Here is a 135,831-nt window from a genome sequence, read left to right as displayed (position 1 = left end):
ACGTACACAATGCACTGTCCAAAGTTCTTTCTTTTCTTTGTGCAATTAACCTTTTCTATATTCCCATGATATAAAATAGGGTAAAGTATAAAAAAAATTCCTGAATTATTAACTTTTGGTAACTAATCCCCCTGAACTAAAAGGTTGTTCCCCTAAAATATTGATTTGTTACAATTAAGGACAAGTCCATTATAAAAGACTATTTTACCCTTTGTTATTAAATTTATCATTTCTTATTAAATTATTTTTTATTATATTTTATCTTATTTAAATATTAATTATACCATTTACCGTAATTTTATAATTAGTATCAATTGATTATAAAAATGAAAAAAAAAAAATTGTAGCTATCATTTTCTAAAATGATTAACTTATTATAATAAAACTATTATAATCACTTTAAAAAAAAAATTAGTATAAAAAAATATCTTATTTTTCAAACAATATTCATGAAAAATTAATAAATATGTAAATAAAAAATATCTTATTTTTAATGCAATATATTCATTAAAATTAAGAAATTACTTAAATTGTTTTAAAATTTTCTATTTAAGATTTTTATTTAAATAATTAAAAGCAAACTTATGCAAATTTAATGGAGAATATTTCATCAAATTAGTATGAATTTTTTCATAATTTATTTTAAGAAGAAAAATATATCAAGTGTAATTCAATAAGAAATGGTATTATGGTCATTTAATGAAAAATAGATAATATAATGGGACATTTTGCAACTAAATGTGATAATTTAGGGGGTTTTATGCACAAAACATAATTTAGAAGATTATTTACAAATTTAAGCATAGTTAAGGGGCTTTTTTTTTTTTTTACACTTCACCCTATAAGATACTACTCCTCTTCACACAATCTAGGGCGATGGTACAAAAGCGACTGCAACTTAAGAACCTGAATATATTTTATCATCGGGCCTACGGAGTTGTGGTCCAAATTCGAGGCCCAAGCTGTTTTATAACCCAGATTCGGTCCAATGGACGTAGATTTTTCTTGGGCCTTGGTCGGGTTTTGACCCGTTTTATTTTTGTCAAGTTTTGGTCCTATTACTAGTCTACATTGTAACACGGTATATATAAGATATTAGAAAAAAAGATAAATAAAATAGTTAATTGAGATTAGAAATTGAAACACTTGTGTGTTTGGTGTGGTGTACAATTTTCCTTCTCTTTTTTTCCTTCCAAAAAGATGTAATTTTTGTTTTGTTTCCATTGAAGATGCTTGTGTAATTATGTGCTATAATATGTATGATTCATTTCAATAAAAGTAAAATGATCTGTTTTATATTTTTTATTTTTTTATTTTTTAAAAATTATTTTATGAGTGACAAATTAAATAGATAGGAATGACAATGGGCCGGTTTGGGACAAAGAACGCCATCCCAATATCCCCATTTCCAACCCAAAATCGTTTATTAAGTGGGGTGGGACGAAACAGGTTTTGTAGAGTATTTTCGTAATTATAATACGAATCTAATGATTAAATAATAAAACAAATTTTCAACTATGATAATAATTTTTTTTCTCTTATGCTAATAAAAATAAGATTCAACTTCTTAATTGAAACTTAAGAATAAAATTATTGTTAAAATATCAAAATAATAAATAGAAATTTTTAAATAAGAATAATACAAAAGAATATTTAGTGATTGTAATAGAATAAAGTAGAATTTGCTCAATATATATTTAATATTATTGCATATAAATTTAAGTATAAAGACAAAATTGTAATTTATCATTATAAACAGGCAGGTCATAGTGACCTTTTTCTCATTTCGTCCAATAATCATGCGAGTTTTTAATCTTAGTCCATCATTACCCAAAAATAATTTAACTATCTCATAACCATTTTAAACGAGTTAAAATATTTTGTCATTTTTTATAAACTGGCTCTAAGTAACGATCTAATAAAAATAAATGAAAAGAAATACATTACAAAAATGTTTTTGGTGATAAACAAACACTATGGGCGCCATATCCTCTTGTCTTCTAAACTGCTTACCAGTTTTTTTCGTTTCCCTGCCCAGAAGGGGGCCAAGCCATTAGCCGCCAAAGGGCCACATAATATGATGCTAATATCTATGTGCTCGAGAGCCTTGATTCAATGGTGTGTTTGTGTATTAAATGCGTTTGTTTTATATAAAAAAATTTAATTATGCCAAGGTGTCACTTTCCAAATAATTTTTCTGAAGTCAAAAGAATATGTGGTGCTACGGCATCGTTATCCTATTGCCACATGTGCATCGTTCTTTCCAGAGCATCTGGTACCTCCTGTATAATCATCGGAGAAATTTGTATACAAAGCACAAAAATTAGGAGACAAAAATAATAGAGCATAGAGTTCAAAATCTAAACGGAACGAGATAGAATGGGTACAAAATATTTTACTATCTCTTACAAAGAGACTTTAAGTAATAACCTGATAATAAAAATGAATGAAAAGAAATATATTACAAAAAAATGTTTTTCGTTATAAACAAACACTACCTGATAATGAACGAAACGAAATATATTACAAAAGTATTTTTTTGTGACAAACAAACACTATGGGCGCCAATATGACGTGTCCTCCTCTTGTTTTCTAAACTGCTTTATCAGTAATTTTTTTCCTCCAACAAAGGGCGCATAATATGATATATGATATAACAATTTATATAAAAATTTAATTACATTACTTCGATCTCAAATTAAAAGTTTTATTTAAAAAATCGTGACTTACAAGGGTTTTCTAAACAAGACACCTATTTTATTTTTATTTTTAGAGGGAATAATTTGAAATTGGACCAGACCCCGTGGGCACCACCACCTGTTCATCACGCCAAGCTGTCATTGGACACGACGCATGTAACACGACGTCGTGTGCTAATGCGGCATCGTTATCCTACTGAGTGCGCATCGTTCTTTCCAGAGTATAATTAAGTATTGGTTCCTCCTATATAATCGATCGCGTGATCAAATAACGAATAAAAAGAGTATTAAGAGTTCAAAATGGAGACTACAGTAGAGAAATCGGTGATGGTGGTCGGAATCGACGACAGTGAACACAGCTCCTACGCTCTGGAGTGGACTCTCAATCACTTCTTCATTCCTTTAGCTTCTAACTCTCTTTTCAAACTCGTAATCGTTCATGCTAAACCTTCCCCTGCTTCCGTTGTCGGACTTGCCGGACCCGGTATATATCTATATATATATATATATGTATCATTTATGTATATTGAATTCGAACTGTTTATTCTGATCTTAATTAATTGGTGAATTCTGATTTATTGCAGGGGCGGCCGACGTTTTGCCGTTCGTTGATGCGGACCTCAAGAAGATTGCTGCTAGGGTTATCGAAAAGGCTAAGGAGATCTGCATCGCTAACTCCGTAATAATCAACTACATATTTCTCATATCTGATTTCAATTTTTTATTTATCTTTCTAATTTAATCACTTTGTTGTTGTGCTTTAAGAAGTAAGTAATTAAGTGCTTTTTTTTTTTTTTTTGATTCTTTGATTCATGTTATACATATATGAATATAATTACAATGAAATTAAGTAAAACATTGTGAATAATTTGAAGTTAGTAGTATATTGTCAATTAAGTAAAAGGGAGTGCACTAGTTTTAGAATCAAGCAACCATTTGCCTGATAGAAGAGGGAATCATTTGCCTGATAGAAAAGTGAATAGTTTCATTTAAAAATATATATATATCCAATTTTTTTTAGAATAATTAAAAAGAAAAAGAAAAACATTCTTAAATAAAGGACAATACTTGGAGGCCAAGTACTAAATTAATGGTTTTAAAATCCTAAAGTAGTTTTATTTTTGCAAGTGTTGATAAGATGCAGGGTTCCAAGTCTCAATTAATAGAGATTGCAAGATGATTGTTAGATATATTAGGTACAAGTATTTATATTGAAGATTGATGATCGAGACAAAATTGAAATATCATTGGGATTTTTTTGGGGCAAGTCTAATTATTATGATGACCTATCAGCATTTATATCACATTTTTAAAAAGTAGGAAAGGTCTTAACACAAGCTCTGGTTGATAGTCTTTGAATCTTTGAACGGAATAATTAATCGATTATCTGTTCTATAAATGTTTGTATTTTGTAAGTTGTAACCTATACTAGTTTGGGGTTCATCTCTATAGACATTAAGTGACCCATAGCTTTATGTGTAGAAGATGTTAATAATATGAAAAATATATATATCGCTGCATGCGTTCCTAACAATTTACAGTTGGATAATTGGAAATTGAGATGTTTGAATGAGATCACTTGCGTACCGCATATTTTTTGTATGAATAGAATGTTTTTTCATCCCTCTCAGGTCTACTTATATGTTCTTTTAAGAGAATTTATATATATATATATATAAGACAGTAACGAGAGTTCAATATTTTAAAATTTGACATTTCTCTGTGGAGGACAGGTGTAATGGTAGTTAATTTTGGTAGTTTTTTGTGGAACTTTAATACTTGGATCCACAACATGAACTTTTGAGGTTGTGATGTATGTGTTCCAATAATTTGCATTGCCCAACATCCTTTCTGAGCATTCCAATTTTATGCAGGTGCATGATGTTATACTGGAAGCGTTGGAAGGCGACCCTAGGAATGTTCTCTGCGATGCTGTAGAAAAACACCACGCCAGTATGTTGGTTGTGGGAAATCATGGTTATGGAGCTATAAAACGGTATGTAGTCTCATATTATTCCATGTCACATTACTAGAGTTTAGATATGCAAAACTTTAGACAAATTATTGATTATGTGAATTATTGGTATGTTTTGTTTTACTAAAATTTTGTATTTTACCCGGGAAAAAAATAAAAAACATGTAAAAATATCATTACTTCTGATTTGAGTGAGGATTACATTTTCCCTTAATCTGGTTGAACACGTGAATTTCAAGATCTCTCATCCACTTGACCTTTTAAACGAAGAGTTCTTTTTGGTCAAGGAAAGAAGAATTCCAATTCATCTCCACCAATAAATGTTTTCATCATGATCAATAGGCATTGTTTTTTCTCTTTGTTACTTTATGTGGTAAATCTTATGTATACAAATATTAACTTGATATCAAATTTTTATGTTGATTATTATTCTTTTACACAAATATTAACTTGATATCAAATTGTGTGTCTTGCAGGGCTGTTTTGGGCAGTGTAAGTGACTATTGTGCTCATCATGCTCATTGCACTGTGATGATTGTGAAGAAGCCTAAGATCAAACACTGAGCTATGTCTAATTTGCTTCTGAATAAATGAACAAATATAGTAAATGAACATATCTTTGTGTCTAAACACTTTGAATTGTGGGGGTGCTATTTGTGTATCAATAGTCAGTAATGATTAAAAACTATTATTATTGGCCTCTTATTGAATTCAAGCATTGTATGTATATTCGTTTGTTGGTAAATGCATTTCTGTGTATCCAACAAACCTAAATCGATTTTAGTTAATCGCTCTTTTAGTTAATTTTATTGGGACTTTTTTTTTTTTTTTTTCCTTACTACACACGAATGAGGGAGAGACGAAGAACAAAAATGTTAAACTTAAAACCTTAATTGGATATAAAATTTATAGTTTCATGGAAACGATTTTTACTTGCATATGGTGGTTTGATATATTAAAGAAAAGAAAGCTATTAGTTGTTTTACTTTTCAAATTGATTTGTTTATATTTATTTTAAATGCTTTTGTTAATGAAATAAATGGATGTATTACAAATTTTTTTATGACAATTATTATGTTTTTATAGAATTAATTAAGTCATTGATTGAACTGGCTCCTTGCTCCGTTCAAAACCTTGACCAACTGAACCCCTGCCCGTCTATTGGATGGATCTTATTTTATTTCTAAGTTTGTAGCATGACCATTGCAAGTTTCTTTAAGGACCTTTTTTATTTTTTTATCCCATCAAAAAATTCACATGTCCCCGTTATCTAAACGAAGAATTCAATTTTTATGTTTTATTTTTTCTTGTATGAAGATGGAAAGTTAAGTCGATACACAAATGATTGGAATCTAGCACTACTTCTTTTAAAATGGATACAGTTCCCAATTTTACTTTTGAATAATGATAAGGCAAACGAATTTAGTCATCGAATAAGATCCGAAATTGCCACATTACTCACACATTCATTAAATGAAAAATTTTACTATTTTAAAAAGACTACTGTATCCTAAAAATATCATTCAAACTTTTTCACGTTTTCTCTCTCTCAAATAAATATCCAGTCTTTGTGTTCAAAATCTCTCTCTCTCTCTCTCTCTCTCTATATATATATATATATATATCAACCACAACTCCATCGTCTCATCAATAAGTATGCAATTCCCCTCCATGATCTACAATCTTTAGTTAATCCGATTGGGTCAAGCGATGAACAAGGAAGGTTGTATCATCATCACCAATCCAACATTCATTTTAACAATTCACTAGAAAAATTAATGGTAACCCATCAAACTAGCAAATAAATCATAATTTTTCTTCTTTCTCCAATTCTTACTATCTCTCTCTCTCTCTTCAATTTCGCATCTCTCACATATATGCCCTAATCTCTAACTTCATTACTCATCTATGTCATAGTATACTGTTGATTTGGGTCGTCTAAATAAAGAAGACAATAGAAATGAATAGATAATTTGATAAGTTTGATGGGTCATTGAGAATGAACAAATTTGAAAGTCTTTTAGGGAGAGATGTAAAGCTAAGGGATTGTGGCAATAGAGGGATGGGGGCAACACAGAGATGGTGGCGGTGGAGAGGTGGATAGGACAGTGAACAGAAAGATGGTGGCAGTGGAGAGGTGGATAGGACAGTGAACAGAAAAATGGTGGTAGTGGAGGTGGAGATGCGGGTCGGACAATGACAAAGATGGAGGAATTTTGAGAGAAAAATAAGGGTGGGTTTGAATGATTATTTGAGAGAGAAAACGTGGTGGGGTTTGAATGATATTTTGAGGATAAAATAATCTTTTTAAAATAATAGAATTTTCTATTTAATGAATGAATGGGTGATGTGACAATTTCAGGTCTTATTCGGTGATTAAATTCGATTGCCACATCATTACTCTTTACTTTTATGTGACTTAAATTTTTTGAGACCCAACTTTTGCTCTATAATGACTTTGGTGGAACACTTATGGTTATAAAATTACTCCATATATGTATGTATTTAAGAATTTTTTTTTAATGGATACCATTTCAAAAGGTAAATAAATAAACACTTAATAAGTTTAGGGACCATCATGGATGGTGATTCAACTGATGCACTTCCTCAGTAAATATCGGACTCTGTGACTGAGATTTGATGGTTAAACCATTTTCTTTTGGGAGAAAAATCGTCTTCATTCGCATCTCACTGGAATCGGTCCTGGCCTTTACTGATGTGACAAAGGAGGTAAATTGGATAGTCATTATAGTTTTGCTTATACCATTTCTGTACATACTGATATCCTTTCTGTACGCCCATTCTGTAGCCTTTCCCTTTTATTTCATTTTCAAGTTAAAATTCTCCCCAAAACTTTCAAGTTAAAATTTCCCCCCCACCCCCCAAAACCAAAATTAAGGTTGCCCCCAAAACTGATCTGATATATATATACAGATATATGCGGAGGCTCTATAAACCAAAAACTCTCTTCTCAAACTGGTCTGATATATATGTACAGATATATGCCTTTGGGTTTGGTTTCGGGTTTGGGTTTGGAGTGAAGCAATGTATTGATGTTGTTGTTGGAGTTGGAATTGAGCTTGGATTTGGAGGATCTGAGATGGGGTGAGTTGATTGAGTCCAATTGAGCCTGTTTGGTCCATACCCATTTGGTCAAAACTCGAGAAACCTAGAGAAAACATGTGGGTCGTCGATGGTGATTAGCCAAATTCAAGGTACATGACAGGTTTGTAAAAAGGAATAGAGAGAGAGAGTAGGTAGAGAAAGAAAGAGAAGGAGATGAAGGCGAAGAAGAATAAAAAGTTAGGGAAGAAGTAGTGGGTGATGATGAAGCACCTTTCATAAAAGGTTTCAGTGCCATCATCAGCTCTTGATCTGAGAAATCCGAGAAAATCTGACTGCTGCTGCTGTATAAATCTATAGTTGTTGCCATTTTCTTCTCAACCAAAGGTTAACAACAACAAAATTATATATATATATATATATATAAAGCAAAGAGATCTAAACAAGAAAACTCTTATAAACAAACCCGTTTCTTGTATCAAAACTAAAAGAAAACAGAATTTTTTTTCTACAAACAAGGATTAAAGAGGTGTTAAAATAAAGAACCCTTTAAAATCCTTAAAGATCTGAAACTAAAAATACCAAAATCAACCTGAGGAACAGAAAAACAAGCGCTCTTAGTTGTTTTGATCAAATTAAAACTAGTAGAGAACTATATACCAAAAAAAAAAAAAAAACGATCTCTATTCTGAACCAACTGACTTTCAAGAACATCCTTTTGGGATTAAAATGAGTTTGAAATCAAGAAAACAAACCCTGAAATTGAAATTTTGAAAGACAGATTAATTACAGAAAGGGATCAGACAAGCGGGGATGTTGAGAGAGGGGGGAGAGAGAAGATGATTAGTAGTCACTCCGTATTTTGGGCCTCACTTTGTGTTTTTCACTCTTGCATTTTTTCGATCACCCATTGGTGTGCTTAAATAATTTCTCACTATAGATTTTAGCCGAACCATTAAATCTTGAAATTTCGAACTTCAGAAGAAGACGAAGAGGAGACTATAAGAGTTGGAAGGAAGAAGTGTTGGGAAACGTGCAAGTTTTAAAAATTTTTCGAGGGATTTTGATTCATAAATCTTGATTCATCACATAGAGACAAGTTTTATGCAAAAATAAAAATATGATGTATTATTCAATTAACAGATTGAATACTTACATCAAAGGTCTGAGTAAACCTTTAAAACTTTTCTCTAAAGTGAATGTTCTCACTTATTGTAGATCCCTTAGCAAGATGCCTTCTTCTTGGATCTCCATCTTCTTGGTAATTGTTTTGCCTTTAGGAATCACTCATAAGCCTCCATGAATGACCTTGGAAAACTAGGCTTGTGGGAGCCTCCATTAGATGAGAACATAAATCCTAATTTTCTAGAGAGAGAAAATTTATTCCTTTTTCCTTCTCATAAAAATCACCCCCCAAAATATACATAGACCATGTATATTTATAGGCAACATAAAAATAAAGAAAAGGAAACAACAAATCATTCTCCATCTCTAATTCATATGTCTCAAATCTAATATGATTCCAATATCAAGTTGGGCTATGAGTGAGAATCCATTGGGCCTATTATTTTATTGGCTACAATGAATTAATAATTGGCCCGGTCCATGGACCCAATTCAATTAATTCATAAATTAATTTCTACTCCACTAAAAGAAATTAATTGAACTCCAATTAAATAATAAATAACCTCTAAGTCAATATTGCACTTTGACCCCTCTATGCATAATTAGTTATCGGATAAATATAGCCATCAATCCGACTACTTAATTAATATATTTATTTTGGTATCTTTGATTATTTCTGGCTCGATCACAATAAAACATTTGTTTGACAAAAAATAATAATTTAAATAAATAAATATATAATAAATCATTTTGTCTAAAAACACACGAAGGCCTTCGAATTTACTTTGTGATCAACCATAATCAATACAAAATAAATACAAGTAGCAATGATGCAAATATTGAAAATATAACCCTCTAACTATTAATTACATAACTACCCAAAGTGTCGGTCTAAGGATCCCGAAGAATCCGCCGAACAAATCAAAGTAATTATTAATTAATAAAAGAGTCTATACTTTTCTCATGCTTAAGAGTCAAATGCCATGACGGTGATAGGGAGCAATTGCATACGACGGCTCTCGCAATATATCTCAACCTAACGCGGATCCAGTTCAAGTCTTAATTAATTATGAATCCATCCATAATTACCGACTATGAACAATTTATAATTACTATTTATATATCATGCATTGATTGCCATCACATACATATATATAAATATTTCTTGTAATTACATGGACACTATCAATTTCATAGTGAATCGAAACATAATACATTGAATTCACCAATTATATAAATCATAAATATTTCAGATATGTCAGGAACATATGTCACTATAATCCAGATAGGAATTTGTTATGCCAGGGCATATAAATCCCAACAGCTCCCACTTGCCCTCATAGCCAATTCAAATTGCACCTAACTCCAATGTTATCCAGATGATGATCAAAATTATTGATCAATGACACCTTTGATAATGGATCAACAAAGTTGTGTTCCAATGCAATGTTCTAACTACAAGTACATTTTCTTGCCGGACAATATCATGTAGAACATGATACTTCCTATCAGTGTATTTTGTTCATCTATGGAACCTTGGGTAATTGGTTTGGACTACTTCTGCACTATTGTCGCAATATAGCTCGATAGGCAAGCTAGTATGCTCCACAACCTCTAAATCAGTGAGATCAAACCAATAGGCTTATATTGCCACTTTTAAGGCTGCAATATACACCACCTGCAGGTTTGAGTCAACAGTTGAAATCTGCTTGACAATCTACCAACTGATTTCCCTTCCATTAAGTGAACTTACACTGAGTCATGAACCTCATAGTATCTACTTCTGATTGAAAATCAGAACTAGCATACCTGACTAGGACCATATCATCACATCCATAAATGAATATGATATCATTGGTTCTCCTTAGGTACTTAATGATATTTTTCACAATAGACCAGTTGTCAAGTCCAGTATTGGACTGATCTCTACTGACTATCCCTACTATGTAGCGGATGTCCTGTTTGGTATAGACCATGGCATATATGAGACTCTCATATGCCGAATCATATTGTTCCAGTCTCATTTGCTCAATCTCCTCTGCTAGTCTTGAAAAACTAGTTACTAGAGAGAGCGATCCATATCAATAAAGCAAGAACTCATTCTTTGAGTTATGCATACCAAACCTGGTCAAAACTTTATCAATGTAGGATTATTAAGATAAGCCTATTTTCCTTTTAACCTGATCTTGCAAAAGCTTGATCCTAGGAATATAGCTTACATCTTGAAATTCCTTCATTTAAAAGTAATTGAACAACTACCTTTTAATTGATGACAAAACTTCCACGTCATTATAAATGAGTAGGATGTCATCAATATATAGAATTAAGAAAAATAATGACATTCCCTTGTACACTCATGATTTATTTACTAAGAAATCTTCTGGTATCTTTTTGTAGATTAACTTGCCTTCCATAGGAATCACCCTACTAGAAAGTTCTACAAGATCCCAGAATTTATTAGAATACATAGATTCCAACTCTGATTTCATAGTAACTCACCAAAACGATCTGTATCCACATCGGTTCACGCTTCCGTGTAGCTTACTGGGTCCAACTCATGTTTAACAGGGATGTCCATAATGGTCTCACCTAAAAACATGATTCTGTCGAATTGGATGATAATCCTCCCACTACATCAATGTACCGATGCAAGAATCTGTGTAGTAGATGATGCTAACGCATCAATAGGGAATTCATATATTATTCTCAATCTCTATAATAAGTGTGTTCACATGTGGTACATCTGGTACTCATACCAAATTCTCTAACAGTATGCTACTAGGTATGTGATTCATAATATGATTCTCCTATAGATAAACAGTGAGTGAAAACAATTAACTTTTATCTTTGAGATCATAAAATAATCTATCCTAGTGACATTTAGAGTAGCTATCAAATCTAGCATGCCTATGATCTGCTTCCAACTTACTTGTTCATATCAAGCGCACATGTGCAAGACTACCCCATATGTGCATATGATTCAAACTAATATTTAGTAAAAAAAACATAGCTCAACGGTACCCTTGAGACAGACTAAGATGGAATGCAGTTCATAATGTGCATCGATGTCATTAACGCTAAACTCTTAAATGAAAGAGATAATGTAGCATAGCTGATCATAGATCTACCCATGTTAAGTGAAATTCTGTTATTCCTATTTGACACCTAAATACATTTAGCGTCAATTGCGAAAAATTGGTACATAATACCCTCATTGACCATATAGTCTTTGCACTATCCCAAGAAATACTCATATCCTCGATCAGATCGAAGTGTCTTGACAAGTTTACCTAATTTGTGTTCCACATCAGTCTTAACCTTCTCAAAAAATACCAAGAGTTTAAGACTTGTGTTGCATCAGATAAACTTATCCAAAACGTGAGTAATCTTGCTTGGATGTTCATAAGAGCACACGTGTCAGTGTGTACCGACTCCAATTGTCCTTTATGTCTATTTCATCTGGCTGATTAAGCCCTAAGAGTTATCTATCCTTCAAAACAGGGTTCACAAGTTTGGTTTAGGCTCCCCTGCCTTACTAGGTAATAAACCTTCTTTGACCAATCTTTGAATCTTATTTTGATTGATAACAACCCAAAAATAGACATTAAAAATACAATGAGTCAGGAATAACAAATTTTCTCTTAACATTCAATCTAGAAGATGCAACATTAGTTTCTACATCCTGCAAATCTTAAGAGTTTGTGATTATAGTATATTAACCATCTTTCAATACACCAGAAGTAATCGCATATCTATTCAATTTTATAAAACCAGTTTTACAAAATAACAACACAGTTTTTATAAACCACAAGTGAAACAAGAATAAGATAGCGTCTAACTTCTGTGCATAAAAATAGTTCTCTAATACTAATATCCTCATACTCTCTATTTTCAGATGTAATACTCCCACTGACTTAGCTACAACCTTGACATCAGGTTAAGTACAAATATATTCCATATCATCGAGGCTTCTGGAATCCTGAAATCCTTACAATAAATTGCAAACATGTTTAGTGACTCCAGAATCTATCCATCAGGAATCAATAGATACAACCACATAACATGGCTCAATGATTAAATATATATTTTCCTATGCCACGTCATTGCTTAAACCGTTCGTCCTTTAGTGTTTTAGTTAGCGACAAAAGAAACAGTTTTCTTCGCCCTCAACATACACTGCCTTATTCCCTTTAACCTTTTTGAATACCCATGTTTTGTGCTAGTCTAGTCCTATTATCATCCTTCTTCTTTGCTTTGCCCGTCCACTTGGGCCTAGAAGAAGATGGTATAGACTAGGTTAGATTGATAGGAACGCCCATACTCTTGATTATCCCTTCATCTGTTACCAATTCTATAAGAATATCAGCGAGTGTGAACTCAAACTGATTCCTTATTTAGTTCACTCTAACAGAGTCGAATGAGTTTGGTAACAAGGCAATAATCATGTCAACTTGAAACTTACCACCCAAGTCAGCCTTATTGATCTCCAGCTAATTTTTAAATAACAAACAATCATTTTCCAAAATTTGATTTCAAACTGGAGTTCATGAGGCTATCTTGATGGTATTTAAATTTGACACAGTACTTAGGCATATGCTCTATCTAATCTCACCAAAATATCTCATTGACATTTAATATGATGCTTGAAGAAAATAAAATAATACAAATGTTAGCTTTGGAGTATATTCGAGCTAAACTCTAGAATATTGCACCAAGTCATATCATTTGCCTTATCTAATTTATTAAAAGCATTAATGTCAAATTTGGTATCTCAAAGTAAAAGAGATAGGTATAGGAGTAATAAACACATTTTGTACCCTTACGTTGTGAATAAAATATCTAAGTTCGTTTTCCAGTCATTATAAATAAGGTCCAATATCATAAAATATGTAAGCAAGCAGATAAACTGGAGTAGACATAATTAATCTGAATATAAATGCATTCATATAACATGCAAGGTGAATTATTAATTCTGTCATGCATATTTAAAATTAAAATGAGTTTGTTAACCACATAATATAATAAATCTCAATCGAACAAGAGATCATTATCATTATTGATGAACAATCCCTTTTAATTAATGCGGGTCCCTCAACTCTGTAGCATAATAAATCAACCAATCAATATGTCAATAACTTATCCCGTTGGAGGAGTTCATTATTACTATTGTTGAGATTCATTTACTATTAGGTGAGCACTTCCATTAAAATAATAATATGTGGGTCCCTTAACCACTGCATGAAAAATCGAATAACCAATACGCCAATAACTTATTCGGTTGGCGAAGTTCATTATTGCTATTGGCGGGCAAATCCCATCATTTCCATATCTCTTAAGACAATGCCTTGTCTATCATATGAAATGATTCCCGATTTAATTTAGCCTTTCTAAAATCACCTAGTATAGACCACTTCGTTGGGAAGCTAACACTATTGATTTTAGATTGAGTGTATAACGTTATTAAAACTCTAACGAAAAATTAAACATTAAATATGTTGTCATTATAATCTAGACTCTTTAAATCATGCGTGGGGCCTTATTTTTAAAGATCTAATTACAATGAACATTTAATATTTGTATTTTCATGAGACAACCATTCTTGTAATATTAAGACTCTTCAAATCATGCGTGGGGCCTTATTTTTGAAGATCTAATTACAATGGTGTTAATAACAAAGGCCATGGGACAATGTATAAAAATCCCCGCTCCCACTCAATTTTTAATCATTCATAATTAGGATTTTCATTTTATTCATTTACATGATATAATGCATGCAAAACGTCTTGATTTTAATCCAATTAAATTTAGAAAATATTTGGACTTTAAACGATTCACTAATATTTAATTTGAAGCACACTTTAAAAATAATTTACAAAAACAATTTTTCGTTTCCCAATAAGTGCCCTCAAATTAATTAATAGTCTAATCCAATTAATTTTCATAATTTAATTAATATAAATCAAGTCATTTAAATAAATATCATGGATCCAATGCATGAACAATAATAATTAGCAATTAATTATTTCATGCATCACATACAACAATAAATGACAGATAAAGCAATTTAAATGGCCAATGGAATCAGCTTTTAACATTTAAATACTATTCTTGCTGTGCAGGCGTCCATCAACAGCTTGTAACCACCCGTAGGGAGTCGTAGCACGACCCTATGTGCCATCGGATGGTCCTGGATACCCTTACGCACCATCAAACGCGCCAGAATGCGCCTGCGAAGGTTCCCAGCGCGTGCCACGCGCTCCCACGCGCTTGCACGCGCTGGAGGGAGTAGGTGGCTCGTGTCACGCGCCTCAACGCGCGTGTGGGAGTGAGCAGCGCGTTTCACGCGCTGTGACGCGCTTGCTGACGCAGCTTCCTCGGCGCGTGAAGCTCACTTGCTTCTGGATTGAGTGCACATGGGGCGCACCCTTGGCTGCGAAGTACTGGATCAATCAACCTCCTGAGATTTGATCCAACGGATGCTGGGGCGCGCGCATGCAGACCGCGCCACACCGGATCAACTGTCCACTTTCTGGCACCGCCCTTCCGCCGGCAACTCTCCGGTCGCCGGAAAAGCGCCGAAAATTACAGAAAATAATTTTAAAAATTCCAGAAAACTAAATTAAGTCCGAAAAATTCCAGAAAAATTCCGAAAAAATTCCAGAAAATCCCTGAAGCCTAATTTAACCCTTTTGGACCTTCTTGAAACTTCATAATATCATTTGATGAAGATTACATGGCTTTAAATAAATTTACAATTTGAAATACAATGGAAAAAATTAAATTACATCATTGAACTTTCAAACGGCTAATTCAAAACCTTAATTACATTCATCCAAAGATAAAATTACATTTAATAAACCTATAAGCTTCATCCATGGCCCAAACACATATCATCATCCATTAACAATTATACATACATCATCATGTATCAATATATATCAATATATTAATTCATACATCGACATACATTAATAAATAAATATATGCATATAATTTTGGATCCATGAATGATGATTTTCATAAAATCATGATCTCTAGTAATGAATCAAACCATGCTCTGATACCACTGTTGGGAAACGTGCAAGTTTTAAAAACTTTTCGAGGGATTTTGATTCATAAATCTTGATTCATCACATAGAGACAAGTTTTATGCAAAAATAAAAATATGATGTATCATTCAATTAACAGATTGAATACTTACATCAAAGGTCTGAGTAAACCTTTAAAACTTTCCTCTAAAGTGAATGTTCTCACTTATTGTAGATCCCTTAGCAAGATGCCTTCTTCTTGGATCTCCATCTTCTTGGTAATTGTTTTGCCTTTAGGAATCACTCATAAGCCTCCATGAATGACCTTGGAAAACTAGGCTTGTGGGAGCCTCCATTAGATGAGAACATAAACCCTAATTTTCTAGAGAGAGAAAATTTATTCCTTTTTCCTTCTCATAAAAATCACCCCCCAAAATATACATAGACCATGTATATTTATAGGCAACATAAAAATAAAGAAAAGGAAACAACAAATCCTTCTCCATCTCTAATTCATATGTCTCAAATCTAATATGATTCCAATATCAAGTTGGGCTATGAGTGAGAATCCATTGGGCCTATTATTTTATTGGCTACAATGAATTAATAATTGGCCCGGTCCATGGACCCAATTCAATTAATTCATAAATTAATTTCTACTCCACTAAAAGAAATTAATTGAACTCCAATTAAATAATAAATAACCTCTAAGTCAATATTGCACTTTGACCCCTCTATGCATAATTAGTTATCGGATAAATATAGCCATCAATCCGACTACTTAATTAATATATTTATTTTGGTAGCTTTGATTATTTCTGGCTCGATCACAATAAAACATTTGTTTGACAAAAAATAATAATTTAAATAAATAAATATATAATAAATCATTTTGTCTAAAAACACACGAAGGCCTTCGAATTTACTTTGTGATCAACCATAATCAATACAAAATAAATACAAGTAGCAATGATGCAAATATTGAAAATATAACCCTCTAACTATTAATTACATAACTACCCAAAGTGTCGGTCTAAGGATCCCGAAGAATCCGCCGAACAAATCAAAGTAATTATTAATTAATAAAAGAGTCTATACTTTTCTCATGCTTAAGAGTCAAATGCCATGACGGTGATAGGGAGCAATTGCATACGACGGCTCTCGCAATATATCTCAACCTAACGCGGATCTAGTTCAAGTCTTAATTAATTATGAGTCCATCCATAATTACCGACTATGAACAATTTATAATTACTATTTATATATCATGCATTGATTGCCATCACAAACATATATATAAATATTTCTTGTAATTACATGGACACTATCAATTTCATAGTGAATCGAAACATAATACATTGAATTCACCAATTATATAAATCATAAATATTTCAGATATGTCAGGAACATATGTCACTATAATCCAGATAGGAATTTGCTATGCCAGGGCATATAAATCCCAACAAGAAGAACAGTAGAAGAAGGTTCAGTGTCTGACACAATGAAGACGAAGAGCAAAGGAGAGAGATTAGGATTTTGTAATTTTACCCCAAAGGTAAAATTAAAGGTAAATTAAAAAAATATTAAATGTAATTATAAATCATGTATTCTGATTTCTTATAATATATATGTATGGCTTATTAGTATAAGTGCACCAAGTATTCGTACTAAATAAAAATAATATATCAGTAATTTTATTTATTTATTTATTATTTTTTTGTATAAATAGTGATTGGGTACTAATTGGACAATGATGTAACAAATGAACTGAGGTGGCTTCACCTCAGCCCTGGGATCTGCACTGATCTGCTCCGGTGAGAGGTGCACGAGCAGATTCTGATCCTTTCTTCTGTATATGCCATTTTTGGATTATTCAAACCGCTCTCTGTACCGCTAATACAAAAAAGAACTGACTTTACTGCCGAGTGCCTACGAAAGGATGGAGGGTGCTTTCTCCAAATGAAGCCACAAAAGCGACGTCGTGACTGCTTTTGTTTCTTCTTCTCGTTCCCATTCACGCTCTCTCTCTCTCTCTCTCTCTCTCTCTCTCTCTCTCTCTCTCTATCTGTTTGAAGTTAACATCTTCAGTTGGTTAGTATCAGCTTTATTGCAATTTATCTTCAATTTCTCGTCTCCCTTTTGTCTAAGTGCATGTTTACAATGGTCTCCACCTGTTTGCTGAATTGCCCCAGAGATATGTCTCTTGTGTAAAAATGCAAATAAAGTAGATACTTTTGACGCAGCGAAACGGTAGAGAGTCTGGTGTAAAGAAATTGAAGTATCATTTAATCAATCTCTTCCCAACCTGCAGGGTATAACGATCTATATTATACACACAGTCACACACACACATATAATTCCACCAGCGTGTCGCAGTTCTAACTGCCCAGTTGGGATCGAGAAACGTGTCAACTTTAGACTCAAAATATACATGCATATATTCATGCTCATCCTGTGACGTATAGGCATACCTTATAACCTCACCCAAAAATTCATTTTTGTGCCCGTCTTTCACTAGTTCACATCCGCTGAAGCAATCTCATCTTATGGAGAAACTCTCTCGGCTTCAAGTCAAATCCAAATTGTATTATACGTTACCTGTACTCTCATTTTTGGAATATACTTCTATCACTTATGAGTTGTTTGAACAATAATCTTCGGAATTAATTGCTCAATGTAGGATTTTTTTTTCTTCATGTAAATCACTTGAATTGACCCAAATTATGTCATTGTTGTATGATTGTCATTCAGTGAGCAACAAAGCTATTGGTAGCAGAAATGTTTTCCAGACGAGTAGGAAACGGCATACACAAATATGTTGCAAACTTAAACAGATTGAAGCATCCCTGTGCCTTGTTCTCATCTGGGTCGAGTTACACAGATTTGCCAAGGAAGCTCAAGTTGTCTGAGCGGAAGCCGTGGGTGACGAGTGTTAACGAACTCAAGCGTAAAGCCAGATTGGAAAATGAAGAGAGGCTGGTGGTGAGAGAGGTTACTCTAAGTCCTCCGGAAAATGGTTTGTTGGTCAAAGAATTAGTGCCAATTGCTCATGAGGTTTTTGCTGCCAGAGCCCAGTTATTGGCTTGCGTTTCGAGGGTTGCCATGAGCATTCCTGTTTATTCATGCAGGTAAAGACAATTGATTATGTTCTTAATAGGTTATGTCTTCTCTTAAACTGCTATTACTGTTGGTCGAATATTGTATCAAACACAAACAAAATAATAATAAAAATAAATGGTATGAGCAAATAAATAATCTAGCAATATATTTTTAGTGCATTCTCCCTCCTGCATTTTGTTTAGCAGGACAAGTAATGCTATCACTTTTTCATAGAAACATTAGGAAGTCATCTTTCTCTATTTACTAGCCTTAGGACCTCGGCTAAAGCCTGAGAGGTATCATATTATCGTTAAATGTAAAGTTTTTATCCTTCTCTTTAACTTTTTTCAAGAAATTGATACCCATCTTTGGTCTTGTCCTAAGTCACACAATCCTTCTCAATGGGTGTCACTCTCACGCATGCTCTGGCTCAAATTCTCACTATTTATGACTTAATTCTGCCGCTCTCACGCTCTCGCTCTCGAATTCGCTCTCGCTCCCGCTTTATGTGGCTTAGGTCTTGTCCACACATATATGCCACATACGGCAAATTTTTGCAAAATATGTTAAGAGAAAAAAAAGCAACCATTACAAGTGAAAGATAACCAGTACCAGAGCTAACACTATTTATACTGAAGCTACACTTTAGGAGTGGTGAATTGGAAAGTGAACAACTAAATTGAGTAATTCAGGAAAAAAGGTCCCGTTTATCGTCATTGATGGAGTAAATCTTTAAGTAATTTTACCTCTTATAATAGTGGATTCATTTTGCAGCTTGTGTGGAGAAGTTCACGTAGGTCATCCTCCACATAAGATCAGAACATGCAATGTCATAGGTAGCCAAGCAAGCAAAGAGCACATGTGGAGTAAAGGTGGAGCAGAACATGTCTTGCCTCGTGTGGAGTCTTTTCATCTGTATGATAGGTTGGGGAGAGCTGTTACACATAATGAGCGGCTCCTAGTCGATCGGATTCCAGCAATTGTGGAATTATGTGTTCAAGCAGGTGTGGACATCCTTGAGTACCCAACAAGAAGAAGGGAGTTCCCTGTTTACTTTGTTGCTGGGAGGATGATAGATTTTGAACGGAGGTTTCCTAAGGATGATTCATCAGTAAAAGAGATCAAAACAGATGGGTTTTGGGAGAATAGAAAGAAGTCAAGTCAAGATGAGGAATCTTTAAATTTGCCATATGATGATATACAAGGTTTGTTTTGTTGACATTTATAATTTCTGGAGGAAATATTCCGAACCACGATTTAATTTATTGATGTTTGATCCATATGGAATGGCTTACTTTGTCTTGTTATAAAGTATATGGTGGTGGCTCAAGTCTGTTATTATTCACTATTAGAAAGAAATATCTGTAGTAGAGAATATAAAAAACCAGTTTTCCCATAGACTATATAAAATTTAGGTTTGTTCTAGCACAGAGTTATCATTTAATTAAGTTTTTGTTGCATGCATCCTAATGCGCTAGTATATATTTGTGTAGGTTTTGCTGTGCGAGGCATGGTAGCATGGGAGAAAATGCGATCTGGGGCTACTAGACTCATGAAAAAATATGCTGTCCAAACATGTGGATATTGTTCTGAAGTCCAAGTGGGGCCTAAGGGTAATAGAGTGAGGCAGTGCCAAGCATACAAACACCAGATGAGGGATGGACAACATGCTTGGCAGGAGGCAACGATTGATGATCTGGTTCCTCCAGTGTATGTGTGGCATGTACGAGATCGCCAGGATGGTGGGCTGATGGTGGATAGTTTGAAGAGGTATTATGGAAAGTTGCCTGCAGTGGTGGAGTTGCTTGCACAAGCTGGAGCCCATGTGGGAGAAAATTACAGTAGTCTGATGAGGGAAGATGTTGCAGTGCCTGGATTGGATGAAGAAAAGTGGGTTGTATGAAACTTCAAATCGTTAAGTTTCATGCATTTGTCAAATTCTGGGATATGTTGAGCATTATGTAGCTTTGGTTTCTAAGTAAGGGCAATTGGAGTTGATATGTTGGAATGCCTTGGCATGTATTTGTGACGATGACTATGGCGAGTGAGTGCAGGCAACAACTAGGAGCATATGACCAAGTTCTTTTTGCATTGTGGAAAAGAGAAGTGGACCCCAACGTGTTTTGTACATAATAATAATTCCTTCAGTTGTATTTTTTTTTTTTTTTTTTTTTGAAATATTAAATTTTACCAAACATAAGTTTTGGTTTAAAAAGGGGTGCAACACCAGAACTTTTCAAGGGTCACCCATTCTAATACTATTCTCATTCAAACTCATTTAATTGCGGAGTTCTGATGAGATCCGGTGCGTTAGTGCTGGTATGATCGCACCCCAGTTGTATTTATTTATTGATTACTTCTGGATGGTGAAGTTTTTAGTGTATATTTGTTCTTCTAACAACAGAATACGGTAAGACTTAAATTCTAAAATGAGGTGGTAGTTGTTTGGAACTACAAAATTTAAAAGAAATTGGATTTAATGGAATTTCAAGATTGAAAATGTAATATTTTAAAATTTAAGAAAAATGGTTAGATTTCATGAATTTGATTTTTTTTTTTTCCTGATAACAAAGGGTGTTCCCACCCCACTCTGATGGCTGCACTAATTCCTTCCGAGACGATGCCACATAAATTGAATACATCACAAGAACAACTTTGTGTCATGACCGAAGTTTTCTCAATTCGGTTACGCTATATGGATTGAGTTTGAAATTTTACTAAAATAAAAATTGCAGTTTTCCCAATTTGCCTACTATCTTTAGTATCTTAAAACTTCAATTTATTCAATATAGAAAATAGGACATTTAGTTTATTTAATTGCTTTTATGCTCAGATTTTATGGAGATGGTTGGATGGCTTTCTGCATTGGAATAGGTTCCAAGTTGAGAGTTTTGAACAATTGCTATCATATTTTATAGCCCAATCTTGAAATAACACACTCAGCAGCACCAAAGAATATTACAAGGGTAGAAGCATTATCTGGGATATTTTTAGAAGCAATTTGCAAAGATATGAGGTGTTTGAACTTCTCTGGTAATTGGTGGTGCTGGTTAGCTGCTCACTTTGTTTGGTGGAGATATTTCATTTTGCTGCTTTGTTTGATTTGTTGTTCATTGCAGTTTGGTGGACATTATTTTCCCATTTTGTTCTTTGCAAATGTGGTTTTTGGTCTCCTAAAATGAGGCTTAGAAAAAAGAAAAAATAAATAAATAAATGTTTTGTTTCGTTTGTTAAAGGAACAAAGAATGTGTTATTAAAGGAATCATCCTTGGGAAATATGATAGCAATTGTTCAAAACAAGGAATCACATTCCCTCTCTCTAATATTATAAGAAAGCAAGTTGTCCATGATGAATATGTCACAAATTTATTTTACATTACAAATTGCTATATTCTCGATCCAAAGGAGAGAAATAGGTCTGGATATAAAGCTGATTCAAAAGAATTTAACTCTTACAGAATTGATGAAAAAAGGAATATTGATTATCGAACCCCTCAGTATTTCGTTGGTTCATAAGAGTAAGCACAAAACTAATCAAAGATACCAAGAAAAAGAATATCTAACATTCCTTTTGAAACCAACATGCAGCTGTGCACAGCAGAACCTACTGAGAAAAGTGAGACTCAGAAATAGCAGACATCTTTTCAACTTCAATAGTTCCATCCAGACTGATGCTCCTTCCCTTCAAAAAATTGGAGTACCAGTGTGCAGAAAGCTTAGGGTATCTTTTCAGATCCTCGTCTTCCAGATCTACGTAGTACAGGCCAAAGCTCGATTCATAGCCATCCAATAACTCAAATAAATCCAAGAAGGACCATGTGAAATACCCCCTTGTGTTTGATCCATTCCTACCAGCATTTCAAAATGAAAGAAGAAAATAAGATCAAAAAAAAAAAAAAGGAAGAAGAAGAATATAAGGAAACTTTCATAGTGATGAGTGTGATTTTATGGCAGCAGCCATCACTTGCATGAGATGCATTAAGAAAGGTGCAACAATCCAAATCAAAAACTCATTGTATCTCTCTCCAACCACTAGATACAAAAGTGCCATTGAGAACTCACTAATCTTCAATAGTATGTGAAGTTTTGTTTTATGAGCAGTACTTAATCACACAAATCATTGTCTTTCTCATGCTTCCACTGATAGTAAGTCGTATTGAAGAGCAAAGCTAAAGCAAATTTCAGCAAGGGTGCTTTCTGGGCCTTCCATAGAAAGTGGATAACTTGTCATTTGCATTTCAAATGACCGTGAACATATTAGTCCGTCATCAAGAATTTCATGACTAGTTAGATATGAAGCTTTACCACAAATGGTATAGTATCAACTCGATGATCTCACGAAATAATGCTGCTCCAATTTAACCACCGCTAGGCTGCCATGTGCTAAAATGACCCCAACCACAATAATAAAAAGTCATTACCGAGCATGGTCCCCATTAATCAAGGGTGTTGGAAGGGACAGACTGGCTACAGACCTAACCTTTGGCATTATAATGTGCATGATGTCCATGAAATGCTGATAGACCCCTATACATATTTGAACATAGCATATACTTGCTAGATTATTTCACTGAAAAAGTCGAGCTCTCAAAATCTCAAACCAAGAATTGTAGGATTTACCCTTGCATCGTTTGAAGAAAGACATTAAGTTGGATGTTGGCTTGAGTCTATGGAGAACCAACTTGGTATAAAACTATAAATAGACATACCTCAAAGCATCAAGCAAACTCCCAATGAAACCATGTAGATAATTCACCCTTGGTGTGTCATTCAGTGTTGTATTGCGTCGCGTCATTTGACCTGTCAAAACAAGTCATAAAAGTTTCAATAATAAGATGACTATGCACAATGAAAACAAGAAACAATTAGAAGGTGTTCAGCCTGATGCATCAGCTGACACAAGTGTTAAACACCAAAAAACGAATGCAAAATATATTGGTTAAGTGACTTAAGTCAATAATCTTAGCATCTTGGTTTGCTCTGAACCCTCACCATCATATTATCATAGTTAGGTGCAATGGAAGTAAGACCATGTCAGATAATAACACCGCGATAGTAGTCAGTCAGTTTATCTATTATGCGGCTGAATAAGTCTAACCATCCCATCCTTTGAGGCCAGAAATTCCTTTAGTTGAAATGTTAACATGGAGACGTACTTTCAGACACTTTCATGCACTACCACATGCTTTCTTACAAGATCAGGCCCACAATACGATGGGTCCCATTTTTTCAACAAATTGACTAAATGATCTAGTTCCTTTTTTTTTTTCTTCAATTTTTTTATAAGAAGCAAATGCACATAACAATGTAATGTAATTAACCAAAAAACTTAAGGTCAGATGGTTGCAAAAGAACCATATTGATCTTTTATAAGTCCTCAAATAAGCATGACACTAGAAAATCCATGCCTCTCTTTTGAAAACAATATAGCACTTACTGTGAATTAGACAACAACCCCAATACACACACACACATATATAAAGAGAGAGAGAAGAAGAACGGACCATTTTCATGGATGTATATTGGAGGGTTGCCATAAACTTGCTTGAAGTACTCCAGTATTCCTACCAAACCCCAGGGTCTAATAGGGAACTGGGGTCAAATAAATTGATCAGGAACACAATAAACAATCCGAGAAGCAAAAAGCAATTTCATAAATTGTGTTTTAGCCCTCACCACATCATGCAGTGTCTCGCTTTGGTCTGCAGCAGAAAAATCAGTGAGCTATATCAGTCCCATTAAATTTTGTTAGTTAGAAAATAGATTGATTTGACTCAGCAAAATGCCAGTTGAGGAAAAACATAAATTCTACTATCCAAGTTGTTTAACATAAACATTATTTTCAATGGACCTTTGAGATAAAACATTGGAGTGAAAGTAAACTATAAGATGGGGTGTCCAGAGTTCATTCAGCAAGCCTAACAAAGCTGAGTAAAAGCTGAAGCTAAGTTGAGATTCCAAGTGGTCTTATGTGTAGGCAGTATAATGAGTACATACACGTGATTTTTGCTGCCATGTCCGCGTTGAAATCCCTGTCATCCCTTTTCAGGCTGCTGGGGTTGTCCTTGATATATAGCGTGTTGTAATGGTTCAATCCTATAAAGTCAAATGAGCCCTTGACTTGTTTGGATTCAAGCTTGGTGAAGGCTGGTATTCTTCTTCCTGCATTCTTCTTCATTATGTAGGGATAGTCTCCAAATACCATAGGATTGACAATCCTGCAACAAAAATCAGACATAAACAATAACCAAAGGATGGTTTCACAAATAAACATATCCTCAAACAATCAGTTCTCCCGGTGCCATTATGCATTGATATATGATGACTCAACATCTAGAATAATTCTATCTACATTTAGGTTAAAGACTTACCAACCAACATAAAAGTCGTTGGCTCTTTGAGTTGCAATCACATCTTCTGTTGCATTTGTATAAGGAATAAACCAATATGCAAAGAGATTTATTCCTATGAATCCACGTTGCCTGGCCTGCATCGTGACATGAGCTCAAAATATCGTAGACATTTGCCAAAACTAAAAGAAATTCTGAATGTCAATATCAATGAATTCACGCACGCACGCACACACACATATATATATGATACCTGGTGATTTTTCTTGTACAATCTTGCAGCTGATGAGTGTGCCAGCAAGATATTATGAGCGGCAATGTATGGCTCAGATGAGGAGTTACCACTAGTACAGTTCATCCCAAATGGGGGAGAGCAATGCCCGGGGGGTGTTAGTCCCGCATCATACCCACCTAAGGCAAATATATTGGCCTCATTGAAAGTGGTCCAATACAAAACTCTATCACCGAATTCTCTAAAGCACACATCAGCATATGCTGTGAAGTCTTTCCTGCATTCGGCTTTGCATATATCACATATTTTGTGCTTCTTGCAAGGTATGTAGTACCATAAACATAAGCTTGATCTGAATGAAGTAAATTAACTAATGAAAGTTGAGAACCATACACAATTTTTCGACTAAGCAATCCTCCATATTCATCTTCAAGAGCCTGTGGCAGATCATTATGTAATAATGTAACGTGTGGCTGAATTCCTGCTTGATCAAAAAAAAAAAACACATTAGCTAGGGCCGTAATGCTATCCAAGCAGTGCAAGCAACATTTATGGTTGATGAAAATTTGGCTCTGACCGTAGAAGATAAGTTCATTGATGAGATTGTTGTAATATTCTAAACCCTTTGGGTTGACAGGACCTCTTCCATCTAGAAAAGAGAGAGAGAACACACAAGTATGAGAAAAAGAAAAGAAATTGCTTAGTTCTTATTCAGTTAACATGAAATGGTTACGCGATCATACTAGGGATGAGTCTTGGCCATGAGATGGAGAATCTATAGGCCTCCAAGCCTGTTTCCACCATGAGTTGGACGTCTTCCTGTAAGAGGCAAAAGCAGCAGTCACACACAGATCATATCTAGCAAGATGCAGTTGACGATAGTCCATAGTAACTCAGCACCACTACGTGAAGTACATCAACAAGACAAACTTATTATTGCCTTGTACAATGATAATACATAATAGGTTTAAGGGTATAAAGAACACAGAACATCGACTACCAGATGTATCATGTGCCAAATTTAATATTTGAATCAGACATTTAATCAGAACTTTCTCGTATGTTCTGTTTGGTTGGCAACAAGAAAAAGATATAAGTAGTGGATTCTACCGCCATTCCAACTCCATAGAATGTCGTAGGTACTAAAAACTCATTCAATTCTTCACATTCAAACAGCACATCTATTATGTCCATCTCAAACCACAAAAAGTATATGCTCCTCAGTGTACTATTATCAATTAAAGCGCATATGCTTCCATTCAAACAGCAATTCATTAGTAATACCCTGCTACACAAAATTTAAGGCCCATTTCATCAGAAGATCAAACCAAACAAATTGACATCTTGAGTAACAACACCTGACTCATATTGCCGTAGTTCAACGGTGCTCCAAAGAGGAAAGTATTAGCCATTCCATTTGATTAGCTATCCAACATTAACATAAACAAAAATGACTAATTGAATCACTTCATACACCTTGTATTTGTGGTACCCATCACATGCAATGTCTCCATTGGCTCCATGCACACGCCCTGAAATTTCAAGTTCCACCTCTTGATCAATCAGACTTCCAAACAAATAATAAAGAAATATAAATTTATCATAACAAATAGCGAATTTCACTCATTTGAATCAGTGGTTTCGATTTAAGGGATCCATGAAAGCAGCATTTTATGGATGCATATAAATACTGATTTTAAAGCCATGTACATGCATGCTTGTGGCAAAAATGTGCACATTAAATTATGTTCGGTAGCATGGAATTGCCTTAGAATTAGAATTCAAAAAAATATCAGTTCAAACTTCAAATTTCAAACTATTATTTTTTTTTTTTTTTCAGTTCCAATTCAAGGCACCAATCCATACTACCGAACAAAGCTGAACAATTAGGGTAAATAGTATTTTCTTGTCATCTCCAAATGAAAGATTAAGGAATCGAGTTCCCAACAAGACAAATGGGTGCAATTTATTTATCAGGAAAAGGAAAAAGATAATGGTGGAATAAATGTCATAGAAGACACTGACCAGCATGAGCAAAAGTATCCCAGATGCTAGGAGTTCTTCCATCTTCAAATGCTGCACCCTCATACTGGCATATATATAGTCGTATCAATTGATCAGAATCTGCTCTCTATATTATATATAGATATAGATATAGATATAGATATTATATTAATAAAATGAAAGTGAGGTGCTTGACCTGATAGGCAGATGAGCTTGCACCAAATACAAAGTGAGGTGGGAAGTCATTTCTGCTAAATTTGTCCTCCTCGGTGAAGATTAATGGAGGTGAATTTAGCAATAGAAGCAGCAAGAAAGAGAGAATCAACTTCTTGGTCATGGTGGCGTCTTCTTTCTCTCTTTCTTTCTTTATTTCTTTCTTATCCTTTGAATGTACATAACATGCGTCTCCAACTTTTTCGTTTATTTGTGTGAACCAAATTCAGTACTACTCGATCAGTCACTATTCTCGTGGACTTAAAATGTTGATTTGTATGATACGTACACTCTAAACTCATTCATAATTAAATTAATTAATGAGGATGGATCAAGTGCAAATGGAATAGATACCGCTCGATTCTCCATCATTGTCTTCAATTTCTTCTTGGATGAGCGGAGCCTATATACCATATAATAATGTTGAAAATTTTTCTAGTTTGCATTTATCTTTATTACATCAGTGGGGACCATATTTATTTATTTTTTGCATTGCATTGTTCCTACGTTGTTGAAACCGAACATTTGAGAGGGCCTCGTTGTCGAGTTTCTAAATTAGAATTCTCCGAGCAATAAATATGTGTAGGTTCTTATTAGTTTTGATGTTAGATCTTCATTCCAACTCAATCTCTTTGATATTAACTGCATTACTATTCATTTTAAATAAAGTTGGTTATGATTTGATTGAAATTTGGTTCAATAACTTTGAACATTTTTAAGTTGCATTATTCTTGCAAATCACACATATTTGTTTTTATGAAAATAGTGACCTTTCACGGGAGTCCTAAATAAGACATACAATTAAAGGTAAATACAAGATAAAGTATTTTTTATGGCGTAAATTATAACATAAATAAAAAATCTTTTTTTTTTTTATATTTATAAATTATTATTTGGAATACTTTGCAGAAAAAATTAGATAAACATATGATACCAAATGTGGTACCGTCACACGACTTAAATTAGCATGAACACATACTAATTATATCTGACAAGAATGCAAGCTCTCCTTGACTCGTTAAATAAAAAGATTTATTAACTTTTCAGAAATCTAATATACGACTCTAAGGTCTAAGCCATAAGTTTTGGAAATAAGAGATGATCATGGGGCATTGAATCCAGGGACGGACCTACGTTCATATTTTTTTTCTTTTTACAATATATACCCATAAAATATCCTACCTAAAGTAATATGTCCACCCCCTGATTGAATCAAATGGATGCTTGAGAGGGTTTTGAAAAAAATTTGTTTCTTAAATCGGGTGCAGACAGTGATGTGTGATAGTTGGCTAAAAATTAGGGTTTATTGGCTGGATGGTGTCATCCAGAGCTGCAGAAGAGTAAATTCATTCTCTCAAAATTTTCAAGTGTTTTTAAATCCTCCAGTATAATTGTTAACAATATTAAATTCACATTGAAAAAATGAACTAACCCACCAAGGGACCCAAATTTTTTTTTTTTTTTCCCTTCTTACCTCAACAAGCAAGAACACAGTACTTGTCCTTTTGACTTCTAAAAGACTACAACCACGATTTTTTTTTTTTTTATAAATACCTAATCTAAAAGTACAAACTATTGTAAAATAGTAAAATAACACAACATATTCTTTTTGTTCTTTTTTGAAAGAGGACAGAACATATGCAGTGCATTTGGAAGACAACAAATAGTGTCAAGCTCAGAAATTTAACATTCGGTGCATTTGGAAGACGATACGTTCTAATTCTACAAGGAATTCAAAAATTAGTCCAAATGATAGTACGAATCGACTCATTCCATCCACTCTTCAATCTAGATGATCTTATATTATAATAATAATAATAGATGTTCCGATTCTAACCCACAAAAGTAACTTAATTATCAGGCAAACTTCATCCTTGTACACAGCCTCTGACGTCCATGTATCAATCTCGATCATATCTCACCTGTCAAACATAATTGCAATTGGAGCACAGCAACATTTGAGATAGAACAGGATAGATATATACTAATAACAGTCCGAAAAGACAAGTAAGCAATATAAAACAAAAGAAGGAGAAATGAAAATATTGTGTACAGAAAAGTAACCTGGATATACTCTTGCTCCGGCTCCTGCTAAAGCTCTTGTTCCTGCTAGAACTGTGCTTTTTTGGGCTTTTACTTGCATGCTTCACTTGCTGAAAAAGGCAACATAAAGCACACAAAGGCAAGTTTGTATAATTATATAATTATACATTCAATTAGACCTATTTGATATTTATTGTTGATGATACAGTTGCAATTCAACCCACTAAAACTGCCCCAATTCTAGTTCGAAGTGCAAGAATGGGGGCAGTCACTGAAGAACCAAATTGCCAACAGTTCAGTTCATTCAGGTTCCAGAAAATTGTTTAAACCAATAAGAAATTCACTTACAGATGGTACTGGAGATCTGGATCTTGATGGAGATCTGCAAAAGTTCCAGAAACAACCCAATTTAAAATCCACACGTTCCTTTCAAGAACTTTGATTCAAGAGCCGTGATGCCTCTTCCACGTTAGAGTTACCACGATCAAAACGGGTAAAAGAAAACCAATAAATATTTTAGCAGCCCAACAGAGAGAAATACATGAACCAATACAATCCTTACTAAATATATGAACCTATAGTTAAAGATGAAAATCTTAATAAAAGCTTTATAATGCCATTCAAGACACCAGTGGACAGGATACCAAATAAAAACACCAGAAAATCCAGAGAGCATGTCCTCGTAGCTTGGCACTGTTACAAAAGCAATGGTAATTAACACCGCAAATTGAAGGTGGTTCCCATATTCCAATAGCACTTTGTTCACAGCCCAGCTTACCATCGCAATCCATGATCTTCTTTGTCCCCAATCTAGCACCCATGGACATTTGCGACGCTTAATGTACAAACACAGAACCACAAAGGTTTCCAAAGCTGCCCATCTAGAAAACACCATACCTCCACAACCAAAAGAGTTGCAGACATTTGAACCATATCCCATCAAGATCCTAATATGCAATCCCCAGATCGCTGCACATATCCATATCTAAAAAACAAACAAGGTAATTTCATATATAAAGAGGACAGATCAAAAATTGTGACAATCCTGAACGTTTTCTCAGCAGGACATCTGCTAACAGATAAATCATGGATTGAAGCAAGGGGCAAAACAGTAGGGCAATACAAGAACAAGAGTTATATAAGGACACACTTGTTAGTTTAAGCTCGCCCACCCTATGCAAAAGAGCAGGACAATAAAAGAACTAGAATTATATCAAGACACTTTTAGTTTAAGCTCACCCACCCTATGCCCTTGTAAAATAGATGCAAGGAGAATGTTTTCACCACTTCCTCATTTAATTAACCCAAAACAGAACTTGCAATAATAACTTGAGAGTTCAAAATTTATACATCATTACTAAGAGCAATACAGTATGCAGATTGCTCTACCGTCGTCGCTAAAGAATTTGTTAGGCGGAGATATTCTCAATTGCTTGCAAACTCAGAAAATAAGTAATGATGTAAAATAAGGTCAAGCCAATGACACCATAATTTCAAAAAATGCACCAGAATGTTACACAGAAGGTGAAATAAATATCTGGAAAAACCTTTAACCAATCAAAAGTCAAGAAAAGCAGATACATATAACCCAAGCTTCCAAATTCTATACACATGCAAGGTTCAAAGCCCAAGAGGCATTTTCTTTCCTTTATCACTTTGCATAATTGGTTGATAGTGTATGCTACAGCAATAACAAGTTATAGTGTTTCCTTAAAGTACTGTGTAGGATATATAATTAGTGCATGTTATTATCATGTGTGATTTACAAAAACCTTGAACATTAAACCTTGAGTAATAAGTAAAGGCGCACCATTGCGTAGTGTAGCCCAAGCTTGATTGATATCAAGGAATGGTAGGATTAGCCTTACACCATGGAGGCAATTGAACCTATTTCTTATGTACAATAGCCAAATGGTGACATTCATTAAAATGAGCCCCATGAGATACTTCATGAGCTTGCGAGATTTAATATTATCATGTCATAATGGTCACCCATTGCGAGATTTTCATCAAAGAGGTTCCAGAAGACATGAAGAGAAATTCACGTGCAAGCCTGTCAGGAGCTGCTTCCTAACCCACTAACCCATTTGTGAGGCAGCCCCTCACCAAATTGCAGATCGACAGATAGCTCTTAACAATCAAGCAATAACAATAAACAATGACGAAAGAAGGTATACCTTGACAAAGAGCGCGGCCTCGACCCGGAGCGGGAACGAGAGGCAGACCTTGAACGATTTCTAGCAGGTGAACGGCGCAAAGATTTGGCTTTTGGAGACTTGCTGCATGATAATTCACAAAATTAACAATCAACCACCACCCAGAATGCATGTCAGGGTAAATGTTACAATACAGCTTAATTCAACCTCCTGCTCCTGCTTCGACTATAGCTTCGACTGCGACTGCGACTATAGCTCCTGCCTCTTGAATAGGAACTACTACGACTGCGACTCCTTGAATAGCTCCGACTTCGGCTTGAATCATACTCCTTCACCTATAGGCATAGTGATGTTAAATGGAATGCAGATACAATATGCAAGAACATTTAAAAGAATATATATCATATTAATACTAAAAACAGTGTCCAACTCATACACGAATTCTAGCCCGGCCAAAAGCATTCCGAAATTCAGAAGCATCAAGTTTCCTGATCTGTAAACAGGAAAATGAATTCTTGCTTATGCATATATCAAGTTAATGGTAGGAACCTAAAATCATGGTGAAAAACATCTGAAAAAGCCAAATCACTCAGGTAAAGTACTGAAAATGAAGAATAACATACTGCATATTTCATGTCATCATAGTTTGTGTAGTCCACAATCCCCGTCATGCCTGCAAGATGGCGAAAGTACAGACAACATAAGAAGCTAGTCTCACAAGATAAAATTGATAATTCGCATTTACAGTTATGTAATTCCAAACGCAAGGATTTACATAACAAAATAATTGACATCAAATGAAGCCAGGACATTTTGAATACCAGATAAATTAAAGAATAACCTGAAGAGAACTCCTAAAATGCATCATACACATAATATTATTGAACCTAACGGTAGCTTAATCAAAATTAACAGCAAAAAGCGCAACAAAAAAATTCCTGAATTACATATACGGTATACCAAGCAGAAAACAATCAGGTATCTTCTTCTTTTTTTTGGATAAGTACAAAACAATCGAAGTACCTTGAAAACTTCAATTACCAAAATTTCTTCAAATGTTTAATTTGAATGAAGGAATGAATAATTCCTTCCAGTGTACACATATATCTTGACAATGTATATAACACGGGGTTTATTTGGAACAATTTGCTCTCTTGTAATTTTTTATTAATTTAATGTAAAATAGAGGATATAAAGTCATTCTTGTCCAGTTGAGAGACTTATAAGAATGCACACATGAACTGCAGGAGAATTCTACATGTTTAGCACGTGTGGCATGTCCAGTTATGAATAGAATAAAATATGGATGACACCAATTAGTCAAAGATTGTGGAACTGAGCTTTTCAAATTTATAAGGCCAGCAGAACTTAGACAACCGTGCCAATTTATTCATTCTACGTGTTACTGGCCATTCCACGGGAAGGGAGTAGTTTGATTAGTCACTGGCTTTACAATCATTTACTGCAGGAAAAAGCCTAGGGGCAGCGTCCAAGGCAACCCAGACCCCCCCACCTAAACTAAGGGACCAAAAACGTAACACCCATAAGTCATACAGAACCGAATCCATCAGGCAACCTTCCAAGCAAGTGGAAATCAAGGAGAATATATAATTTTCTGTCACCAGAGCTTTACATTAGATATGCATTTATAATTGAGGACTTCTTATTTTTCAATATAACACAATCATAAGCCACGATAGTGAAACAGAACAGTTGAAACCGAACCACAAAAAGGTCAAGTTCAATTCACTTCATCCTGGAATGTTCTTCAAAATCTCCCCAACACGATTTAGATCATATTTATTCCAATTTGATAGTAACAATCAAGCAGAAAGAGAATCAACTTAACGTATACATTTGCATGTACCATGCATAAATCATATCAACGCATAATTACAAATGAACATAAGCTCACCCAACATACAATCAACGAGAGGTTTAAGTAAGAAAAAATTAAAAGGAAGGAAATTAAGGGCAATGATTTCAAGCATTCAAGGTGAGGCCTATTTGGAACCTCGCATTATTGAATTCTGAATCATATTTAATTTAACTTCACGTTTTCTTAAGTCAACAAGCTGTTAAACTAGTTTTGTTTATGTTTAATCAGTTTGAGAATCAAAATATTTTGGTATTTTTAAGGTCTTTATTTGTGGATTGAAGTAGGTTTATGTAGGTGTTACTAGGCAAAAACTCTAAATTCCAAAACTGGTCCAATATATTGCTGATAAATAAAAATAAAATAAAAAATCCAATATATTATATATATAATTAAGATTAAGTGAAATCTATATAATTAATTGAATAAAGCCATAAATACCATTTTCAATTCAACATAGAACACGTTTCAGATTTATTTTTTTTGAGTAATTATGCTCTCTAAGGCTGCAAGACACAATTCCGAGGTGGCTATTGGTGTCATAGCTAGGAATTTTAGGAGCAACTCCCTGAGGTGTTTCTTCTTCTTTTTCTGAGCTCTTCTTCATTTCTTTCCTTATATGCACATTCATACTTGCCATCAGACATTAATGATCACTTCCTCTACAATTAAAAAAACCATAGTTTTGAGAAAATCCAATCCATTCCTCCATCAAGGACTGAACTTCAATCATCCAAAAATTAATCGTGTTCAGCCTTTGAACTTTGCCTTTCTTGCTTGATTATAAACCCAAAACCTTATCCCTTCTCACACCTTTAAAAATCCTAAAACCAAATCAATGCTACATGGACTTGGCCACTATGGTAGGTGTATTAGGTGCAGGTATGTGCCTAAGCACCGAATTTATCAAATCACCAAACTTATAAACCCAGAGACGGCTAAATATTCATGATATTTACTGGTTTTCATATAAGATAGTTTTGAGCACAATTATATGGTAAAAGTGATCTATTGTAGATGCATGTCAAACCAAATTTTTGGGAAGCACATCTCACACCCATGTCCACCATGGGTACATCATGCATTTTTGAAGACTCAATGTAACATAGAATTCCATATTCCAATACTTTTACCACCACAAATTATTTTAACCACATCAAATTCTCTCTTGTAGCAATACACTATCAATATTGGTATCACATCTTAGGTGAGCTTTCCTACACTACAGGGTGCATGTCACACAACCTGAGAAAATGCTAAGATACTATAAGAAAATTATACATCATGTTTAAGTTCCAAGCCAAGACTGGTCGTAACGCCAAACAAATGCAAGCAAATCTGTGCCATGTTTTTTATTTTAGAATCGATAACCCAATCAATAGTAACTTAACTTAGGGCTCTCTTCTCTTCAACGTAATTTTGTATCCGAGAAATTTCAGAGTCCAAAAATAATCTTCAAAGACATCCATACAGAAAGAAGCTATATCATGTAGTAAAGTCATAATAAAGAACCATAGGGCCCTGAAAAAGGAAAATGAAGCACAAAGCTTGAAGTTAAACAGCACACTGACTGTAATTCAACCAATGAGATAAGGCTTTTATACATGCATTACTAACACAATAACACAGCTTGTAAATTTTTCTTTTACAACTTACCCCTCCCACAATGAAAAAGCAAGATAAGGAATAAGGAATAAATCATGTGATAGAGCATACTACCTATTGTCAACATATGAATTAACAACATAAGAATCTAATCTGTCATCATCTTACCACTTCCCTCACGAAAAACTTCAGAGAAACAGACATCACCAGCTCGACGCATGTGATCCTGAATAAAAAAGCATGATTGATTAAATTAAAACATTTTGTGTATGTTATGTAATATGGAATTATCCATGAAGTTCCTGCTCACCTTAAGGTCTTGCCATGAAGCTGAAGAAGGCAATCCAGAGACTATCACTGAAAGACAGAAACAGATGATATCAAAATACATATAAATCAAATGAAGCATTACAATTGATATAGAATGCAAGTATCTTGAGAAATACAAACCACGATATTCAGACCGCCTGGACAACCCACCACGGCCACCTCGACCACTACTATAACTACTACTGTAACGATCTACTGATGATGAGTTTCGACGCCCACCATGTGCAAGCTCCACCTATACAAAAATATGAGTACAATAAATAATAGAGTTCCAGTACAGACAGGTAAAAGATGTTATGTGTCCGCCTCATACATGCAACCTACCCGTAATCTGTGCCCATCAAAATCATAGCCGTCACGGCCACGAATAGCATCTTCAGCATCAGGAGCCTCTTCAAACTGTACAAAAACTTAGACACATATTAGATAGAATAATAAACAACAAACATTGTAAGCATCTCTAGACTTACCTCAACAAATGCATAGCCAGGGGGCCTAGGAGGGATTTTCAAATCAATATGAGCTATCGGTCCGTACTGCAATGTGCACAACAGTCAAATACAAAATAAAAAGATCAAAAATTTCAAAATTAATGTAAACTATAAAATCAAATCCAACACGTTCAGAATGAAAAGTAATCATGTTTGTGGCAAAAGTGGACAAGAAATATAACCCATTCAAGAAAGTAAACTTTTCACGGCATTGATTAATACATATATATACACTTATCTACACTGGCAAAAAAAGTAATTCCTGATTCCACATGGCAATATTTACAAATTAAAGTTAATCTAGCCTGAATTTCCTTAATTGCGTACCCTTAAGCTAAAAACAAGTTTTTCACAAAAAAATAAATATAGCCATACATTGATATATATGTTTTATTAAAGAGATACGGACTACGAACAAAATTGAAATTACCTTGTAAAACAGATCCTCTACTTCCCGCTCACGGACATCACCAGGAAGGTTGCCAACATAGAGAGTTCTACTTGAGCGGCTCATTGTTCTTGTGACAATCAATATCAACAGTGTGAACAAACAGAACAATAACAATTTGAAAGTAAAATGTAAAACATCAAAAGCAAAATTAAAAAAATAAATAAATAAAAATAAAAATAAGAAAGGAACCCTAAGATATGAATAATCTGCCACTGCAGTGGATTGACTAAAACATCACAATTTATTTTCCCTAAAATAGAGAACTAAAAAAGCAGTAATTTGCGATTGGAAAAAGCTTACGAACATATGTTAAGATTGGAGAAAAGAGTCAAAAGACTGAAAGTGACTCCACTTTTTTCAGACCTTCTGTACAAATTTATACTATAATAATGTTTAAACATATACATGATACATAGAGACACGCATCTAACCTGCGAGTAGTTGAAGATCGCGAAATGAGACGTAGAGAACTCGGAAGGTTAGGGTTTCGAGAGGCGCGGGGAACCGGAAGTACAATAATAAAGGTGATTATATTGTGTTATGTAACGTAGGTTATTACGTTGTACTCTGTTAATTTGGATGGAACGTGTGTATCCTGTTTTTACTTCATTGTTATTGATCATTTCTCCCAATTTTTATTTTTACAGTAATACCAAATTATACTTAATATATTTTTTTTCATAAAATAAATTGTAAATTAAAAATATATTATTTTAATAACATATTCTTCATCAAATTTCCATAAATTTACCTTTAGTTCTTTAAATTAATTATTTTAATAAAAACATTACATAGGAGGAGAAAATTTTAAACAAAAAACTTTAAATAATTTCTTAATTTTTCATGAATATACAGCATGAAAAAATTGTATTTTTTATTGAAGTAATTTCTTTTTTATTAATATATTGTATGAAAAAAAAGTATATTTTATCCGGGCAAAGAAGTTTAGACTAATTATAATAAATTTTATTTTAAATAGTAAGGTATTAATAATAAGTTAATCATTTTATAAAATGGATAAATTTGGTAGAAGTTAAACTCTTTTTTTTTTTTTCATTGTTATGATAAATTGATACAAGTAATAAAATTAGGTAAATGGAATAATTAGTATTTAGATAAGGAAAGGACAATAAAGATAGTTTAATAAGAAATAAAAAAATAAATGGGTAAAATTGTCTTTTGTGTTGGTATATCATTAGTTATATTTGCAATAGTTCAGGTTTTTTTCTCTTTTTTTCTTTTTCTTTTTTTTTGTTTTTTCTAATTTACACGACACAATCAAAACAATCGAATTAAAAAAGTAAATTTTTTTTTTTTGTTATTTTACACAAATAATATTTCTCTTGTTCGAACCTAGTGTTGTACTCTTTAAAGTCAAAAAATATATATATATTATTATTAGAACAGATAACACATCCGTCTACACGTCAAGACAAGATTACATGGCATCTTTCACTTTTTTCTTTTTCTTTTTTAGAAAAAAAAAAATTTCTGAATACAAACTATCAATAAAAAATTTCCAATGAAGTGTCTTGTTCTAAGGTGAATCAATTGCAAGCAGTCAAACCCACTTCAGGTCTAGAATTGTAAAAGAAAAGAGAGCATACAGCCATAGGCAGCATACTTACTTGTTCAAGTCGGTCAAGGATCACCTCTAGTTATGCAGTAATTTATTTCTCCTCACATTTTCGTAAGGAACATTCCAACATTTTTTACTATACATTCCAATATTTTCTTACTATGTATCCCAACTATGGTGACGTGCCCATATCTGGAACACTCATTTCAAAATGGAGTAAATGGCACACTATTTCTATTTCACTTGAGGTGATTTTCACCCTGTTCAGGTTGCTCCCTTTGTTTTCAAATTAAAATCTTAAATATGGAGGTAAGGTGCTAGACAACAAAATGTGAAGCTTAAACATTTAGATTAATTACCTTTGAAAGAAAAAAAAAAAAAAAACAGATGACTGGGACGCATTACAAGCTGAGTTTACTTGAATCACTGTAATTAACAACGGAACCCAAAATCATTAATACTACAAGTTCCTTGGATACCCCAACATATTTGATATCATTTTCACACACAAGTTTTGTTCCAACAGAAGGAAATTGCAGTCTACTTTCATAGAATTACCAGAAAACTATCATCAATTAAATGAGTTTTCAGATTGTATGGTAAATTGAACCAACAAGAATCTTATGGCAAAATAACAACGCCATGCGGCCAATGCGCATGCCTCCGAACATGCATCCATATTGGATGCAGCTAACTAAATGAGGGTGACGTTTAACATGATCATTTACCAGAGTTTCATGGCAAAATAAACAAATAAAATTCATGCCCAAATCAAATTATGTGAAAAGCAATCCGAGAAATAGCAAAAAAGGAATGGAAAGGTGTAGGAATAATCAAAACCCTGTCAATGACAGTAAATAATAATTCTGTCCAATGCAAGGAAAAATCATTTGGCTCTGCCATTTTGCACAAAACAACGGAACTCATTCGGGAAAAGATGCAAAAACAGGGTCGTGTACAAAAACTTAACATGCCAGAACAAACTGAATACAGCCAAATAAATGTGTTCTTTATTCTCAAGAGTTCAAGACAAGATCAATTGACTCCGTCAATGAGTTTTTCCTCCAGCATCTCCGCCTTCCTTGGTCTTCCGTGCAGCAGCTCTCAGTTGGCGCTGTTCCTCCTTGTAAACTCGATTCCTTCGTTGAAACTGCAATAAAAATCCATATTTATGTACTGAGAATCAACAAAACAAGCAGGTACCAACCAGCAACAAAGATGACAAGAAAAACTGCATTCACTTGAATTTCGGTCACATCATTACCGGATTCAGTATAAACTAACTTCTTCTGGAAGATTATGAGCACATTCTCAACCAAAAAAATTAGAATGAGGTGCCATGACAAGAACATAGAGTGAAGCAACATCCTAGGCTAAATATTTTTAGAATCATTCCAAAATGTTACATTGTCAAACCCCTTTATCAGCCATAGTTGCCTACCAGGAAAACACCTGAAAGGCATCCAAACTGATTAAAGAAAAAAAGAACAGAGTACAGAACATACCAAAAAATAAAAATAAATAATAATTGTGATAAATAAATCACTAAATAAGTACATTATTAGGCAGATCAGAAAAGGCATCTACTCGAACCTTATCACTCTTACAACTTTTATATTTTGGAAAATGCCACCATCTGTTGCAACCTTACAAAATAAATAAATAAAAAACAATGGACATCTCAAGAACTTCTGTTTCCCATAGTATGGAAATTATTTGATAAGGCAGATGCATGCACCCATGGCCCTTCACCTTAGCTTCTAGAGTGACAGATTGACAGGGGATACCACTCAAGGTCAACAAATATGCCCCTATAGGTGAATGATAATGTGGCCGCATGTGGACATCTTCCTTATTCTTCTCTCTTCACCCTTCTATCCCCTTTCACCGTGTGCAAGGCCCAGGAGAATTCCCACCCCGCATCTCAGTATGATTGCCACCCTACACACCTCTCATACTGGAACCAACTCACTCCTTACCAATTAATTTTTAAGATCCATGCCTTGACTAAGTTGTGCTATAACGGATTTAGCGGGTTACAACCCCTACTTGTAAATAATGGACTGCAACTTTTTACTTGCATTTTAGCAAATGAAATGGTTGAATGAGTTTTTATTGTCAATCACCCATAATTAGGCTATTTACATCCTTATTCTCTAATATTTCTTACATCAGGCGGTTATTGCTGTAGTTAAAAATATTAAATTATTCAAAAAAATTAAAAAAATCCTAATGTGTGTGTAAAGGTCAAGAATGAGTTGCAACTAAAGATGCATATCTAATATCAGTGGAAGAGACCAAGAGTTGTAACCTAACAGTACTTCCTCTCCTTTTAAAGTAGAAGGTCAAGGTTTAAGTCCCTATAGGTTTAAGTCCCATTGATATATATACATACATATATATATATATATGTGATGAGATAGTTGTGGATAATGTGTCTTCTAACATCAAGCTGCCCTGAATCTAATTTTTGTACATAACATTGAAAATGGAATTAACAAATAAATTGAGTTGACAATGACAATGGGTCCACCTTTTCTCACAATATAGACAGTCGTGACCTCTTTTCAGTGTCATCGCATTTCACTTCCTAAGAATCCCCAACATATTTTCATTTTCTTCCTTCATCAAATTTACAGAATTTGAATTAAGGCAGAAGTGCAACTGACTCGTTACATAGAAACCAAATGATCAGCATCTTCCTCCCACTAAATAAATTGTAGTTATTAACAGTTCAGCACACATTTCCCCGTTGCCCATCAAATTCTTTACAAATTTAAATAAGAAAAAGAGTGACATAATGAAAGAAGTGCATAACATTTCACCCCTATAGTTATTGTGATGTAAAATAGTGTAATGCCATGCCACTAAATCTGGTAGCCAATTTCTAATTCTATTACGCCAGGGCAACTGGACTCATTGTTTAAGCCAATCAACTCCATCTGCCCTAAGACGCAAAATTATGTCCATTCCAGTGTAAGACTTGAATTTATTTATACTAGAAAGACTACAGATGCCATGTACATGCTCATTGTCTCGTGTTATCCTTGGCTACGCTTTCTTATCCTTAAATTTCAAAAGGGGATATTGAAAGGGGATAGATTTGATAGCTGTAATTATATCTAACTGTATTTATCCATTCTTATTAGGATAAATACTTTATGGCTGATGTGGCTTCTTTACTTTTTGTTAAGGCAGTATTGCTTCTATTTGGAAACAGACAAATTATATTTCTATCCACAGTATAACTCTTGTTAGTAGTATGACATGCAATAAATAAGGTTTAGAAAAATTTTGGAAGTTAAATGTGATAACACTTCAATAGGGTTTTTCCTTATGGTAACAGTATGGAGAGATTTTTTATTTTTATTTTTTCATTTTTGTGTTAATTTCTAAGATATTTTATGTGATCATTTTTTGCCTCTCTGAGCATTGATTATTTTAACTAAGACCAAGTCCTAACCTGAAAGTAAACCATTCACGGCAAAAGAAATCCCAACCTTAGTTTTCTATTTATTATTACTTTTTTATTTTAACTGTAGAGATGGATCAAGTCCCATTCTTGAACCCCTTAACCTGGCGAATGATACACAGTGTGTGTGACATTACATCACTTAACATGGCAAATTAACAAATACAACCTGGATCGAATTTAGAAATTATCCCAAAACATTAAACCCTAAATCGCCTGGTTCAAATCGAATAATTGGCACAGCAGTAAAGATAGAATGATATTGGTGGTTATAGATGAAGATGAATAAAGAAAATTCGAATCTAGATGTTAAAAAAATTGAGAATAAAAAAGAAAGACCTCTTTGGAGTGGTGGAGGCATTCGAGATAGTCTTCTCGGAGAAGAACGCAGTCTTTGGGCTCCCTGCAACGCGACATACACTCGCTAAAGTCGATCCAAAAATCGTAGCACCTTCCTTTGTTGCCTGTTATCCCCCAACCTGATGCCATCTCTCTCTCCAACAATCACTCTGGTATTGCTGGGCAGAATTTTGTTGGTCCTTGTTGGACGTGTCTAGAGTACAGTACAAAATGCCCGGTTAGGTTATCTCAAATTTAAATAATTTTTTTTTTTATACTCAGGACATATAATTTTGTTTACGGAGTGAGTCGGACTGGACTATTACACACACTCATTAGTCTTCAAATTGAAGAATTTTACTTATTTGGTAAATTTTAAAAATATAAAGAGTGTTTTTTTTAACATCAAAAAATATTTGAACATTTATATATAGCAGTTACCATATATCCCTCTTTAAAATAATAATAATAATAATTGCCATATATCCCTCTTTAAAATAATAATAATAATAATTGTTCACGTTTTCATTTTTGGTTGTTCCAAAATAAATATCACATAAAAAATATTAAATTTCATCTTTTAAATTAAATTTTTAAAAAGGCCTGTTTAATTTTGGAACGTAGGATGCTTTATATTTCTACTCTACGACTATCTGTTTGTTATATTTTAAAGGTTGTAGTGCACAATATACATGTAGGTGTTTTGATAAATTAAGGTGGATGTGGTAAACTAATCAATAATTTCTTATTATGTTGGTCATGAACCAGCTCAATTGAGGATTTGAGAAGTTATTGAAGTATGAACTAATTTAGTATAAGCACAAGTCGCCAAAAGGCACGCCATTTTTAGTGAACTTAATTTTTTAAATGCTCGTCGCATTTTTCACACCAAACCGCCAATCAACTATTTATTACAAATATATTTTTACACTTGCACTGACATTATATGGACATTTTAATAAATTTTTCCAAAATAAAGTGAATTAATATGCAATTAATCTATTATAATTCCTAAATTAGTATGGACATTTTGATGACCCCCTCCCCCTCCAAAAAAAGAAAACTGAATTAATATGCAATTAATCTATTATAATTCTTGAATTAGTATGTACATTTTGATCCCCTCCAAAAAAGAAAACTGAATTAATATGCAATTAATCTATTATAATTCTTGAATTTGTAATTTTGTAACCCCCAAAAAGAAAAGCAAGAAATATATTTATTTACGTACCCTTTTTGCCCACACTTCGCTCCCTCCTTAAGAATGACATGTTACACCAGTATATTAGATGCGAATTATTAGTTCAAACTTCGAGTTAGTAACATGAAATATTTTTTTTATAAAATTAGTAACATGAAATATTTTTTTTAAAAGAAATGAACTATTTTCTGTAAAATATTACTCCGTATTACTATACTATTGGATGGAAGGGTATTTATAAACTCTTGACTTTAAAAAAGAAGTGGGGTTGAAAGTGATAGTTTTTTTTTTTTCTTTCCGAAAGGTAAAATTTTGTGCAGTATATATATGAGAAAATTTACAAAGGGCCACGTTTAGGGTCAAAGTTCAAGCCGACAGCTGAGCCCAAACAGAGGCAAACCCATTCGGCTTAATCAATACATAACGAACCAAAACATGGCCGAAGCAGGTCCATTCATTTCAGTTAAGCAAAGACATTTGTACTTTACGAACCTATGCTACATCTTAGTGTGCAGGAATAAAATAAAATAATCATTTTAACTATTTTTTTTGTTTAATATGTAATTTAAAATAGGAATGATCCTTTTATTAGAATAAAATTTTACTTTTTATAATAAAAATTCATTCAAAAACTAAACCAGTGGAATAGTCATTCCATTCTCAAATAATTTTTTTTAAAAAAATAACTTTTCTAAAAGAAAAATGATAGACCTTCCGACATTAATTGTCGACTATTCTTACGAATACAACGTGGTTGGATTCTATTAAAACTCTTAAAAAAATTCCCGTAAACATCTCTTTCTCTTCAACTCATTCCCAACCACGTTATATTCGGAGGAGTATTCGACAATTGAAGTCGGAAGATATATCACTTCTCTTTCCAAAAAACCCTCATGTTCTAAGTTTTAAAACCACCACAACCACATTCGTCTTTCGCCACTACCACTATTACCACCGCCTTCTACCGTGATCGATTGGTCAATCATACATCAACCTTCGCAATAGCACGAATCATTGTAAAATAGGGCTATTGGTCGGGTAAGTTGAACCACTGGGACTGCGCTAGTTTAAGGCAACCTAAATGTCTAGAATCATTCTTAGAATGATAAGGGGTAATAAGGGTTTGTTTGTTTGTCACTAAACTAGAAATGTAAAGATGCATAAACTAGTAGATTGCAAGAAATGTAAAGAAGTGAGATACAAGTAGAAAAGACTAGGGAGATGAATCCACTACCTACTCTATTAACATGCTAGTATGTGGTTAACTTGGGAAACAAATTAGATATATGGCAATGATATATAGCAATACAAAATTACTACACTATCTCCAAGAATTTCATAGAATCAAGATTTAAGCATAATCCCTCAAAGTTATACATGCTTGACTACCTAAATGAAATTGTAGCTTCACATATTCACTAAGCTAGGGACTATCAAACCCCTCAATAACTATGGTGATAGCACATGGAGCTAAGAATCAAGAATAAATCCATCAAAGGGGGACCCTAAGCTATGGATTAACAAGATTCTCAAATACATACCAATAAAAACAGTTTCACAATCTTGTTTCCATTGTCACTATGGAAATGAAAGCAATACAACCATGAGGACATACATTCTAAGAGAAGATAATATATTCAACATGATCATTTAGAAGAATTTATATTCATTACATCAAATACAAGCTCTAGACCATGAAAGTGCCATATATATACATATTTCCCAAGATTAAACAAAAACTAAGACATGCTTACAAAGTAGGGTTTCATCACCTCCCTAGATAGGGAGTTAGTTACCCATTGCCAAGCTAGAAGAAGGAAGAAGCTCCATCTTCATGGCCATTTTCGTGCAACCTTCTTGGAGCTTGAAGAACCCCTCCTTTTTTTGCTCTCTTCTCTTTCCTCTATCTTGCAAAAATGTAGCTTTGATATGTGTGGCCTTCCTTGCCTTATCTCCTTCAACAAAGCTCTCTCTCTCCTCCAAAAACATCTCCAACCATCTCATAAAGAAGTAAGTAGAAAATGAGGAAACCAATGCACAAGTGGCTGCCAAAATGAGAATTCCCGAAGGCAATTCTGCCCCAAATTCGAGCACTCTAAGCAAGGCCTCGAGCACTCGAAAATGGAGCAGATTGCTCCATGCTTGCTTTGATTCGCCCGGACCTACTTTGGTAAAATAGTCATAACTTTGCTCTCCGAACTCCGAATGACAAACCGTTTGAAGATTTGGAAATCTGATTTAGAGCTCTAAAAACTTTATGTTTTGGTGGAGATCTAATTCTCAAGTTTGATTGGTCGAAATTGAAGAGAAAGGCAGAAATTCATTGCTGCTAGGCAGTTCTGAGCACCTCTAATAAGAAGATCATAACTCTCTGCTCCGAACTCCGAATGATGAACCGCTTGAAGATTTGGAAAGCTGATTCAGAGCTCTAAATCTTTAATGTTATGAGGGAAGTCCAGTTCTTGAGTTTGCTAGGTCAAAAATGGCGACAAAAGTCAGGTTCCACTGCTGCCAAGCTTCAGCATTGTGCCTCTCTAATCCAAAATTTCAACAAAACATCATTCTTGCTTCTTTTAAGCCAATGAACCTGAAAAAAAACAAAAATGCACAAATGAAGATAATCTACATAGCAAAATCAAATAATGGACTTAACTAATGCAATTTAGGGCGCTTGAATATATAATATTCGGCGCTTATCACACCCCCAAACTTACATTTTGCTAGTCCCTTAGAAAAACAAAAATGAAAAACTTGATGGAATGAAAAAAAATGGGAATGCTAAAACAAAAATATCAACCATGGCGAAAATAAATATATACATATCTCAAATACAACTTGAAACAAACAAAGAGCTGGAGACGGGGTCATTGGGAAAACTACCATGCATATATGAAACATTGATACAAAAATTGACAAAAACCATTTCAACATGCATGCATCAACATCATCGTCCATATAAATAACTCAATTGTCATCTCTTAAATGGAAATCAACTCTACTTCAGTGAAAGTGAATTGGATTTTCAACATGCGGCTTTTACTTTCTTTTCCAATTCCAAGGCACAAGTTTTCAAATCATTGAATTCCCCTTTAAATGAAATCCCTAAGGCATGATTTTATTTACAAGACAACTTTTGTTACCTGCTAACAATTTATTAAAGCTCAAAAATGAAACATAGAATGGTTGTGCAGTGCTGAAATCCATTAAGCTTTCTAACCAACCTATGTAGCAAGCGTTAGGCCAACAACTCCCAAACTAGATGACTTTAGGGTGTTAAGTGTAGAGACACTCCATAGGGCTTAATAGCTCAAGTTGGAAAGGCTACGAACTCCAACGAACCATGTTTATTACAATTTTTTTTGAATGACCGTGCAATGTTTAAGTCCTTTAAGCTTTCTAACCAACCCCTGTAGCAAGCGTTAGGCCAACAGCTCCCAAACCAGATGGCTTTCGGGTGTTAAGTGTAGAGACACTCCAAAGGCTTAATAGCTCGAGTTGGAAAGGTTACGGACGTCAACTGGTCATTATTTTCTTTCCTTCTCATTTTTTTTTTTTTTTAAGACAACTTAAATCATGCCAAAGATATTCATCTATTAGGTTCATCAAATCAGATTAACTAGGCCAAGGTCAAGGTCGATTAAGTTGCATGCCTCAAAGTTAAGTTTCCAATGTGCATCTGTGCATTGTGAAGCTTAAAAGAGTGTAAAGTCCAGCAAGAATCTAACTGAGACATTTATACAGATTACTTTGAATCCACATGATCATTTCAACTCAATTTTTTTTTTTTTTTATTTTCAAAAATGTCAATTGCTTCTATACACAAGGTATTAACCATATGTTTCGTCTCCGACAAGTGTCAAGTTATACTATCATTGCTTAGCAAAAATTATGAAACCAAAAATGCATATATGCACCCCTAAACTTGAATGTCACATTGTCCTCAATGTGAGAAGACAAGTAAATGAAAATAAGAGCAAAGAAGGTAAAAGAACAATATTACCAAGTGGAGTGACGAATGCAAAAATATCCATCGATGTGAATGCGCAAACGCGTCCCCCAAACTTGGATAGGAAGACCTGTCAAAACATAACTACTATACACATGTAAAAGCATAGGCTTTTAAGAAAAATCAAAACAGAAATAAAAACAGTCACATGAATGAGATGGCAAGATAAAAATCCAAACAAAACCAAAAAATTTATGTATTTATTTATTTAGTAATATTATTATTAGTATTATATCTATATATATATAAATATATATGTATATATATATATATATATTTTAAATTTTAAAATTTAGCTTCTCTTTTTTTTTCTCTTTTTTTTTTTTTAGTAGTAGTAGTATTATTGTTAATGGAGGTTGCATGGTGAAGGAAAGTGGGTTGGGGTGAGGGTTGGATGGTGGGTTTGTGGTTGGCCGAGAGGTGGAGTTGAGGAGATGGGTTGAGGATGGATGCCGAGAAGAGAAGAGTGGATGGAGGGGTGTGTGGTGAGATGGTGAGTTGATGAGAGAGAGAGAGTTGGTTTGGATGTGGGAGCTTGCATGCATGATGGGTGGTTTGTTTTTGGTTGTGAGTGGGAGAGAGATTGATGAAGGTTGCATGGTTGGCATGGTTTGTTGTAGAGGGGTTGAGGGTGGTGGACAAGAGGTTGGAGTTGGCTGCGAGGTGGAGTTGAGGAGATGGGTTGAAGATGGATGCCGAGAAGAGAAGAGTGGATGGAGGGGTGTGTGGTGAGATGATGAGTTGATGAGAGAGAGAGAGTTGGTTTGGATGCGAGAGCTTGCATGCATGATGGGTGGTTTGTTTTTGGTTGTGAGTGGGAGAGAGATTGATGAAGGTTGCATGGTTGGCATGGTTGGTGGGGTTAGTGTGTATGAGTGTGATGTGCCGAGAGGGTGTGTGCAGGAATTTCGAGCACTCTAACAGGAATTGAGAGTGCTCGAAAATGAGGCAGTGGCTGCAAATGAAGGGCTGAAAATTTAGAGCACTCCAAATGAAAGCTAGAGTGCTCTAAATGAAGGCAGTAGGCTCGTGATTTTGGTGTTGAACTTTGATTGCAGCTGCAAGGAATTTCGAGCACTCCACATGGAAATTGGATTGCTCTAAATTGAGGCAGTGAGCTATGATTGATGCTTTGAAAGCTGCGAGCACTCAAATGGGAAATGGGATTGCTCAAAATGAAGACAATGAGCACAGTAATAAAGTTGCTCATGATGGAAATTGAATGTTGCAATATGAAGGCAATGAGTTTGCATGGATGATTGCAACAAAGAAATGTAACATGGGATGCATGGACTCAAATTGGATGAATGAATGCATGAAGTTATGAGCTCATGGCTGCAATGGAATTCCTATGAAGGAATGAAAATTGCTTCTCTTTTTTTTTTTTTTTTTTTTTTTAAGACAATGTTTCAAGTTCATGAAAATTTATTATTATTATTATTATTGTTAATAATAATAATAATAATGCAAAATTTTTGCATAAAAGTATATATGTTTTTAACTTGAAGCATTGCAACAAAATTTAAACTTTGCAACATCATGTCATTCGAATGCAAGGCTGACAAATTCAACTATATACCTCATTGCAATGCATGGAAAAATTAGAAAATTTTTCAAACTGTGCAATTTTCCGCCCATAAATATATGAATGAAATTTGGGAAAAATTTTGAGACCTTGCAACTACTCTCTACTGCATGAATGAATTTAAGAAACTTTTCAACTTTTTGCAATATCAATATAATGTATGGATGATTTTTAGGAATCATGATCCAACTATGCAGGAAGAGGAGAGGCTATGCATGTGAGGGCCAAGTCGAAAGTCCGAGAAAATTGCCCGATAGAGCCAGAAACTTCCGGGAATGAAAACAAGAGTTGAGAAGGTCTAAGAAGCCGGTCTAAAATTGTGGAACACAACTAAAGAGCATTCCAGAAAAATCAAATTTTTGGTTTTTCGAAACCATTTCCCAGAAAATTTCAAGGCTCAGGCAATGGAAAGGAGGTAGGGAAGCTTGGAACATCGAAAGAATTTATTCCCTTACTTTGCTAAATTTAATGTCGATAGCTAGACGAACCAGGATCGGGATCCATTGAAGAGATGGATCCTTAACGCTCCGTATGTAACTTGCCTCCTTCATATGGTCTCAAACTTGGATCAATGAATGGTGAGGGAATTTGATCCTTCCGAAGAGAAACAAGTTTGGCCTTAGAGGATTTGAGCATCGCTTTTAATCTTACTTCTTTTATTTTCAGATTTAAGCAAAGGTGTTGCTTGTTCAAGATTATGGAGGCTCGTTGAATGTCATTGTCTTGACTAACAATGGGAGGATCATGACCTTTCATATTTGCAATCTCCAATTCATATACCTCATTGTACTCAAATGGTTTGTTCATAAGTTGAGTATCATGGACAATGATTCTAGATTGGGCCGGAATGATTGGAAGAATTTCCAGCAACTTGCCAACATTCTCCTTACCCTTGTCCGGTGGTTCACCTTCAAAATGTTGAGGTAACTCCGGTGAAGAAATGGAAGGAGATGGACAATCCCAAGATAGAGATGGATTTGGTGCTTCCCATAAAGGAGAGAAAAATGGTGATGGAATATCAAGCAAGGAGTTGACTTCCCGAATGGATTTGTCCACACCAAAATCCTCAAAATCAAAAGGGACCAAGCAAGCATGTAGGGGATCCTCCATTGAAGGAGGTGGGATTGGATTTTGAATGTGTTCATCAGCAATAGTGATTTCAAAACACTCATTGTCATTTGAAGGAAGTTGCACAGCATTGAAGATATTGAGCTTAACATTCATATTCCCAAAAGAGATATCCATCAATCCGGATTTACAGTTAATGGAAGCATTAGCTGTAGCTAGAAAAGAACGTCCGAGAATTATGGGAATGTGTTTTCTTGGATCATGGACTGGTTTCATATCAAGAACCACGAAGTCTACCGGGAAGTAGAATTTGTCCACTTTTATGATCACATCTTCAATAATTCCCCGTGGTTGCTTAATAGATCGATCAGCAAATTGCAACACTATCGGAGTTGGCTTTAGATCTCCCAACCTAAGTTGTAAGTAAACCGAGTATGGGATCAAATTGACACTAGCGCCCAAGTCAAGGAGGGCCCTTTCTATCTTGTTGTCACCAATGACATACAAGATAGTTGGGGCGCCCGGATCCTTATACTTTGGAGGAGCACTGTGTTGAATGATCGCACTCACATTCTCAGTTAGTCTTACTTTCTTTGGCAAATGATTTTTGGAAGTTCGCTTTTGAGTGCACAAATCATTGAGAAAATTTGCATAAGGAGGGATTTGCTTGATAGCATCCAAGAGGGGCAAGTTTATCTTTACTTGCTTGAAAACTTCTCACATGTCTTGAATTTTGCAATTTTTATTCCCAAAATGTGTCGACTCTTGGAGACGTTGAGGAAACGGAGCTTTTGGCTCATAAGAAGTTTCCACATTTGGGGTGACATGCGTGGGATTTCCGTGAATGGTATTTGGACAAGAAGAACTTGGATTTGGATTGGAAGAGCTTGAATTTGGATTTTTCAAAGGAGGATTTTGTTCACTTTTGTCTCCATCGACCTTGTTGTCGACCACTTTACCACTCCGAAGGGTAGTGATAGCTTGAACATGCTCAAGACTCGGCCCACTCGGAGAAGAGGTTTTGTCAATTGCATGAATCCTTCTAGGATTTTCAAATGGTTGAGCGTGAAGCTTACCCTTGTCCATTTGGAGCAATTGGTTCACCGAATTAGCTATTTGGCCCACTTGATTTTTGAGCTTAGCTATGGATTGAGTATGGGAGTGAACCATTTGGAGAGTAGGCTGCAAAGATGTCAAGAGTTGCTTGTTGGAATCCATGATTTGCTTGTTTAATGATTCCATCATTTGCACATTTAATGATTCCATCATTTGCTTGTTTGCAGCCACTATCTCATCAATTGGATTCACAAGAGGTTGAGTGGAGACATTTGGATTGTATGGAGGTTGGTAGCTTGAAGAGGCTTGGAAAGGCCTACCTTGATATTGAGAAGAGGGCTGATTTTGAGGCCCTTAATTTTGAAGTTGGGAATTTTGTGGGGCTTGTTGCCTCCACGAAAAATTCGGATAGTCTATCCAACCTAGATTATATGTATTAGAATACAGGTTATGCCGGGGCCTTGAGAACATGGCATTAGCTTGCTCTTGGTTGGGATTGGGAAATTGCTCCGGTGTGGGGCAATCTTCCGAGATGATGGAATGGACTAGTACATAAAGCACAAACCGAACTTGCCGGATTTTGAGACAATGAAGGGGGAAGATGTGGTGCCATCAATTGGTAGAATTTATGAGCAATGGCATCCACTTGAGATGATTTCTCCCTTATTGATTTTTATTGACAAGGATTGGTGTTCTTTGGAGTGGTTGAGGTCGGAGCCCTACGAGAATTGTGTTGAAGTGAATTTTCACTCAAATTCTTAAGTAAGGTCCAAGCCTCATCCGCATTCTTGGACATGAACATCCCACCACAAGAAGAGTCAACCGTGAATCTATGGGTGTCGGTCAAGCCGGCATAGAAAGCTTGCACTAATTGTCATTTTGGGATCAAATGATGAGGACACTTCCGAAGAAGATCTTGTAACCTTTCCCAAGTCTCGTGGAGTTGTTCTCCATCAACTTGAGAAAAGCTTAGAATGGAACGCCTCATTTGGTTGGTTTTACTCACCGGATAATACTTCTTAAGAAATTCTTGTTGCAATTGAGCCCAAGAAGTAATAGAGTTGGGAGCGAGGGAGTTCAACCAATATTTTGCCCTATCCTTTAGGGAGAATGGAAAAGATGTAAGTGGAGTGCATTTTCAGGAAATCCTCTCAACTGGATGGTCGAACAGATTTCAAGGAACTCATCGAGATGCTTATATGGATCTTCATTATCAAAATCATGAAAAGATGGAAGCATTTGGATGGTACTCGATTTGATCTCATATTGAGCTGCATCGATGTTTGGCATCACTATGCAAGATGGAGAAGCATAGGTGGTAGGGATGAAATGATCTCTAAGAGTCATTGGCTCGATATTAGGAATTTCAGCCCTTTCATTCCCCGGATTTCCTATATTATCCCCCATTGTATTAAATTCAGTTTCAAGATCCCGTGTAAGAGTAGGTTCCCTAGGGTTCCGTCTAAGAGTTCTTTCAAGAGAGTTAATATCAATAGGAGAATCGATTGTGGGTAAGGAAAGTGACCTACGACCGAACATCAACAACAAAGCATATACTCAACAAAGCAATTCATCAACCACAACTCCACATACGATGTTCCCTTTCTCCTCAATTATCAAGACAGAAAATAAATGGCCACGACAAGGACCGATGCTTGAACACGAAATTTAAAACAATAATATAGCCTCAACAAGGGCTTGCAAATAAATTAACTACTTCTAAGCTTAACACATGCACGATATCTAACAATGTGAAACTAAAAGGTCAAGAAACTTACCTGGGGTCCTCTAGACTTACGCTTTGCTAGCGTTCCCACGGCGAGATTCGAGTCCCTAGAATCTTACAACACGAAAATGGTTAAACCACACGAAAAATATGCACAAAACACAATATGCACAATCAAACTAAATTTAACCCTAAACTTTGGTTGTTAAACCGTTTGCAGTCCCCGGCAACGGCGCCAAAAATTGATCGGTTGGTCAATCATACATCAACCTTCGCAATAGCACGAATCATTGTAAAATAGGGCTATTGGTCGGGTAAGTCGAACCACTGGGACTGCGCTAGTCTAAGACAACCTAAATGTCTAGAATCATTCTTAGAATGATAAGGGGTAATAAGGGTTTGTTTGTTTGTCACTAAAGTAGAAATGTAAAGATGCATAAACTAGTAGATTGCAAGGAATGTAAAGAAGTGAGATACAAGTAGAAAAGACTGGGGAGATGAATCCACTACCTACTCTATTAATATGCTAGTATGTGGTTAACTTGGGAAACAAATTAGATATATGGCAATGATATATAGCAATACAAAATTACTACACTATCTCCAAGAATTTCATAGAATCAAGATTTAAGCATAATCCCTCAAAGTTATACATGCTTGACTACCTAAATGAAATTGTAGCTTCACATATTCACTAAGCTAGGGACTATCAAACCCTTCAATAACTATGGTGATAGCACATGGAGCTAAGAATCAAGAATAAATCCATCAAAGGGGGACCCTAAGTTATGGATTAACAAGATTCTCAAATACATGCCAATAAAAACACTTTCACAATCTTGTTTCCATTGTCACTATGGAAATGAAAGCAATACAACTATGAGAACATACATTCTAGGAGAAGATAATATATTCAACATAATCATTTATAAGAGTTTATGTTCATTACATCAAATACAAGCTCTAGACCATGAAAGTGCCATATATATACATATTTCCCAAGATTAAACCAAAACTAAGACATGGTTACAAAGTAGGGCTTCATCACCTCCCTAGATAGGGAGTTAGTTACCCATTGCCAAGCTAGAAGAATGAAGAAGCTCCATCTTCATGGCCATTTTCGTGCAACCTTCTTGGAGCTTGAAGAACCCCTCTTTTTCTTGCTCTCTTCTCTCTCTTCTATCTTGCAAAAATGTAGCTTTGATATGTGTGGCCTTCCTTGCCTTATCTCCTTCAACAAAGCTCTCTCTCTCCTCCAAAAACATCCCCAACCACCTCATAAAGAAGTAAGTAAAAAATGAGGAAACAAATGCACAAGTGGCTGCCAAAATGAGAATTCCCGAAGGCAATTCTGCCCCAAATTCGAGCACTCTAAGCAAGGCCTCGAGCACTCGAAAATGGAACAGATTGCTCCATGCTTGCTTTGATTCACCCAGACCTACTTTGGTAAAACAGCCATAACTTTGCGCTCCAAACTCCGAATGACAAACTGTTTGAATATTTGGAAAGCTGACTTAGAGCTCTAAAAACTTTATGTTTTGGTACAGATCTAATTCTCAAGTTTGGTTGGTCGAAATTGAAGATCAAGGCAGAAATTCATTGCTGCCAGGCAGTTCTGAGCACCTCTAATAAGAAGATCATAACTCTCTGCTCCGAACTTCGAATGACGAACTGCTTAAAGATTTGGAAAGATGATTCAGAGCTCTAAATCTTTCATGTTATGAGGGAAGTCCAGTTCTTGAGTTTGCTAGGTCGAAAATGGCAACAAAAGTCAGGTTCCACTGCTGCCAAGCTTCGGCATTGTGCCTCTCTTATCCCAAATTTCAACAAAATATCATTCTTGCTTCTTTTAAGCCAATGAACCTAAAAATAAACAAAAATGCACAAATGAAGATAATCTACATAGCAAAATCAAATAATGGACGTAACTAATACAATTTAGGGCGCTTGAATATATAATATTCGGCGCTTATCATACCGCCACCATCGCCACCGACTTTCACCATTGCACGTCGCTTTCCATCACCACAACTGCCAACGACTTTTACCACCGACACCGCTTTCCTTTGTTGCAACCACCACCACCGCTATTGCCTTTCAACACCACCACCAACGCCACCATCACCTTTCACCACCGCCACCACCTTCCGCCACCACTGTCTTTCACCATAGCCATTACCTTCCACCACCACTGCCACCACCGCCACCATCTTTCACCACTACTACCACATTCAACCACCGTTTTCCACAACCACCTTTCACCGCCACCGCCACTGTCTTCCACTGCCACCACTACCACCTTCCGCAATCACCTTTCACCGCCACCACTGCCTTCCGCCGCCTTCGTAACCGCTTTCCACCACCATCGCCGCCGCAATTGCCTTCCACCACCACCATCGCTTTCCACCACCTTCTAACATGCCCACCACCTTGTTAAATTGTTTTTCAAGTTCATCATAGTGCTTTATTTGAGGTGAAGGTATGAAGAGATCCTTGTTCGAGGTTGAGTTATGAATAAGAACGTGAAGATATAATTTTGAGCCAAGGTGGAGATTGTTGGGTTTGTGGCTCAAAATTTGTGTGCATAAAATTAGTTTCCTTTTTCGTTTTAGAAGGTTAAAATTATTAGAGGAAATTGTATCACATTGTGTTTTTATTTTAGAGTTTTGATCATTATGGTAACTCCTTATAGGCAAGTTAAAGAGTACTATCGTTCATCTTTTTCTCCGTCTCCGTGGGCTTTATTAGGTGATTTCAATATCATAAGACACCCCAATGATAATTTTGGGGGGGTCCCAAAAGTGGAATGCAGATATGGATGACATCAACAATTGTATTTTGGACTGTGAATTCACTGATTTAAGATATACGGGGGTTTAGTACTTATGGTCCAATATGAGCTATGGAACAGCCAACATTTCTAGAAAGTTGGATAAGGTTTTGGTCAGTGATAAATGGTTGTCTGGTCTTCCTACTTCCAACTGTGAGTTTCTTCCTTTTGGGGTTTTAGACCACTCCCCAATGACTATCAGTAGTGGAATCCCCAATCCAAAAAAGAATATTCCATTTAAATTTTTTAACTTCATGGCAATCACAAAGATTTTCTAACCACTGTGGTTTCTGTATAGCAAACTCAGATTCCTAGCACTTCTATGTATTTGGTGACGAAGAAGCTTAAGTTACTCAAACATAAATTGAAGTTACTAAACAAGAAGGATTTTAGTGATGTGTCTTAGAGAGTAGTTAAGGCTAAAGATGCTCTTAGTACTTGCCAAATGGCTCTTGATAATGACCCTGGTAATGAGCACCTTAGGAGAAAGGAAAATGAGTTACTGCAGGGGTTTCATAACATATCCATTGCTGAGGAGCAGTTTTACCTTCAGAAGTCCAGAGTCAAATGGCTTAAAGAGGGGGATCAAAACTCAAATTTCTTCGTGAAGACATTCAACACTAGATGCAATAGGAAGAAGATTGTTAAACTCAACTTTATTGATGGTGGATCAATGGAATCTCCAAGTGGCATAAAAAGATGAAGTTGTCCATTGCTTTCAAAACATTTTAGGAAGCGAACCATTCTCCTATCATGGCACTGATGCCTTGAATGGAATCTTCAACAAAAAGGTGCCAAGCCAGTTCATTGAGTCTCTAGCTGCTATTCCATCTTTGAAAGAAATTAGGGACTGTTTTTTTTCTTTAAATAGCACAAAGTCCCCTGGACCTGATGGGTATAATGCTTTATTTTTCAAGAAAGTGTGGCCTATTGTTGGCAATGATGTTTCTATGGCTGTGAAGGAGTTCTTTCTCAATGGCCAACTTCTCAAGGAGGTAAACTCCATTTACCTTGCTCTTGTTCCTAAAGTTGTTAATCATTCTTCTATGAATGATTACAGGCCTATAGTTTGTTGTAACGCTAAAGTTATTTCCAAACTCATTGCTGAGAAGATCCAACCTGTGCTACCTTTCATTTTGGGTAAATACCAAACTGCCTTCATAAAACATAGAATAATTGGTGATAGGATTTTTATTGTCCAAGAACTACTGAAAGGATATCATCCTAGTGTTGGCTCCTCTAAGTGTTCTCTGAAGATTGACCTCCATAAGGCCTATGACTCTGTTAACTGGAAGTTCATTATTAAATTCCTCACAATCCTGCAATTCCCCAGAGTATTTGTCCAGTGGGTTTTAGCATACATCTCATCTCCATCTTTCTCTATCTCTATTAATGAAAAGTTAGCTGGGTACTTCAAAGGTATTAAAGGATTAAAACAAGGTGATCCCATTTCACCTTTTCTTTTTGTGATTGTGATGGATGTGTTGGACTCCATCATCAATAAGCTTGTTACTTAGGATAGCCACTTTAAGTATCATTGGAGATGCAAGGCAAATAAGATCACTCATCTCTGTTTTGTTGATGATCTCCTTCTATTCGGCGGCAACCGGGGCCATAAACCCTGAAACTGGAGAAAAACGACAAAAAAAGAATTCTATGAGTACACGAGTCGACGAAAAGTGAAAATGAATCCCGTACGAGGATCCAGGCTCAAAAAGAAGTATTTTTGCAATAACTTTCGTTAATTGCACAATGGCCCCTCCAAAAAGTGAAAACTGCACAACTTCCCAGAATGAAAATATCTTCCAAAAATAATTTCTTAAAAACCCCTGAAATAAAATATCTTCAAAAGATATTTATGAAAAACACCCCAAGAAAATAAAAAGATTCTGAAAAACTATGCATCCACGCCCCTATAGACACTGGGAGTAACCAGAGTACTTTATTGCAAAAGTAAAGATATGTATTTCGTGGAAACCACTTAGGATGAAGACACGTGAAGTCGAAAACCAACTCTGAGCACGAAAAGTGAGGTTGTGCCAAAAAGTGACAAACGGGGAAAAGACGAAATAGGAAAAATGATGAAAAGTGAATAGTGTCGAAAAACGAAAAATATGAAAATGACTCGGTCGTTAAAGAAAATTGTTAATCCAAACAAAAGAGTCTTGAAAACCATTTCCAAGCACTTGAGATGACACCAAGTGACAAGAAACAGAAGTCAGAAAAGAAAATTAAACGGAAAAAAATTTATCCGTAAAATTTGAGAAAAAATAAATGAAGGAAAATGACCGGGTCATTACAGAAGACTCTACAAATAGAGAAGGGTGTAAGAGGTTTAGAGATAGAGAAAAGATGTAAGGGGTTTAAGGGTTAGCATTGTGAGGAAATGGGAGAGTATATGTAATCCCCGAGTGTATACATGTAGCCTCAAAAGAGATGATGAGTAAGTGAGTAGAGTTTTGACATGTAGTTGTATATTATTTTCCTTGATTCATAATAGTGAAATATCTCTCTTCCGTGGACGTAACCCTAGAGTTGGTTGAATCATGTAAAATATTGTGTTGTGCGTGGATGTGTATGATTGTTATCTCCATATATACTTGTGTTGATGTGATGTGATGATACTTTCGCTGGTTGTGATGAATGAGGGATTTAACTCTCAACAACAGCGGACCGTTGAGTGGGTTGGAGGGAGTTAATTATCCCCAACACACCTTCCACCACCACCATCGTCAACAATTTCCACCACCACCACCACCACCTTCCACTACCGCTACCTCCACTGCCTTCCACCACAATCACATCCACTGGTTTTCACCACGACCATTATCTCCTTCGACAACAACCGCCACATTACTGCCACCGCTTCCACCAACACCACTGCCGCCTTCCACCGTCTTCCACCATCGCCATCGCCACTGCCTTTCAACATCACTACCTACACCACTATCGCTTTCCACCTCCACCACTATCCACCACCGCCATTGCCACCATTTATTTTAAAAAATTATTAGAGAATACCATTTTGTTAATTTAATTTATTTGTTACTAAAAGAGATATTTTGAATAATTTAATTTGAAATTTATTCCATTATAAATTCTAAATTGGTCAAACCAAACAGTTGAATGGTTATTATCATTACATTCCTACACATTTCATATTTACAATAAAACAATAGAATGAGAATGGTCATTCCATTTCATTTTCATTTTCATTTCATTACCACTTGTATTCCATTTCATTCTTGCACACCAAAGACAGTACTAGAGTACAAATGTTTCCCGGGTTGAAAGTGCAGTAGAAAGACATTCCACCTTTTTAAAATTATTAATTTTTTTTTAACTTTAAATGTATATAATATTAAATTATTTATTTTTGAAAAATTAAAAGAGTAAATAAGTAAAGAATTTTGTTTTATTTGACTTATCAACATTAACAACTAATTAAAAAATCTTACAATGAACAAGTGTATTACTAATATGAGATTGAGGTAATAATTATTATATAAAAATGACTATCTCGATAAACGAAAATTTTGTCAGAAAAAAGAAAAGAGAAAAGTAATGATAATAAGAGGAATGGATTAATTATTATTTATTGGATAACAAAATAAAATCTTTTTTTGGTTTCAAAATAGAAAGCAGAGAAATAAAAGTGAGTAAAATAAAAGTTCAGTTTGAGTAACAAAAAAACCAGTCGGAAAAGATAAAAAAAATACAAGTGAGGTGGGGATCCACAAATTCTAACTTAGTAACCAAGTAAATGCTCGTATAGTATTGACAGTAAACCATCGCACATGATTGGCCCAAGCAAGGAGAAGTCACCTTGATTGACTCTAAATATACCATGAGGTCAAGTCTTGTCCTCAAGTCTACGCGACCGCGTCTCTGTGTCAGAGTATAAACAAACACCTTTTGAGGAAATAACGTAGTACTAGGCGGGAGAGAGTGGGGACACAGAGAGCGATTTTTTGTAATCGTAATATAGAGAGAGAAGAGGAAAGGAGTGAGGCGAGGGTTTCGACAATGGGGTCATCATCATCTCCGACTTCGTCCAGTTACTCTTCGAATTCGTCACCGTTCGCTTCTTCGTCGAAGTTCTCTGGTCTTCCTGTAATGTCTCTCAGAGATAAAATCGTTGAGAAGATTCAAGATAATCGCGTCACTTTGATAGTCGGCGAAACTGGCTGTGGTACTTCCACACATACAAACACACACTCTCTTCATCTACTCTGTATTTACTTGTCAATTACTTTTTGTTTGATTTGAGTGGAGAAACACGGCTACATTTCTCATTCTTTCTCCGATTATTTTCATTATTTGTTGATCACTGAACAACAAATGCGAGAAAAAAAAAGAAGAAAAGATAAAAATATTATTTAGCGTTTAGTTCCACCAAGAAACGAGAAATTACAAGGATTTCTGCGTTGATTTTTGGTTTTCATGGGAATTAAATGAACTGAAAACAGGTTTTCAACACTTCCGATTTATCTTCCAAGAATCTAAAATCAAATGATCTAATACCAACAAAAGGTAATTTTTTACTCGAAATTTCTTTTTGTTTTGTTTTGTTTTGTTTTTTGTGTCGAAACAATGGGTAGATTTATAATTCTTTATCCAATGGTTCTGTTTTTAGGGTTTGAATTAATTTAGAACTGTTTGTGACTCTTTATCTCTCCAGTTCATATATAGAGATATTTGGTTTGATTTGAGTGCCTAAACAATGGTATGTATTTCATTCTTTCTCGCTATGTTTCCCTTGGCAAGGGAGCTGAAGAAAAAGAGGAAATAAGAAAGAAAGGAAAAATAGTTTTCTAGTATCTGTTTTCAAGAAAGGAGAGACTAGGGGGATTTTTGAGTTGATTTATAGTTTTCAAAGTTATATGGTTTTGAGTATTCTTTTTGTCTTCTTTAATTTCTGATCATCTAAAACTAAATAATTTCATGCTAAAGAAGGTTGTCTATTTGCTTTGAATCTTTTTCAGGTAATTTTGGTGTTTCAATTTTAAATTGGTTGTGAGGAACTCAGCTTAATTGTCTATGTTGTATTGTTAGACATAACAAGAGTATTGAATGATGTCATCTTGAAGTTGTTTGGTTCTCTTGGGTGATGTTGCATTTGATTGTCTTAATCTACTTAATAATTTTATCACATTCTGACTTTTTGATATTAAATTTTGCATTCTATAGATTTACTTGTTATGTGGTGATAAAACCTATATTTCTTGATTTGTATGATTTTCTTGAATATAATTTTTTTCCCCTTGTTCTGATTGTTTAGGGAAGAGCTCTCAAGTTCCACAATTTCTTCTACAAGAAAACATGAAACCCATATTATGTACACAGCCAAGGAGATTCGCTGTTGTAGCGGTTGCTAGAATGGTAGCAAAAGCTCGTCATTGTGAAGTTGGGGGCGAGGTTGGATACCACATAGGCCACTCAAAGGTCCTATCAGAAAGGTATATTCTAGCCAATACACTGTTAAGGATCCTAGTCCTTATACAGGTTTAAGCTTCATGCCGTCACTTGTAAATTGTGTGAGTTGTTCCTTCTCCGTTCATGGAATTTTTTATTTGCATCACCTTCGGCGCTAGGGATTAGTTGAATTCGTTGTCTGCATATTCTGATTTTGACTTGTAAACATTTACAAATTTTTATATTGACAGGGATATAGTATTTCACTCTTGTTTGCCTTTCCTGTGCTGGCAAGAATGGAATGCTTCTGTTAGAGGCTGTTATATTATCACGTACTTCTCTAAGGGGTTTTCTAGATTTTGCACACGGTGGGGTTTTCCTGAATTTGCTCCTCCCCCCCAATTTTTTTGTTTGTAGGTGGGGATGTGTTGGAGAGGAGGCTTGAATAGTCCGTTCTTACTTGACCTGCTTGCTTATAAGCTTGGTCAAATGCCAAAGAATCCTCATCTTTCAATCTCTATATACGTTTTCAGAGTGTATGTGCCTCTGTTTTGATAGAGGCTGTTATTTTTCTTTGTCTTCTCACATTGATTTGAATTGGCACGTATTGCATCTTTCAATGTGTTGTTGGCACTATGGCATGATTATGGTGCCTATTCACATGATATAGGATTCGTCGCTATTTTTGGAGAGATCGAGTTAGCTCATCTATTGGCACTTTGGTAGGACCAATGTTGTGTTGATTGACTACTTGCAGGGGTTTAACATTTTGGCGTAAGCTATAATCTTGTAGATAACAGAGGTCATATTTTCCTATTCCCTCCCTCTGTCTCTGTCTCCCTCCAGTGGCTTTGGGCCTTTGGCTATTCTTAGTCTGAATCAAAATTGTCCTGAAACATTTTCATTTTCTCTTTAATTACTGTCATTATTATTTTACTTGTGTATGTTTTACAACTAGCCCAGCTGCTTATGTTCTACCCCTTGTAAAAATATTGTGCTGCAGATCAAAGATTGTCTTCAAAACTGCTGGAGTTTTGTTAGATGAGATGCGGGAGAAGGGTTTGAATGCGCTCAAGTACAAGGTTATCATTCTCGATGAAGTGCACGAAAGATCTGTAGAGTCTGATCTTGTTCTTGTTTGTGTGAAGCAGTTTTTGCTTAAGAACAATGACCTGAGGTCAAAACATCTCATTCCCCCTAGTTCACAATTTTTTTCTTTATCACTTTGCACATGTGTGATTTTTTACTTATTTTTGTCTGTTTGAAACTACAAGAGGGAGGGCTTAACCACTTGCATGCCATGCATCTTAGTTGAAATCATGGGGCCATAGCTGGCTATTTCTCATGGATGTAATAGTTTTTTTGAATATTTTTTTCAGGGTAGTATTGATGTCTGCTACCGCTGATATTGCAAGATATAGAGATTACTTCAAGGATCTTGGTCGGGGTGAAAGAGTAGAAGTGCTTGCAATCCCCAGTGCTGGTCAGCATACAATTTATCAGCGAAGAGTTTCATATCTTGAACAGGTAAATCCTATTTACAAGGGGATTGCCGACATCCCCTACAGCGATAAACACTAGCAACATTCCCATTTTTTCTGTTCACGAAAATGTTCTCCTGTGCCGTCTCTTAAACTCATGTTAGTAGCTATTCATGTCTCCTGTGCCTCTGGAGGATTACAATCAAAACAGCAACAGAAAAGGGAAGAGGATGTTGCTGATGATTCATCACGCGGGTTTATTGGTGAAATCCCTGATCCGCCTTCAAAGGGTGAATATTCAATCCAAACCAACCAACAAGGGGTCCAAATTATGCTACGTTGTCTGTTGGTTCCATTACCACTGTCTTATCCGATAATAAACATATTGCTTCTGGCAACACCGTTGTCAATTTAAATCCCATGCCACTTCCTTCAGTGACCAGGGATGCCAATGATTTCAACCTCCACCACATTTAACACAACCTAATAATAAGCAAACAATTAAGGAAGAAAACCTTGAAACTGAAATCTTTGTTTGTCATTCATAGAGCAAGTGAATGGCTTACTCATGGAAGGATTTTGGACTGTAATAAAGAAGAAGATTAACCTATTTTAAAAATTAGAGCTGTAGAAGACAAAGGCCCTCTATTCATTCTCCTTGCAGGGGAGCATTCTTGTGTTCTTGTTGGTAAGGCAAATGTCCCTTATCGTAGTTGATGTTAACATTCACCTTCTATAATGTTAGGGTCTCACGCACAATACATAAGTTTATAGTCATTGATAATATTCTTTTTTATTTTATTTTTTTATTTTAATGTGCGGCATCTCTACCTTGTAAAAATAGGAACTAACAAAAGAATCATGCTTTTGCTTCCTTTTAACGCTTCAATATTTAGAAAATCAACTTCTAGACCGGTGCTTTATTGCTCCATTTGTTGGTGTCCTCTTTGTGAGCTTCATGGTAATTATATTGTTGTCATGCATAAGTTATCAGTTATTATTGTTAGCTGTTGACTGAACAGGTAACCGAACTTCTTGGAATAAAGTCGGAGCTATTGTCTTTGAAATATTGTTCTGGGCCAAGCCCTTCCATGGCCGGAGCTGATATCAAGTCCGAAGTGCACACACTTATACATGATTTGGTGATGCACATTCATAAACATGAGCCAGATATTGAAAAAAGTATTTTGGTTTTCCTTCCAACATACCACTCACTGGTGCAGCAGTGGTTCCTTCTGAAGCCTCATAGTTCTTTTTTCAAAATTCACATTTTACATAGCAGTATCGACACTGAACAAGCCTTCATGGCAATGAAAATCTGCAAGTCCCATCGCAAGGTAAGCCTTTGAATTTTCCATATTCTTTCTTTTGAATGGCGTTATGTGGTTAGGGGTTCCCTTCTATTGATTCCGCAATTTTGTAGGTGCACAACATTTTTCACTTTGTGTTTACATTGCATATTATTACTCAACTTCTTCTTGTTTTTTTTTTTGAAAGTTATTATTACTCCACTTTCACTGACTCAGATTTAGTTTTGATTTTAGATATGGTTAATTGTAAACGAGGTGGTGGAAAAGGGAAAAAAAAATCTAAATGATGTCGATGTGCCTGTTTGTGTGAACAAGAAGGAAACTCTTCTATTCTTACTTTCTTAAGTGATTTAATGTTGCTTTTTCTATTTTATTTGGAAGTATCAAGAGAGAAGAACAAATAATAAATGTGAATATTTCATGTTATAGAAGCAAGGAGTGGCGGGGCAGTGTAGACACTAGATTCAGTGAATGAACATTAAAGGAGTACCGGGACTCGTCAAGTGTGTCTATGAATTTTTTTTTTTTCTTAAATCTTATTTAGCCAATCTTTTACATCAATTATTTATCTTTTTGAGCATATAAATTCTTCAAAATACGTCCTAGTAAATGTGAGAAGGCAGCTTTGATACAAAATAATATAGAAGTTTAGATCTGTCTGCACTCCACCCTTCCCAATACCCTGCCTTGATGAACTAGAATGCATAACGACCTTTACATCTTGACTTGGTCGTGGCTATTCTCTGAAAGTTTCTTCTGGTGCAGGTAATATTGGCCACGAATATTGCAGAATCTTCAGTGACAATACCAAAAGTAGCATTTGTCATTGATTCATGCCGTTCTTTACGAGTTTTTTGGGATAGTATTAGGAAGAATGACTCTGCAGAGCTCACCTGGGTTTCAAAATCTCAGGTATTGAGGAATTATTTGTGGTTCCTAGGTTTCCTGTTTGAGAAGATATGCTAAATGCTATGTGCCGTAGGCTGAGCAGCGTAGGGGAAGAACTGGTCGGACTTGTGATGGCCAGATTTATCGATTGGTTACAGGATCTTTCTTCAATCAGCTACAGGAGTATGAGTGCCCAGCGATACTGAGCTTGTCGTTAAGACAGCAAGTACTTCTGATTTGTTGCGCTGAATCAAAAGCCATTAATGACCCCAGAGGTATTCTGGTATATTTATTCCATTGCGTTTATTCACTAACCTAGTTAAGTAATCCAAAAAAAAAGAAATTAAAATACTATGTCATCCCTATGACTGAAACAATCAAGTGTTTCCTGCCACTTTCTCTATTTATTGCATGTTCTAAATTTCATCACCGTTTACAAGTCATTCATCACGTCGCCACCTATAGACTTTTAGAATTGTGCTCATATATAGCATGTGGACTTTTTATTTATTATTTATAAAAGCGTGAAATAAATTCAAATTTTGGATTAATTAGTTTTCAAAGAGTACAATATCTTTTTCACCGATGATCAAGACATGCAAATGCTTCGATAGCCCAGTGGGTTCCTTCGGTGGACTTTGGAGCGCCAGGCTTCGATTCTTTGCATCTACTAATATAACTTCTAACACTTCTTGCCTTGTTAAATAATAATAAAATAAAGACATGAACCACTAATTTAATTAATTTTAACTCTTATGGGCATCTTATGTTATGCCCGTCCATTTCATTATAGAGCTTTGTCTTTGCTATTGATTTTCCTATTTTAAAATTTAAAGCTGGTCAAGGGTCGTAACAGAGGCATCAATAGATAAACAACAAATTATTGAAAGTTGCTCGAAAAGTTAATAGTTTATTCGAACACAGCAGCATGACCATCCTGCTTGATTTCTTTTTATTTTTATTATCTAATCTGGACTTGTGTTGAGCATGCTCCTTTTATTTGAGGTGAAGTTGGGTTGGGATATCACTAGCCTGTTGAGTTCTCCAGTCGCCCTTCGTTTTGGCATCAACTCAACTGACCCCCTATGAGTTTCAGCTCTAAGTTGAATAATAATAATTGAATCTGGTATGTCTCATGGATTCTTTCTAATCAGCAAACAACTGTGTTATTTATGATCCCTGCATTTTCCATATTTTTGGTTTCTGGATAGGATGATGGGCAACTATCTCATCATCGAAAGATTTGGGAGGATCTAAAAGATCAAGTGAGAAGATGTGAACATGGACGGAGCCAGCTTGGGCCCAGGGTGGCACGTGCTCCCCCTGAGCCCAAGATGGCCCATTAAATTATATATATATAGCATATAATTTGTATATTATTACAAAGTGCCCCCCCCAAATTATTATTATTTTTTTCTAAAAAGCCCCCCTTGCCTAGGCTGGCCCATTAATATATATATATATATATATATATATATATATATATATATATATTGTTACCCAATAAATGACTCTACCGGGGGGGTGGGGGTGGTGTTTGAATAGAGTCTTAGTTAAACAATGGCTAATTTTCGATTATATAGAATTGCAATTTCAAGTAAACTACTTATCACAATTATGCAATTATAAGATATGAAAGTAAGCAATTAATAGCACAATTATAAGAGAGATGAGGGAAGAGAAATTGCAAACTATAACACGATGATTTTTGCGAGGTTCGGAAACTCCTACTCCTTTGCTCAAAATCCCTCTTGAGACTTTCCCAAATCCACTATGGCTTCTCCTTACGGGTGGAGAGCAAACCTTTACAAGAAGTAAGACCTTGCTAAGAGAACAACCTTCCCTTAGACTTCCTTTGGATCACACCAATCTTGGGTCACACCAACCCTTACAATTTGAAGCGAACTTGCTTTTTCTTCCTTTGCTAAAAAAAGTCACACCAACCCTTACAATAGATTGTTGAAAGAATTTGTTGCACAATAATATCTCCCAAGATTGATATGCAAATCAAGCTCATAACTAGAGTATATATGAATATAAATGAAGCTCAATACTCTATGAATGAAATGTATGAGAGAAGATAATACAAGTGAAGAACAAAAACTCTTATGCACTCAGTAGGATCTCTCAAGTTCTTTTCTTCGCCCACAATGTCCAAACATTGTGAATTTATAGCCCTTTGATGAATATAGCCGTTTGGGGGCATTATGGTAAGTTCCCATGAAGTCAAATGGTCATTATAGCCGTTGGGATGCTTCTAGAACTTCATATTAGATGAGTGATCTGATCGATTACATGAGTTATCTGATCGGTTAGATGACTTTGCAATTCAACATGCTTGTTGTTTTAGTCATCTTATCGATTACATGATGTGATCTGATGGATTACATTAGTTCCTGCACTTCATTTGATTTTCAATTGCCCATATCTCAGTCAATATAAATCCAAATTGGGTCAAATTTGATTTCAAATTTATTGGCTTGAAGTTAGCTTTCTAATGGCACTGACCTCACTCAAAAACTAACTACAAAAATAGTTATGGCAGTTTTAGCGCAACCTAGTCAGGAAATTTGTTGTTCTGAAACTTGCTTTTTATGATGGTCATATCTCAGTCAATTTAAATCCAAATTAGGTGAAATTTGAGATCAAGTTGAAGGGCTCGAAGTCAGCTTTCCAATGCCACTGGCCTCACTTAAATACTCCCAACTACTGAAATAGTTATAGCAGTTTTAGTGCAGCCTGGTCAGGAAATTTTCTGTGCTGAAAATTGCTTCTTATGAAATTACCATCTCTCTAGCACCTAGGACTTTGATGAATGGTTTAATTAAGTTCAAGTCCTATTTCTAAGAGTCTAGGGACCATTTGAGATGATGTTTATCAAGTGTGTTGGGTCCTAGAATTTTATACCAACTCACGGTAACAAAGGTCTTAGAAGTGAATAATTATGTTCAATGCCTTAAAACTCTACTTTCTAGAAACCAATATAAGTCATATGATTAAAGTGCATGGTCTTAGTATTTCTAGCTCAAGTGTTGAGTTGTTTCAAAGCTTATGAGAGTTTGAACTAACTCATTCTTAGCAAAGACTTCATATATCATTTTTATGTAATGAAGCTCTTAGTCAATTGCTGATGTTTATGAGGATTCATGAATGATATAAATGATATGCATGTTCCTATAGAGATGAGTTTCAAATGGATTCATAAATACTTTAACATTGAATCCTAAACACTCACCAAGCTATCTACCCATTTCTTCAAGCTTTGTCCATGATCGTTTAGGCTTTGAGTAATTCTTGCTTTCTTCCTTTGAGTTACCTGCTTGTTCATTGTAGTCCAAACTATTTTTGAGTGGACTTGCATTTGGTTCCTTGCAACTTTTTTTTTTTTTACATTGCTTTCCATTGATGTGATTTTGAACAATGGAATACTTGGAATTATCTTTATTGCTTCATTGAGGTCATCGTGGGAATATGAATCATCTATATCACTCAATGTAAACCTTAGTCCTTAACTCCACTAATGGTTTGTAATCATCAAAATTACTAGATTGTCCTTGGATGAAATCCTTAAGGTCAACATATATATATATATATATATATATATATATATATATAGGCATCTAGATGTGAACCTGACAAATTATTCCGGTTTTGCTAAGTAGACTTGAAAGCTTGAAGTGTCGTCTGCCGTATTATAATAATTGTCCAAGTTCTTGTATTTCAGGATTATCTGAATGAAAATGAAAAGCGTTCCTAATTATGGCGCTTCTTTGTCATGTTAGTCTTGTTGCAGAAGGCTCTAGATCCTCCAGATCCAGAAGTTGTTGAAGGTGCATTGAGTTTGCTATCTCACATCCATGCATTGGAAAAAACATCTCATAGGAACCGATTTGAACCTACATTCTACGGAAGATTGCTTGCCAGCTTTTCGTTATCATTTGATGCTTCTGTGCTTATACTCAAGTTTGGAGACATGGGAATGCTACGTGAAGGCATTTTGATGGGTATATTGATGGACACACAGCCTCTACCTATTCTTCGTCCCTTTGGACAGGAAATTTTGGTATTGTTTATTAAAATGTTCAGTTCTGGATGTTCATCATTATATTATATAGCTCAGTTCTTTTTCCTGATTAGTCAATTTTCAATATGGTCTTCAGTTTGAGGAGTATATCGAGTGCTACTACAGCACAGATAATAATAAGGGTACTGCCCTAACTGGTAGAAAGGAAGTGGTATATATGGCGAATCTATGTGCATTTCAATTTTGGCAGCGGATGTTCAAGGTAAAGCTGCTTGAAGCCTTGAATACCCTGGGAATTGTATTTTTCAACAGATTTTGAGTGTATGATTTGTTCCTGAATGTTATATGATTTATTCAATTCCTCTTTTGAAGGATAAGCACCGTCTTGAACAGTTGAAACACCTTTTGAACATTAATGGGATGGAAGCTGCACAGCTACTGCTCCCCCAGTTAGAAGAAGAATGGTGCTCTTTTCACAATCTTGTTCAGTCATCGCTACGCCATGTCGCAGAAATATGTATGGTTCTTCCAGTGTTATTTTATTACTACTCTAATGTTCCTCTTCATTGTGAATATCTTCCTGTGCAGATGAAGATGTATTAAATTCAGTTCATCGATTTCGGCCCAAATTTTTGGCTAAAGCTGATGGTCTACCATCTTTCTATGATCCTTACGAATTTCAACATACATGCCTTCTCAACTCTCAGCCAAACAGAGATGCAGATGATGAACACCTTGAGCCTGTTACTGATACTAGGAAATGTATTGCTGTACCTTTTGTTGCTTCCAATCACTTTCAAGCAAGTGAAGTGGCTGAAAAGTTGGCAACTATAGTCAAAGAGGTATTGTATTGTGGTTACTGGTGTAAATTATTCTTGACATTGAGATTGATCTTTCCTTTTGTGCATCGTGTTTAATAGATAAGACTTCAATATATGGAAGACGAATCTAGCAATCAGCACAAAGACGTTAGAGATGATGGTCCTCATGTCACTGGGGAAGCTTCTTTATGTAGATATTTTATCAGTGGCTTGTGCAACAGGGGCAACCAATGCTTGTTTTCTCATTCAATTCAAGCAAAAAGACCTGCTTGCAAATTCTTTTTTTCTTTCCAGGTACTTGTCTGGCTCCAGTTACTACTCTTTTAAGGAGTTTATTTAGTTTTCCTTGATCACTTTAGCGTACTAAGTACTACTCCCCATGGGCTTGTAGCCAGGTACCATCTGTGCTAGTAGTAAAGTGTGTATATACTTTTCTATACTTCTTGATGGAAATTAACTGTTAAGATTGATGGTTGTGTTTCTCTCTAAGATTTTGTCTCTTTACTGGGGAAAATTTGATGATGAAGAGGTGATTAAAATTTTTTAAGGTTTTTATTCAAAATTTTGATTTGGTTGACATGGGATGAAGTAATTAAAACTGATTTTAAAAATTAAATTGTATTGGTGAAATGTTATATAATAGGAAAGAATGGAAAAAGAGATTTCACGTGGCTTGCTCCATTCATGATTAGGATTAAATGGATGCCACTGCAAGGTCGAGTGCTCACAGGTCTACTAAATAGTCTCTCTCATGCTCTTATTATACTCTCAAGACTAAATTAAATTGGCTTACCAAGAACTTCCAAATTTGGGCTTGGACTTCGTATCATATACTAACACATATTTAAGCAATCTACCATTTTATCCACAACAATTGAGTATCTTTACTATTTAGTATCCTTCAGTTGTAATCTGTAAATTATGACTGTCACTTTTTCTGTCCCTATATCCATTGGCAACATCATTGAAATATGTTGAAATATTTAGGAATTTTACCCGTCTAAAATAATAGATAAACCATTGATTTGAAAACTGCCAAATTTGTATTTAGTGCCCAATCAAGTTAGAGGGGGTAATTGGTGAGGCCCCTAGACAACGGCATAGGTATTAAAGGCTCAAGGTGCACTAAGACGCCAAAGGTCTCCTAGAGCCTAAGCGCAAGGCGTAATATAAGATGTGAGCCGGATGTAATAATGCATATTAAAGTATATAAAGAATAATTAAATTGTGCAACACAAACTAGTCAATATCAAAATAAGGAAAATTTTCAACACATCAATTCAATGGATTTAACTAAATAAACATGCATATATCTTCTCTATTTGCAAATTTATTCAATAAAAAATCGATGTACAATCAGAACAATTCAATATATGCGAGACAAATAGGATTTTTTATATATCAACTAAGAGGAGGATCAAGTAAATTAATGCTCATTAGTCCATTCATACGCATATGCATTAACCAAATTAAACATGATTACAAATCTGAAACAATTAAAAACTTTAATCATTCAAACCTTACACATTTATCATAAATATTTAGAATCAATCACGAAATGCAATTAATGTCAATAGTGAGCATAGTATTATGAATTTTGTTAAGTATTTTATAAAGTTGAACAATATGATCTATTAAATAGGATCATGATATGATATTGAACATTTTAATTTAATAGTCATTAAATAAAAGGGACATGATATTCACGCTCCAAGAAAGACCCCAGGTGCTCCATTCCCACTTTTGTATAATTGAATGACAAATATAACACTAAACTTCCTATTTAACTTAAAACTCCATGGTTTTGAATGAACTACGGAATGTAATATTACAAACCTTTGAGCTTCCTATTACCCCTATTTCTCTGTGTTCCTTCCTTTCCTCAACTTCATCCTCAATGCCGATGGACACCTGATGGGTTTGCTTCTCCACTAAATCTCTCAATAATTTTTCTTATTTGTTTAAAGTTCATTGGTTCATCCTAGTTTTATCTGGACTAACTCATCTATCTTTTTTTGTTCCTAATTGATATGATGGTGATTTTTATTTGGTTTAATTCATTGTCAATTTATTTAGGGAGATAAAAGTGATCCAGGTGAAGATAGAGAGACAGCGATAGCAAGTAGAGAGAGAAAGTAGTAGAAAAGAGGAGAGAGATGAGAGGGAGATTAAAGATGTAGTTAAAGGTTATTTTTGTCGTTTCATTTATCAAGAAACATGAGTGGTGCGTTTGAGGCGTTTTATGGAGTGCAAATAGCACCTCCCTAAATTTATTGAATTTCAAGTGTCCGGTATAAGCGAGGTGTCCTTCACTAAAAATTCTAAGTGAAACTTATTCTAAATGTTATATTAAATTTGCTTTATCAAACACACTTAAGAAATGAGTTATCAGATAACATCTTAGTGAAGAAGGGGTCACTAATTGCATTGATAATTACCTTGGAATTCTATTCAACTTCAAACTCTTCAACCTCATTGCTGTGAACGGGGGAGACCATCCTGAAAGAGCTATACATAATATAGAATTACCCATTCTTGCTTGCTGCTGCACATGAAAGTTTTATGTTTGACGTCTTGAATAACAATTCCAAAAGCTTCTTTGATGTCGTATATCTCTTTCTTTTCTTATATATTTAACATATGGGCATTTTGTCTTACAAATGCTTGCCCATTGGAGTTCTTATGGGTTATTATTCCAATGAACTGGTCTGGTTCTGTTAAGAGTCTTATCATATGTGCATTTGATAATTGGTAGCACTAAGCAAAATCTTACCATCAATATATATCCTTCACTGATTCCATTTTACTGAGATTTTTCAAAATTACTTCCATCCTAGTCTGCTTGTTCCTTTATGGCTCATGATATTGTGCTTGAATTCTTGATAGAAACTTCACCTTGTCATTTTTTGTGTGCATGATGTGGGATATGGTGCTTGAATTATTGACAGAAACTTCATCTTGTTAGTTTTTTGGTACATGGTTGGTGCTTGAATGCTTGGCAGAAACTTCAAGAATTTAGTATTTGTTGCATCAGGAGTACAGTTTAATGAAATGCAGCAAAACTATAAGGGCTTGTTAATTCTTGAATCACTTCTTTGATGCTCTATTGTCGTAGTCGTTCTTGTTGCTGCCGCTGCTTTTCCTTGATGTTGTATTCGTAGGTAATTTCTATTTTTTCTAATGTCGGTCAAATTGCATCTGCAGGGTTGTCGAAATGGAGATTCATGTTTCTTTTCTCATGATTCAAGTCTTCCAGCTTCATCATGCAGTGGGTCAAGTGTATGCTTGCCAGAAGACGGAGAAGCTGATGCTGCATCACTTCTCCAGTTGTTTCCCAAGTCTTCGGATGGACGCATACTTTTATTAGACGACACAGATTTACATTTCTCTGCACATCTCGCTCGCCACTGCGATCCATCAGTCATGATTTCCACAACATGTCTGCGAGATAGCTCCACATTTGACCCATCACTGACAGGTGTCAGAATTCTTTGGGGTCTTTCTCATCCTTACCAGACAATCATCTCCAAAACAGGGATCCCTTGGAATGAAGTTAAGTGTGTTTTATGGTTTCCCAAGTTTGATAGCTACAGTGAAAATTGGGAAGAACACAGAACTGTCGTGCAAACTTTCTTCAAGTATCTAGCTGTCCGGATATTAGCAGATGCCTTGAATGAAGTGCAAGTTATACTTACTACAAATAATATCCGATTTTCTCAATTACAGGTATTAATAGCACATCATTTCCAGCCTTCATATGTTTTTACATGTTTAATGTGTATTTAAGCTTTTAGAGTAGATGGTTGGTAACATAGTATCAGAGCATGAAAGGTTCTGATTTCAAACTTCACCGTCACACTGATAATTAAAATTGAAAACACTTGTTGGACCAAAAGAAGGCCACGTGTGGGGGCGTGTTAGAGGATTTAATTATTAAAGTTAACAACTTAAGCTTTTAGAGTGGATGGTAGTTTGCATAATGCATGGTTGTTTGTAATAAGGTTAGGCTTTTCAAGTGAGATTATGTGAGGAAAGATGCGCTGCTATAAGCAGGCATGAACCTAGTAAGGGCTAGTGGGGGCATCCTATTTATATTACTACCTATATTTTTTGTTAAAAATTTAAAAATGCCCCCACTCAATTTTTAAAAATACCCCACTTCTTTTTCTTTCCCAATTTTATTTTTTTAATCCAAAAGTTAGTAAAGCAATCATCTCTCTCTCGTTTTTTTTTTTTTCCTGGTTTTTTGGTTTTTTTCACTCTCTTCTGCCCAACATTCATGGTAATCAATTATCTCTCTCACACTCGTATTCCTCCTATATATTCTTGCCCCCACTAATATTTTTAGGTCCAAAAGAAAGTAAACTACTGGACTCCCTCTTGTTTCGATCTTCACTCTCTATTTCTCCACATCGATGGTAATTTAGGAGGCCTGGACTCACCTTTAGGTCAAAGAATCTAGTGTTGGCCTGGCATGTGTCAGACAAGACACAATACAAGTCCAGAATTTTTTTAATTTCCAGACACGCTGTGGACATGGTATAGACATGCCATGGACACATTTCTGACAATTGTGTCACATAATTTGGAAATTTAAAAAAAAGAAGGTTAAAGTGGAAAATATGGCGACTTCTTTGAACATTTTTTTATAATATGATGGTCGTGAGTCATGACATAAAATATTTTAGAAATTTTGGCTTAAAAAACAATTGTTCTTGTTGCTGTAGAGTAGATTCAATGGTGTAGTTTTTTAAACAATAAACGAATAATTTGTAAATATTTTTTTGTGAGGTTAGTGAAAAATAGTATGACAACTAAAATACAGTACCGAATATAAAAAACTGTTAAAATACCTTTTTTTTTTTTTTTTTTTTTCCCCACAAAAAATACAGGACCAAGTATATAAAACGATATATTTATTAATTTCATGTATCTTCATGTCTTAATTTTTTTTTTATGATTTGTTGTGTCAATGTTAGGGGTGCACACAGTCTAGTTCGGTACGGTTCAATGCTAATTCGGAACCGAACCATTCCCAACTGTTCCTAGAAAATTGGAACCGGAACCGGTGACACATGGAACCAAACCGAACCGAACTGTGAAAGAACGGTTCAGATCGGTTCCAAACTCACTGCCAAGCTAAGAAATTGGCTATAAGCCTTCTTAAATTCCTAGGTCCATCATTGGCTGTAAGCAATCTTGAATTTCATCATTGGAGTTAATCTTTTGTTCATTTAAAGCTTTATTATAGATTTGGAACCAAGTCCTAATCAAGTAGATTGATTATCTTATCCATATTTCTTAGCTTGCCACACATCTTTTTTGAGTAACAAGTGATATATAATAGTCCTAAATTTCTAGACCATAATATTAAAACTGAAGAATAGTAACCTATTTCATTCTATGGTAATGAAATTATATAATTACATTTGGTGCTACAGTGATTTTTCTCTAGATTACATAACCATTATATAGCCTTCTTCTTGTGTTCTTTCAAGGAACTGTTGTACCACTTATTTCCATTTATGGGAACTACTTTCAGCATTTGTAACCAAGGTGGTCATGAGAATTATGTGCTATTTATTTGAGAATGCTGTTATTGTTTGTTTCAGGTGGAAAAGTTGGGCAGGGATAGCTTCTTTTTTCTTAAAGAGTCATTTCCATTTGATGAATCAAGCTTCGGAAAGTTGTTTGATGAAGTCACCACCAAAAAACCGATGTTGGTATCAAAGCCTATCTCTTACGTTTTTTATCTGCACCCTCCTACTGACATTCAGTTTGGTGATTATTCGGCTGTACTTCGCCATTGTGTACACAAACCAAACCAGTTAGAATGTGAAGATGGTTTTTAGTGGTGGAATGTGCATGGGTTAGAGATCACAAGTCATGATAAGATTGCATTCTGTAAATTGAACTCTGTATAGTGACTTTGCTTTTGGTTTACAAGCATGATCCCATGTATTTGTTATTTTAGAAGTCTGGTGTTATAACGTCATCGTGATATTTTGATATTTTGTTTTGTATACATAGGCTCTTAGATTAGCAGAAGCTTTTAAAGCCACCATTTGCTCTGTGTTTGTGGTGTTGCTCTAAAGGCCTTTTAAAGTTCAGGCCAACGCAATCTCAAAGGCACATATGAAACATGTACTTACTCCACGAGTACTAATTAGGCTAGTTTTGCGGGATGGAGATGCGCTAAAAAAGAAAGATGGTGCTGTCTTTTTATATTTTTATTTTATACGTGAACCATGGATATTTACCGAGCTGCTGATGAATTGCATTTGAAATAAACCATTTTCAGCTTTGCAATGCTTATTTTGCCCCTGCATGCATGTGACATGGGACTGCATGCTGTGTTTAGAAGGTTTCTTTATGTCATGGAACTTTTGGCAGAGGAGTACTTCCTCTTTGTTTACGCTACTTTGGAGGAAAGAATTGGCTGAAAGAGACAATTGAGTGATTTCCTCATTTTTTTCAGGGGAATTACACAAAAGCTTTAGGTGTTTTTAACTCTCCTTCAAGACCACCAGGTTTCTTGGTTTCTTGGTTTCTTTTTCCTCTCTAGAATTAAAATGGATTAGCAATTTATCTCTAATATATATTACATTTGGTTTTCAATTTTCCATTGTAGAAGAATCCTGGTACTAAAAAAAAAATTGAGAAACAACAGTAACAAAAATTATTACATTCATCTTTCATACTAGAAGTGAGAGAAGAAAGGATTGATACTTGATGAAACATTCTAGAGAAGGGAAGAGATTGTGTCTTTTTTTTCTTTTTGTTTTGTTGGATGGAATAGAAGAAAATAAGCTCAAAATTTATAGGAGAAAAGGAAATAGAAACTTTAATTTTTTTTTTTTTTTTACCATTATATCTATAATATTGTAATTTATAAAAGATAGTATTGTAATTTAAAACTTGTAGAGAGTATAATTGAGGATAGTTTTTAATTTAAAACTTTTGTAATATGTCACTAGTCTTTCCTTCTCTCTTCCGCCCATTTTTTAATGGATAAAGGTGATGAACCAAGAGGTGGGGTGAGCAAACTCTAATTCAAAGGTGGGTACAACAATAAATTTATGAAAGAGAAAAAAATTTAAATACAGAGGGATAGCATGATTAGGGTTTTGCTTCTTAGGTATTTATTACACTCATTTTTTCTTTTTCCCCTAATTTTCTCAACTTTTTCTAAAAATTAAAGAATTTGACGGATGATCATATTTGTTTGGGATCTTTAGTTGGAAAAATAAAAAAAAGAGAGGAAAAAGAGAGGAATTAGCCAGACGAGAGGAGAGAAACCTTAAGGAAGGAAGAAAAAAAAAAAATGAGGAGAGAGAAAGAGTGGTGAAAGAATTAACACTATTATACATTAACTTCAATTTATAAGACCAGTGCTATCTTGGTAACAAAGGAACGTTGTGCACGTCTTAAGACGGCCAAGTATTTGATACTTGGAGGGGAAAAAAAAAATGGATACTTTGCTTACTTAAAACATAAGAGAACGTTTCTTTGCTACGTGAGATAGCACAATTCCATCACTTTAAAATTGCTTTTCAAAATTGAAGTTAATATTATTATTTGTTTCACAAATTTGATCATCCTTCAAAATCTTAAATTTTTGGTAAAGATTAAGAAAATTTAGGGGAAGAGGAAAGAATGAGAGTGTAAGAAATACGTAGAAAAAAAACCCTAATCATCCTAGGGTCTGCATTTGAAATGTGCAAGTGTGGGCAAAAAACAAGAAAAAAGGGAGAAGAAGGAATGAAACATATTTTATAGAAAATATATATATATGGCCAGGGGAGGGACTACTGGATTAGTAATGGGCTAACTTGGGCCATAGCCCAGGTCTAATAATAAAAAAAAAAAAATCAGTACTATTATTCCTATAAGTTAATGTACTATTTTTTCTCTTCCTGTCAGCCCAACCCAATCCATAGTATTTTTATAAATAAAAGGAGTTATAAAATTTACAAAGGCCAAGCCTTAAATATGAGCAAGTCTACGAACAATGGACATGCCCAATCACAACAAAAAAAAAAAAAAAAAAAACCATAATAAAACATAACAGGGTCTAATCCAACAAACCAAACATATTGTTGGTCTATAGAAAAAGACCTAAACTCTTAGTATGTAAGGCACTAAGGTATAGGTGGATGGATATCATGTTTTATTATTGTTAAATTAGTGAAAAAAAAAAGACAAAAGCTTTGTTGATGACTTGATGGTTTCTTGTTAAATTGGGTAATTTACTATATAATAAATTAATAACTAGTCAGGGGCGAAACACATAGGTTTTACCTTCTAATGTGAATTTATTGATAAGGAACATATATATCTTGCATTCTTGCAAGAGTTTATCTTAATACTTGTATGAAATATATTTCAGTGGATTCTTGACTGTGAAAATACCTTAGAGTTTGGAAGTGTAAATGTGTTAGAAGGTTGTAGATTATATTAGGTTTAATTGAATGACTGATGCATGAGAATTCTGTATTTATAGCATGGATGACACACTAAGCAATCATATGTTTAATTATTTTTAACCCCCCTTACTTTACAATCCAGGCTCTGCCCCTGTATATGGCTAAACTAATAATATATTGGATCCTCTAAGTTGATTTTGTCTAAGTTATCATAAGATGAATTAATAAGAAGTTGACAAGTATCCTATTAGACATATCTAAGGTCTTAAAAACACTACATCACTTACTTAAAGTAACATCTTGAAACTACGTCATCCAAAGAGTTATGTTTGTCAATGCCGTTATTGAACCACCGAAAACCATCGCTGAAATGCGTTTGTTGGGATTTTGGCAGAATTTCATTGATTGAATTTTGGCATAATTTCATTGGTTGAATGATGCAATTATGGTAGTCAACTGTTTGGTCGTATAGATGACTTAATGCGCAAGTTAAGGGTTTGATAAGGTAATAAGCAAACTTTAAGGAAATCAAACTTTAAGGGAAGAAATTGATAAGGAATAAATTTATTTGTGCCAGCAATAAGTCAGCTATCTAATGGGTGCAACTTTGTCCTATAAATTAGGCATGAGATGTAACGAAAGAAGTGTGAACCTTCGGTGATCCCTGTGAGATCCTTCAGAGAGATATTCTGATCAAGAGGATAGAGTCCGAATAATTATTTGGAATTTTTTCTTGAGAGCGTTCGGTGAGCTTTTCTTTGTTTGGTGGGTGATGTTTGATTATGAGAAGAGTGATTATTTCCTGGAAGAACTAAAACGTTCTTTAATTTATAATCTTCTTTTATATAGTGATACGTATCATATTGCCTGTGGACGTTGCCTTATTTGTGAGGGTGAACCACGTATAAATCTTGTCTTGTGGAGTGTTTTTTTTTTTTTTTTTTTTTTTTTTTCCATCTTTATTCATATCTTGTTGCTATATGATTTGCCACCATTGTGTGTATATTTGTTTGGGTTTCTATTTCTGCCTAACATATTGGTATCAGGAGCTTTCGCTGTGCCCCACAAGTGGTATCAGAGCCTAGGTTGCAAACTAGGGTCTTTTGGGATGGCTTCCAAATCCATGAGATATGAAGTTGAGAAATTTAATGGAAAGAAAAACTTTAGGATGTGGCAAGTTGAGGTGAAGGATATTTTTGTTAAGAAAGGTTTGATAAAAACCTTGGATGATAATCCTGATCCAGCGAAAAAAGACGAATGTGAGAAACTCTCTATGGAAGCTTGTTTTACGATCCGATTATGTTTTTCAAAAGAGATCTAACAAAACGTGATGATAGAGACATCAGCAAAGGAGATTTGGGAGAAGCTTAAAAAACTTAATTTGGAAAAGTTGCTTACAAATCGGATCAATCTCATGAAAGAGTTATACCGTTTCAGCATTAAAGATTGTTCTATGATGCAAGATCATCTCAACGAGTTTAATAGGCTTCTCTCAGAACTATTAAACATGCAGGTAAAATTGGATGATGAAGATAAAGTCTCGGTTCTCTTGGCTTCTCTTCCCACGAGGTATGATCACTTGGTGACTATTATGTTATATGTGAAGAAGACTGTAGTCTTGGATAAGGTCAAATCAACACTTTTCTCTCATGAGAATCAGAGAAAAGTGTTGGAGATTAACAGAGACGGAGAGGCCACGGTCTTAGCTGCAAGGGGGAAGACAGAAAATCGAGGCTCAAATTCAAATAGCTCTAGGTCCAAATCAAGGAATTACAAGGACGAAAAATGTTACTACTGTCATGAGTTAGGGTACATCATTATGCAATGTCCCAAACTGAAGGCAAAGAATAGGAATGGCAACTAGGAGGTTCAAGAGGCAGATTCCGTGGTAGCTGCTACAACGAGTGATTCGGAATATGATGATTATGTTCTCTTGGCAACTTCGTGTTCAGGTATGTCATTTAATGACAGTTGGATTCCTGATTCGGGTTGTTCTGTTCATATGTGTCCCAGTATGGATTTTTTCTCCTCTTACAAAGAGGTGAAATGTGGTTCTATTTTGACGGCGGTGGGAAAAGACTCCAAAATTTCAAGAATTGGAACAATCAAGATCAAGACGCATAATGGGTTGGTGAGAACATTGTCAGGTATGCGACATGTACCAGATCTAAAAAAGAACCTTATTTCAGTAGGTGTGCTAGACTCCAAAGGTTACAAGGTTGTAACAGAGGGTGGAGTTTTGAGGGTCATGATGGGTTCTCTTGTGGTGTTACAGGGAAACAAAGTGGGTAACTTGTATATTATCTAAGGGAATACAATAACATGTGGAGCTATTATGGATTCTTTTACAGTGAGCAGAAATCTACATTTGGGTCTTGGAAAAGGAGGAGTTACAAAGAAGAATGACAATCTTAGTTCTCAAAAGGGTTGTGAGGGGGCTACATAACGTTATGGGAGAATGAAATCAGTTTTTAGATAGCAACCGAAATTGCAGCAGTCCTTACAGGAAGGCAGACCCATTGGGACATATGTGGTGGTAACTTGTAATAATCTTGGTGGACATAACATAACCCGTTTGAGTGCCATTAAGATTCGTGGGAAACAAGTAGTTGATCACATTAGAGATGCAAGGGAAAGTCAGGGACGTCCTATTCTCCACAAGGGTAAGAAGATAGCTTTTCATTACTAATCAGCGGTTTGTGGGCGGTTGGTGAAGGTTACTAGAGGAAATGTTAGACTTAGAGTTTCCGAGGGTGCTTTTGATAAGCATTTAGAGTTTGACAAAAATACTGGAGGCATGTTTGTGGCTGCGCAAGATGTGTTTGGGTTGAAGAAGGAGATCCTAAGGGTTAGGTTTGATGAGGACTCAAACTTAACTAAAATTCTTCATTAATTTGGCTTTTTGATGGCGATGATGATGGCATTTTTTATTACTCATGTTGTGGTAGAGAAAGTCTCTTTATGGTGGTGCCTTATTATTTGTGTAAAGGTGGAGAAATTTTACCAAGGTGGAGATTGTTGGGATTTTGGCATAATTTCATCGGTTGAATTTTGGCAGAATTTCACTGGTTGAATAATGCAATTATAGTAGTCAACTGTTTGGTCGTATGGATGACTTAATGCGTAAGTTAATGGTTTGATAAGGTAATAAGCAAACTTTAAGGAAAACAAACTTTAAGGGAAGAAATTAATAAAGAATGAATTTCTTTGTGCCAGAAATAAATCAGCTATCCAAAGGCAGCAACTTTGTCCTATAAATTAGGCATGAGACGCAACGAAAGAAGTGTGATCCTTTGGTGATCCCTGTGAGATCCTTCAGAGAGATATTCTGATCAAGAGGGTAGATGTGACGATCCTGGTTTTTCAAGCCAGTGTGTCACGTGATGAATCAAAATTTGACCCGATAACGGATCTGAATGTGAAAGCAAAAATAAAAACCAAGTCTCTAGGGATATACAACATCCCTAGGACACCAAAGTGACCATCCTTGAGGCCACGGAACTCCACGAGAACCGATGCGGAATAAAAAAATCTGAAAAAGACTAAAAGAAACCCCCAAGGGCAAAATAGTCTTTTTACATAGAAGTAACGTCTCTAGAAATGAATATCATTCCCAAGGCACATCCGTGACTTCCCATGAAGTCACGGAACTCGAAAGAAAGCAAAGCGGAAGCAAAATAAAAAGGAAAACATAAAAGTTTAGTCCCAAGGCCAAAATGGCAATTTTCCAGAAAGATCTAAGTGTAACTGAGTACACCAATGGATAGACAACGAAAAATTAATCAAGTTAGACTCAAAAATCGCTTGATTCGGAATCCGGACGAAGAAGCTATAGCCTAACGACGAAAAAAGGACAATAAAAGCCTTAGGGGTAAATTGATAATTATCCAACAAGATCCAAGTGTAATCGAGTACACCGTTGGATAGATGATGAAAAAATAGTCAAGTTAGGCTAAAAAATTACCAAAAACGGAGTCTGGATGAGGGAGAAACAATCATTTGAAAATTTGACGTCGAAGAGGCAAATGGGCAACAAACAGCCCCTTATGCGCGCCCACACGCATGCTGCTGAGCGTCGCGCTCGCGCGCCCTTGCACGCCAGCGCATGCGCTGTGCATACGGCACAAGCCTTGACAGTAAAATGCTGACAGCAACGCTTTGCTGTAACTGAGAACAATTTTGGGCATCCAAATGTACTTTTTTGGAAAAACACAAAGAAGAAACCCCTCTTAAAATCAAGTTTTCTATCCGAGCATGTCGAAAGAAAATTTTAAAATGCGTTGTGAAATGCACAGAATGCTCCAGGATCAGTTTAGACAAAAAATGAATGAAAATGCAACTTCCCATGAAGTGTTCATTTGACCCTAAATGCATTTCCAGGCTAAAATGGTTATGCACGCAAATGTATTTAGTGATTTTAAGCGCGCAAGAATGGTCTGTGGCTCCCAAAAATGTCCGATACAAAATACGACCTATCAAAGCTCAAATGAACTTTAAAATGAAAATTTGAAACTTAAAATCATAAAAGTGTTTCAAATGACCGTTTGGCCCTTGGCCAAACTTCATGCATGATTGAAGAGACCTTATGAAAGTGTTAAAACTCATTTCCCACCACCCATGCAAATGTAGTGGAGTTAAAGCATTGAATTTTTCTATGTTTTAACAAAATAGCCTTGAAAGTAAAAGTACTTAGAATGTAAAATAAATGGCCATTGTCTATGACCTCATCTTATACATGTCAAATATATCATAAAAGGTGTACTAATGTACACATTACATATTTAGAACCAAATATACAAATTTTGACATATAAAGCTCCAAATAGCATTTCATGCTAACATTTGCATGAATCGATTACTTTATTTATGCAATTTAGGCAACATAGAAGCATGCAGTACACGCAACAAGATATTCAATATACAAGTATACACACATAAGTATATAAATAAAGACAAGTATACAAGACACAAGTATACTAAATTATCTCGAAAGTAAAATCATCAATATACAAGTAGGCATACTAAGTACGCTAAGTAATATTGAAATGAAAGTGCAACATATATACAAGTATACATTCCTAAGTATACTAAACAATGTTAACATACATGGCATACAAGTATACAAATCTAAGTATACTAAGCATTTTTTATATACAAGGTGTATAAGTATACAAATCCAAGTATACTCAGCAATAATGAAGTATCATGCACCAAAGCACAAGTTAAAAGTAATCCACGATTACAACTAGGAATTGAATGCAAAATCAATAATTGGCGAAAAGACAAAGGACATAAGGTTTCAACAACCAAGCAAGTGATTCTGGGTTACTAACCCACAAGGTACTACCAAGTGCGCACTAAACCCGGAATAAAACCGTTATATTGGTGTTTTTGGTTTACTAGCCCTCAGGGTACCACCCAGTGTGCACTATATGATATAGAGGGAACCTTCATCCCCCGTACTAGAGCCATACCCTAGCCGCAACATATTCAAATATCCATACAAGTTTTCCTAAAATCATCAAGTTGTGCAATAAGTATATCACATATACATAATGCGCAAAATCAATTACCATGCACAACCAAGTCATGGAATACACACAAAAGATGCTCTAGACATTCAAGCTAAATGTCATATAAGTAAAATGTGAATATCAACAAGTTAAATCATAACTTCAACTCATGGAATACTATCACATAATCATATAACAAGTTCCAAATTACAAATTAAGCAAATATACAACATCAATGCCTAATTATCTCAATGGAAGCATAAAAGGGAATTTAATTAACTTAAATAATTAAATTCTCAAGATTATAAAGTAACTCCAAAAATTTTACAAATCATATATGTCAAAGATCATATCAAGGAATAGTTTAATTTTATGATACAAGTTAATTCTACACTAAGCATCACTAGGTGAATTAAATTTTATACAAGAAAAATAATTAATAAAGTATTCAAGACTCATTCAGATATTCTCAATTTAATATATATGATAGAACATACCAAGCTCATCAACAATATCAAGTCAAAAATTCAATTAAGTGAATATAATACTTAAAGAAAAATTAATTAATCTAATTAATTAATTTTCTCTAGATTTTAAAATAAATTCAAATGCTCTCAATTTAACATAGGTTAAAGAACATACCAAGGCCTATTTTAATATCACATTACAAGTTGATTCCATATAAGTTACAACCATGTGAATTAAATTTTCATTCAAGAAAATAATTAAATAAAAGTTTCAATACGTATTCAAATACTCTCAATTTAATATATGTTAATGAACATATTAAGGCCTAATTTAATAAAATGTCACAATTTAATTTCAAGTTATATACAATCATGAGAATTAAATCTTATACAAGAAAATAATTAAATTAAATTATAGAATTAATACAAAAGCATGCTTACAAGTTGTATATGTTTAGAAAACAATCAATACAACTATAATATAAACCTAAGGCATCCCCTACCTCACTTTGAGATGAAATCTCAAATCCCTATCGAAACGGAACTGCTTCAAATCTGACGATACTTCGGGGTTTTGTCGGGGATAACGAGCACCCTTGAGGCACCACCAAAATCCAAACCCAAACTTAAAAATGGTCTGAACTGGCTTCTAATAAGGGGGAAATGACCGCCTTGCCAAGGCCAACGATAAACGCTAAGACACTACGGCAAAATTCAAGAAGAAATGAGGTTGATTTGAGAGAAGAAGGGTGGTAACCCCCCTTGGGCTGTATAACCAGACCTATAGCAGTGGAGAAGAATGGGAAATGAAATGATTTAATTTTTCAAACCCCCTATTTATAGAAAATCCCAAAAAGTGTCTCGAACGGGTCTTGTCAGGTCCAGAAAAGTGGAATTTGCGCAGACGCGCTCAAACGGTAAAACACCATGAATGAAAAAGAACCGAAAATAAAAAAATGAATAATGAAAGAAACGGCATCGAAAACTGAGTCTCGTGCAGAAAGATATGCCCTGAACAAGTTCGGCGGCAACCGGGGCCAGAAATCCAAAAACTGCAAAAAATGACTAGCAGACAATCCTAAGAGTACACGACTCGACGAAAAGCCAAAATGAATCCCGTACAAGGATCCAGACTCAAAACGAGACATTTTGCAATAACTTTCGTTAGTTGCACAATGGCCCCTACAAAAAGGGATAATTGCAAAACTGCCCAGAATGAAAATATCTTATTTTCATAAAAACCCCTGAAATAAATATCTTCAAAAGATATTTACAAAAAATATCCCAAGAAACATCAATATTTCTAAAGAATTCTTTCATCCACGCCCCTGCGGGAGAAATAAACGACCGGTGAGCTTTTCTCCAAAAGTAAAGTTATGCATTTCGAGGAAATCAACTGGAATGAAAACTCATGAAGTCAAAACTCAACTCCGAACACGAAAAGTAAGGTTATGCCAACAATTTGACAAATGGAAAAAAAGACAAAAAGTGCATAGTGTTGAAAAACGAAAAATATGGAAATGACGCGGTCCTTTAAGAAAGTTGTCAATCCAAAAGAAAGAGTCTCGAAACCATTTCCGAGTACTCGAGACGACACTAAGTGACGAGTAGCCGAACTCAGAAAAGAAAAATCGATGGAAAAAAATTATCCGTAAAATATGAGAAAAATGAAAGGAAGGAAAATGACCGGGTTATTACGGTAGAGTCAGAATAATTATTTGAGATTTTTTTCTTGAGAGTATTTAGTGAGCTTTTTTTTGTTTGGTGGGTGACGTTTGATTGTGAGAAGAGTGATTATTTCCTAGAAGAGCCAAAACGTTCTTCAATCTGTAATCTTCTTCTACATAGTGATACGTATCATATCGCTTGTAGACATAACTCTATTTGTGAGGGTGAACCACGTATAAATCTTATCTTGTGGTGTGTTTCTTTTTTATTTTTATTTATATCTTATTGTTATAGGATTTGCGATCATTGTGTGTATATTTGTTTAGGTTTCTGTTTCTACCCAACATATTGGTATCAGGAGCTTCCGCTGTGCCGAGCAGTTTTCTCCTATTCCCTTTGTCTTTTATTCTTTTCTTTGCAACACCACCCTTATGATCTCTCTCTAAACCTTTAAATTCTTCTCATTCTCTCTCTTGATTTCAATCCCTTTAATTTTCTAAATTTACCTACAAGCCTTGAGAAACCCTTTTTTCATAATTATTAGAAAAAAGAGAATGACATTTCTTCAACATCACTTTCAAATAACATTACTCAGAGAGAAGGTTTAAGAGTTCACAACTTAGAGTAGAGATATATGTATTATGTATATATGTACAATTGTATATTTATAGGTTCATATATAAAGATTAAAAGAACCCTATTTTTTTTTTTCTTTTAGAAGGAGCTAGGAGTTGCCAAATTCTGAAATCTGGTCTGTTTGTTGGCAGAATCAATATTTGAACTCTCTCTTTTTTAGTTACTTGTTTCCCTAATGCTTATAATGAGGTCGGTAATATAATGAGGAATTGAATATTTCCAGATTTGTGTATACAGAAGAAATAAGGTCAAGTGAGAGAGAAAGAAAGGCAACGTTTATTAACGGCCGTTTGTCATTTTGTCTAATCATATGTCGTTTTTATTTTATTATTTTAAATAACTGATGTGACGTTCTCAAATTCGTAAATTCACCTAAATTTACACATATAAGAATACGAGTAATTTAATTTATGATAACTTAGAGAAAATCAACTTAGAAGATCCAAATAAAAAATAGAGAGATTGTGCAGTGCCCATAAAGAGCATAGAGGGGAGAGAAAAAATTGAAAAAGATGAAAGAGTTTGAGTGAACAAAATTAGAGACAAGAGAGTTTGTGTTACGTGTTATTTTATTATAATTATTATTTTTGTTTTTTGTTTTTTTAGATGTGCTTTGTTGCCTCTAATGATAATGTGCTATTTCAAAAATTAAATTGATCCATCGATTTATAAAATTTATAACAACAAGATAATATGTTATATTTTAGGGTAAAGTGCAAAAAAAAACCCCCCTAAACTATTGCCCTTTTACTAGGGGTGCACATGGTTCGGTTCCGAACGATTCCGGTTGGAACTGGAACCGCAACCGTTCACAACGGTTCCTTAAAAATGGAATCGGAACCGGAACCGTGAAGGTATGGAACCGAACCGGAACCGTGAAGGTATTGAACTGAACCGGAACCGATTGTTTGCTGTTTTGTTCCCTTGTTCAGTAGAATCAGTAGTGATTTGAAGGCTTTGTTGAGCCCATAGATAAAACAAATAACAGAATACAAAAAAAAAAAAAAAAAAAAAAAAAAACTGATAGTATAAATTATATAATATTACAGTCATTCCTTGGTAATAAATCAACTGATAGTCTGAAATCTGAAATTCTGAATAACCTTTCAAAATAAAAAATGAGAGGATGAATGAGATACTGCTTGAAGAATCAAGATGAGAGGCTATAAGCCGCGATTTCAAGATTAGAGGATGAGAGGAGGCGAGGCTCCGAAGGGGATGAGGATTCGAGAAAGCTTGAGATTCGGCAAGGGCGATGACTATCGAGGAAGCTTTGCTACTTGAGATGAGAGGAGGTGAGGGTTTGCTTGAAAGACGAGACGAGACTTTAGGTAAATTAGGTTAGACTTTAGTTTTTAGATGCGTTTTTCACTCTTTTTTTTATGGCTGTATGAGTGACCACGTGTTGAGACTATGACTATGTCTATGAGTGACTGAGTTTAGTCACTGAATTTTATTTTAGTCTTATATATATATATATATATATATATATATATATATATATATATATATATATATATATATATACGGTTCCGGTTCTTATTTGTTCCCACGGGCTGGAACTGGAACCGGAACCGTATGTCCACGGTTCCTAAATTCGGAACCGGAACCGTGAGAACCGGAACCATTTCTTTTGTTATAGTATTATCTTTTCCGGTTCTCACGGTTCCGATTCTTTTGTGCACCCCTACCTTTTACAAATAACTCCCTGAACTAAAAATTGTCCCCCTGAACTATTGATTTATTACAATTAAGGTCAAACACATTACAAAAAACTATTTTACCCTTCCTCATTAAAATTTTCATTTCTTATTAAATTATTTTTATTATCTTTTCTCTTATGTAAATATTAATTATACTATTTACCTTAATTTTATTATAGTATCAATTTATCATAAAAATAAAAAGATAAATAGATTTGTAACTACCAATTTCCAAATTGATTAACTTATTATTAAAACTTTATTATTTGTAATAAAACTTATTATAACCAATTTAACTATTTTTATCGCAAAAAAAATATCTTCTTTTTCATACAATATATTGATGAAAAATTAATAAAATACTTTTAAAAAAATACCTTCTTTTCATGTAATATATTTATTAAAAATGTAAAAATTAATTAATTTTTTAAAATTATTAAATTATTTTTATTATCTTTTCTCTTATGTAAATATTAATTGTACTATTTACCTTAGTTTTATTATAGTATCAATTTATCATAAAAATGAAAAAATAAAAAGATAAATAGATTTGTAACTACCAATTTCCAAATTGATTAACTTATTATTAAAACTTTATTATTTGTAATAAAACTTATTATAACCAATTTAAACATTTTATTGCAAAAAAATCTATTCTTTTTCATACAATATATTGATGAAAAATTAATAAAACACTTTTAAGAAAATACCTTCTTTTCATGTAATATATTTATTAAAAATGTAAAAATTAATTAATTTTTTTTAAAAAAATTTCTACTAAATTTTTTTATTTAAATAATTAATTTCAAAAATTAAAAACTAAGTTATGCAAATTTAATGGCGAATATGTCATCAAATTTAGGGGTGATCATGGATCGGATTGGTTCGGTTTGGGGTAAAGTTCAATCCGAACCGATCTTCAAGGATTGGAGAAATTTGAAACCAAACCAATCCGTGGGGACCTTCAATCCGAACCAAACCGATCCGTGAAATAACGGATCGGATCGGATCGGTTTGGGCTTTTCAAATAGCCTAATAAAATTAGACTTTGGCCCATTAAAATCTCAAACTAGTAACTAAAAACTAGTAATTAAAACTAGAAAAATAAAATAGACTTGTAAATCATATACCAGGTAATATGCTAACAGTAATAGCAATAAAATTTGTAAGTCATATACCAAATAATAGCAATAGATTTGTAAATTATATACATAATAATAGGCAATATAAATTATCCAAATAGAATAATGAATAAAAAAATTGAAATACAGTAAGTATATTCAATATTGTATATATATTATTTAGGCAACGGTTCGGATCGGTTCGAATTGGTTTTTTTAGGACTCAATCCGTTAACCGAATCGCGAATAGTGGATTGTTATTTTTCTAAACTATCACCGAACCATGAGATCTGAAAACTGAACTAAACCATACGGATCGGATTGGTTCAGACCGGATTGACGGACTATTTGCTCACCCCTAATCAAATTAGTATAATTTTTTTTCATAATTTATTTAGATAAGAAAAATATATTAAATGTAATTCAATAAGAAGAAGTATTATGATTATTTAATGAAATATAATATAGATATTAGGATTTGTTGCAACAAAATATAATAGTTTAAAAAATTTTATACACAAAATATAATATAATTAAGATGAATTATTTATAAATTCAAACATAATTCAGAATTTTTTTTTTACTTTATCTATATTTTATTAGATGAGTTGACATGACTTGCTTGGCGAATCTAATATCAGCTGATTGCCCTGATAGTGGATAGGGATGGCAACGGGACGGGGTGGGGCGGGGATCCCATTCCCCATTCCCATCCCTGGCCAAAATTTTTACCCCCATCCCCGCCCCCAAACTCGTTAAAAATTTCAATCCCACCCCCATCCCCGCCACCATCATCCCCGCCCCCATCCCCGCCACGCCCCGCCCCGCCCCCTATTAAGTTTTCCAGCTTCTCAATATCACACATATGCAGGAAAAAAAAAATCTCAGTTCCAATTGTAAAAAAATAAAAATAAAAATCTCAGTTAAATAAAAAACAAAATGGTTTGATCTATTACACACACACACACACCCATACAGACAGGTTAAATAAGAATTTCTTCAACCATTTTCAAAAAAAAAAATAGATATGTGCGTATGCGTGCGTGTATATATATATATATATATAATAGATCTGATCAAATCAAAACAAGAACAAGAACAAGAATTTCTTCAATCACAAAGGAGACATGCTTATCCTCAGTCAGATCTGGATTACAGAAAGAATCTAGAGCAAAATCAACATATACATATAGATGAACACACTTGCATATGCAGATGAACAAACTTAGATACGGAATCAGACAGGGAAGAGTCAACGCCGGTGAGGGGGAAGACACGATGTCGGGACAGATTGGGAAGGAAGCGAAAGAGCCGATGTTGTCGATTCTTAGGAGAAGAAGACGACAATGGAAGGAGGAGGCCGCCGCTTGGGTTATTAGGACAAGGTTTGAGGGTTTCTAACATTTTATGGTATATAGATAGTATAGGCTAATTTGATAATTATAATAACATGGAGAAGCCTATTTTAGTAACTTTACACTTAATCGGGGCGGGGCGGGTTTACCTCATCCTCGATCCCGATCCCAGCGGGGATTCTTACTTTGTCTCCATTCCCATTTAATTAAAAGGGTATCCATTCTCTTCATAAATGGGACGCTACAGGAATGAAAATTTTGTCATCCCTAACGGTGGACAAGCGTGCCTTGGTCGAAGCACCCCATCCTCCCTCTAGCCTCAAATTGTTATTATTATTTTTAAATATTTTTTACCTTGTTAGTTAAAAGGAGTGGTCAAGTTTGGACATTTTGTGTTGATTTTTATTTATTTAAAGAAACGCACCAGTGTACACGTGTTCAAGTAAGAATCCAAAACAGATCAATTTTTAGTCTTCGACACCTCCGTCCCAACTCCCAACTCGCTTCTGTTCGCTCTCTATGTATATTTGTATATGCTACTTCCTCTGTAAAAATAGACCCTCCTGAGGCTCTTCATTTGGAATTATCAAAAACCCTAAACCCTATAAGATCACCAAATCTTCGAGATGTCACACAAGACCCTAGATCCACGGCACGCCATTGAGTCCTGCACATTCCAGCTACATAGCTGGAGGCCCTTTCACCTCCCAACCACACCAAAAGCCCTAGACCCTGATACCTATATTTCTTCCAAACCATATTCTACCACCACTGCCTCCAGTAATGGTGTTCACAGCAAGAGACCTTGCCGATCCGATCGAGCGACCTCGTTTACGATCGACGCCATCGATATGTCGAAGCTGAGCTTATTTGATGAGGACAGGCCTATTTCGGCGCATAAGCGGGAGAGTCTACGGTGGATCGACAGAAAGCGGCGGCGGCGAGGGTCACGCTCAGTGTCCGGACGGAGCACCGATCGAAGTGGTACTCGGCGGAGGTGTTGCTCGGTGGGGGCGTCGGCGGCTTACGCAACTTGTTCCGATTTTCCAGTGGCGATGGGGACTGATTCGAGTGGGGAGTTGTTTGTGAATGGGGACGCCAATTGGGCATCGGATGTGAGTGAGGCAGCAAAGAATTCGAGGAGAGAGAGAGATGGCGGGAGTGGGGAGAGAGAGAATTTGATTAGTGGGTTTGGGCAAATCGGCAATTTTGATAATCAGGGGAATGAGTCAGGGTATGGGAGTGAACCTGGATATCGGGGTGATGCAGAACTTGGGTACGGCGATGAGGTCGATGAGGAAGAGGACGATTCACGGCTATTGTTTTGGGGTGAGAATTTTGGAGGTACATTGTGCAATTAACATTTGGGTATTTTTTTTATTTGCCTTAATTTCACATATGTTTTGATTTTTATGCCTGTCTTTTTTGGCCACTGCTATTTTGGATGCAAGGGTAGGATGTCTTCATTATTTTTTTAACAGTTTGGTGAATGCTTATAGAGTGGTCTTTAGGGAGTGGGATAGAGTAGTGTCGATTTATTCTTTCATAGAAACAATTTTGAAGCCTGTTGGAGCATTACAGAATTTGTGTATAAGGTGTATTTAAGAGAATTTTACTCGTTTGGAGTTTGGAGCCACCAATCTCGGTCTTAACGGAAGGAAATTTCTGAATTACAATGGCGACCTGAAAAACCAGTAATCATTTAAACAATTTCTTTATCATTGGAAGCTAAAGATGTACAGTTACCTGACTAGCTGGAAGGACTGCAATCTAAATGTGAGGTCAAATGCTCAATTCACAACAATCCAATAAGCTTCTATGTGCTTTATTCTTGGACCTGAGAAGATTTTATTTCATCCCCCTCTATCTGATTCATGCAACTGACAAATAGTTAGTATAAAGCCATGATGCTGTGGGGGATGAGTAACATGTCTGACCTTGTATTATGCAGATGAACCAGTATAACTTCCATTTTTCCAATGGTAATTGTGTTTCAGATATCGTGGAAGGCATCAATCCTGGCTCTTTTAGGAAGTTGCTGGGTTGATAAATGGATTCTACTTATAGATGTTATATTAGTGATTATTTGACTCATGTTGGACAACATAAAATTATTAGATGCTTTCTATCTTCATAGCATGCATTCGTTTTTATAAACAACTCTGCATAAAATGCCTACATTTGGATTAATGAGGGATGGAAAATGGCTTTGAGACCATATTTATTTAACTTGGGAGTAAGAAGGTATTAGTTTTTCCCCCATCTTCTTTTTGGTGATTTGTAGGGGTGGCACCGGGGTAGGTTTGCCTAAACCCTATCCCGCCTCAATTACAAAATCCCAACCGCATCCCCATCTCAAACCTGGGATGGGTTTGTACCCCCAACCCCGTCCCCGTTCTGGCCAAAGAACTAAAACCCCGTTCCCGCCCCGTCCCGACCCTATGTACATATACATCTGTACATAGAACAATATAGAACCTTATACACGCATATAGATTTGTACATAGAACAACAGAAAACCCTAGAATTATATATATACTTGTATATATTTGTAGACAGAGAAGAGAATATTTTAAAGAGAAGAAAATATACCTTGAAGTGCTAATCGGAAGAGAGAATCGTAGTTATGGGGAAGAGATAACCATAGATAACGGATTTAATATCTTCAAAATCATAAGAGTGCATGGTCAGAATGGTTGATAGTTGGCTGAAATGGTTGATTGGTTGTTGAAATCGGAAGAGAGAATCGTAGTTATGTGGAAGAGATAACCGTAGATAACAGATTTAATATCTTCAAAATCACAAGAGTGCATGGTCAGAATGGTTGATCATTGGCTGAAATGGTTGATTGGTTGTTGAAATCGGTGGTCGGCATAGGTGATGTGGTCGGAACACGCAGCGTGAGTGAATAGGAGAGAAGGGAGCGGCGGTTGAAACCCTAAAATGGAAGTTGTTATTTATATGTAGAGATAGGGTAAGGCTTGTATGTATGTGGGGATGTATAATCGGGGTAGGGCGGGGCGGCTTTAACTACAAAACCCCACCCCCCCCCCCCCCCCCCGGACCCAAACCCGAGTCGGGTTTTATATTTTAATACCTTATCCGCCCCTATTCCATTTAAGGGCATACCATCTTTGTCACATTAGGGACGGGGCAAATTGCCACCCCTACTTATTTGTTTGTAAGGTGTATTTTTAACTTTTCATTCCAAATGTACCACTATCTAGCTGCTATATTCCCTTTTCTTTTCTATTGAGGATATCTTATCCTTCATATACATTCGCTTTTTACTTATTTCAACAATTCTCTTGTTTTCTACAACTCAAGTGCTCAACTCATTTGCTAAAAAAAAAAAAGAAGTGTTCAACTCATCAAAAGCCTTTTTCCCACTATTTGGTGGGCTCTTGGTGGTTTCTATACAAATTTTTTTTTTTCTATGTAAAAAATAAGTCATAAATACTCTAAAGTTCAAACATAAGCTTGAAAGTGGATTATTTTTCCTCTGTAGGGTGTTTGACATATCTCCATAACCTAGAAGTAAGAAATGAAAGGAGATGTGAAATTCATTAATTTTCTTTATTTATTTATTTTTTTTGAGTAAAAGGTGAAATTTCAATATATAGAACTCAATAAAGCCTCATCCCAACTCTTTATGGTCAACTAAATGAATTTTTTATCATTTTGCTTTATCTAGAAGCTTACCTTTTTATACGACAAATCCAAAACTCTTTTGAGTATGTTGAAGAAGATCTTACTGGTCACCTAAATACTCACTCAACAAAGTGTTTTCCCAATAGTTTGGATTTGGCAAAATCTTACTACTGGCATCGAAACAAATAATTTGATGGACACATGGATTACTAATCCATGAAGTATCATGATTATCATCAATGCTTGCTATATAAACCATTGATTATTGGTCATGCAATTTGATGATTCCTTTAATTTCCTTAAACAGCAGATTACCAAGTAGGGGGTTAGCATCCCATCCATAATAAGCTTAATGATAGAATGATGTTTAATGGTTTGTTGCTAGCAAAAAGTAAATAAAATTGGTATGACAAATGGTTACGCATTATTTTTTTTTTTTGTGCTGTTTAAATATTTCATCATTTATTTGTGCGAGGAAAAGCTGATATTTTGTAAATCAGGCATTTTGCTTATCTGATTTAGCTGGTGATTTGCTGAATTAACCATTTGTCTTGCACTTGATACAGACTCTAGTATAGAGATGGTTGGGGAGAACACACTGCAAAAAGCGCATCACAGATGCCGGCGTAAGAAACACGATTTTCGAATGATTGAACCATTGAGGTAGAATTTCCGGTTGGCAATTTGTTGAATACCTCTCTTGTATTCCCAAATTTTGGATCTGATAAGCAAGTTTTGTTGGCTCCTTGAATTGCCTCACTAATTATCAAACCATTTGATGTATGATGCATGTTCTGCCTTAACATTCCTCCCAATATGTCAAATATCATCATCCCGATTCCACCAACGGTCATATAGCAGCAATTGGATTTTTAATGCTGTCATGCTGCATTTTCTGATTTGGTCAAAAGATGTTTTGGATGTCCATTACGTTCTGAACCATGGTTGTAAGAAATTTCTGTAAAATGTATGATTGAAAAACTTGGGTTTATTTCTGCAACTTTGTTTGGGTAATGCAAGAAAACAATGAAAAACTGGTTTAGACTTCTGTTATACATTTTTGGGCTGATGACTAGAAAACCAGGTACCTGTCTGAAGGTTGTAAATTATCCGTCATCAGCTGCTGGAGGACCTAATGGTTTCTATCAACTTATTAGCAACCAAATGGCAAACAAGTCCTGTGCAATTTGCTTTTCTGGTGGATGATTTGTTGTATAAAACATCAAAATAATTTAAAAAGAAGTATAGTACGGTTACTATATATATATATTCTTTTAACAGAAGACAGCCAGCAAAGAATGACACTAAGCTCCTTTATTTAATTTTCCTGCCAAGTTTGATCAACATATTGGAAAATGTTTGATGGTGAGTTTCAAAGAACTAATCAATGTTTTTTATTTTTATTTTTATAATTTAAGGGAATTAAATGGATGAGTAGAGGAGGACCGATCTCTTAAAGTGATTGACGTTAGATATAAGGGTCAATTAACGACGAAATTGGAAGATTAAAGTAAAGGGATGTCATAATGGTGCAGTATTAGTCAAAATGTGTGTTGGTTATCATGGAAGTCGTTATCTTGGAAATGGATCTAGCAGTAGACCGGTGGCTGGTGGACTATGCTGCGGTCCTCATTGTGGAAACTCACCAACTCTATTCACAACACAACAAATACAAATTAGCTTCCTTAATTAAATGCATTTTTAATCAAGGTAACTTGATATTAGATTAATTATATATTATATTATATATATATATATATATATATATACTATAGATATGTATGTATATAGGGAGTATTAAAAATGGGAGGGAGGTATATCACCCCCGCTGGTAAGTAGTTTGTCGGACATAGGATATTTAGGTCGTTCAAGGGAAGGGAGGTTCTCGTATGTGAGTAGTCATCATGGGGGGTTTTGGTTGGTTGGTTTGTGAGGGTGGGCACAATTAACGCAAGGAGTGGAGAATGGTGAAGCAGCACGTGTACGGCATAGAGTCAACATTGCTTATAAATCAAACTAATTCCGCCACTCCCACTGCGACGTGCAAACCAAGTCCTCTTCCTTCCTCCACGCATTCTAATTCATGAGGGTCCCATTCTAGTACACACATCATAGATCTAAGATTCCCAGCTCCCTCCTACTCCATTCTATTCCAACGGATTCATATTTTCCACCCATTTTTTATTCTTCTTCTTATTGTTTTTATTTTTTTAAGGTAAAAAATCTTAATCAATACTATTTCACAACACATTTTTTTTTAGTAACAAGCAATGTTATGAAATGCACAACTTCAAATATACATTTGTATAGATGAACGAGGCATTACTCCATGTCACCTCATGTACCACATTGTCAGAGAAAACAAAAAAAACGTGTATAAAAAGAACTCCCTATGATTTTAAAAAGTGTACAAATAACTTAAAATCACCGTTTTAATATGAAAAATTAGCAAACGATACTTTGAACCCAAAAGGTGATAAATGCGGGCCATGTGACCAGAAAATACTTTTTAATGCCAACACTATCTTTTTAAACTTTTTAAATTGCCCCTCATTCATTTTCTCCACATTTCTATATATAATATTTCAAATTTATTATTTCTTTCTCTATAAATACTCTCTCTCTCTCTCTCTCTCTCTCTCTCTCTATTAAAACTGTTCACTTACTCACTGGTGTGTAAAAAATTTATACACGAATTAAATTTTAAAAGTTGAATATAAAAGAATAAACTACCTTTTTAACTACCCAATGAAATTTAACGATTAATACTTAAGGTGTAGATACATTTTCCTGCACATCAGGGAGCAAGTGAATAATTTTGTATATATTTTTCTTTATAATTTCGGTTGTATATATATTTTATATCATTCACGGTCTCTCTCAAGCGGCTCTCTCCCACGTATATAAATTATATTTCTTTAATACTAATATAATAAATAAATTTAATTTATATTTTTAAAAAAATTCTACTTTATCCTAGTGTGTATTAGAGGCTCTCTCCATGTCCATGTCAGATTATGTGTTGTGTGACTATATACAATATATATTTTTTTTATAGAAATAATAGTATGATTTACATTTTATTTTACTACGGAGTAATTTATTTTTCCATAGTCAAGTGATCAAATAATTAAATATTATTTTACCAAAAAAAAAATTAAATATCAATAAAACGAATATATATACCCCTAAATGTCTATACCTATTATAATGAAATATTTGATTAAGCATTAAATGTTTGTCATATGTATAAAATAAAATAGTTTATTCCGTACGAAATATATATATATATATATATATATATATATATATATATTTATATTAATATTCAGTAATTATTCATATGAATATGATTTGGCACTTGACTTTATATATATATATATATATATATATATTACATTATATTTCAAGTGATCAAATAATTAAATATTATTTTACCAAAAAAAAAATTAAATATCAATAAAACGAATATATATACCCCTAAATGTCTATACCTATTATAATGAAATATTTGATTAAGCATTAAATGTTTGTCATATGTATAAAATAAAATAGTTTATTCCGTACGAAATATATATATATATATATATATATATATATATATATATATTTATATTAATATTCAGTAATTATTCATATGAATATGATTTGGCACTTGACTTTATATATATATATATATAACATTATATTTCATTTGATTTTTTAGATAAAGATAATAATAAAATTTATTTATTTGATTTGAAGATATATATATATATATATATATTGATAATTATATTTCATTTGATTTTACTTTCTAATTTTGTTTAAGTCCTTTTAAGTAATTTCAACTTCTACTCATCTTTTATTATTTTTTTAAAGAAAATTTTGAGAAGTATTTTTGTATATCTCACTTTATTTAATTGATAATAAGTCTTTATTTGCTCAGTTTTCATACTTAAATATGTGTGATTTGAATATATAAATTGTTATTTTCACACTTTTCAAATTACAACAATTTTTTTTTTGGGCTCCACCCCATTGTATCTCTATTCACATTAATACGTTTAGTTTTATAATATACATATATATTTTCATATATATTTTTTAATTCTTCATTTATTTACTAGTATGAATTCCTTCCTTTGGTTAGCATAAAATAGATAGAAAGGAAAAGAAATAAAAAAAATTTAAATTTGTTAAATTCCCGGATTTTTTGGCCAGTAAATGGTATATATATATATATATATATATATATAATTGATATCAATCGTGATGATGTAAAATATGTAAACAACCTTTAAAGAAGGAATCGTGTTATACGAATTCGCGAGGAAATTTGTGATTACCATTTTTTTTTTTGAGTTTCCGCCGTATGTTTTTTAAGACTTCCTCGCTTATGTATCTATTTTTGTAAAGGAGGAAATTAAAGAAAAATTCCACAGTGAATCAGTGTTTGATTAATCGACTGACTTAACTGGACATGCCTTTATCGTTTTTACAAAAAATTTATAAATCTTCGATCAGAAGAATTAGATTAACATATTATGGTAAATGTTGCCCTATGAAATCTACGGTATTTGACTTGTACTATGTGATGTCACCGGTTTTTTCTTTTTTTATTAATGAGATTTGTCAATATGCATGCAAGTGATGCAATTATAGAATGCAAGTGTTTTTTTTGGTTTTTTCTGATCACTTGCATGCTTTATAGCTAGACTTTTCCTTCATCAATCTTTTCAACTAAAATGCAACTTTTCAGTACATATACATAGTATATACACGAATGAAACATTATAACAAACTTTATATACCATAATTTATTATTCATAAAGAAATCGCAATACTTGCTCTAATAAGTGTGCCTTTTTTCATATATGAATGCATATGTTTCTCTCTCTCTCTCTATATATAATATAGTTAAGTAAAGTGGTGTTCGCTTCAAATGATTGAATTCCTACCGAAAAATATATAGAATGTTTAAATGATTGTGATATGACAGACAGTCCAATGTATTAATTGGGTTACGGTGTTTATTTGATTAATAATAATAATAATAATAATAACAAGAAGGAGCGTCCACATTACTCAAAGTTGTCCACCAATGTCCTTTGAGTAAGTTTCCCACTTTTAATTAGCCTCCTTAGGTCGGTTGGTATTGGTTTGACCCATAACAGCCTACTGTTTATGGGAATTTACATATCGGCCATAAGGAAAATCTACATTTAAGTAAATTTGAGAGCCTTAAACAATAAATTAGTTTATTTTTAAACTTAATTTTTTAATTTGGATTAAAAACTATTATTTAGGTCCGAAATACCCTCCAAACCCTTATTTCAAAATTCTAAAATATGCTTCCTAAATCAAATAATTCTTTCATTAATAAAATTTAGAAAAATAAGATTTTTAAGTTGACTTTCAATTTGGCATTTTTGTATATGGTGTATATATTGCCAAAATAAAAAAAATAAAAAACAACATATATATATTATATAAGTTTTTTGCAAGAAACTTTAACAGTTTCTCCTAATCTATATTGGTTCAAACCTGCAAATGTCAATTTAAAAATATAAAAATAATTTAGTTGAAATTTATTATATATAGATTTTTTTTTTCGGTAAGTGAAAATTCATCATATATATATATATATATAATTTTATGTGCAAGTAAACGGTACACTGGCAATCATTTTTTTTTTTTTTTTTATTATTTATAAAACAAGTGTAATTAATTGAGCCAAAATATTGATGATCATATCACTGCATACACCAAAGACGATTTATATATTCTTGAGTTTAATTATATATATTTTTTTGGGGACTAACCTTTGATTGTTCCATTTTTTACTATATTGAAACATTTTTATTATTTTTATAATTTGTAACAATATGGTTCAAAGATAAATGAAAGATCTTGTTTTTTTAAATTTTTTAAGTAAAGAAATTATTATAAGAAAGTACTTGGTTTAAGGGGAATACTTTTTATTATTTTGGAATAAGTGTTTGGAACATTTTGGATCTAAACAATAATTATTGATGTATATGCAATTATTTTACTTAATTCAATCAAAGTGAAAAATAAACTTTTAAAATAGATTATTTTGTTATTTAAGACTCATAACTCTATGTAAGTGTAGTTTACCTATCAATAAATTATAATGCTACTAATTTATGGTGGTACCATCATACTTTATTTAATTTGCCTTGGAAGATAGGAGTTTAATTAAAGTTAAAAACCCACACATTAAAACAGTATTCCCGATTATATGGAATTCATCCTTAAGGAGTTACTCGAACACTAATTAATGATACATTTAATTTTGGACAATATATTATCATAACATCCATTCTAATAAACGTGGCTGCTAACCAAACACTTGTACGAATTTATATATATATATATATATATAAGGAAAATTTTAAGGTATAATCTCCATGGAAATATATATAAAAGGAAAATTTTTACAAGTTATAAAAGGTTTCAAATCCATATATCAACTAATTTATCTTCTAACACTTTTTATCTTAAAAAAACAAAAAATTATAAATATGCAATAAGAAATTCTTAATCGTACTTTGATCAAATAATAAAAAAATTCATACAAAACTTAATGAAATAGTCCTATTGAGTACATCCTATAAAAAATTAAGAGCAGTATTACTTAAATCCATAGAATTTCTTGATTGAACACTATTGATTTATAGACAACATATAATATAATTAAAATTTCTTTTATTTTGCATATATAACCTATCAAATCGTTAAGAAATTCTGTTGAACATCTCCACTTTAAAAGCATTTTTCAAAAATCAAAATCCACAAACTAGACAAGTAATTTTAGCACTATAGTGTTAGATGTGGTCCAAACTACTCATGGTTGTTTTGCTTGCTAGAACTAGTTTCCACATGTATTTATTGAGCTGCAATCAAGGTTAGCTTTCTTCTTCAATTTCAATTTCCAAATAACAACTAAATAAAACGACTTCTTTTTTAAAAAATATAAAGTCAATCCCCACTTTTGGAATTTAAATTCAACAAAACAAAAACAGTCTCTCACTCATTTACTTTTCAAACTTAAAGAGGGTAGTTTCGTAATATCATCCGTTAGAATGGGTTATATAAACCCGATTCAGCATAAATGCACCGTCCTCATCAGTAACGCGCCGGAGAAACCGAATTCCCGGCGAGAATCCCTCTCCTTCCGGCGATTTCACGCCACCATCACCACCAGTGCCTCATAACTTAGCCCTACAAGTACTGTACTCTCTTTCAGACCCCAATCGTCCTCTGACAACTCTGTTTCTAGAGAGAGAAAGCAACAAACATGGGCTCCGAATTGATCTACAGGGGTCACGAGACCCAACCCGCCTCCGACGCCTACTCGCCCAAACCTCCCAAGCCGTGGCTCTCTGTGACTCATCCGATTCGCTACATGCTCCGCGAACAGCGACTTGTTTTCGTCCTCGTCGGCATTGCTATAGCCACACTCGTCTTCACCGTCCTTCCCTCTTCTCCCGCCACTTACGGCGACGGTCACCGCCACATCGCGATTTCAGAATCGTACTTCTCGCCAGAGCCAAATCGCGCCACTCACTACCGAACCGGGTTCGGGTCGTTCAATTCGGGTGGGAAGGTCCCGTTGGGTCTGAAACGGAAGGGCCTGAGGATCGTGGTGACCGGTGGGGCAGGGTTCGTCGGGAGCCACCTGGTGGACCGTTTGATTGCGAGAGGGGACAGCGTGATCGTGGTGGACAACTTCTTCACCGGCCGGAAAGAGAACGTGATGCACCATTTTGGGAACCCTAGATTCGAGCTTATCCGACACGACGTCGTTGAGCCACTCCTCTTGGAGGTGGATCAGATCTACCACCTGGCTTGCCCTGCCTCGCCTGTTCATTACAAGTTCAACCCAGTCAAGACCATTATATCCTTTGCTCTGATTTCGAAATTCTATTTCTGAATCTGTTTTCACTGTTGCTTGCTTTTGCAAAAATGTTTTCATTTTTTGTTTTTGTTTTTGTTTTGGGAGTCCTTAATTTTGATTGCTAGGATTCACAAGACAAATGTGGTGGGGACTCTGAACATGCTGGGGCTGGCCAAAAGGGTTGGTGCGCGGTTCTTGCTAACGAGCACCAGCGAGGTGTACGGTGACCCCCTGCAACACCCTCAGGTCGAGACTTACTGGGGCAACGTCAATCCCATCGGTGAGTCAGATTTTTATTCTCTTTTCCGGCTCTCTCTATGGGTTATCGGTGACATGGTACCGGCTGACATTAGCAACGCCCACGGTGGTGTGCTAACTTGCGCCAGACAACTCTTAGACAGACAACTCTTAGACACATATATAGTTACTTGGATAGATATACGGTATAGTGTGGACTCTGAATGTTTAATAATGAGTCCGTGATTTGCTGGTGCGTTAATCAGACGGTGGAGATCTGATTTGATGAATGTTAATTAGCTCTTTACTTTACCGTAAAGAGAATAATTAAGAAGTAGAGTAATCTTTCTAATAGTAGAAGAGAAAGAGAAGGATGTGGTGGAGGGCATTCTGGTGATTTGGTAATATGATACCTAAAACTGAGATCTGACACGGTTTGATGGGGTCGGTGATGACAGGTGTCCGAAGCTGCTACGATGAGGGAAAGCGCACTGCCGAGACGTTGACCATGGACTATCATAGAGGTGCTGGAGTCGAGGTTAGAACTAATAACCTACTAGTACTATTTTGTTTGTTAATATAATATTTTATTTTATTTTTTGGTTAAAAATAGGAAAATTAAATGATTTAAATAACATTTTATTAAGGTTTATAATATGTAGTATATAATATGTGTGTATGTATTATATAATGTGTGCGCGTCAGTGCGTGTGTATGTATTTATGTAGTGTTTGTATGTGGACAGGTGAGGATTGCTAGGATTTTTAACACTTATGGACCTCGGATGTGCATCGATGATGGTCGTGTCGTCAGTAACTTTGTTGCTCAGGTAATTAATTATTTATTTATTAAAATTGACTTTATTTTAGGATAATGTAATATTTGTAATTTAATTCACGTAAAAGAAAAAAAATGAATTTCCATTTTTTGACGTGATGTGAATATATCTACATTTTTTGAGCCTGTGGTCAAGACTTAATTTGATTGATAGTAGTAAAAACAATGAATATGACAATGCAGGCCCTAAGGAAGGAGCCGTTAACAGTTTATGGCGACGGCAAGCAAACAAGGAGTTTCCAATATGTTTCAGATCTGGTATGACATTTTCTTTGCATTTCTCAAATTGCAATTCTTTTTCTTTATGTGGTCTTTTTTTTTTTATTTTTTTTTATTTTTAATTTTTATGTTGATCTCTTACTTTTACTAGCATTTCTCAATTTGGATATGTCAGCTGGAAAGAATATTGTGTTTCAGTATTGGCATATTCACTGTTTTGCGCTTATTTATTTGCAAAACGCCTGTATCAATAGTGGATGCACCACTTCTTTCTCATTTAAAGCATCAAAACATACCCATATGATGGACTGATTTTTAAGTAAACAAATCAATGAGAATGATTCAATGTGCTGCTTGTACATAATTAACCCCTTATAACAACACTAGCATTCTTGAAAGCATTTCAAAAGAAATTGACCATATTTAAACAAAGTTCAATACTCCATTTATACTGAATTTTACACAAAATTTCTCTTAATTCAGTGTTTGACCTATGATTGAAATAAGCGTTGCACCAAACTGTTGTTTTTTTTATTTAATCCGAACCTACTTTTGTTGCTAAATTAACTTATTCCATGTGCTTGACTCCATTTGTGTTAGTGATGATTTATGGAAATGTAGAGGTGGGAACAACTCACATCATGTGAAATCCTAATCTCTCTCTTCTATTTCATGTGTGCCAAAAGAGTGATGATACACTCTGTCTTGTATGTATTGTTCGTGTTTCTCCGAATTTGGAAAAAACCTTTTCTCGTGGCAAAATGTTTCAATATCATTTTCTTGTTTTACTTTTCCCTTCAACAAATTATGGAACCTAGATGTGTTTGGCCTGTATAGGAAAAGAGTACTAAATGCATCAAGGTGCAATGGCAAAGTCAATGTGCTGTTTTTTTTTTTTTAATGTTATTGTGGGTATAGGTTGTAATAAATCTATTTTAATAACTGTAACTATTAATATGAGAATTAATACCTGGTTTCTGGAGCAGGCGTTAACTAGTGTGTGAACGTAACAGATGTTCTTCCAATGGCAAAACTAATAAATTTAGATTTGAAATGAAAACGAACTTAATATATAAGTTAGGGTTGTTTTAAGATTACATTAGTGATGGTGTTAATTACTGGGAACAATATTAATAATGTAATGTGATTTGAAAGGTGGAGGGTCTGATGCGGCTGATGGAAGGAGAACATGTAGGACCTTTCAATCTTGGAAACCCGGGTGAATTCACCATGCTCGAACTTGCTCAGGTAGCTATCTATTATAGTCTCTAAATATCTGCTCCATATTTATCATGTATGTGGGGTGGTATGTCATATCAAATATCTGAGGGTCCCCATTTCTACGTCGGTGCAGGTGGTTCAGGAAACAATTGATCCGGACGCCAAGATAGAATTCAGGCCCAACACAGAGGATGACCCACACAAAAGGAAGCCTGATATCACAAAGGCCAAGGATCTGCTTGGTTGGGAGCCTAAGGTGGCCCTTCGTAAGGGTCTACCTCTAATGGTCTCTGACTTCCGGCAACGAATCTTTGGCGACCACAAGGAAGGTGATGGTGCATCATCTACCACCGTGTGATGTCATGTGGTAAAAATACATTTTAGAGTGAGAAAAGCAAACCCCAATTCAATACAGCACGGATTACAGCTACAGTAGCTCCTTTATTCTCCGCTGATAGTTATGAGCTGTCTCTCTCAACATTTCCTTTATTTTTCACTAGTATCATCCTTTCAATGGCAAACTTGGCCGCTACAGAAGTTATTTCTCTCCTTACTTTTTATTTTTTTATTTTTATTTTTTTATGTAATTGGTGTTTGTAAGAGCAATAGCAATCTATATGTTTTCTAATTTTGTTCTTGCCCCAAAATTTATGGTTGCGTTTACTTCTCAATTTCATGGGGCACTTCCAAACCTTTGCAAATAATTCCAAACAATGACAACACAAATTGAATTGCTTTTGTGTCATTTGTAGTTCCTTGATTATGGCAAGAACATCCGCAAGGTCCGTCCTTGATTAGGGGGAGAAGCTGTGAGAAAATGAATGCGTAAACATTGGTTCTTCTATGGGCTCAGTCAGATTTCGTTGCACTGGAAAATGGACATTGTGTGTTCATTTTAGCTCATCTGAATCCTTTTGAAAGTCTAAATCATATACGTGTCAGTAAACCTGTTTCAAAAGATTGGGGCCTACCATTTGATGGCTCGTGGCCAATTAATAAAACAAATCGGACAACAAAAAAAAAAAAAAAAAAAAAAAAAAATGTCAAATTTTGTGTCATCAACACCATCAAATGGAGGTGCCCGTTTTTGACTAGTAAGAGGAATCTGATGGGGCTGGAAGAACGGTTAAAATGATCAGTGGTTGTGGTTTAGCAATTCTGAGAACACGGGTAAAAATTAGGAACACACTATTTCAATCTAAACAAAGAGGGTGCTTCATTTTTGCCAAGTGAGGATATTACCATCTAAACCTTTTTCTCGCAAGTGAGAAAATCCCTTGCCCCCACATTTGGAGGTAAGAGTAGAGTTTGCAATGGCACTTGTGTCCTGAAATTATTATTATTATTTTTTGAACAAGATTTCTACCCAGTAAAGTATTCCACATTAATCCCAATCTCTTACCATAAATTAACGTTTAACAAAAAGTTAAAAAAAGCAAGGCAGCACCACAACTGAAACCTACTAATGGGATTAATTTCACAAAAGAAATAACCATAGATCCTGCCACATGATTAAACTAAAATCTTTATGGTGTGAAAAATGAAACGTCACCATAGAATATCAGATTCAATAATTTTGGGTGTCTAAGCAAATGAACTGCTCATGTAGGATTGTGCAAATATACGACTGTAGAAATGGAAACTCAACAGGCATAGTAAGTTCAAACAAACGTCTCTGTAAACAACATAATCAACAAACCTCAAAACAAAAAATACAAATCACATTGAATTTAAATGAACGCAGCAAATAATGAAGAAGGTCTAGGGTATACCAATTTAGAGTACAGCGCCATGCAACAACTTTAACACCAAGCAATAAAATAATTTAAGAAGAGATACGTGTGTTTGGACCAAAAGACCATCCATAAAAACGTAAACAAAATCATTCATAATACTTGTGATTTTAGAAGCATTGTTCATGAATCATGTGTAGTCCACCTGATGCGACCATTGGAATTAAACTGATAATAGTCAATTCTGAAATGTAGGAAGATCTCCAATATGTAATTTATATTATTAACTGCCAGACAAAAAAAGGGGGAAAAAAGAAAAGAATACACAGCATCGTGTAAGATTCCCCATGGAAAAAATAGAGTAACAGTTTTCTTTTATTTTATTTTCTATTTCACCAATTGGTTGTGGGATTTAAAAAAGCAATAATATCAATTTTCATTCTACATTTCCTCCAAGTCTTTCAATAAGCTATGTTCTGTAGGGAGCATAGCACGAGAACAGCGGTTTCACTACCCATAAGAGAGAGATACTCAAACCATCATGTAAAGAAACCAGTAACACCACTCATACCATTATGTCATAATCTTTCCAGAGGTAACTAGTACTCGATTACAAGATTGCAGAAATTCAAATTGTAGAAGACCAAAATCTTCACTTCACCGACTTAGCAACCTAACTAAAGTAACAGTAAGAAGTGCTTGTGAGAAGAAGCATGAGTTCTATGATTGTTTAAGTAGATATCGAGGAAACAGAACTTGCATACCCATCACCAAAAGCACATGATTCAGACCACTGGCCCAAAATTTACCACAAGGGATTACAATTCAATGTCCTAGAGAACGACTGAGAACTACAGAAGCACAATAGAGCTTAAGCATTAAAAACCTTGTCTTAACATTGCATGCAAGGAAATTTCTAAAGTTCTTAAATTATAGACGAAATACTTCTCACTTGGGGTTTCTAAGAACAATGATCACAGAATCTCCTCGTAGGAACATCTTGCTAATAAACCTGTCTTTATTAACCGGGTGAGCTTTTTTCTTGCCTTTACCAGTCTTTGGCACCTGAGCAAAAACGCAAATATGAGATGTGGAATTTGTGTTGTAAAACACAAAAATGCATTAGATTGAAGAAAGGAAAGGAAAGGAAAGGAAAGGAGGGAGGGAGGGAGGGAGGGAGAGTATGAAGACAGTTATCCATAGAACAAAACAGACCTCTGTCCACATCTCTCTAACATTTTCCAACACCATGTTGCAGTGTCGATCAAAGGCTCTCACGCGTCCTAGAAGTTTTTTGTTATTTCTGCAGTTGATAAGTACCTGATTGGACACGAATCAAAGAGATGTCAAAAAAATAAAAAACAAAAAATAAAAAATAAGACCCCGTGTAATAGAAGATAAGAAAACCAAATTCATATGTATAGCATTTCCCTCTTGGTTTCACAAGCCATATTTTGAGAACTGAGAGCTGGAAAACCAAATAAGGGAGAAAACCCAATCTGATGATCTCCTCTATCAACAATATTGTCACCAGATTTACATTAATTAAAGCTATCAATTACCTGTGTGTTATTTTTGACAGACATCATCAGAACAGAAAGTGGCCCTGTGTTGAATTCTTCCTCCTCGTTCTTGCCCTGCTACAAAAAGTTTGAGCAAGCAAAATGATTTTCATGTAATAAATGAATGGCATGGTATCAAGAAAACAAAAGCAAATGAGAAATATTGACAAACAAGTATTTTTATCAGGAAAATGTGGAAGAATAGAACATTAACAAATTATGACATAAAAGTGAAAAATTATATTAAATAAACACATTATATCCCATACTAAAAGCTATAAAAAATTTTTAATTACAGTCTACAACTGAATTTACCAGCTCCATTCTTTTTTGGAGAATTGGGGTTTCAGATCATTTGTAGAGTCTACAACTAGTATGCAGTGTAACCACAAGCATGAATGCATGTGCACGCACCGTGCAAATGCACAATTGCACAAAACAGATCATACGTACAGTCTACAAATAGCAAACAGTGTGACCATAAGCGCTAATGAATGTGCACGCACATGCACACAATCGCATGCGCATGCATACGCGCGCGCACAAGTTACATTTCAAAGAATCATCAGATATGTGGTCAAAATATGACCTCAATGGGAGACCCATTTTGAGACTCTTGGAAATTCACAAAGTTCATGGAAAAAATATTTGGAACCTAAAGGTGATCGACTACAGTTCGATAGAGAACCCCATCACAAGCAAGACAGGAAGCTTGTAAGTTCATCACAATATGAGCTGAGCCCAATGTTATTAAAAATGCGTCTAGGCACCAAAAAGGCACCAGGCACAGGCTTAGTGACCTGTATTCACAGGCAACGCGAGCTTTAAAATGCACACACCTGGGTTTGCCTCACCGTAAGTGCCAGGCGCCTAAAAGGCGTGCCCACAGTTTTGTTATTTTTTACTTTTTTGTTTGCTTTAAATTGTAGTATCACTCCCTATTGACGATTGGCATGTGAAAATTATTAACTTGACATCCAAGGACATAACCTGACAGGATACACAGCACAGAACAACAGTTATATTTATTTGTTTGAACCAACTCGTTATGACGCGAGACTAACAACTCAAATCATACTGATAAAACTTCAAGGCTAACAAAGCAAATACAAGGAGCAATAATTTTGTCCAGCATTTCATTTTTATTTCAAATCTTAGAAGATACATGAACAAAGACCGATAAGCAAAAAAGTAGCATAAGCAAATAATAACTGGTAAATAAAACTATTCTAATTGTGTCTGAACTTGAACAGCAACATTCCATCACTCTATTAGCAATTCAAGACTTCACCACATCAACACTAAATTTCGTAAAGGAAGCTAATAACTATTAAATTGTGAATCATCATTAACACAATGAAAGTATAAGAAAGATGTCAAGTTCACAAAACAAAAACAGAATAAAAGAAGCCAAATGAATACTGAAAAGCATGTTAAACCAGTAAGTTAACTTACAGTGGTATCCTCTTCCATTGGTCGACTGCAAAAAAGTAAATAATTTTTTTTAATTAGTACCTTCCAGCCATGCTTGTTAGCCAGAAATTAAATAATGACAAATATAAATGGTGTACAAGCAATTCACTTCCATGTATAAAACAAATTTACTTTTAACAGCTATTGTAGCATACAGTTTTGGACCCAAAAATAGTGCATCACGTAACAATATTTGAGCCATGTTCCAATAAGTCTTTTGTGCTTCCATAGCATCACATAACAATATTTATGAGTGGTAGTCTGCATTAGGGGAACACTAATTCTTCACAATTAATAAGTGAGCATGTGCATTCGTGCAAGTAAAGTATGCAGAGTAAGATATTAATAAGGAGAATGAAAATCTCTATAGGTGTGGAAATAGGATAAACATGTTTTCCTGCATAGGAGAGTGCGTCAGAGAGGTAGCACTCGGAGTGTATGCAAAACATAAATAAATAAATCCTTATATAATTAACAATGGCATCCTAAGACCACAATTTAAAGAATGAATGAAATTTTGGGGTCAAATCAGATCCAAATGGTTTTGGAATGTAAAGAAAGAAACAAAATGGTTAGTAACTCTGACAACAGTTTTCTGAAAACTGTACAAAAAAAACTCTTCTTGGATCAATTTTCTGAAAACTGTTTTCTAAAAAACTCAAGTTATTTTTTTTTTTTTGATAAGTCTAAAAAACTCAAGTTATAAAAAGGTCCCCGTTTTCAGATAGTCTTTTATAATTCTCTGAAAACAGTTTTATGTTCTCTGAATTCAGAGTTACAAATCAAGCAGGCCCTGTTTCTGGAATCCTCATATCCTCCTGTACGCAGCCTACATCATAGAATAGTATTGATATTTATGTAACTATGAATTTCTCTTGATTAACCAACCTATCAAGTGCAAAACAATAAGAAAACCAATGAAAAACTCAAAAGAAAGAAAACATTAGGGTATAGTTCGATTTTCTCGAGTATATCATTGATATTTATGCGAATATGTATTTCTCACGATTAACCAACTTATCAGTGCAAAACAAAGAAAAACAATGAAAAACTTACAGAAATAAAATGATTTAGGATTAGGACATAGTTTGATCGGTTTTACTGAGGCCGTTAAGGCCATATAGCAACATACTAATCTGATAGCAGGTACAAAGCAATCCAAGAAATCAATATATACAGTAGAAAACCAAATGAAAAACTGAAAGATACCTCATCTCGAATCAAATCAATGGATGTAAAACACGAACGAACAGTAATAAAACCTGAAAAAAAAAAAAAAAATTTAGGGTTATTCCTTACTGTAACACTCTTAAAGAAAAGTTAGGGTGGTTTAAGAATAAGATTAAAAAATTTACAGAAGTTAAACAGAAAATTGAAAAACATAACCAGAGAATCAAAGGGACTTCAGTAACTCACCGGTTTGGGAATTTCTAGAGCTCTATCGACGTCGCGATTTCTTAAAAATTCAGAGTCCGACTGAAGTCTCTATGGTATATGATATATTGTTACGCCTATTTAATACACGCTGAAGATGGACAACTTGGGCCAGCAACTGGATCCTAACCTGACCTAGTCCAGGTGGATCTAGGCTTGAGCTCGTCAGAGACGCTGAAGTGGCAATTCGAGGACAACTTGGGCCGACAACTTGATTCTAATCTGACCTAGGCCTGACAAATGGGTAGATTTTGGGCTTGAGACCGTCAGAAACTAGTGGGCTAAAAATGGGTCACAATCTAATAAGCATGAGCCATGAGGTGCCGTGATCTTGGCAGTTTTCTTTTGAATATCAGAAAACCAATAATAATTCATGCAAAAAAAAAAAAAATTGAATTTATTTCCCTCAGCAAATTTATGGTAAATTAAGTATGGATACTAGTAATTGATTTTTTCATTAAGGTAAATAAATAAAAAATTGTTAACATGTTTCAATCGCGTGAGATTTTTTTTTTCTTTTTTCTACTTTTTTTCTTCCCTGTTTCTACATGCAATTTAACGTAAACAAAACATCAAACATACTTAATATATAGCTGACAATAGCTGTTCCACTCCAAATAATATTGAATTCTAATATATCTTTAATATATAAATGTTCATGACTCATGAGTTAATGATAATTTACTAAATATTTCAATATTAGATTTCATAGAATAGATATATTTACCTCTTAATATTACAGTTAGAATTATTTACATGTTCACATGCAACGTATCATATGTACTTACCTTGTTTGGTTGTTGATTGCCTTTTATATGGGCTACTTACTTGGCCACGAATTTTTATTTTATTTTATTTTTTTTTCTCTCGTGAAAACCAAGATAAGATAACAACACTTGAGGCCTGAACTTTTACAACTTCCACAACACCATCACACCCAAAAACACCTAAAAATCAAGTTTATAATAATGTTGCTCAGATGCGGTCACCTTAACAATACGGATTACTTGGTATATTGTTTTTATATGCATAATTGCTGCTCCCTCTGTCCCTTTATAATAATCCAATTCCACGTTTCACAGTTTTGAGGGCAACAATTTTTATGATAATTGGCAAAAGATGTATTTTTAAATTTGCCCTTACCTAAAAAGTAGGGTATGAAAAGATCAGGTTTATTATTAATAATATAGAAAAGATATTTTTAATGAGATCCACTTATTTTGAAATTTTAATTAATTTAATCTTTTAAAGGTAAATTGGGAATGTAATAAAACTAGTGTATTGATTTTTAAAATGTGACAATTAAAATGGGATAACAAAAACTAAGATAATAGATTATTAATATGAGACGGAAGGAGAATTCTTTTTATTTTTCATATACACAATATTTGACATGAATAAATCTCCTTTATCCAATAATAGTTACCTTAATGAAGTACATCAATTACTTTAAACTTCTATCGACAACATTTTTAATTTTGTTTTTATATATATATTTCTAATTTTCAACTTTATTATTTCAATAAACTACAAGATTTTTGTCATAATTATTTAATCATCTTTGTCCAAGAGTGAGTTACCTTATTGTAAGGTTTGCCTTGTATCATAAAATATTTAAAAGGCATTGTTTGAACACCTCCACCCTTATCACTCACTCACTCAGACAATTACTACCATCTATCTGCTCAGTAATTTGGAAGAACCAGCTTGGCATTGCTGTGAGATGAATTCAAACCAGTAATTTGGCCTTGCAAAATGTATCAACTCCCATGAAGAAGAGCCCCCTTCTTATTTTGTATCCCTTCCATAATTCACTTGACAATTTCAGAAGAAACCAAGAAAACTATGTCTGGACTACATTGCCGAGTGATGATGCATGCGACGCCCCTTCCACCCGCAGAGGTAGTTCCCGCGCGATCGTGTCTGCTGCGGCTTCTGTTTATCTACTATTGTCACCGGTGAAGCCTCGACGGTAAATTTCACAACGGCAGGCTCAAAATGGTTAACTGATTGTGTTTTACTACCATCTATGGATCGCTTGTCAAGCCAAGCTATTATGTCCGAGAAGACTATCTCAATGTTGTTATCTGGCTCCCCAGACGTCAAGCCATGCCACATCCCCGCGTACAGTTTTATGGTTTTGTCCTCGCTGCTGGCCCGCTCATATAGTGCTCTACTCACTTCCGGGTCAGTCACGGTGTCCGCCTCCCCGTGCAAAACAAAGAATGGTAGTGTCACCTGCCAAAGAAACCACAAAGAATGTGATGATGGAAGGTGCTGGTTTTAATGAATGTGGTCCTTAAAAATATATCATTCAACTTTTTCACATGTTATAGATGCAAAGACAGTTCAGGGTTCTTTAATTGCCTCTCTTTTTCCCCTTACTCCCGTAAGGTAGAATTGAATCCCAGCTATCAGCTTCACAACGACCAATATTATTACAAGATGAAGAAAAATATATCAATAATTGAACCAATGGAACATTAATCAGTACATCAGTATGTGATCATTTGTTTGATTTTCACTTCCTACAAAACTGTCTAGCTGATGCTACTTGGGACAAATGTAAAATCAAGCAATATGCTTTTAGAGGAACGCTGGTGCAGTTGCTCACCAGTCTTGTGAGAACTGCCGGGCATCCAACAGTAGGATTCATTTCATTCAATAGTTCATCGACAAGCGTCGCAACTGTCAGTTGCATTTGTCAATGTTTTTATAATGACATTGTCCTACTCTGAAAGAAGTGAAGTTGTGGAGCCGTGTAGGCTTGAAACACTATGAATTTAGGGTAGGTGAGTGAATTATTGCAAGAAGTGGGTATGCTAAACAATAGTGGAAATAGTAGTGTTTGGGAAGTGGAGAAAGTAATTACCTCGCCTAAGCTGTCCTCAAGGTTTAAGCTAGTTCTGAGCATTTCGAGCGCTGTTTTCAGCCGAGGCTTGTCTTGGTATATCAACTTGTTGTTACGTATCTTCACACATTAAGAGAGAGAAACTATGTTAAATATTAGAATACCCCTCATTCTACAAGTATCAGTTATGATGAGCTCACCTCCTCTCGCTTAACAGGGTCCTTGAAGGCCGAGTTAATGACATCCTTTGTAGGGACTATCTTCCATTTGGGTATGATTTCTTCTACTCTCGTCAGAATACTCACAACTACTGGATGTGGCTTTACCTTTTCTGAGATCTGAAAAACACCAGTGGCCCATTCTCCAGTCATATATAAATATATATTTTATTAGATAACATGATTACTACTACCACCAAGGGTTGTAGTCTAGCCCTATCTCTGCTACCTCCCAAAAAGTGGAAGGTGAAAGTTTAAATCATCATATCATATGGGCAAATGGGAGTGTGAGTTTCTTGTCAAGGGAAATAAAAAAAATTAAAATTAAAATTAAAAAGGAGAAAAAGGAAAAAACATGGTTCCTACAGTATGATAACATGAAACCGCATTGATTACATGCTTGACAACCCATTATATATTACCTTACACATGGGTGCAACTAGAATAGCACCATGCCAGAAAGTAGGATCCTTTTTGTGTATTAGCAGAGCCACTGCCCCTCCCATTGACTCTCCATACAAGAACCTCCTTTTATCCTTGTACTCTTCCTGCCCTGAGATCCATGCATGAGAAAAACTTTACCATTTTTTTTTCAAGTAAAAGCAACTTTACCCGTGTATATCACAAAAAATAAAAAGTAAAACTGAAACTGTGAAACATAACTTTATTGATTAACATTTTCTCATGCATTTCAATTAATGGAGATGCAGAGGAAGAGGGGTGGGTTGCTTACCACAAATGGACTTGAAGAAGTTACTGCAGTCATTGACAATATTGTCAAACTTCTTGATGTAACAACGGGCACCCAAGGATCGCCCATGTCCTTCATAATCAATTCCAATCACAGCGTACCCGTAGCTCGCCAGCCTGGTCCCACATCCTAAAAGCATCAAAAATCAAGTCACGTTGGGCCCTAAGCACAATATCTTTAATTATTTTGTTTACGAGGCAAGTCATAACCAATATATTGGTTGGTTGTTATCTAGTGGACACTTTAGAGGTATCATGCAGGGATCAGTGACCTGCTGACTCATCAATTAATTGTTCACCAACCTAACTGACCATGTCTTTATATGGGTTCACAACCTGACCAAGAGTAGTTAAGTATTCCTGTGTACCTTTAAAAGAGGACTGCGTCTACTACCAAAGAGATAATAATAGACCTATCTAACCCAATGATACATATGATTTTTGCACAAAGGGTATGGGTATAAGTCTTACTTGTTCTACAATATCAGCTACTTATCACAAAAGACGAAAAAAGGCTCTACATAATAAGCATGTAAAAAGGGTGGTTATCAAACAAGTATTATAGTTGTGTGAAGAGATAAATATAATATCCTTACCCCTAATAACCACAACGGGTAGCCAAGTTGATATGAGGCTCTGCTAAACTACCTAGATGTTTCAGGTTTGACTAGTAGCCCATACTTGCCCCTTGTGTATCCGCGAGTCCATAATATCTTTCACATAAATATTTCAATTAGTTGAAAATAAGTTGCAAGAGGAAATGCACACGACGTGTATAGAAGACGAATAGGTTGTAACATCAGATACAATGAAAGTTGACCTGCCCTATATTATTAAAGTTTTATTAAGCATGCATCTTATCTACTATTAACCATGATTAACTAGTTCACAGCTGCATAAAAGGGAAATTAATTCTCATTAGACACCCCACATCAACACATCCACACAACTACTTAATTGGACATGCATTTATATTATTTGGCAATCACCTAAATTAATATTGAAGAAATAATTACCATCCTACACATCAATTAAAAAATAACATAACTAGCAAACATACAGTTAGCCCTTTCCCATTTCTCTTTTCAGTTTTTCCCAGTTTCAAGTGCAAGCTTACTTTGATAGCAATAATAATATAAGGATTTGCTAAAAAGTAAAAAGAAAATTTGCAATTTATTAAATCCACATTCATTTTAGTTGCTTCTGCAGTCCCTTGTCCTTTGAATTAGAGGGGATCATTGGAATTTAATCATTTCATAGTTCAAAAGATTAACAAAAAGAAATTATTATAGAATTGGAAAGGAGAAAAAATAGACGACGACCTCATAGTATGGTCCATAATTAAGAGCCTCAGACCAACCAATGCACCACAACGAATAAAAAAATGCAATGTGAACACAAAAGAAAAACTGAAATGATTTCACCAGCTTAGTCGGGGAACAATGAGGTCACAGTAGAGTGAGGACAAGAGAAACAGAGTAAGGGCATGGCATGTATATACAGGCTTTACAGCACAAACAGTTCACTTTATTTCAAGTCACTGTAGGAGCTACTACATACTTGTTGCCAGCACTAATCTCACTCAACCAAGAAAAATAAGGAACAAATGTTTAATCAAAGATTCAAAACCAATTGTTGGACATCCAAATTCCTGAATAAAAGTCAAAATTTCCATTTAGAGCCCAGACTAAGACATGGAAAAAATTTCATTGGAAAATAAGAATGGGATTATTATCCAGTGAGATTATCCTTACTGCACATTTGACTGAAGTTGTTTGAAAGGGAAGGAAAGGAAAGAAGGAGGGAGAGTTTATCTCGTGTTTGTTTGTTCTACAATTGAGGAGAGACAAAAACAATAGGAGGGAAAAGTGGAAGGATTTGCAAGGGTAGGTCAGGGTTACAACACATTTTGTCCCCACTTCCATTTTGCCCTGTCTGCTCACATAATTAAACATCACTACATTCATTACACTTAGTTGTTGACTATCTTTCCTTTTTCCTTAGTTAATTATCAATCGCAACAAGCAATCAACATTCTCCTCTGATTTCTTTTCTTTTTGCTCATAACATAACTAAATATTATCAGCTTCCTCTTTTTCCTTACTTTCAATAGTAACGAGTAAGTAAATAAATTTTCAGATTCAGATATAACTTTTAGCATTATTAGTAACTGGTATAGTGAGTGAGGTCCACGGTTGTTTAACTAGCATATTTCCTACAGAACAAGAAGCAAAGATGAAGGCATTTGGACACCAGATGGAAGTAGTCCCAAACATTAAGCACAATAAATTGAAAATATGATCTGCCAAAAATATTGGGGAAGAAATAGAAATAAAATAAACCAAATGAAAAAACTAATAATAATTATTATTACCTTTCATGAAATCACTGCATTCCATACCATAACCTGCAAACCCATTAATCGATGTTTAATAATAATAATAATAATTCCAAAAAAAAAAAAAAAAAGTAACAGAATGAATAGAATTGAGAGAGAGATACCATGGCACAAGAAAACAAGGGCCTTGGGAGAAGAAAAAGGCAACCATCTGCAAGTAAAGAGCTGCACTCCTCTGGAATTCCTTATAAACTCCTAATATCATTCAATACATATTGATACATATACAAAGTACAAACAAACCCATCACAAACTAAAATTGTACATAGATATTGAATAATAAGAGAGAGAGTAACCCACCTCATGATATTCAACCTCCATCTACTGCAACAGCAAAGCACACCAAACTAAGCAATCAAAATCAACATGCCCACAATCTCATCTACAGTGCTTGCTTTCTAGATCTGTAATGAAACCAGTTATGGCACCGGGATAAGATTATAATACAGAAAGAGACAGAGAAAGAAAAAAAAAAAAAAAAATTTGTTCCCGTTAGTGAGTGGTGACTCAGATATGTTCAGAATCTCACCTATTGTGCTAGATCTGTAATAAGATAAAGACCCACTACGTCGGACACAAAAGGTTAGAACCAAGATTAAGATTATCACAAAGAAAATAGAAATAGACAGATTACTGCTGGAAGAGACACAGACTTTCTAATAACAGGCTTGAGAGTGATGTAAGTTTTGAGAGAGAGTTTTGATTTGATTTTGATTTGGCTGGGTTGGTTGTGTCTTTGACATGGAACGGAAGGAAAAGTTACAAAAGTTTTTAAGGTTACGTGCACGTGAGCCCCATCTCGCCACTCCACAATTTCGTTGGATATATTGAATTGAATATGATATTGAATAGACGTAGCTGCTCCCACTCGGAGTTTTGACCCACTCCCCCACCTTTATATATCGTCCTCCGAGTTTTGACCCACCCCCCCACTTTATATATCGTCCTCTCACTTTCTCTCTCTATCCATCCTTATCACCAATCTCCATATCCCACCATCATCGTTGAATGTTGATCGATTCCGCCACGTGGCAATTGCGTGGAAAATTAATACGGAGTATAAAATTTTATATTTTTCTTAATTACTAGCCTTTAAGTTTCGAAAATTTCTAAATTGACAATATATTATTATTATTATTTTTTAATTAGTGGAGATCTAGTTTTAAAATTTTAAAAGGAGACGTGCGTAAACGTGTGTCAATAAAAAAAAAAATTTACAATATAAACTTATTTTTTAAGCTTGAGTTGAATTTGCTCAAGTTTTAGCTGATGATGACTCATATTTGTTAATTTTGAAAAAGAAAATAAAAGTTAAAAAAAAAAATAGATTTGAAAGATTCTAACAATTTAAATGAGACTAAACACTTAAAAAAAAACAGCAAATCATGATATGTCTGCTAATATTATAATTACAATAGTAATAATAACAGTAAAACGATAAATCGCTAGACTGGGTCCGATTTCCCACACCTATATAATAGCTAAGTTGAGATAGGATTAACAATTTTTAATTAAAATAAGTTAAATTAATAAATTTAAATAAAAAAAAAAAAAAACAAAAAAACAAAAGTTGTTTGAATGGGACCTTCTAGCTTCGTGCCTTAGTCCTTCTGGGAGACCTTCTGACGAAGAAATTTAATGCTTGCAACGACTGTAGTAGAGCAAAGAAGTACGATCGGAGCCTCACCGGACTGTTATATCCTACCGTAACGGCATTTGGGATTTGAATTTGACAATATGAACTTTCGGGATGGCAAAATATGGTAGCCTCCTCCTCCTCTCGCCTCTCGATTCTAGGCAAGCTTTCTCATCCTAAATCATCATCTATTCTCTTAACAAAAAATTTAAAATAAATAAATAAATAAATAAGAAGTATATTTTTAACCATCACATACCTTCGTCATTCCGGGCAATACTCAATTATGGACTGCATGCTCTAGTTAGGAATCGGAGATAGAACAATGGAGGGTAACAATTCTGAATCTACTATTACTGTTGTTTTTATGTTGAAACCACGGGTCTTTATCCATAAGCAATGAGTATCAATGTATTGTGTTCCTTTTTCAAAAAAAAAAAAAAATGTATTTTCTTGCTTGCTTGTTAATTAGTGAATCTTTAAGGCGTTGTTTTAGGAAGAACTTGAACTTATTCCGTGGACGTACATGTATTCTCTCTCCTCCAAAATAAAATCGTCAAAAATGTCTGACTTGTTGATTGTGTGTTGTTCACTCCCAACATGGCGGAAAATTATGACAAATATGTAGAAAATAAGGTACACCAAAGCTCTGTTTTTTAGCCAACACCATTAACCTATTTTTCACCTTAGAATTGGTCAAACCCAAAAATGTAATGAATAAGGAAATTAATGAGAAACAAAAGCTTATCCATTTACCTAATAAAAAATAAGAAATAAAAAAAAATTAAAAAAAAGGATATGAGAAACATACGTGGACGTTGTTGTGAGCATTGGGTTCCTCATTAATTTGCTGCATATAATGCTCATGTGCGTACTCTCCACCTACAACTAATTGATGTGTCTTTGTGCTGCTATATATCTTTCATTTCTAGCTTGATTCTCAATTATAACTTGTTTTAGGCCACAAATTCTGTAACATCTCCCTTTACAGTTTGTTTGTATAAATACAGTATTTCAAACATCTATACAGTACTCACTCAATTCTGATTCAGATAGGCAATCGTTTTGCATTAAAATTTTGAAATTTGGAAGTTGGAATGGGAAACCTCCACGATTCAACCACACATAAAGGTGTAATGATCAATTAATGAGAAATAAATGGACTTTTAAAGTTTTCAACGAATTAGTTGGTCTTCTTGACGGAGACGTGCTTTATCACACCAGAATTAGGTCACTAAATGGTTTTGGTGAATTAAACCAATGGTATCTATTTAGGCAGGTTATCTGCGATCTAGGGACAGGTCACCCACCCTGTGTTAGAAGTTTTTCTTTGACATTTCTTCTCAGCTTTAATTAAATGACTAGGGATCATGGAAGTACAGTGTCATGCAATATTAGGGTAAATAAACTCCGAGATTGATTCAACATTTCTCCTTAATTTTTTATACAGAAGACGCCATTCACAATAATTTCAAACTCATGCATGAACCTTTACATGCAAACACATTAATTACACGCTTTTGTAATACTACAGATAATTTTTTTTTTTTTTTTTTTACTCAATTGAGACTTAATAGGGGGAGAGAGATGAAAGCATGCTTAATAAAATAGTTGATTTTTATCAAGAGTCATATCTGCTAACATGATTCTCTACAATGGAGAGTCAAATAGTGAACACAAGTATTGCTACATCATTGAGATGCCGTACTCATGAAAAGATGAGCGAAAAGAAGGCCAAATAAAAAGTTCAATGAGAATCTCTCATGACTCTTTAATATTAAAATGTAAATGAATGACATTTATAACTGAATTTTATATACTCCATCGATCCAAAACAAAAAGAAATAGAGGGAGTATTCAATTTTTAACTTTAACTAAAAAGCTGCCAAAATTAATTTTTGAGGAGTGTTATATGCACCGAAAGTGCAAGCGACAAAAATAAAATAAAATTATTCAAGCAATTAACTAAGATAAGTAAACTGTACAGAGAGATGCAGGCCTATTAAGTAAGGCAAGACCCAAAAGCAAAAGGAGCCCAACAATAACTGAACCCAATACAGCAAAAGATGAGCCCAAGCGGTTAAACCGCAAGCCTAATTCAATTTTATGCAAACCGATCCATCAAACGCAATTCAAAACTCCGGCCACGCAATGAGAGCACTCATAAAAAGCTGGAACACATATTGCCTATTCGTGTGCCGGAGTACCCAAATAATGCCCGGTTGGGGAGATTAGCAAGGGCAATTTAATTTGAATTAAAATTGCATTTGGCTTGGGGAATTTATTAAAAAAAAAAAAATCTAGTAAATTTGCCGCCTTCAGGGGCAGTAACAGCAATGCAAGCTTCAACAAAGCTCATATCCCCTACTCACCCAACTCTTAATCTTTCTCACCCAACCATCGAATCTTTCATCTGGAACACCCTCATTAGAGCCCATGTCCAAGCCAAGGCACGACCACCCACAACTCCTTTCTTCAATTCCCCACTCTCCATCTTCCTCCGCATGCGCTTCCATTCCGTCCAACCAGATTTCCACACCTTCCCTTTCCTTCTTCAATCCTTCACTTCTCCATCTTCCCTCCATTCAGGACTCAAGATTCATGCCCAAATTTTTAAATTTGGGCTTGCTTGCGACCCATTTGTCCAAACATCTCTCATCAACATGTTCTCATCTTGTGGCAATTTGGGTTTTGCCCAACAATTATTCGATGAAATACCCCAACCGGATTTACCCTCTTGGAATTCGATCATAAATGCAAATGTGAAATTGGGTTTTATCAATGTTGCTCGGAATTTGTTTGATGAGATGCCAAAACGTAATGTGATATCTTGGAGTTGTATGTTAAGCGGGTATGTGAGGTGTGGAGAGTGTAAAGAAGCACTGACATTGTTTCGGGAGATGCAAAGGATGGAAGTAAGTGATGTTAGGCCTAATCAGTTCACGATGTCTGTCGTGCTTTCAGCTTGTGGACGGTTAGGTGCACTTGAGCATGGCAAATGGGCCCATGCTTATATTGATAAATGTGGGATGAAGGTTGATGTTGTTTTAGGGACTTGTTTGATAGACATGTATGCGAAATGTGGGAGTATTGATAGAGCAAGGTGGGTATTCGACAACTTGGGTCCTAACAAGGATGTGATGGCTTGGAGTGCCATGATGTCTGGTTTGGCCATGCATGGGCATGGTCAAGAATGCCTTGATTTATTCTCGAAGATGATGAATTATGGGGTGAGACCCAATGGTGTAATCTTTTTAGGCGTTCTCTGTGCTTGTGTACATGGTGGCTTAGTCAGTGAAGGGAATGATTACTTCAATATGATGGACAAGGAGTTTGGGATTAGTCCTTTGATCCAACACTATGGTTGCATGGTTGACCTCTACGGAAGAGCTGGTCTTATAGATAAGGCTTGGGATGTTGTGAAATCCATGCCTATGGAGCCTGACGTGATTGTATGGGGAGCTCTTCTTAGTGGATCTAGAATGTGTGGGGACATTGAAACATGTGAGGTTGCACTCAAGAAACTAATCGAGTTGGAACCCACAAACAGCAGCGCTTATGTGCTTCTGTCAAATGTGTATGCAAAGATGGGTAGATGGAAGGATGCAAGGAATGTGAGATCTCTCATGGAAGCAAATGGAATAAGGAAAGTACCAGGATGTAGCTTGGTTGAGGTGGGGGGTGTCATTCACGAGTTTTTTGTGGGAGATGAGTCTCATCCCGATACAAGGGAGATATATCTGATGCTTGATGAGATTATGAATAGGTTAAAGATAAACGGTTATGTAACCAACACGAAAGAGGTATTGCTTGACTTGGATGAGGAAGGAAAGGAATTGGCACTTTCACTTCATAGTGAAAAATTGGCCATTGCCTTCGCCATTTTAAAGACAAATATAGGTACTCCAATACATATCGTTAAAAACCTTAGGACATGCAGTGATTGTCATGTTGCCATGAAGATGATATCTAAGGTGTTTGGCCGGGAGATTGTTGTTAGAGATTGCAGTCGGTTTCACCATTTTATTGATGGGGTATGCTCTTGTAAAGACTATTGGTAAAGGGAACAGAAAATTACTGAATTTGATTGGGACTTTTCTGTCCCTTCTATGTTGCATGTATCACATACCTTTATTCCTATATGATTCAGCATGACTGAAATCAATCAAGTTCAAAGACCTACTCAAAACACAGAAACTTCTTCTTGTAGTCAATGTTGAGATGCCTGCACTCTGGATTCAATCTTTGGGCTCTGCATAAGGGATGCTTATTGGAAAATAAATATATTGCTTAATCGCTGGTTCCCATGAATGAAATTAATTGTTCAAGGTGAGAACTCTTGAGAATTTCAAGCTAATGCAAATTTGTGATTTGCCTATGGTGTATTCACATATGCATTGTTTTGCTTATATGTTATTCTGACTTACATATGATTTTTGGTACGACATTTTAATATAGATGCCAAACTGCCAGCCTTAAATCTTTAAAATCAAACTCTGCTTGTCATCTCTCATCAATTTCAAGCTGATATAAGTTGTGGTTCAGGTGTGTTTCACCTTGTTGTTCTTTTAGCTTTATGCCATTCTGAATCACGAATTTATATTGGCATATCATGTTATGTGCATGCTTATCTGCCATCTCGAAAGCTTGACAAAAAATAGATTACTCTCTCTCACACACAAACACACACAACATACATCATTGCATTTTATTTGAAATTTCCTCAAGAGGATATGTGGGTCGTGGACGTCAAACACTCAGTCTTCTTGTTTGATTAACAGAGCCCTTGTTACTATTTGAGGCCATGAGCTTACTTGCTATTAAGTATTGCTTGGTAGACTTGATTTATAAACTGCTGCTGCCCCATTCCAACATTTCCGTTTGCTTCGTTGAAAAATATTTTTCTCGGAAAAGATTTTCTTTTTTCAGGTAAAATATTTTCTTTATTTTTTGTATTTTTGGTGTTTGGCAAAGGTGTAAGTCGAGTCCATTAACTTGCCGAAAATTTATGGGTAATATTTTTTTTGTTAGGTTTTAATTTTTTTTTTATCCATAAATATTTTACAACAATAGAACACTAAAAAAATAAAATAATATTTTCTGATAAATATTTTACATCCAAACAAACAGAGCCAAATGATTTTTCTTTGCCATAAATAGGGTAAAGTGCATTAAACCCCCTGAACTATTGGGCTATGTGCAAGAAACCCCCTTGAACTATAAAAGTTGTAAAAAAAAACCCCCTGAACTATTGGGGTATGTGCAAGAAACCCCCTGAACTATATATTTTTTTGCAGTTTATCCCATCCGTGTGAATTGATTGACTGAAAGGGATGATGAAGCCGAGGAATTTGTTGCTGGGATCGGTGGGTCTTCTGTCATAGCTCCATCATAGCCGTTGCACCACCCGCCAGATCTGTTGGCCATATATATTGCACTTCTCTTCTCTGCACCATTGCGTCAACCCATCGCTATCACCGCCTTGCCCGCTATTCAGCTCACCTTGCTCGCCAGTCCATTCCACCGTCCATTCCAATCTCGTCGGCCCATTCGGCCATCTCCATAGCCGACCACACCGTCGTCCGTGTTTCGAGCACACAACCGTCCGTAGTTCACCGCCGAGCCCCCTTGAGCTCGCCGCCGCCTCCACAGTTCATGGCCGAGTCAACCGAGTCCTCCGCGCACAAGCCGTCATCATCCGAGATCGAGCCATCCCACCGACCTCGAATATCTTTGATCTCTTCTCTCTCTCTCTAGCTCTCTATTTTGGGTTGTGTTGGGTGAAAAACATCTTTTGGCAAAAAAAAAAAAATGTAAGAAGTGTATAAGTTAAAACGACACAGTGCGTTATAAGGGTAAACTGGTCTTTCAAAAATTTTGGTGCCGGAAGCTGATGTTATGGGAGTAAATTGCAACAAAATCATAGTTCAGGAGGTAAATTGCAACAAAATCATAGTTCAGGGGGGTTTTTTGTAATTCAGGGAGGTTTCTTGCAAATAACCAATAATTCAAGGGGGTAAATTGCAACAAAATTATAGTTCAGGGGGGTTTTTTGTAGTTCAGGGGGGTTTCTTGTAAATAACCAATAGTTTAAGGAGGTTTAATACACTTTACCCCATAAATATCACATATAAATACCTGTTTAATAATTTATTTAGGGTTAGAACTTGCCATAAATATCAAATGTTAACCACAGTTTCATAGGATTATTATTTCTTTAAATGTGAGAACAAGAAAACCTGGACTAAAAAAAATATATCTAAATTGTGATTGAGACATTAACAATTATTAAGATATAGCAATAACAATTATAACATGAACTTTCATGCGGATATTTTATGGTTGTGTTGTACAAGTGCCAAAATTTTCTTTTCCCATTTCCAAACCCATCGTTATCGAGATCCAATAAACAAAAATTTGGCTCAATTTAAATAAATAAAGAGTCAAGTGCGTAAAACATCTCTAAAGTATATTTATAGTGTATATTACATCCCTCATGTGCAAAAAACACTCCTAAAGTTTTAATTTTGTACAAATAGGTCCCTCCGACAAATTTAAACCCTAAGTTGACTAAATTACACTTACTAAACTATTTTATAAAATATATAAAAATAAATAATTTTATAAAATAATTGAAAATGACACTATTGGAGATGCCTCTCACGTGCAAAAAACACTCCTAAACTTTCAATCTGGTGTAAATAGGTTCCTCTAACACATTTAAACTCTAAGTTGACTAAATTACTCTTATTGAACCATTTTATAAAATATATAAAAATAAATAATTTTATAAAAATGATCGAAAATAACACAATTGGAGGACATCGGCAATGGACAAATAGAGATAAAAATATAAAATAAAAGTATAAAAGAAAAGTAAAGATAAAAATAAAAAAAACGAAAAATAAAATGCGAATTAAAATAATTTTCCAATGCACGCTGATATTCGCAAATTTTTTTTTTTTTTTTTTTTTTAACAGTGTTGATACGAAAAAAATAAAATAAAGAAAAACAAATTTTAATACAAAAGAGTAAATTGAAATCTCAAAAAAATTAAATCATTGTTCTACAAATTCTCAAATTTTTTTTTTTTTTTAAAAATGTTTAGAGATATATATAGAGAAAAAAGTTTTAAAAATATATATATAAGGTAATATGCACATAACACCACTATACCATGAGATTAGTAGCACATATGCCCCCTTGAACATTTTCAAAAGAGTAAAAGGGCAAAACGGGTATTACAATACTAATTTATGTCATAAGGGGTATTTTTGTATAATGTGAAAATATTAGGGATGTTTTTTATACACTTTTTAAAATAGAGATAAAAGTACCATGCAGAGTATACTTTAAAGGTGTTTTCTACACTTGTCTCGCATATAAAAAGTACTATTCTATCTTGCATTCACTTGATAAACGCTGAACTCGGAATGCTGATTTTTTTCTTATTTTATTAAACATTTAATTTGATAATTAGTTGACAACTAAAATTTAATAATCTGTTAGCTAAGTAAGCCTACTGTCATGCCCCGCCTATGGAGGTTACGCCACGCAGGCGACACGCAAGAGCTGAGGAAGACGCTGCATGGCAACTACTTGGCGAGTGGACTTTCTAAAGTCTTCCGGAGTTATCTAAAGGTTGTGTGGAAGATTCTAAATATGTGTAATATATTATAGAGTTCTCCAGAATTGTGTGGAGTAGTATGGAGAGTTCTAGAATGTTGTAGATACTAGTAGATAAGTATGAAAGTGTGAAGAAGGTGAGAGAAGATTCTAGAGAATCGATCTCCACCGTTGATTAGAATGCATCCTAGCCATCCATTAGGGATGGGGATGCCTATAAATAGAAGTAGGACTTCATTTTGTAGCCAACAAGTCCTAGAGTGAGTCTTGAGAGCCTTGTAGAAAACTTGAGTGCTAGTCTTGTACAAAGCATTCTTTGAAGTAATAGAAGTGCTCATTCCTTACCAACTTGAGTGTCTTAGTGTGTGTGAATGTGCAAGCCAAGTGAGGAGAGGGCGAGAGCCACTACAACACTAGTAAACGCACGAGGGGAGTGTGTTGGCTAAGGTGTGCATGGGAGTTAGGCTGACCAAGTACTTGCGAGAGTGGAAACAACGTCTTGGTGCTGCACGGGAGCAACTAGAGTGGTGCTAAAACTCTAAGCCCGTGACACTACGCTAAATTTGATTAAATAATAATTCAATTTGACATAATATAACATAAAATATGCTATAAATATATCTTATAAATCTCTATATATGTTATATACGTAGTATCAAAATGTTCCTCCTTCCCTTTACAAAGAGTTTAAATACCTAATTCCTTTGTAATTCATTTTAAATTTGTTTGCTGTGATTTTCTTTTTCTTTCTTTTAATCATTGTTTGGCAACCTCTTCTTACATTATTTTTTTATAACAAAATTAATACTTTTAATGGATTGGATTATTAAAATTTAAGATTAGTAACAAATAAAAAATGAATTTCTTCATAAATAGTCTGTCTAAGTTATCTGATTGGATCCAACCTAACCGAATCCGAATACAGGTGGCATTTACATACACTCGGGTAAAATAAGTCTATAGTCCTTTCCTGTACATATACGGTCCATACATATAAGTTGCATACATCTAAAAAGGTTAATTTTACTGACACGCCTCAAGTTTGATCAAATATCATATTGAAATATCTTTTGCAAAAAATTATTACTCATATCCCAAATCACTTTTTCATGACTGACACCATCAAAATGAAAAATATCATTTTTACCCTCATTTTGTTAATACCTTTTAATAAAAACATCAAAATTATATAATTACCCCATCATGTATAGTTAATCTAAAACATCATAATTATACATATATACATACATACATACACCCTCAGTGCCTCACCCTTAGGGTCAGTTTGGTGCAGTGGAAAAGGGAGGAAAGGGAAGGGAAGGTGATGGAAGGGGATTAAAAATTTGTGTTTGGCAAAAATTGTTGGAAGGAAAAATAACGAAAGGGAAAGGTTTTGTCACGCCCCGCCTATGGAGGTTACGCCACGCAAGTGACACGCAGGCGCTGAGGAGGACGCTGCATGGCAACTGCATGGCGAATGGAGTTTCTAGAGTCTTTCGGAATTGTTTAGAGTTGTGTAAAAGATTCTAGATATGTGTAGCATATTCTAGAATTCTCCAGAATTGTGTGGAGTAGTATGGAGAGTTTTAGAATATTGTAGATACTAGTAGATAAGTATGGAAGTGTGAAGAAGGTGGGAGAAGATTCTAGAGAATCAATCTCCACATTCGGTTAGAATGCATCCTAGCCGTCCATTAGGGATGGGGATGCTTATAAATAGGAGTGGGACTTTATTTTGTAGATAACAAGTCCTGAAGTGAGTCTTGAGAGCCTTGTTAAAGCCAAGGAAGAAGAAGGCGCCGGAGCCTAAGGAGTACGATGGGGCAAGGAATGCACGCCATATTGACAACTTCTTCTGGCACATGGAGTGGTACTTCGAGTGCATGGAGATCGAGGATGATGAGGAGAAGGTGCAGACAGGCACTATGTACCTTACGGACACTGTTGCCCTATGGTGGAGGCAGCGCTTCACTGGTAGAGGCGCAAGAGCGGTTAACACATGGGAGGAGTTCAAGAGGAAGTTCTACCCCGAGTGTGTCGAAGACCTTGCCATGATCAACCTAAGGCGCCTGAAGTAGAAGGGCAGCATAAGGGAGTATGTGAAGGAGTACTCCAACTTGATGCCAGAGATCCCAGAGATGCCGGAGCGGCAACGCGTGTGCTTGTTCATTGATGGGTTACAGTATTGAGTAGCCACAAAACTAAGAAGGAAGGAGCCTAGAGACTTGGCATCCGCAATGGCTATAGCGGAGCGCCTTGAAGACTTTAGGCGCGATGACAAGAGGGCTACGTCTCCCGGAAGGACCACGGCAAAGGTGGGGGAGACCGACACTTCAAGAAAGAGGGTTTGCCCAAGTCCAGTGATGATGAGCACAGCGATGAGGAGAGATGCCTATGCCATGATAAGGGTAAGGACCATGGAGAGAGGTCCAAGGCTAGTGGCAAAGGGGAGCGCCGCGACAAGGGTAAGTGGGAGCCGCCGAAGTGCTACTTGTGCAAAGGGCTGCACATATTGCGATACTGCCCCAACAAGAAAACCATGAGCGCCCTTGTGAAGGATAAGGGCAAGGGCAACATGGACAAAATGGGCAGCGATGAAGACAGGTGCATGGGGGCTATGCAGATGCTGAATAGCATGGTGCATGACACTAAGAAAAAGGGCAAGGCGAAGAAGATAGCCGGGGTGCACTATGTGGATGCGCAGGTTGGTGGAAAAGCCGTGCAAGCGTTGGTGGACACGGGCGCCACACACAACTTCATTACCCCGAAGGAGGCGCAGCAACTTGGCTTGGAGATGCGTAAAACGGAGGGCTGGATCAAAGCCGTCAACTCTGAGGAGGCACGCTTGAGCAGAGTGTGCAAGGAAGTGGAACTATGCATGCAAGGATGGAAGGGCAAGGCCAACTTCCAGGTTGTGGAGAAGGACGACCACGACATGGTACTGGGGTTGGAGTTCATGGACAGGAACAACGTCGCGCCACTACCATACCTTGGTGCGTTGATGATACTTGGAGGCAAAGAAGGCAATGCCACATGCATGGTGCCGCTCGTAGGCAGAAAGGAGAGTCCAGAGGTGGCAATCAACACGATGGAGCTCGTGAGGACCTCACATCTCCCGAATGTGGCGTGTACATTTGGGCCAAGGACATATACGCAAGTGTTGATGACTTGTGAAAGACTGGGTCAGCTGAAGAAACCGTGACAAAGGCGTCACGGAAATGGGTGGGGGAGAATGTCACGCCCCGCCTATGGAGGTTACGCCACGCAGGCGACATGCAGGCACTGAGGAGGACGTTGCATGGCAACTGCATGGCGAGTGGAGTTTCTAAAGTCTTCCGAAGTTGTCTAGAGTTGTGTGGAAGATTCTAGATATGTGTAGCATATTCCGGAATTCTCCAGAATTGTGTGGAGTAGTATGGAGAGTTCTAGAATGTTATAGATACTAGTAGATAAGTATGGAAGTGTGAAGAATGTGGGAGATGATTCTAGAGAATCGATCTCCACCATCGGTTAGAATGCACCTTAGCCGTCCATTAAGGATGGGGATGCCTATAAATAGGAGTAGGACTTCATTTTGTGGACAACAAGTCCTGATGTGAGTCTTGAGAGCCTTGTAGAGAGTTTGAGTGCTAGCCTTGCACAAAGCATTCTTTGAAGTAATAGAAGTGTTCTTTCCTTACCAACTTAAGTGCCTTAGTGTGTGTGAGTGTGCAAGCCAAGTGAGGAGAGGCGAGGGCCACTACAACACTAGTAAGCGCACGAGGGGAGTGTGTTGGCTAAGGTGTGCGCGGGAGTTAGGCTGACCAAGCACTTATAAGAGTAGAAGCAACGTCTTGGTGCCGCACGGGAGTAGCTAGAGTGGTGTTAAAACTCGAAGCCTGTGACAGTTTGGAGGGTTAACACAAGGCCTGAACAGTGTTTTGCTTATCCTCCCAAAAATGGGAGGAAAATGAAGGAAAATGAAGGAGAGGGTTGATATATTATTTGGGATGCCTAATTTGCCCCCAAGATTACATATACATACAAGTTAGCAGTTGCAAAGAGAGTGAGAGACGATTAGTGGCTAAAACTTGCGAACGGCGAACCCGAACTGGAACAGCGGCGATAGAAATTGAAAGATATGGGTTTTGATTTTCTGAACAATCTGAAATGATATATCGATACGGGTTTTGAACTTTTGATTCTTGCAGACAGATAGATAAACTGAAATATATGGGTTTTGAACTTCTGATTCTTGTAGTGCAGAGAGACAGAAAAAAAGAGAGAGAGAGAACAAGTTCAGAGTTGAGAACTAGAATAGAGATGGAGGCGGAGAGATTGGGGAGGCTGAAATGATTTGCCCTAAATTTTGTTTTTTCTTTTCTTGTGGCCAATCATCCATGTGTGCACAAAGGCCATTTATTACTTTTTTTTTTAGGAGGTTGCTAAAATTTTGCTATTGCATTATTTTTAGTACTAAATACATAAATGTAAAAAGGGTATGTACATGTTTGTGTGTGTTAAATGTATAGGTGATAATATATATATATATATAAACATATATATTATATTTCAAAATAGAAAAGGGTATAATAGTAAAATTTTTAAAATAATTCTCTTTCCTTTCTTTTCCGTTCTTTTCCCAAACATGATTATTATACTTCCCTTTCTTTTCCTTCATTAATCAACCAAACACGATGAGGGTTAAAATTATCCTTCTTTTCCCTTCCATTCTCTTTCCCTCATAACTAATATTATCATTTCCCTTCAAACCCATCATACCAAACATAGCCTTAATCTCACTGGTCATTCACACACACCCTCTGTATCTTCTAGTGTCGGCCACCTCTCACCACTTCATCACTAGCACCCGAATTTGTTCAAACCCTAATTTTTCATTCATGGTTTGTTCCATTCTCTGCAACATCAACAGTTCCATCAAATACACCGAAGCCAATTTCGCAATAGCCTCCTCACACCCTACAATTTGAGCAATCATCGTCGTGGCGTCCTCCACCACTTCGAACTGCCAACTAGCCCATCCTTCATCACCAACTGGATCAAAGCCGGAACAACCCCTAATATATATATATATATTGAAGTTCAATCATTAATTTCAATTGATTCACGTCATGGTTTGACGACGGCCGTTCCAATACGCCAAACTGAATGTAGTGAATGTGTGGTTCAAGAAAAGCCTTTTATGTCAAATTTAAATTTATAAAAACCACTACCAACACTACTACTAACGTAGCAAGAGTGAGTAGGGATCGTCCCAAGGGATTATACGTGTTGGAATTTCAACTTCGACTCTAGCGTACCAAATGATTGCAAAAGAGAATTGGGTTGGTTGATTACTTCTAGAAAAGAATTAATTAAAATGCAATAAGATAAAGAGTAAGTAAGAAGGAAAGGTCTTGGGGTGTAGAGATCACCACCAAACAATACTATTCCAAACCATAATCAAGTGACTAATGAGGGAAATGAATGTGTTGCAACAATGTTATGTGTATAAAAGACATTCAATTGGCAAGGGTGACTCAACAAGTGCAAATTGTCTCAATCAACATGTGTGAGGCCACAATACATCTATTGGTAGAGGAATATATTGTCTAGACATCATGTGAAGAGAACAAAATATCAAATCAAGTCATTGAACCTTTCATTAAGCTCATAGTCCAAGCAATCCATAAGGATGACTTAATTAAACATGCATTATCTAAACATCATGTGAGAGGCCACAATTTATCTATTGGGAGAGGAATAAATTGTCTAAACACATGTGAAAGATACAACATATCATAACTAGTCATTAATCCTTCATTAAGCTCACAATCCACATACAACACAATATTAGAGGAATATGCCATTTGGACTCACAAGCATGGAACATCAAACATCAAGAGTAGATTGTCCTCCCATCTAACATTACACTATCACTACACTAAATCTACACTACTAGTATGAAAATAAAGCTATTTAGACTAGGGAAAAGGCACAAGCCATCAAGAATAGGCATAAACCATCAAATGAACCAAAATAGCATTCATTAAGCATATCATCTTGATAATCTCTAGATCTATAGCATCAATACACATAGACATGCATCAAAAACACTAAATCTAGAGATAAGCACATGAATATCCTACTCTAGCATACATAGACATATGGGTAGAATAGAATAGTCAATTGGAAGCATTAAACCATACAAACCATGAAATAATCAAGATTTATATATACATGAATATCAAGATGTATCATACAACACTAATCCCTCAATAATACACAAGATTAGAGTATAAAAAGAATGCTTGGGGCTAACTCTAGCCCCAAGAGGATGTCTAGACACTCATGGTAGTGATGGTCCAACCCTCAAGGGCTAACTCCATGGCTGCTCCTTGTTGGTGAAGATCTCCTCCAATGGTGCTCTAGCTTCCCTCCTTCTTCCTCTCCAAGAATAGCCTCCAAGATGATTTTCAATGTGTGACAAGAGACTCTAGACTCTTCCCCAAAAAAGTGTATCATATTCCTTATATAGGTAGGTCAAATACACCCTATGATGAGTTGTGGTCGTGCAAGGCATATTCTCCAATGATTGGGTGAAGGACGGAATAAATGAGCTGGACTTTAACTTTTTCTCGCTGGAGGAAGTTCGATCGATCGAAGATGGGTTCGATCGATCGAACTGCATCTTGGATCGATCGAAGTGGTCTGACTCCTCCGGATAAGGACAAGGCTGAGATATTTCGAAGATATTTATGGGGGAAAGGACAAAAGTGGTTGGTAGGCGTACAACTGTGGATAAGATCAATCATTTGAATAGGATAAAATAGGGTTCGATCGATCGAAGGTGATGTTAGATCGATCGAACTTGGAATTTCAGCAAAGGCCAAGGTTGGATTTATCGAGAAGTACTGTGATCGATCATAGATGTTCGATCGATCGAACTCTAAGTTGGATCGATCGAACTTTTCAGCTACACAACTTTGATTCCTTTTTGCTCATTTCTTTCTCCACTTTGCTCCCTCCTTTGGTTTATCTCAGGATTGCTTCAATTAAGCTTTTATTTGGCTGAGTTAGCTCAATTTTGGGATTTAGTGCCTGAAAATATAAATAACACGTAATAAGTTTAAAACGGCAAAGTAAGATAGATAAAGGTACTAGAATGCTTAAGCTTAACGGGTTTAAATACACACTTTTCAGTGCTCATCACACCCCCAAACTTAAATATGGCTAGTCCCTAGCAATGAACTAAGAAGTAAAGGAATGGAAAGCAAGTAAAATGATAGCGCCACTTTCGTAGGGAACACGATTGCATTTAGCATATGCAACAAGCCTTTTAAACCCCTAGGTTACCCCTAGTGGACGAGTAAAGTCTCGTGAGGGTTTCCAGAAATGGTACCCACAAACATTAAGCTCATTCTTTCAAAAGAGGCACCAATATTGCAAACAAGCATTGGGAGAAAACTACCTCAAGTATGCAATTTTTCGACCGTTTCTAAGCAATCTCCCAAAATTTCAATATCAAGCAAGCAAGCATGGTCCTCCACACATCAAGAAAATGATCATGAAAATCGAAACAAGTCTAGAATCCATGTGAGAGGTCCGGCATCAAGTGTGTTGCTATCTTAGCTAACTAGAGAAGTAATCACATCCTTACCCTCAAACTAGCACACAAATCTAGTACCGATCATCAAGATAAGAGAGTTGACATTTTATTAAAGCTTTATTGTTCTAGGTGCGCTTATTCTTTTCACTCTATTTTTTTTTTTTTTTTTGTTTATTGAGGATCAAAGATGGAAGTATTGTGCAATGTGTTGATCTCTTAAGCTTTCTAGAAGATTCATGTAGCGAGCTTTAGGTAAATGACTCCCAAACCAGATGGCTTTAGGGCATTAGGTGTTAAGACACCCCTACGGACTTACAAACTCAAATCAACTAGGCTACAAATCAAGACAACAACCATCTAATCATTTCCCACTTCTCACCTTTTGGGAGAAGTCCTCACTTTTATTGCTTTTTGCAACTTCTTCTTCTTTTTTTTTTTTTTTTTTTTTTTTTAACCATTCAATTATTAACCTAGAGTTTGGGCCCTCCACCTTTTGGCACGAGAAGTTCACTGCTTAATGAGGCAAGAATCCCGGCTACTCAATGAAAATGGGTTGTTATCCACCTTTATCAAGAATGAAAGCTTTCAATGCACTACTAGCCCAATTGGGATATAACCAATTCAATAATCAACAAAGCATCTACCCCACAAATGAATGCTAGTGTGCACTGGTGCTAGTGTAGAATCCTAAAATGAATCTCAAAACAATCACAAAATCAGGATGATGTGGACCACAAATGCAAGCAAGATATCAATCTTTTGAAAAATTTACTCCTAAATGGCATTCTCAAGGCATACAAGGAGTATTGGACTCTCAAGTCAAGCAATTTTTAAATTTTAAGCAATATAGTCCTCAAAATATCAAAATCATAGCTAGAAATGGACCAAGTATAGAAATATCCCTCAAATACACAAGACATGCTCAAAATTTTGAATTTTAAAGTAAAACTGAAACATACACCAATACCCCCAAACTTAAACTGCACATTGTCCTCAATGTGTGAAGAGAACAAAGGAAGGAGTATACCAATGCTTTAGACATGAATGATCGGGATAGAAGTATCCAAAGTGGGTGGCATTGCCCCCCCAACTTGGGATAAACTATGGTCCTAAAAAGTTTACACTCGGATAAACTCATTAGATAACAAGATAGGATAATCAGTGCACAGTGGACATGCAAGTGTAAAATGGGATAAATAGAGAATAGAGAGAGAGGTGTAAGAGTGGTCCTGAAAAATTGGGCAGCACTCTCTCACTGAAGTCACTGTGGTGTACCTGATGGAGTCAAACATACAAATATGAGATACTAAGAGACATCCATAATCAAAAAGCAATATATAAAGAATATAAAGTGCAGGTACATCAATAAAATAATAAAGCCGACAGACCGGCCGCAAAGTATAATACAGTAACAGTGACAGTATAATACAGATCCAGAATAAAAGAAATGAAAGCATAGAACAACTGGAGGTGAAGTCTCAGGAGGCCTGATCGTGAAGATCTGCAGTGGCTGGAGGTGCAGGTGCAGGGAGTTGGCTGGAGAGATCGGCAAAGCAAGCCATGACATCCGCCCTGAAAGAGGTGAACTCAGTGCGGTGGGCAATGATGTCGGCTCGCATGGCTGCTACGTCCTCCTCCAGTGTCTGCAAACATGCTCCGAATCCGGGAGTGGGAACTGGAGACTCAGGCAGAGATGCCTCTAAAGAAGACTCCCGAACTCATTCCTGAGCAGCGGCTTGATCACTGGTATCATCGGCATCAGCATACTCCTCTGCAGGTCGCTCTGGGTCAATATCCATGCGATCGGTAGCCAGACCGACTGGTGCGTCGTCCGCTGCGACATCTGCTGCTGCTGGAGGTGCCGGCTGTGCCTGGTGTGATACCCCCTAATTTTGGAACACGGATTGATCAAGTCCGCGCACAAAATCAAGGGATATCAAAACAATTTAAGTATTTAACAAGCACAGAATACAAAGATGAATAATAAAGAATAAATAAACCGCTGAAGAAAACTAATAAATAAATATTACTTAATGATTCTCCAACAATTACAATTCGGAAATCC

At 35.2% G+C, this 135,831-nt stretch overlaps 11 protein-coding genes and 1 pseudogene across 25 annotated transcripts; 6 read left to right on the top strand and 6 right to left on the bottom strand.

The window, feature by feature from the left end:
* The first annotated feature begins 2,940 nt into the window (after positions 1-2,940).
* Positions 2,941-5,478, top strand: LOC132268839 (universal stress protein PHOS34). The gene is made up of 4 exons (XM_059769701.1): positions 2,941-3,183; positions 3,284-3,378; positions 4,574-4,695; positions 5,151-5,478. The coding sequence occupies exons 1-4, from the start codon at positions 3,000-3,002 to the stop codon at positions 5,236-5,238; spliced, it is 489 nt and encodes a 162-aa protein (XP_059625684.1). The 5' UTR covers positions 2,941-2,999; the 3' UTR covers positions 5,239-5,478.
* A 12,147-nt stretch (positions 5,479-17,625) lies between these two features.
* On the top strand, positions 17,626-21,372 carry LOC132268838 (APO protein 3, mitochondrial-like). Of its 2 annotated transcripts, none has more exons than XM_059769699.1 (4): positions 17,626-17,981; positions 18,642-19,018; positions 19,764-20,194; positions 20,483-21,372. In XM_059769699.1, exons 2-4 carry the CDS (start codon positions 18,669-18,671, stop codon positions 20,890-20,892), a joined length of 1,191 nt encoding a protein of 396 aa, XP_059625682.1. In that variant the 5' UTR covers positions 17,626-17,981; positions 18,642-18,668; the 3' UTR covers positions 20,893-21,372. The 2 variants fall into 2 exon arrangements, with proteins under 2 accessions (XP_059625682.1, XP_059625683.1); XM_059769700.1 differs by lacking the exon at positions 17,626-17,981 and adding an exon at positions 18,015-18,474.
* LOC132271986 (5S ribosomal RNA) lies at positions 21,205-21,322 on the bottom strand (annotated as a pseudogene).
* A 904-nt stretch (positions 21,373-22,276) lies between the features above and the next one.
* On the bottom strand, positions 22,277-28,017 carry LOC132268834 (beta-glucosidase 11-like). The gene is made up of 13 exons (XM_059769693.1): positions 27,772-28,017; positions 27,597-27,660; positions 27,048-27,103; positions 26,315-26,390; positions 26,149-26,220; positions 25,965-26,052; positions 25,593-25,848; positions 25,361-25,476; positions 24,987-25,207; positions 24,666-24,691; positions 24,494-24,581; positions 23,699-23,789; positions 22,277-22,837 (listed from the first exon to the last, which is right to left on the bottom strand). Exons 1-13 carry the CDS (start codon positions 27,910-27,912, stop codon positions 22,594-22,596), a joined length of 1,539 nt encoding a protein of 512 aa, XP_059625676.1. The 5' UTR covers positions 27,913-28,017; the 3' UTR covers positions 22,277-22,593.
* Positions 28,018-29,452: 1,435 nt separating this feature from the next.
* Positions 29,453-37,267, bottom strand: LOC132268835 (serine/arginine-rich splicing factor SR34B-like). 9 transcript variants are annotated; one of them, XR_009469370.1, is made up of 16 exons: positions 37,041-37,165; positions 36,720-36,807; positions 36,269-36,334; positions 36,123-36,197; positions 35,919-36,033; positions 35,779-35,825; positions 35,637-35,694; positions 32,611-32,660; positions 32,424-32,480; positions 32,195-32,322; positions 32,009-32,110; positions 30,610-30,816; positions 30,476-30,524; positions 30,180-30,292; positions 29,853-29,941; positions 29,453-29,710 (listed from the first exon to the last, which is right to left on the bottom strand). XR_009469370.1 is itself a non-coding variant. In XM_059769695.1 (14 exons), exons 2-14 carry the CDS (start codon positions 36,801-36,803, stop codon positions 29,707-29,709), a joined length of 909 nt encoding a protein of 302 aa, XP_059625678.1. In that variant the 5' UTR covers positions 36,804-36,807; positions 37,172-37,267; the 3' UTR covers positions 29,453-29,706. The 9 variants fall into 9 exon arrangements, 3 of the variants coding, with proteins under 3 accessions (XP_059625678.1, XP_059625677.1, XP_059625679.1); XR_009469369.1 differs by having other exon boundaries at positions 30,476-30,816; XR_009469368.1 differs by having other exon boundaries at positions 30,180-30,524.
* Positions 37,268-39,149: 1,882 nt separating this feature from the next.
* On the bottom strand, positions 39,150-42,376 carry LOC132268837 (NADH dehydrogenase [ubiquinone] iron-sulfur protein 5-B). Its single transcript, XM_059769697.1, has 2 exons — positions 42,131-42,376; positions 39,150-39,469 (listed from the first exon to the last, which is right to left on the bottom strand). Exons 1-2 carry the CDS (start codon positions 42,278-42,280, stop codon positions 39,368-39,370), a joined length of 252 nt encoding a protein of 83 aa, XP_059625680.1. The 5' UTR covers positions 42,281-42,376; the 3' UTR covers positions 39,150-39,367.
* Positions 42,377-59,523: 17,147 nt separating this feature from the next.
* On the top strand, positions 59,524-75,854 carry LOC132268833 (DExH-box ATP-dependent RNA helicase DExH8). Of its 2 annotated transcripts, none has more exons than XM_059769691.1 (14): positions 59,524-59,794; positions 60,884-61,061; positions 62,021-62,194; positions 62,397-62,544; positions 63,521-63,835; positions 64,574-64,720; positions 64,791-64,971; positions 68,479-68,759; positions 68,857-68,982; positions 69,093-69,237; positions 69,309-69,562; positions 69,641-69,835; positions 72,746-73,267; positions 75,154-75,854. In XM_059769691.1, the coding sequence occupies exons 1-14, from the start codon at positions 59,629-59,631 to the stop codon at positions 75,391-75,393; spliced, it is 3,072 nt and encodes a 1,023-aa protein (XP_059625674.1). In that variant the 5' UTR covers positions 59,524-59,628; the 3' UTR covers positions 75,394-75,854. The 2 variants fall into 2 exon arrangements, with proteins under 2 accessions (XP_059625674.1, XP_059625675.1); XM_059769692.1 differs by lacking the exon at positions 59,524-59,794 and adding an exon at positions 59,932-60,135.
* Positions 75,855-90,864: 15,010 nt separating this feature from the next.
* LOC132268832 (uncharacterized) lies at positions 90,865-95,128 on the top strand. Of its 2 annotated transcripts, none has more exons than XM_059769690.1 (2): positions 90,865-91,758; positions 94,647-95,128. In XM_059769690.1, the coding sequence occupies exons 1-2, from the start codon at positions 91,056-91,058 to the stop codon at positions 94,745-94,747; spliced, it is 804 nt and encodes a 267-aa protein (XP_059625673.1). In that variant the 5' UTR covers positions 90,865-91,055; the 3' UTR covers positions 94,748-95,128. The 2 variants fall into 2 exon arrangements, with proteins under 2 accessions (XP_059625673.1, XP_059625672.1); XM_059769689.1 differs by having other exon boundaries at positions 90,871-91,773.
* A 6,065-nt stretch (positions 95,129-101,193) lies between these two features.
* LOC132268830 (UDP-glucuronic acid decarboxylase 2-like) lies at positions 101,194-105,125 on the top strand. The gene is made up of 7 exons (XM_059769685.1): positions 101,194-101,984; positions 102,117-102,263; positions 102,679-102,758; positions 102,966-103,049; positions 103,241-103,315; positions 104,432-104,524; positions 104,631-105,125. The coding sequence occupies exons 1-7, from the start codon at positions 101,384-101,386 to the stop codon at positions 104,853-104,855; spliced, it is 1,305 nt and encodes a 434-aa protein (XP_059625668.1). The 5' UTR covers positions 101,194-101,383; the 3' UTR covers positions 104,856-105,125.
* A 1,846-nt stretch (positions 105,126-106,971) lies between these two features.
* LOC132268831 (uncharacterized) lies at positions 106,972-110,775 on the bottom strand. 2 transcript variants are annotated; one of them, XM_059769686.1, is made up of 6 exons: positions 110,682-110,775; positions 110,475-110,527; positions 109,248-109,272; positions 107,793-107,870; positions 107,446-107,550; positions 106,972-107,295 (listed from the first exon to the last, which is right to left on the bottom strand). In XM_059769686.1, exons 2-6 carry the CDS (start codon positions 110,477-110,479, stop codon positions 107,179-107,181), a joined length of 330 nt encoding a protein of 109 aa, XP_059625669.1. In that variant the 5' UTR covers positions 110,480-110,527; positions 110,682-110,775; the 3' UTR covers positions 106,972-107,178. The 2 variants fall into 2 exon arrangements, with proteins under 2 accessions (XP_059625669.1, XP_059625670.1); XM_059769687.1 differs by having other exon boundaries at positions 107,793-107,867.
* A 1,259-nt stretch (positions 110,776-112,034) lies between these two features.
* On the bottom strand, positions 112,035-119,461 carry LOC132268829 (caffeoylshikimate esterase). Of its 3 annotated transcripts, none has more exons than XM_059769683.1 (9): positions 119,364-119,461; positions 117,217-117,320; positions 117,021-117,111; positions 116,893-116,925; positions 114,502-114,648; positions 114,191-114,321; positions 113,751-113,888; positions 113,572-113,670; positions 112,035-112,937 (listed from the first exon to the last, which is right to left on the bottom strand). In XM_059769683.1, the coding sequence occupies exons 2-9, from the start codon at positions 117,235-117,237 to the stop codon at positions 112,554-112,556; spliced, it is 1,044 nt and encodes a 347-aa protein (XP_059625666.1). In that variant the 5' UTR covers positions 117,238-117,320; positions 119,364-119,461; the 3' UTR covers positions 112,035-112,553. The 3 variants fall into 3 exon arrangements, with proteins under 3 accessions (XP_059625666.1, XP_059625667.1, XP_059625665.1); XM_059769684.1 differs by lacking the exon at positions 119,364-119,461 and adding an exon at positions 118,502-118,676; XM_059769682.1 differs by lacking the exon at positions 119,364-119,461 and adding an exon at positions 117,446-117,777.
* A 1,212-nt stretch (positions 119,462-120,673) lies between these two features.
* On the top strand, positions 120,674-123,020 carry LOC132268826 (pentatricopeptide repeat-containing protein At3g62890). Its single transcript, XM_059769678.1, has one exon. It carries the CDS (start codon positions 120,889-120,891, stop codon positions 122,611-122,613), a length of 1,725 nt encoding a protein of 574 aa, XP_059625661.1. The 5' UTR covers positions 120,674-120,888; the 3' UTR covers positions 122,614-123,020.
* The last annotated feature ends 12,811 nt before the right edge of the window (positions 123,021-135,831 follow it).

Source organism: Cornus florida, unplaced genomic scaffold (genome assembly GCF_030987335.1).
Source record: "Cornus florida cultivar Cherokee Brave unplaced genomic scaffold, ASM3098733v1 CherokeeBrave_3.0.0_Hap2_Chr08, whole genome shotgun sequence".
NCBI classification, from domain to species: Eukaryota; Viridiplantae; Streptophyta; class Magnoliopsida; order Cornales; family Cornaceae; genus Cornus; species Cornus florida.
Note: the sequence above shows the minus strand (reverse complement) of the source record. Positions and strands in the feature narration are given on the sequence as shown.

Coding starts and splice junctions, on each gene's coding strand:
- LOC132268839 (XM_059769701.1), top strand. CDS start 3,000: ATGGAGACTACAGTAGAGAAATCGGTGATGGTGGTCGGAATCGACGAC. Junction 3,184..3,283: donor TGTCGGACTTGCCGGACCCG/GTATATATCTAT, acceptor GATTTATTGCAG/GGGCGGCCGACGTTTTGCCG. Junction 3,379..4,573: donor AGATCTGCATCGCTAACTCC/GTAATAATCAAC, acceptor AATTTTATGCAG/GTGCATGATGTTATACTGGA.
- LOC132268838 (XM_059769699.1), top strand. CDS start 18,669: ATGTTTTCCAGACGAGTAGGAAACGGCATACACAAATATGTTGCAAAC. Junction 19,019..19,763: donor ATTCCTGTTTATTCATGCAG/GTAAAGACAATT, acceptor TTCATTTTGCAG/CTTGTGTGGAGAAGTTCACG. Junction 20,195..20,482: donor GCCATATGATGATATACAAG/GTTTGTTTTGTT, acceptor ATATTTGTGTAG/GTTTTGCTGTGCGAGGCATG.
- LOC132268834 (XM_059769693.1), bottom strand. CDS start 27,912: ATGACCAAGAAGTTGATTCTCTCTTTCTTGCTGCTTCTATTGCTAAAT. Junction 27,104..27,596: donor GGATACTTTTGCTCATGCTG/GTCAGTGTCTTC, acceptor TTGAAATTTCAG/GGCGTGTGCATGGAGCCAAT. Junction 22,838..23,698: donor AGTTTGCTTGATGCTTTGAG/GTATGTCTATTT, acceptor AAATGCTGGTAG/GAATGGATCAAACACAAGGG.
- LOC132268835 (XM_059769694.1), bottom strand. CDS start 37,147: ATGTATATGTTTAAACATTATTATAGTATAAATTTGTACAGAAGGTCT. Junction 36,335..36,719: donor TAGAGGATCTGTTTTACAAG/GTAATTTCAATT, acceptor TGCACATTGCAG/TACGGACCGATAGCTCATAT. Junction 30,214..32,008: donor AGGCCGCGCTCTTTGTCAAG/GTATACCTTCTT, acceptor GAACTTTTGCAG/ATCTCCATCAAGATCCAGAT.
- LOC132268837 (XM_059769697.1), bottom strand. CDS start 42,280: ATGGCATCAGGTTGGGGGATAACAGGCAACAAAGGAAGGTGCTACGAT. Junction 39,470..42,130: donor GCCTCCACCACTCCAAAGAG/GTCTTTCTTTTT, acceptor TTTTTATTGCAG/TTTCAACGAAGGAATCGAGT.
- LOC132268833 (XM_059769691.1), top strand. CDS start 59,629: ATGGGGTCATCATCATCTCCGACTTCGTCCAGTTACTCTTCGAATTCG. Junction 62,545..63,520: donor GAGTTTCATATCTTGAACAG/GTAAATCCTATT, acceptor TTGACTGAACAG/GTAACCGAACTTCTTGGAAT. Junction 69,238..69,308: donor ACGCCATGTCGCAGAAATAT/GTATGGTTCTTC, acceptor CTTCCTGTGCAG/ATGAAGATGTATTAAATTCA.
- LOC132268832 (XM_059769689.1), top strand. CDS start 91,056: ATGTCACACAAGACCCTAGATCCACGGCACGCCATTGAGTCCTGCACA. Junction 91,774..94,646: donor TTGGGGTGAGAATTTTGGAG/GTACATTGTGCA, acceptor CACTTGATACAG/ACTCTAGTATAGAGATGGTT.
- LOC132268830 (XM_059769685.1), top strand. CDS start 101,384: ATGGGCTCCGAATTGATCTACAGGGGTCACGAGACCCAACCCGCCTCC. Junction 101,985..102,116: donor CAACCCAGTCAAGACCATTA/TATCCTTTGCTC, acceptor CTAGGATTCACA/AGACAAATGTGGTGGGGACT. Junction 104,525..104,630: donor CCATGCTCGAACTTGCTCAG/GTAGCTATCTAT, acceptor ACGTCGGTGCAG/GTGGTTCAGGAAACAATTGA.
- LOC132268831 (XM_059769686.1), bottom strand. Junction 107,551..107,792: donor CTGTCAAAAATAACACACAG/GTAATTGATAGC, acceptor GTGTCCAATCAG/GTACTTATCAACTGCAGAAA. Junction 107,296..107,445: donor TTAGAGAGATGTGGACAGAG/GTCTGTTTTGTT, acceptor GTTTTTGCTCAG/GTGCCAAAGACTGGTAAAGG.
- LOC132268829 (XM_059769683.1), bottom strand. CDS start 117,237: ATGGAGGTTGAATATCATGAG. Junction 114,649..116,892: donor ATGCAGTGATTTCATGAAAG/GTAATAATAATT, acceptor TGATGCTTTTAG/GATGTGGGACCAGGCTGGCG. Junction 113,671..113,750: donor ACCCTGTTAAGCGAGAGGAG/GTGAGCTCATCA, acceptor TAATGTGTGAAG/ATACGTAACAACAAGTTGAT.
- LOC132268826 (XM_059769678.1), top strand. CDS start 120,889: ATGCAAGCTTCAACAAAGCTCATATCCCCTACTCACCCAACTCTTAAT.